This window comes from Poecilia reticulata, chromosome 13 (assembly GCF_904066995.2).
Source record: "Poecilia reticulata chromosome 13, P_reticulata-male-v2, whole genome shotgun sequence".
NCBI lineage: Eukaryota > Metazoa > Chordata > Actinopteri > Cyprinodontiformes > Poeciliidae > Poecilia > Poecilia reticulata.
Window position 1 is genome coordinate 6,486,506 of NC_088842.1, and position 144,179 is coordinate 6,630,684.

At 39.3% G+C, this 144,179-nt stretch overlaps 5 protein-coding genes across 5 annotated transcripts in view; 3 read left to right on the forward strand and 2 right to left on the reverse strand.

Annotated features, from left to right (window-relative positions):
* Nucleotides 1–5,925: 5,925 nt before the first annotated feature.
* On the reverse strand, nucleotides 5,926–20,016 carry slc13a5b (solute carrier family 13 member 5b). The gene is made up of 12 exons (XM_008424940.3): nucleotides 19,764–20,016; nucleotides 16,594–16,722; nucleotides 16,366–16,502; nucleotides 15,808–16,028; nucleotides 13,288–13,468; nucleotides 13,081–13,203; nucleotides 12,772–12,981; nucleotides 12,567–12,673; nucleotides 12,354–12,475; nucleotides 10,187–10,348; nucleotides 8,855–8,992; nucleotides 5,926–7,679 (listed from the first exon to the last, which is right to left on the reverse strand). The coding sequence occupies exons 1-12, from the start codon at nucleotides 19,899–19,901 to the stop codon at nucleotides 7,554–7,556; spliced, it is 1,794 nt and encodes a 597-aa protein (XP_008423162.1). The 5' UTR covers nucleotides 19,902–20,016; the 3' UTR covers nucleotides 5,926–7,553.
* A 7,265-nt stretch (nucleotides 20,017–27,281) lies between these two features.
* On the forward strand, nucleotides 27,282–43,816 carry wdr81 (WD repeat domain 81). The gene is made up of 12 exons (XM_008424941.3): nucleotides 27,282–27,775; nucleotides 30,658–31,136; nucleotides 31,815–35,332; nucleotides 35,419–35,526; nucleotides 35,621–35,820; nucleotides 36,463–36,644; nucleotides 36,886–37,051; nucleotides 37,966–38,131; nucleotides 38,702–39,514; nucleotides 39,640–39,785; nucleotides 39,953–40,135; nucleotides 41,329–43,816. Exons 2-12 carry the CDS (start codon nucleotides 30,775–30,777, stop codon nucleotides 41,653–41,655), a joined length of 6,171 nt encoding a protein of 2,056 aa, XP_008423163.1. The 5' UTR covers nucleotides 27,282–27,775; nucleotides 30,658–30,774; the 3' UTR covers nucleotides 41,656–43,816.
* Nucleotides 43,817–44,430: 614 nt separating this feature from the next.
* Nucleotides 44,431–50,688, forward strand: serpinf2b (serpin peptidase inhibitor, clade F (alpha-2 antiplasmin, pigment epithelium derived factor), member 2b). Its single transcript, XM_008424942.3, has 9 exons — nucleotides 44,431–44,490; nucleotides 44,903–44,971; nucleotides 45,065–45,130; nucleotides 45,716–45,995; nucleotides 46,089–46,232; nucleotides 46,316–46,504; nucleotides 46,866–47,008; nucleotides 49,411–49,615; nucleotides 49,702–50,688. The coding sequence occupies exons 2-9, from the start codon at nucleotides 44,918–44,920 to the stop codon at nucleotides 50,052–50,054; spliced, it is 1,434 nt and encodes a 477-aa protein (XP_008423164.2). The 5' UTR covers nucleotides 44,431–44,490; nucleotides 44,903–44,917; the 3' UTR covers nucleotides 50,055–50,688.
* A 1,204-nt stretch (nucleotides 50,689–51,892) lies between these two features.
* Nucleotides 51,893–81,553, forward strand: rpa1 (replication protein A1). Its single transcript, XM_081614165.1, has 17 exons — nucleotides 51,893–52,159; nucleotides 52,500–52,547; nucleotides 53,167–53,245; nucleotides 53,738–53,846; nucleotides 53,947–54,032; nucleotides 54,364–54,441; nucleotides 55,511–55,628; nucleotides 56,376–56,478; nucleotides 57,092–57,160; nucleotides 57,493–57,685; nucleotides 58,610–58,746; nucleotides 60,012–60,160; nucleotides 71,129–71,258; nucleotides 76,073–76,249; nucleotides 76,987–77,094; nucleotides 77,343–77,429; nucleotides 81,291–81,553. Exons 1-17 carry the CDS (start codon nucleotides 52,130–52,132, stop codon nucleotides 81,393–81,395), a joined length of 1,806 nt encoding a protein of 601 aa, XP_081470291.1. The 5' UTR covers nucleotides 51,893–52,129; the 3' UTR covers nucleotides 81,396–81,553.
* A 45,795-nt stretch (nucleotides 81,554–127,348) lies between these two features.
* Nucleotides 127,349–144,179, reverse strand: part of rtn4rl1b (reticulon 4 receptor-like 1b) — a 220,817-nt gene continuing 203,986 nt past the window's right edge. The window contains exons 2-3 of the mRNA XM_008424944.3: nucleotides 132,167–132,618; nucleotides 127,349–130,049 (exon numbers count right to left, since the gene is read on the reverse strand). Coding sequence (XP_008423166.1) covers nucleotides 129,165–130,049; nucleotides 132,167–132,618 — 1,337 coding nt within the window. The 3' untranslated portion in view covers nucleotides 127,349–129,164. The remainder of the gene's footprint in view (nucleotides 130,050–132,166; nucleotides 132,619–144,179) is intronic.

Here is a 144,179-nt window from a genome sequence, read left to right on the forward strand (position 1 = left end):
CTTCTGTCCCTTTAAGATGCTCCTACTCCTTCCGACGTTCCCGCTTCAGTCATCACAACAGTGCTACTCTTAATATCGTTTAACCTTTATTTGGAGAGCTGGACTGAGATGTATAAGCAGTAGATGCAATATTAGTATTAAGCATTGCTACGCTTACCTGAGTAAAATGTGTGGATACTCAACCCAACTTCAATGAATAAGGAAAAAAACATTTTAACCAAAATGTCCAAGTCACAGAATTTGAATACAGGCTTCATTGTTCTGATTCTGTCTGCTGAGCCTGTTGCCCACATCATTCAGTTTAAAAGACAATTACAGGTATTGCCATATGATTTGGCTGATTTGCTAGGTATACTAACAAACTATTGAACAAATGAAGTGAGTAAACAAAACGTCCTCTGAGCAGCAAGGTATTACAGTGATCATATGAATCCATCCATCCATCTATTTTCTATACACCCTTGTCCCTTAGTGGGGTCGGGAGGGTTGCTGGTGCCTATCTCCAGCTAACGTTCCGGGCGAGAGGCGGGGTCACCCTGGACAGGTCACCAGTCTGTCGCAGGATCCTATGAATCCTGGGGAAGAAATATTTCCTGTAGCAACTGTAAGCGACCACCAGAGGGAGCTAAATGCTAGCTAGCCAACATTACAGTAGGCTACCCGGAGTTACGGTGCGCTTAAATAATGATTTGGTAGTTTTAATTGATTAATTTAGTTAACAATTGTAAAAAATATATTATAATAATAATTAAAACAAAGCCACGAATATAAGCACAATTTTCTGAACTAACTTCCTAGAGAATTTGTTTAATTTCATAGAAACTTATGAGGCTCGTATCAGCCCTAATAAAACATTACCTAATGAAACAAAACCAAACACTTGTGTAAATAGCACCACATTGATCACATCTATGGTTAAAATCAAAATTACTTATATCCTTAACAGATTTTGATTTGAAGTTATTTTCATTCAACAAGAAGTTCATAAAGGCTTTTTAATAATCAGTTGGAAATCATCATTGCAGTAATGAAGCACCCAATAATTGCTGACCAGATTTTCTGCAATGTTTCCAGTTTTTGAGGTTGGAAGACTTTTGTTGTCACTCAAATTTTTAGCTCCCACGCGACTCTCTCAACAGATTCAAGTTGGGACTCCGCTAAAAAACGTCAACAATACTTAGAGTCAGGAACAACTTTTCAACTGAATTAAATGATTGCTTCAATCAGTCAAGATCTGTACGAATAATTTCTCTAAAATTATTTAAACATTTCAATGTAATAAGATGTAAAAAAAACATTTTCATTTCATTTAACTTTCTTTAGTGACCATATTTTATTTCATAATTGCTTAAAAAAAGGTTAAATTTTTTTTTAAATGCTGTTAATTTTCATAATTAAGTAAAGTAGTGACTGTAGAAAAAAAGTATTTTTAGTATATTTTAGTTTTTGGAATGACTGTTGCAACTGGGCGCTACTTTAATATGGTAAAGAGAAGAATCTATGTAATTGAATAAGATGAAATATTGTGTACATGAGAGGCATCTCAAAGTATACTTCTTAATCATTTGAGCGTTTATTAGTTCAAATGACTTCCGTTTTTCAACAAAATGGTAAGCAAAAAATGTATTTTGTTTTGAACAATAATATGCTAGCTTTGTTGCGTTATCAAAATCTGAGAGCATTTGCCAGTTTTCTCTTAGACTAAGGAAACGTAATATGTTAACTTTACATTGCAGGTTAATGCAGGTTTTTAGTGAATTCAAGCCGATATAAAATTCACAAAAAGCAAAACTTATCACAGAGTTGGAGCTTTGCAGCAAACACCAACTTATGCTTTAGTTACATTTACATTTTCTCAAAAGAACAGAGCATAGAAGAAAATAAAAATAAAAACAGAACAGACGCAAAGAAGCTCATCTCGCTTGTTTTATCTGCATCAGTCCTGTAGATACGGATAAATAAATATAGTTTGATGAACTTCGGATAGAGATGACCTAAGCCTGCACTTTTTTTTATGATTAAAGTTAAAAGAAGTAAGACGCTTGCATAAATATAGCTTAACTCTAACTCCTGAGCTGATTGAAGTGCCATTTAAATAAAACAATACTGAGAACCTCGGGGCGAGGAACCTAGTGGAAGGTTTGCGGAGCAGAACATAAATGAACTGTGTTTATACGATCATCTGTTACCCTGTGTTTGAGCAATTTTGTGGTGCAGGCAAAGCACGCCTCCAGAAACGGAACGTTCACTAGCACGGCAGCTCCTGGATGCTTTTTTTTCCTTCTTTTTCCCCCTAAGAAGTCACTCCAATCACATTTGCCCTACATTTTCTCTAACATAGCAGAACAGAATCTGGAACTGAACTTGTATCTCGTACAAGTTCACTTCCGGACTGAACTTGATGACATGTGTTGTTCACTTAGGGGCCTGGAATTGAATTGAGTTCAGTTTAGTTAAGCTCAGTGGGAAATTCATTTTGATTAAATGACGTTTATTTACAGAAATAAACCAAACTACGCTAAATTGATGGAAATTATAAATTGGATTGAAATTCATATTGTGTTCCAGAATTCAACTTAATTTTAGGGAACAGAATTTTGATCCACTTTGAGTAGGCTGTATTAACTTGAATCAGATTAAACTGAGGCGAGTTGAAGTGAACTCAATTTAGTTGAACTGACATGAAGTGACTCGTACTTTTGAACTGAATAGAATTGAGCAGTAGGGGGAAAAACTCTCATTACCTGCAAGTTTGTGTCTGATAGTTCTCTGGTTCTACGCTTAGAATGTAATAGCAAAATTTAACCAGAACAAATAGAACACAGAAATATTATTAAAGCACTAAAACTGCAATAGTGCAGGACATAGCCTCTGGTTTCTGCATTAATATTTCACTAAAACATAAGGATTGTTGAAGTTTGTAAAGATAGAGATCATTTTAGACAGTTTGTATTCCTCATGGTTTTATTGAAAAATCTGCATGTTTTGGTAAACACTATATTAATAAATCTCACTCTGTATTCCCTTGTGGCGATAACACACGCATTAGCCATTATGTTGCACTAAATCTAAACCTGCACTAATCCTAAACCAATGAAATCTAAAGTTTTTGAACACTTTTATTTTTCTTTATTGTATTTCTTTGTGAGTATTTCTGGTTTTTATCTGTTACTTAATTTCTATTAAAGTGTAATAATTTACCTAGAATCCCATCAAGGTAAATGATTATAAAAGGAACATTAGCTGGAAGGATGTTCATGAATGTACTTTGGCCCCCGGCAGACAAAGGAAGAAAGAATCTCTGTCCTGTCCCTTGGGTATTTTAGCCTCTAAATTGGGCTCTCCGATTGCTAAGAGAGGCCCGTGTCTTCACAAACGTCTTTATCCTCAGCGGAGGATTGATTTTTATCAGACAAGCGGCGCATTGTGCCCGGGCGTAACCGATACAGCGGAGACGGGAAGGTGGCTCCAAAGCATCCTCTTTGCAAAGATACTTTTAAAATACAACAGGTGCATGAAACAAAAAAAACGCCTGTTTGCGTGGTGGCCACTTATTAAGCTAGCTCCTTGCTTACTCTGCAACTAAAAAGGAATTCCTCATTAAGTCATTTTGAGTTTACAAAAAGCTGTTGTTTTTCTTCTTCTTTTTTTTGCTTATGTCAGCTGAGCTGCGTGAAATCCAATGAAAGCAAGCAGGAGTTCAAAGCCACCCATGTATATTTAGCCAATAGAGTGGAGTATAATACATAGGGATGTGTTGGAATTGGATAATGAGTGGGTGGCACGGAGGCAGCAAAGAAAGAGAAAGGCACTGTAATTACAAAAGCATTCTTCCCAATTGGGATCTGAGATCATAGAGGTCTGAACGACTCTTTGCACTCGAGCGCCTGTTAGACGACGACCGTCTGATAATTGTCCAACAGCAGAGAGGTCAGGACTTATGTTGTTGTTTTTTGTAACCCCTGCATTCATATTTTCTGCGAGCACATTGCCAGCGGTGAGGTCAAGTGCAGTTTTCTGTCATATGTGAGAATTTCAAGTTTGCTGCAATTTCAGAAAAGTCATGTGGCGTTCATCTTTTGGTCGCATTGATTGCTGCAGCGGTGTCTCAACGGTTCAGCCGGAGAAAATCAGACGGCACAGCTGCTGCAGCTGCTGACGTTCTCACTAAAACCTGGAAGATGGAGCGCGTCACCCCGGTTCTGAAGTCCTTCCACTGGCTCCCTGTAGCTCAGAGAGTAGAGTTTAAAATACTGTTGATCGTTTATAAATCACCGATCGACTTAGCCCGCATTACAGTAATGATCTGCTGTTGTTGTATCAACCTTCCAGCAGATCTCAGGTCTTCTGTTTCTGCTCTGCATCCCCAGAACCAAACATGGAGAAGCAGCATTCAGCTCCTATACACCACAAATCTGGAGCAAACTTCCAGAAAACTCCAAAGATGCTGAAACGTTGATTTTCTTGGTTACTGTGATGTTTTTAAGGTGTAGGGCACTTTGAACTGCCTTGTTGCCGAAATGTGCTAAACAAATAAACCCGACTTCACTTCACTTCACATTGCTAATGTCTCTTCCTACAGCAAGAGACCGCTCTGCTTCACAAGACAGCTCTAAGTGAGACTGGCTACACAGAGTCTGTGTACAGCAATCCTTGCCACAGTTTCTCAGCTCGATTTGGGTCTTGACTTTGACTGGGCCATTCTAACACTTGAATGGCTTGGCGATAACGTTTCCATTGCAGCTCTGGTTGTTTGGTTAGGGTCTTTGTCCAGCTTGACCCAGTCTTAAAACCTTCGGAACCTCTAACAGGTTTTCTTCCACCATTATCCTGCATTTTCTCCATCCATTTTCCCAATACCAACTGGATCAATACCAACTGGATCTATTCTTCTACCATGTTTCAAAGGTCTGATGGCCTGTTTTTTATTATTAATGGGTCTCAGAGATAGGCCTGTCACCATGAATAAAAATTTGCTGCACAATAAATAGTTCGAGCGATCCTTGCAATAAACGATAATATTGTGTTGTTTTGGGATCATTTTTAAGTCATTGACAATGGCATGATAATGCAAGTTCCCCTCTCTCAAAGACCAATCAACTTTATTTTTCTAAAGAACGCTTAACACAGAAACAGGAAGACATTTTAAATATCCTAAATAAAACACAACCAAAAAATAAAACGGAAAAAAACCCACTTAGAACCAAAACCATAAATAAAATGGATCATGAAATCGATGCGAGCAAAATTGCGCTAAAAAAAAATCTTAATCATCACAGTGGAAATTATCGAGCTCATTTTAATTTATGTCTAATTGATTAATTTCTTATTGCAACTACATGCCACACTTTTCAGATTACATGATTAAAAAAAAAAAAAAAAACACTTCTTTGTGTTGCTCTATTATAAAAATCTGAGCAAATTATCTTTAGGTGGAAATTATCAAAGGGTGTAAAATGGGACCGTAAAACCCAAATGAAATGTCATCTTTGAGCCCATAATGTTTATGACGCAAAACAATAGAGCACTATATTGCCGCTTTGACTCTGGGCTTACACAACGTCTCACGGCGGCACAATGACACATGGCCTGCATACATGAGGTGTGGCGCTTTAGTCCAGGATAATTGTGGTTTTCCACACGGTGTTTACAGGATTACGTCTGATTTGTGCTTGAGACAAGAGGTCAGTTAGCAAGACGCAGAGACACGGCTAGGTGCTTTAAGACACGGATAATTGTCGTGTAAGGTTGAGAAACAGCAGAGGATGATAAAAGTGAGATTATTTTTTGTTTGGGGACTATAAGCCGGCGGTGACTCGGCTGAGTTTTGTTTCTCATTATTCCTGCCCAAGTTAAGCCTCGGTGTTGTGAAAAAGTCTCTGGAGGGACAAAAACAGTCAACAACTTACTGTAAAAACAAAAGATTAATTTCGAGCCAATCAAACTGCGCAGATCATGAATTTAAATTAGATTGAAATTGACAAATAAACATAAATTTGCAAACTAAGAAAGACTCAAAAGATTCTTTGTTCATTTTTTGTTTTATTTCCTGTGCAAAATATGTATAAAACCACTATGCACAAATACAATGTGAAAGTGTTTTTTTTTTTTTTAATCAAAATCACAATTACAGTGAGACACATAAGACTTTTAACATGGGCCTTTCAGTGTTAAAAGGCCAAGCAAATGGTGCTTGGGTTCATTTATTTAATAAAGTCTCTTACACGTTTTCCCACATAACAAACACGCCAAGCTCATTGATAACCTTTATAATATTTACCATATTCAGAAAATAGAAGCTTAAAACACTCATGGGTGAAATATGCTTTAATTTAAAGGGAGGTGGCAAAATCAGATGCTAAAAATGTATAACAGTACTGGAGATGCAGCATTTGACATTTTAAAAGTGCTTATAAAGTTGAATTGTTCTTGTCACAGTGTCTTGAATATTATCTGAAATTTATTTACATTTAAAAACGGAATTTTAATATTACATTTGGTCGCACTGGGGGAAAATGTATATACACCAGCAATAAAAACGTATGTAGACTTTTCAGTGTAAATTCCAAGTTAGAAGAGAAAGAAGAATGAGGTTGTCAGACCCTATAAGTAATAAAACAGAAAAATTTGCTTAGTGAATTACATAAAAAAATATTAAGTATACAATGCTTCCTTGAGAATAAATTACAGTGCCTTGTAACAATATTAATATCCCTTTAACAATTTTAGATTTTGTCATATCACAGCCACAAACTTTTTCTTTGATAGATCAACATACAGTAGGAGATAACTGCAGTATGGAGGGAAAATTATACATAGTCATAAAGGTATGGCATATATATTCAGTATATACGTCAATAATGTGATCTTAATATAAGCAGAACTGACTGTTCAGTTGTTTAGAGAACAGAGACACACCACACAGGTCAGAAAACATACACTTTCCAGAATCAGAGCAAAAATTAAGGACCGCGTTGCATTTTCATTTGACTTCAGATATTACGTGATACTTTGTTTCAACCTAAAAGAAAATTCCAACTTTAAAGCATCAATGTCTGTGGTTATGTGACAAAAGCTCAAGCTGCTTTAATAATTTTGCAAGACCATGTATATACAGTATGTTAAAAATAAAGAATTTCTAAAAACATCTGGCTACGTTTGCAAAAAAAAAAAAAAGGAAAAAATTCAATGCCTTCTACAAAATATGAGACTTGTTTTCAATTACACCACCAGAACTAGCTGCTAGGATAATTCATATTTTCTGGTTTTAAGTTAATAGACAGCATTTGGTTTGTGCCGTGTAATTTAAGGCATCAGGGGCTTTCATTCAAGTATCCCTTCGTTGTGATGTATAAATATTGCCATGTGTCTTTTCCAGTCAAATTCCACTCCACTTTCAGTCACAAAACACTCATAAAATCCAGACAGCGGTACAACACATGAAGCTCACTGTTTGGACCCATGCTTTCGCTCTGGTTTCAGGTGTTTGTCACCCAAGGACGGGATCTGGGGGAGGAGGGCATGCATAGACGGTGTGTGGTCGCAGAAGTCGGTCAGACGCCTGTGACGTTGGCCCAGGTGGGGAAAGTGTCCAGGTGAAACATCGCCTTGCCCCAGGTGTTGATGGCCAGTGTAATGCAAATGATGCCGATAATGTTCATAACTATCCCAGTCTTAGCCTGTCAGGGACAAAAATACATACAAATACTTTTTTTTAATGGTGTGCTATATTTACCTTAAGTCAATAGATCTGAAAATATTGTTCTGTTCAATTTATTGAAGGCTTTCAGTTCAGTGACAGTTTGCCAAAACTGTCCTCTGAGTGGGTTAGCTTGATAAAAAGCAAATTTCAAAAAAAAAAATGTATCTCCATCACATAAAAGTTTCTATTGGCTAAAAATGGTCAAACTAAATGATGTCCTCTTTCAGTTTTACTGTGTGTATTGTTCCCCGAAGACAAACGAAAACGCAGAACGAGAACGTAAAAACCAGCCTTGTGTCCTACGCCTCGCTTTGTACAGGGGATCTGGGCTCTTGGCTGTTGAGACATGAGTACCAACCAGGCAAATTAGCAAACAGAAGCAGAAGCTGTGAATGACGTTACTGTCAGTTTTTTTTTTTTTTTTTGCGCGGTTTTTAGAATTGACCCTGTCTACCTGCAGATTCAGCAATGGCAGAGATGGAAGTGAACGAAGTCGTTCTTGTCCGTGTTGGCCACGCCTCCAAATGTTGAATTAACATTAACATTAACATTAACAACTTGTTCGACTTGACATTTCTCTCTTGGCAGAGGAGGATGGTCGTTTAGGGCGCAGGCAGTTTCCGGTAAACTTCTTAAGAGTCGAAATGGAGCATTACATATGTCAAAAGTTAGCAATTGGGTAGAATTTCAAATCTCAACACAGTCCACGCCTCCAGGAAGCGATCATTTCTCAGTAGCCGAGAGCCCAAACTGTACGAAGTGACGCGTAAAACAAGGGGCTGCTTTTTTTATCAGGCTTCCCTGGTATAGGTCCTTCTCATTTGCTGTATTCCACACAGTTTCTCCCACACGCTTGGAAGGAGACACGGACACAAAAGTTAGGGTAATCATTTCCTTTTAAGCTACATTTTAGTTACAAAATGTCACAAAAAATTTTTTTTTATCAGACTTATAATCTTTTATAGGTTTGGAACATTGTGGGAAATATGCTTTTCGCCACGTTTTATAAAACCGCTTGGGTTGCAACTATAGACGACATTAAATACAGGTTATTGTGTCCTAATTGCATAACAGCAGCAGCAAAAGTCATAGCACCATCAGATTCAGCATATCATTTACAAAATAACCCCCACAATCAACCGTCCTACTCACCATGTCAGCAACCTTGAGGTGTCCATAAGAGAAGACTATGGCGTTGGGAGGGGTGGCGACGGGCAGCATGAAGGCGAACGAGGCGCTCAGAGTACAGGGCACCATGACGTACAGCGGATTGATTCCAATAGACTGAGACTGCAGTAATCACAAAGGAGGTTTTTAAGACTCTAAGGCTGGGATGAAAACAGACGTGATCGCATAATCCTCAGCTACTCTATCTGGCTATTTTTCCTTCCAACCACAATCATTGACTCATAACTCTGAATGAAATGTTGCAGTTCTGCCTGGAGTGAAAACTCTCATTAAGTGGGTATAATTAAGATGTAATTCCTGCTGGCCTCGTGCTGAGTCAAGACGTCCAAAATAGAAAGGCGCTACATGTGTTCGCGATAATGGCAGACTGCTGGGAACTAAGGGAACGTTGCTGAGTGGAATTTGCTCCTGAATTACATGTCACGAGGCACAGAGGCTCGGAACAAGTGCACAGTAATTTCTGTTTCTCAAAATAAACAGTGAAAAGAACTAAACTTCACATTTAAACTGTATATCAGGTCACCGCAATGATAGTGTTTTGTCTATGTAAATAGATTTTGTTTTAATCATCTAGATTTCCTTGACATCATGGCACACAATGCAATGAACCGTAAAACCATTATTATTCCAGGTTTTTCCTTTCCAAAGCTTTAGCTTTGCTTATCGGATTGAATTGTTCATTCCCTCTATTTTTACATAAAACTAGTTTTCACATTCGGCGACACAATATACATTGTCCTATAACTGTTTCACAGTTTTTCAGATTGAAGCCACAAACATTTTGGTTTACCACATAAAAACATACTAACCATGACAAAATGTAAAAAGGAAAGAAAAAACTAAAGTATAAATACTTTTACAAGTCACTTTTTTGGTACATATTTTTAGCTTTGCTTTTTATAGATATTAGTTTAATTGTTCCAATTAGAAACTATCTTTTGTGGCGTGATCTTTGTAATTCTGTGAAGTGGTCAGCCAGTAGGCACAGTAATGTCATTCTATAGTTGCTTTGTGACAGCCAGACAGGGCAGTGGGCTGCTCTGGTGTACTTGGCAGATTATTAATGGGAGGAGGGCCCCACTGAGGAGCAGAACATATTCACCCCGAATAACCAACTAGAGAGCTTGCCAAACATGGGAAAGTAGGCCAGTTCTCACTGGGAGCGATGTGAGTGCTGGAACACCAGTTCGGACATTAACTTAATTGAACAACTGTGGTCAGGCATGATTTTGTGTCCAGCCAGGGTTTACCTTGATTTCCAATATCTCATGTAACTGTCTCAGTGATAGCTCTTACCATTGAGGCTAAGACAGGTAGGAACAGCGTCGCAGTCGCCACATTGCTGGTGCACTCTGTGAAAGTAGCAATCAATAGGCATAAAATGATAGCTATTCCCCAGGGAGGGATGTTCTGCAGAGGAGCCATTTGGTCCCCCATCCACTTTGAGAGCCCTGATACCTGAAAGCAGAAAAATCTGACATAAGGCAAGCTAAGGTGCAACACAACATGACACAATACAATGCATTTCAACACAGGGTGACCAAATTAACTGTTTGTGAGATAGGATTGAGTTTCATCTGCATTAAAAAAAAAAAAAAAAGTTGAACGAACCATAAAAACACTATATGTCACATACAAAAAAAATTTTTTTAGACAAAAAAAATACATTTTAGTAATTTGAAGGTTGTGCTGTTTTGGTGTTACTAAACAGAGTGGTTCAAGTTGTTTAGATGCTCACAATATTGTAGACAATGTTCACAGTAAAACGATTCTAATGCCCCTGTCAAGTATACACTACACCAGCCGTCAAACAAGGCTTCTGCATGTTTGTGTGTCCACTAAAGCCTAGTACATGTGGCACAATTTTCTATTTTTTGCCCCGATTTTCCCCTTATGACAATCTTGGAACTTTCCGAGTTCTAAGATAATCGATAATCGTAACCGATCAACCTGCAGTGTGGTGTGTTGTTAGGTAGAATGTCGGACCGCTCCGATCTATAATCAGGCATATTCAACATGTTGGATTGTCTTGGCCCTTTTATCACAGCGTGTGGGGTTTTCCCTGACTGGGACCGAGAATGCAACCTGTTGAATGTTACAGGTAGTCAATCAGAAAGTGCAGTGGCATAATCACGGAGGGGAATCCCAAACAGCTGACATGGCGAAAAAACGAGAGTCCGTGACATCGGAGATGATATGTGAAAACAGCATGAATGTTAATTCAGCATTTCGTACAAGAAATATCAACAGAAACGATAATGAGAGGAACTGGAGCGAAACTGGTACCGTAGTTGATAAACCCGATAACTTTTCATCATTAACGTGACACAAACAGGTTATAAAGATAAGGCTATTTATTCAGTCAGGGCTTGACGCTGACACTAGCTCACTTAAAATCAGTCCACAAACTGTCACTATTGTTTCTACATCGCCATCCGTGTTTGTTTATTCTAAATTCACGTATGGTATGTTGGGGGTTTTTACGGGATTTTATTCTGGAATCGGGATGTTTGTGACTGGAGTCGATTCGTGTGTGGTGTGTTGTTCCTGCCATGTGGCTGGACACAGGAACACACAAGGTTTTTATTGCCTCGTGTGTGTGGTTACAGAGGTTTGGAAAAACGGGCGACAATTCTAAAATCGTGCCGTGTGAACCAGACTTAAGACTCACAAGCTCTACTCCTCTCCTCTTGTCTCTAACGCTCTCTGTATCATAATAAGGGTCAATATTACATCACACTCTTCAGCCCATTCTGCCATGATGGAACCTTTGCGCTTGTTTTTTGTAAAGCTTGTCAAAAAACAGACAGTCGGTGCCTAATATCACTTTTGTTTTGTTTATTTCACAAATGGTCATAAGATGATGCGCCATCAACTGCAAACAAACAGACAAGGACACAAACCAAACTTGTCATTTTTTATCTTATAACTTTAGTTGAAGGAAGAAGATGGCGATGGATAGCAGAATTCAGTTGGAAGGATTGGCAGTCCTGTATTCGTCGATTTGAAGCTAACAATTTTTACAAGATAAAAAGGTTAACGTTCATGTACTTCATAATCAAGTAAGATCGGTAAGATGCAATCAGATACTGTGTTACTGAAAAGGTACGCATCTAATCATCAGTAACCATGGAGAGAATGCTCCCCCATCAAAAAATACTGGTAAGCAACTATATTTCTGTATGCTCATAAGTCTGCCCTGTAAAACCACTGCCTATGAGCCCCAGGTGTGCTAAGTCCACAGATAAATTAGCTCAACTTGAACAAGTAGAAGCCATGGCTATAGTAGCAAAAATAACTTTCGAAAACAATTTTAGTCACTGTTCAATACTCCGGATCTTCACTTCTGATGTCTGTCAAGGGGTTTGATGATGTCGTTGTAAAGGGTCAATACCATAATCTAGCTTTACACAACAGTGGTGTGAAAATATAACATAGAAATGTAACTGTTCTTGCTACTTACTTCACTCCCCTTGGCGAGGGCAAACCCGCCCCCAAGGAGAAGTACAATACCCCATGGCACCTTCTTTTGGGCAACTTTCCAAGTGAGAAGTCGGGGTGTTGAGGTAGAGGACTGTTGCGTAGCTAGAGATTGAATGAAAATACCCACAAGAGACAAAACATTATAGAAATGGCCTCCTTTTAACTAGTTTTTTTTTCTAGAATGATGCCTTACTTGTATCAAAACTTCGGGTCCTGCGTGAACAGAATCGCGGTGGTTCAGAGGGTAGGACAAAGAGCAGGATGGCCACAAAGATCGCTACTGTGGCATCTGTCACATATCTGCGAGGTTAGAAGACCAGAGAGATTCTGCCATCAGCTGCATTCATTTACAAATTTGTGCAAATGTGTAAAATCAAATGAAAATCATAAGTACACACTCTGCTGTGGAGTTTAGCTCTGTAGCCCAGCCATGAACAAAACCGGGATCTCTGGAGAACCAAAGGACTACCAGCAAAACGAAGAGACTCAACACACTTATCTCTCCAAAACTCATAGTTCCCAGCTGACGGTGTTGCTCACGGATCACATTATACGCAGCAATGTCCTTTTCTGTCTTGGTTGCCCCACAGCCCCATGTTTTCCTGAAACTAGAGGAATCGCACTGGAGTTAGAATTTTCACGTCATCTCTACTGTCAAACATGATGCTAACGCAAGAAAGACATTGCATTCTCTGTCAGCGACTCACTTGAACCCCATGAAGACAAACTGCAGCCAGAGCCAGGCTAGTGTCAGCATGAGGATCATGTTTGGGAACGCAAATCCGAACCAGGAGGCAAAGTTAATCACATCTTCATTTTCAGGAAACAACCTTTAAGACACATGGAAATAGAGACAACTGTGCTGTAAAAAAGAAAAAAAAAGTTGAGCTTGTAAATCATAATTACGCACTCACTGGTTCATTTGTCCCTTAAGCACCAGATTGGGACCAGTTCCTGTCAGCGTGGCGGTGCCTCCGATGCTGGCAGCGTAACAAACACACAAGGTCATCCCTTTACCCATTCTTCGCCTCTCCATTGCCTCCTTGTGCCTGGCAACCTCGACTGAGGCATCTAAGAAAGTCACAACCACTGGGCCTTTAAACAAAGAGGAAGGAATGAAAAGAGTTTTCAGTTCTGCCCAACTCTGATTTAAAAAACAAAAAGATGCTAAGCAATGTTAGACTACATTAGATGTAGATGTCTTCATAAGAAACAGTATAGCAAATAAATGAATCAGTAATTATGGAACGCATTTTTTTTCTTGTCTTGAAACATTCAAAGGTGTCATATTATGTACTTTCAGGCCAAATAGTGCTATTTTATAGCACAATTAGTTACAATGCTGCCTTCGGTTGTTTGAAAAATGTTATATATATATATATATATATATATATATATATATATATATATATTTATTTATTTATTTATATACTTCTTTGTAACTTGTCGCCTTTAAATAGGGCTTCTGTCATTAAAAGCTCCTGCTCTTTCTGAAATTCCGCCTTCAGGAAGTCATTACAACATTGTTCCTCTAGTAACCTAAAACAGTAGTCCCCAGCCTTTTTACGGACCGGTCAAGACTTGGCAGTTTTATTGCGGCCTGGGGGGGATGAACCGTCAGACAAGGCTTCTGCATGTTGGTGTGTCCACTAAAGCCTAGTTCACATGGCACAATTAAAAAATTTTTTGCCCCGATTGTCCCCTTACGACAATCTTGGAACTTCCCGAGTTCTAAGATTGTCACTGGCGATAATCGTAACCGATCAACCTGCAGTGTGTGGTGTGTTGTTAGGTAGAATGTCGGACCGCTCCGATCTATAATCCGGCATATTCAACATGTTGGATTGTCTTGGCCCTTTTATCACAGCATGTGGGGTTTTCCCTGACTGGGAGAGAACGCAACCTGTTGAATGTGACAGGTAGCCAATCAGAAAGCGCGGTGACGTAATCACAGAGGGGAATCCCAAACAGCTGACATGGCGCAACTGAGAGTCCGTGACATCGGAGATGATATATGAAAACAGCATGAATGTTTATTCAGCATTTCGTACAAGAAATATCAACAGAAACAATAATGAGAGGAACTGGAGCGAAACTGGTACCGTAGTTGATAACTTTTCATCATTAACGTGACACAAATAGGTTATAAAGATAAGGCTATTCATTCAGTCAGGGCTTGACGCTGACACTAGCTCACTTAAAATCAGTCCACAAACTGTCACTATTGGTTCTACATCGTCATCCGTGTTTGTTTATTCTAAATTCACATATGGTATGTTGGGGATTTTACGGGATTTTCTCCTGGAATCTGGATGTTCGTGACTGGAGTTGGTTCGTGTGTGGAGTGTTGTTCCTGCTGTGTGGCTGGAACAACACACCACACACAAGGCAATAAAAGCCTCGTGGACACATGAACATTAGTTCTTGTGTCAATAGCACGAACATTAGTTCGTGTGTCCACAAGGCTCGTGTGTGGTCACAGAGGTTTGGAAAATCGGCCGACAATTCTAAAATCGTGCCGTGTGAACCAGACTTAAGCCTTAAGACTCACAAGCTCTACTCCACTCCTCTTGTCTCTACCACTGCCCTAACGCTCTCTGACTCTGGTTGCTATGATAACATTTACACCTTCAAAAGAAGATACAGATGTGCAACAAAAAACAACATTTTACTTTCATTAACATTTTAACTCATAATACCGACAAATTAATGGGAGCCCTGAGCTTGTTTCTCTGCAACGAGACGGTCCCATCTGGGAGTGATGGGAAACAATGACACCCAAAGTGTTGCTTAAGCACAAGGTGCTTGGTCTCTATGTGGCGAAGAAGTTTGAAGGCTCCGTTGCCTCATTAGCGAGCCGGTCGCCGCATATCATGCAGTTCGGGCTTGGAATGTGGGAGTCACCTACCGGGATAAATCCATTCTCCTGTCTCTTCTCTGGACCTTTTCCCCTTCGCAAAGAAACTTTCCAAAGACATCTGATCCATTTCTTACTCATTTTGCTGTTTGTGGGCTCAATGTTGGCGCAAAATGTAACCGAGAGAATCTGGTTAAAGAATTTTCAAAATTAAAGATCCTCCAGACTTGGATAATACATAGCAGGAATATTTAATTATTTCTTGTTTGGCCAGTACCAATTGATCCACGGACTGGTACTGATCCATGGCCCGGGGGTTGGGGACGACTGACCTAAAGCAGCTTGTATAATGAGCTCAGCAGATGTGCAGTTCCACCAGGTGTTTGCTAATTGCTGCTGGCTAGTCTGTAGGAGCTGAGTGGGGGGAGTTACAGAACTTTGGAAACTGCAGCTCTGAAGAGGAAGAATCAAGGCAACAGTCCGGGTATGTTTTTGATGAGGGAATAACTTTGTGTGATGATGTAAACTCAAAAAAAGTCAATTTCACATAATGCCACCCTATTTAACAGTCACTCACCGTTTCCCTCAGCCTCTTTTTCTGTCTGCGCAGGTGGCTTGCAGTCAGTGTCTGATGTCTGGACATGCTCGTCTGAACTGAGGATCTGTGGCACTTCTCTGTCACTGTTGTTAAGCTGATCCAGGACCGCTTGGACAATTGGCACCATCATAGCCGTGGTAGCCGTGTTGCTGATCCACATCGACAAGAACGCAGTGACACCCATAAAACCCAGCATCAACCTTGCAGAAACAAGACGAAAAAAACAAAACAAAACCAGTAAATGTGTCCTGTGATGCCCCAGCATCTTGTCTAGCCACTGAGTGGTAAATTTAGCCTCGTCTTCCTACAAAATTGAAAAATAAAAGTTCTTTGGAACTGAAGTCGTAAACTTAGGATGTGTTTTATCACCATACATGACAAAGTGGCACAAACTGTTTTACGATGCAGTAAAAATCTTGAACATAGCGCCCTTATCTTCAGTATATTTGCTCTTCTGATAGCCGATTAGTTAAGCTAAGGACATGTAGGTCTGAAAGATTAAGACGGCGGATGCGAGTCTTTCGGCGAGCTACTCACAGCGCTGGACGCACACCAACGAGAAGCAGCACCCTTAAAGCGATGCGTTTATGCAAATTCCAGTGCTCCACCGCCACGGCGACCAGCAGGCCTCCCACAAACAGCAAGTTGGTGTCCTTCAAGTACTGCATGCCCACCTGGGAACGGCGGATCATATGGGAGTTGATTCAATTTCTGCAAATTAATTCATTTTTTCAAAACCAGATTTCTGCCGGTTGTTTGACTTACGTCTTTAGACTGCATTATGCCAAACAAAGGGAAAAGGACAGCTGGGAGAAGTGATGTCACAGCCAGTGGAAGTACCTCAGTGCACCAGTACACTGCCATCAAGATGATCACATACGCACATTCTGCCTCCTGTATAGAAAACCCCATAAAGACATGTAAAAAAAAAAAACAACCGGTATATTTTTACAATACAATGTCTAATTTGGTTTAAAACTGCTCATACAAAGTCACCAATAAAAAGCTACACACATTTAAACTGGATGTTATGATGGTTCAAAGGGTGAAGATTAGAGTGTTCTATTCTTTCTGGTCACACACAAGTCAAGTTTACTTGTGTAGAACATTTCTGCAACAAGGCAGGTCAAAGTGCTTTACAGGATAGAAAAATATTTATATATGCTGACACTAGATTGTTCTTTAGATTCAAAAGTAATAACTAAAGTAATAACTATATATATAAAGTCGTAACTTTAGTACTAACTAAAGTTACAACATATCCACACATTTATATTACACAAACACTTTCCCACTGCAGACCTCGCAGAAAGTTATGTGGTGCTCAAAGTGCCACAATGTGATAAAAAGATACAAACATTAAATTACGTATATATGCTACACCATATTGAATTTGGTGTAGCATTTATTCTTTTTTTTTCAAAGTTCATGTTCTGCAATGCCAACTAAATGATTTAAACTCTTTGATCATTGCTCCATGCTTGTACTTATAGCTGGTGAGGCACCGACTTAATTATAATCTGATTTACAAATCTAGACCCCTGCATGTTATTGTTTACATAAGGAAATTTCACGCATGCGTACAATGCTGGAGGGCAAAAAGACTATTCTTTAACATGTGATGCTTAGCCGCGCCGCCGCCGCAGAATAATTCCGTGATCTCAATCAAACTTAGACATGTAGATATTATTAATTTCATGCTGTGCTTAACAGCAAAGGGAGAAACCGTTAACGGACAACTCAAAACCACGTCTTTCTTGCTCTCTGTATCAGCGCAGCTACTGTATTGCTAGATCGCTGTTACTGTCTCTTACTCTGCAGTTGTGGAGTCACAATATCTGGGATCATGAGCGCCCCCAGCGATGAGGCAAGAGAACTGCCTGCCTCACCTCGAATCTGTTCTCTGCCGTTTCTGATCGCTCCTCAGCACACGAAACACGTTACACACACAGTTGGTGACGATAAAAACACAGTACATTAAATACATAAGCTAAATTATGGAAAATCAGTTCATACATTAAATGTTTTTTAGCCATTTCATTGGCGACGTGCAGACAGGAGCAGCATGCTCTCATAGAATAGCAGCCGGCGCAGTTAGCGAGAGGTTGCGCAATCCCAGGTGAGGCTCAGCTCGCTGCTGCCTCACTGGCTTCGCTTCTAAGCATTTGAATGGGAAAATGCGAAAATTCAATAGTACAAACCACAGGGTGAAAATATCTTTATAAATGATTTTATTATTATATATTATTTTTCCATGATTATTTTTCCTCCCCTGACTGCATGTCACTGATATATATATATATATATATATATATATATATATATATATATATATATATATATATATATATATATATATATATATATATATATATATGAAGCCACTAATGTGCTGTCCAAACTTTAAGCAGATCATTTAATTTGAATAATATTGATGTTAAACCTAGTTTGTTCTTATGATCATCATGAGTATTTTGATATTACTTGATATTACTTATTTGTTTTGCAAAACTGTTTCCCCTTACATCTGTACAATAAATATCCTTTATTGTCCCATAGGGAAAGTCAGGTGTAACAGCTGCATTGAGGAATGTATGGTCACACAAAAATAAAAAATAATTTAAATTTATAGAAACAAAGTGAAGTATAATGGGCTGTAAAACTGTTCAAATACCAGGAAGGATGTAAGCACATACTGGTTTTGTTGGAAGCTATGATGGCTACAGAGTCTAACAGCTACTGGGAGGAAGGATCTCCTATCATGTTCCTTTGTGCACTTAGGATGCAGCAGACTGTCAGTGAAGGAGCTCTATATAGCTTCAGTGATAACTCGTCAGTGTCAAACTATCTCTTTCTTTAATATCGGATAACTTTTTTAAAATTTAAATTACTACAAAAAATATTTGTGTCATCTGCAAACATTACAAATGTTCATATCATTAAAACCCTAAAAATGTCAAACACCAAACGCATACAGAGGACTAAACGTGTTAAACTAAGCCATTGACTTTTGGGAGAAAGTCCAAAATTCAATGTCCATAAATGGACATTTGCCTTCTCGCAACTTTGCAGTTTTGTTCCCAACTTAAACATACATATTTAAGTGACCCTTTAATAATTTGTGTTTTTTGTTCAAGTGGCACATATGAACCTCTTTAATATTATTTTACGTGTTAATCAGACAATTTTAAACGATTAAAACACTTAAAATGTTCTGCTCTGTTGCTCTCAGAAGCAATAGGCGCGTGTTTGCTGGTCCAAAACTAATTTGTGTTCCTGCCTCCTTGCCAGCATGCCCAGGTGGACCCCATATGGGGAAAAGGAGGGCAGACCAGATGGGTCCCATATGGGTTTGTCCATGTAGGGGCACAGCCCACATGGGCCCCACGTAGGCTGTGGCCCTACATGGGCAAACCCATGTGGGGCCACCGTGGAACCCGCGGACAAACCCATATGGGGCCCACCTAGGCATGCTGGCAGGGTGGCCGCTGCGCATTATTAAAGTCCATCCCTGCTGTCATAACATTTTTGCCGGCCGTATGTGTCCCTGTCACAAGTAGAGGTGGCGATGTGGCAGAACCCCTTTGACTTTGCGTGTTCCCACGGCTGCCCTTGACAGTTGATGCTGACAAAAATACGAAGTTAAAACAACAGGACCGTGGGGTGCACCGCACCGCGGAGCCTCCGGGAGCCTCGTGCACAGCGCTCGTGCGTAGCAACAGGTGCAACCCCTCCGCGCGCCCCCCGAAAAACAAAAAACGAAGAGAGAACTTTTCTATCGCATTTCTGCTGTATTTATTCATTCAATTGCTAAAAAAAAAGAAAAAAAGAAAAAGAAAAGCAAAACAACGTTCTGTCCTGACATTTAATTTTTTTCTTTGAAACAGTTTTATTAGTCAGTGCACCATCTATTGACACATGAAATCAGTACATACCGATGTCCCGATCACCAAAGGCAGAGGAAGGAGAGCGCACGGAGTTAAAAAGAGGATACAGTCGTTCTTAACAGACCTGAGGAACCTGAAGAAACCCATCCTGGAGGAAAACTGAGAAACAGGGAGCCTGAGCACCATGGGTCGAGAATTTGACGCACGGAGGGAGAGAGGGGAAGAATGGGGGAGGAGAGGGGAGGAGAGTCCCTCAGCGAATAAAGGAGAGAAAGAGGGAGCCGAATCACAATGAGGAGTGAGTTTGAGAGTGAGAGAGATTTTTTTTTTTTTTTTAAAAGGCCTTCCCACTCAACAGTAGAGTGAGTTTTCCGCATAATTAGTGCACTCTTTTGCGCACTGTCTAATAAGCCCCTTTCAAAATAGATCACCTGCAGAGAAAGTGCTGATTCGGTCTAATCAGAAGAAGAAGGAGGGGGTGGGGGCTGGGTGGGGGGAATAAGGAAAATGCATTTCGTCACGGTTGTTATCTGAATGTTATCAGTTTATCCATGATGATAAGATTTTACCAACCCTTAAGCCCTTGTGTGCATAAGCACACAGGCAGTGTCAAGAGGTGAGTAAACAATTTTAAGCTAATTGTGGGAGTAGTATTAAAAAAAACACACTCACATCTATGACACATTGGTTAAATAAAAAGGAGGGAAATGGTTGAAATTTTGTAATATAGGTGTTACTTCTTGATAAATTTTGTGGTGTAGATGACCCACAATAAATAAGTGAGTCTACTTTAGCTGCACGTTTTTCCACAGCAAAGATACAGACAAAAAAACAACAAAACAGACGTTTTGAAACATTTCAAGTGTCCTTGAAAGCTGCAAATTTAGCCAGGGTATAATAAAATATGTGCTAAATTCCAAATATACATATAAAACAACATGTAGTGTAGATATCATTGTGTGCACTTTAACGGTCAGCTTGTTACCATGCTGAGAACAACTGCCTTTCTGTGAGATTATGGCGTTCACTTTTGTTTTGAATTTCTGAGCAAATAGAGCAAGAGTGTGGTATTTAACACAAGGTTATCAACCCAAGTGTGCTGGGTTGTCACTGCACATAAAGGTTCTTTTCCTTGTACTTGTCAGTGGGATCCAAATAAAGAAAGCAAGTAAAAAAAAAAGGTACACATTTAGGATTTTGTTATAGTTTTCCTCAAGTAAAAACACCAAAAGGTTTAGAAATGAATACCAAATGCGATTTGTATTCAAACGTATGTCAGCTTTGATCATCATGAATTATCTTTGAGATACACTTTGCATGGTAAGTGAGTACCTTGATCATAAACACTCAAAAAAATACTGAGCTTTTGATCTGCCCAGTATCGGGTCTTCTGATGCCCAACATGTGGCCTTGGCAGATCCAAACTAAAGCATTTACCTTCTTGAGAAATGTGCATACCTTGAACTTAATGACCTCAAAGTTTAGAGTCAAGAAAGAAACACTTTACCTTCCTTTTTCTTTTAAAATAAACTTCCTTTTTTTTTTATTTCAGTCTCTTTTTTTTCAAATAAGTGTTGTAATCTTCAGGTACACAAAAAGGTAGATATTTTATTTTTGCATTAACTGTTCATTATTTAATCTGTGTTTTATTGCTAATCCAATTACCAGTATTTTTATTTTATTTTTATTTTTTTTACAAACTAAGCAATAGTCAAATAAAAAAATAATAAGCAAAGCATTTTGCTAAGCTAAACATCTTTTCTAACTATTAGATAAGTAATCTGGGACTACAATCAACACAATGACACATTATATTGCTGCAGTATCATCTTGTTTCTGGATCGCTGTCAGGAATTTGTAATGTAGTAGATTCAGTGCACTAAAATTAAAAGGTCACTTCATGACTTCACGTGGGTGGTCATCTCTGTCACTTTACAGTATTATGTCATTAATCCATCAATAGCTGTGAACTAATTGTGATCATCGTCATCATTATCACATTAATGGAGAAAATGGGAGGATTCTTAGGAAGAGTCGTCGCCAGTACAATACGAGAGTCACGTGTTATCAGGAAAATTTGTCTTTTTCTGAAAAGATCAATTTACTTTCATTTTGCCCAACTTATTTTGTCATAGATCTTAACTTGTGCGTGAAAACAATAAAAAAAGGCACCACGATAGACGTCATTTTACATTCATCCATCTAAAAACGACTGTCAGCCTGTCGACAAAAACAAGCGAGTGTTCACAGAGCTGCTACGTTTTAAAGCCGTCCTGGAGATTTGAGTCCCGTTGTTGCCTCCACTTCTTTACACGTTTCACCACAATTCTAGTTTTCTAAAATGTGATTTTTTTATTTTTTTTTTAGAAAGCTAGCATGTCAGCTAGCAAGTCATTTTTGCTCAAAATGAAACACTTTAATTATTATGATAGTTAAATATCTTTTTTATCATTTACGCAGCTTTCAAATCCAGTATTCGTGGAAGCCAAAGGAAATCAGTGGAAATTGATTTAAGAGACACATAAGCAGAATTTGACTGGCTCCAGGGAAAAGTGCACGTTTGCATGTGCTTTTAACACCGCTTTTTTTTTTTGTCTTTTACTTTTGTCTTTTACTTCACCCAGCAGCAGAACAAAAAAAAAAAAGAAAAGAAAAGAAAAGTGGAACATGATATACCGAGCCAAAGAATGTCATGTTCTCTGGCTGTATCTTTGCCTGTAAAAGTGCTGACAGTAATTATTTTGCATTGGTGGTATGCTCGGACGAGGGAAGCTTTTAATTTGAGCGCCTGTAATTCAGGGTTTCAAACCCCTTGCGGTTGTGCATAAACGCCACGTCCAGGCCGAATGAAATGCGAAGCAGCAGCCGGCCGTTTCATTTTGGACGGTCTGCTGTCTGAAATTGGGTAGAATTTGCTTTATTTCTACCTTTTGCTTGGATTTTTGGTTTAAAAAAAACAAACACCATTACACACTTAACTTGCCACACGCGCACTTTACATCCAAACACAACTGATATAATTGCACTGAGACACAGTTTCAGGTGAACTTTCCCCTCCCGTCCGTAAGAATAGATTTTCCATGAGTCAGTAGCAACCAGAATATTGAACTGACTTCTGAGCTGCTTTACATCGTTTTTTTGCTTAAAATATTAAAATATGTATTGTCCACCCGTTATATCAGGGGTGTCAAACGCATTTTCATTTTGAGTCGTACCAAAAACCTGAATGTTCTTTAAAGGGGCAGCTGTGCCATAATGTATTGATAAAACCCATTAAATTGCTAAAATATTTAATAAGTGTTATATTGAACATCTTTTCACACTTGTCAGTCCATCAAAGATTTTGCGTTTGTTTTTGTGTTTTTCTTTTTTTGCAGTCAAAATCACAGATTTTGCGGTCCAAATTTAGAATTTTTTTGGAAGGAATTTCTACAATATTTGCGTTAATGCATGATGTTAAATGTGACTTTTTATAAATCGCTCCGTCGGTCACAGACTGTGACTTGTCATCAAGTCATAGTCTATGACTATGAGGTGTGAGTGAGGCTGAGGCAGCAGTCACTTAGACCCAGTGTTGTTGGCCAATTTTGAGAAAAAAATGTCAGCAAAATGAGAAAAAAGTGGGAATCTGTTGATTTTTTGTGTGAATTTTTGCGTGAACTTTGTGGATTTATGAAAAACTGGAGAGAGTTATTGATGTAATTTGGAGTCTAGAAGGCCACATAAAATGCTACGCCGGGCCAAATTTGGCCCCCGGGCCTTGATTTTGACACGTGTGGGTTCTATTCTTTGGAAACATATAGTGTGAGTGTACAAACTACTGTCAAAATGGTTCTGTAGTAGGAAAGAAAACTGAAATAACCTCGTCACAAATTTTAACGCAGTCGAAATTTTACTTTGCTAAAACACATTTTTAATTCTTTTCAGCATTTAGCTGCTATGTTTTAACTGCTGTCATCAATTATAGTGAATCTGATGAATCTGAAGGAAGGTTCTGCTGTCCTGGTTGAGCCACGCTGACAGATGCTCTTTGACGTGCTGTAGCTAAAACCACAGTTTGCAGAGGTTACAAAGGACTGAAATAATAAAGATAATATTTTTTGAAGTCATGCTATTGTGCTCTATTCTTATACATTTCTATTTAGTTTGATTTTATAGTATTTTAAATGTGCGTACTGTTTTAATTATTGTCCTGCATACTGTTCAAAGCTGTGCCTCTTCACTGGATCTCCCTTGAAAAAGAGATTTTATCTCACAGAACTTTCTGATATCAAAGTTGTTAAATTGGGGGGGGGAATCTCACTGTACAAATGTATCAGTCAGGAGATGGACATTAGAAAAACCTCAGTATTTACAGGGAAGATAGTCTTCAGCATTCTGAGAAAATATGGGATGACAGAGTCAAAAACCCTGAGCGGTGTTTGATTCTGTGCAAGGTGCGTGAAATCCTTCTCAAGACGCTGCAGAAGATCCAGCAAGTTTAGGTTGTGTTGTCCAAGAGAGAAAAACCTGATATGTTTTCTGTGTGCCTAAAATAAAGAGGGAGGTTGTAAAAGAGATTTAAAAATATCTTGTTTTGATGAAAATCTTACAAGATCTTGTGTGGGACTGTTCTGTTTTAGATGTAGAGCAAATTTATAATTAAGAGAAATTCTGATTAGTTTAGAGCAACTACTAATGACCTTAGATCAACATTATCTAAGGAATGTTGATCTAAGGTAATAGATCAACAAAGATTACTTGTTCTTAAACATGGGGTTAAAGTTTTTTGTTTTCTTTTTTCTTCCTTTGCTCTTTCCTTTGGTTTGTTGTTTTATTGTATTTCATTCTAGTTCATGTAAAGCACTCTGAATCGCCTTGTTGCTGAAAATGTGCTATATAAATAAAATGGCCTTACTTTACCTTTTATGTTCAAACCCTGCAGGTGTCTGCTGGAAACCTTACTGTGAAGGTGGGATTTTATTTTTTATTTTTCAACATCACATTAATTCCAAATGAGCATGTGGGATGCTGAGAGACTTCTACCAAGTCCATTCATGTTCAGTAGAATTAGCATAAACTCTGCATGATGAAACTTGTCTGTCAAATTTAGTGTATATATTTTTTTTGAAAATAATAGCCTTTAACCCCTTAACTGTCATAAGAACGCTGGTGGCGCCATGGACCCATTGGCTTACATGTAAGTGTTTTGATGGTAAAATACATAATCTTCATTCAGCCCACATTTCTGCTTTAATTTTTTTTTCAATACAGAAATGTGGTCTGCAGAATTGAACTTGGTAAAAAAAAAGATTCTTCAATTTTCCACCTGAAATCATTTGCAGAATGATTTGAAATGATTTTGTATACCTTTGGGAAACTGGACTAAGAGATCCCATCACTTGGCTTCTGTCTGTGCCCTGGTGAGTAATTATGTGATTTCTCTTTGTTGTGTATTTTGTTGTTGATTTGTTGTATGTTTCATGCCACTGTCTTGGCCAGGTCACTCATGGAAAAGAGTTTTTTCATCTCAATGAGTTTTTTTTCTTCCCCTGGTTAAATAAATGATACATATATACATGTGTTGTTCTGATGTAATCTTTTAATCTTAAATATCAAATTTTCATTAGCGGTCATCACGATCAACAAAAATGAAGTTTGAAAACATGAGTCTGGGTAAACTTCAAAAATATTCAAAGACTAAATGACTTTATGGTGATCTATTCAGTGTTTGCACACACACACTGCCCAGGTTGCCAGTCTGTCAACGTGGCTGAAGATCGAAATAATACCCAAAAATGCTTGTTAAAGAAGCGCAGCTAATTTCTATAATTCAATTAGTTTACTTCCATTAAAAAAGTATTTAAGATCTTTAGTACATCTTTACCGGGGTTGGGAGTAAATTTAGAGTAAAACTAAAATGGAAGTACATATGTGAGAGTTATTATTTTGCAGTAAATATGAAAATGATATGAACATTTTGTGAAGACAGGAAGCTTCACTTTGAAACCTGAACTAAAGTTTGTGTGCGAGATTACACTGCCACCTTGTGGACAAAACTCACACAACACTCCAGTCAGGCGCCTCTTACCATGTTTCAGAAAACTTGAAAAACATGTTTAAAATGTAAAGGTTTGTCTGTGCTTTTTTATTATTTAAATCCAGGGCACCATTATTACAAGAAGGTTTTAGATCTTGTTTGGATTTAATTCAGACCAGAGATATTTATCAGAACCAGGACTTCAAAAGATTATTCTACGTAAAAGAAAAGAAATTGAATAGAAATCACAATAATCTTATTTGGGGAAAAAAAGAAGATGAAATTTAAGCACATTTGATTACGTGAAGCCAGTGACTGCTTTAAGAATAAACACAAATAGTAAAGTACACTAATTAAAGTGTATATAAAGTTTTCATTCATTCATTCATTCATTCATTCATTCATTCATTCATTCATTGTTTGTTTGTTTCTTTCTTTCTTTCTTTCTGTTTGTTAATTTTGACACCTTTTTATTTTAAAGAAAGTGCTAAATGGAAGTATAGTCAGAATGACTACAAAACCTTAACTGCACAGAAAAAAAAATTACATCATTACTGGCTTTTAAATAGTTCCAAGTGTCTTGTATATTTTCCTGCTCTGTTCAAGATATTTAAAAAAATCCAATTCAAAATAGACTTTAAAGTGTACACAGGCCTGATGGACACAATGTATGTTATTAATAAAACGTAATGACATATGTTTGTTATCTAATAACTTGTCCCTACATCTTAAGATGTATTAGGAACTTGTTAAATATACAGGCAGGATTTACCTGCAGCGCCCTCCAGTGTTTAACATAAGAACTACAGCCGTTTGGCTGAGCCTCAAATAGTCAAAACCTGGAGAATTTAAATCAGGTGAGTACAAAAGGACCTTTAAGGGTAATAAATTACTGTTAATTTGTTACTCTTTAAATGCAAGTAAAAAAAAAATAAAAGGAAATCCACCGGTGCTATTTTTCAATGCAGCTCATATTTTCAAACGGCTAATAATCACTAATGTATTCGTTTTCTGCACAACTACATAAACACAATAAACAAATTATTTGGACTGGTAGTAACCTAAAATCCACACTTGAGATTTGATAAAATAGCTATTGGTTTAATCAGTTCAGTCATGCTGTGTGAGTGTCGGTTAAATATATATCTTTAAAAAAAAAAAAGAAACAAAGTAAAACAATTTATGTTACGCCTGACTGTATGAAGAGGGCTCCCTTAATAAAGGTTGTTTGAATAATTTACTGTGCATTTACCTCGTGATACAGTTTGTTTTCCTTTTTGTTATGTCAAATTAATTCATATGCAATTGTGTTTCATGACTATTATCTTAATTTATTTATTTGTTTATACATTTGTATATTTATTTATTTGTTTATTACTAACAAAACAGGTTTACTCCATATATATAAGGCTTATGTATTTTGTATATAACATATACAAAATATATTATTTTGATGTCGACGTCGATATCAAAAATCTTCCCAACTTGGAAAAAGTCCCATCACGGACTGCTTCCACATAAGTGAAAGAAACAAACAAACAAACAAACAAACAAAAAAGAATAAGAAGGCGGGGTGTAGAAAAAAAAAGAAAACTAGATTACATACAAAGAAACGAACCAACAACAAAAACATAGTATTAAACTAAATTATATAGGCATGAATAGCTTCTTTTATTTCCCCGGAGACGTCTGAATGGGTGTCATTGAGGAAGCCGTTGTCCTGCCTGCTGAAGGGCAGCAGCTGGAATCACATGAGACGGGGCTGGTGCTGTGTCACGTGAGGCGCCGTTTCTGAAATATGGCTCCGACTAGCTCACAACAAAACACTGTCGGCTGACTGACTCTCGCCCGTCCGTCCGTCCGCCCGTCTATCTGTTTGTCCGTACTCATCTCTGGGAAAAACGCTGGAAAATGAAGCAAGCGCGGCTACCGTCGCAGTATGTCTCGGGTTCATAGAGTGACAGAGAGCCATCATGCGTGAAGCGGGGACACACAGTTAGCTCAACACCAACTAGCTGTCAACTGCTACAAGTGGTGAGAGGTGAGCTAAGCGTTGAGGAGTTATAGCGCACTTGCTGGTGTCTGTAATTACAGTGGGGTTAACATTTAAAGTGCTTCGTCTATATTTTTCGCAACTGACATAATGTTATCTTGTAGCTCATTTTGATGTAACGTTAGCCTCTTTGTTTAGCTACGTGTTAGCTAGCTTCACTTCCCTAAAATTCTTAAGACTCATCAAACCTTTCAGCTCGCTGTAGGTGCTTTATTTTAACGTTTACTCAACAATGATTTAGAAGTATATCAAGTTTTCACTTTTGGTCATTTTTGGTGGGTATTGTCTGGTGGTCAACGCATAAATGTTACTTGAAGTATGCAGAGATGTTCTATAGGTCAGATGCAGTAAGTAGAACTTTCATTGTGTTAAAGTACCTTCAGGTTTTTCCAGACAAATTTGGAGGCAGTTATTTAAACCCATCTAATTTAGTTTAAATAGATGGGTTGCTAATCAGGAGCTACAGCAGTTATGCAAGACAAGACCTTGGACTTTTAATTTTATTCATCTCTTTTATTGGCATCAGATCATGTTTTAAAGTTGCTTTTCTCTAAGAAACGGAAAGTATCTTGCCCCACATTTGCAAAGTTTGACAATTTCTCTATTTCTCTTCACGGCCAAGTGCAAAGATCTTAATGCAAATGCATGTCAATAGGGTAAAATATCACCAGCATCAGCAATTTTATTCTAAAAGTGAAGAAACATTATCTAGATTCATTAAACGGAGTGATTAACTTCAAATTTATTTCAGTTACATTTGATGTGGTGGCTTAAGCTAAACTTAGAATGCTAAGATTAATTAAAAAATAAAAACAGAAATGCTAGCCTGCTCGAAAGTATGTAACGAACTCAATTTTTGGTTGGGGATCCTTTTTTGGATTAATGATTACATCAGTGCATCACGGCATGGAAACCATCAGCCTTTGTTTCTGCTGAGGTGGTAAGGAAAACCCAGGTTGCTTTAACAGAGACCTTTAGGTCATTTATTTTATTGAGTCTGGTGTCTTGTCATCTTCCTCTTGACATTTGATATCACATTGATTCTCAGTAGGTTTACATTAGGAAAGCTTTCTGTTCAGTCAAACACAATGATACAGTTCTCATTCAAAGAAGGCATTGGTTCCTTTGGCAGTCTGGACAGGTGCCAAGTCCTGCAAAAAAAATAAGTCCTGCAATTCTTCTCAGCAGATGGAAGTATTAACTACTCTAAATTATCCTGGTATACATCTGTGTTAACAGTGTATGCAACACCAGTAGGTGGGGGTTGATTTTTAAGTGAAATACAAAAGTTAGCTTAATCTAAAAAGAACCACTGATCAATAGTAGAGATGTGCCGATCAGGTTTTTGCCTGCCGATACCGATTCCGATCACCTATGAGGGCCGATCACCGATACCGATCACATAATTATCTTTTTTTTAAATTAAAAGCACTACCGGTTACATTATGTGGAAAAAGGGACCATGAATTCACCTTAATTTAGACAAAAATAGGTTTTTAATAACTTTTTCCAAGAAAAAAACAGACATTGTGCAAATTGTACTATCGGTAATACTATCTTTAACAGACTGAAAACATATGAAGGCTCTGAAGAGGCTAAATAATGCAAAGAGTCAAAATAAAACCTCTCAACATTGCCAAAAAATTCAAGTATAAAACTTAACATTCAAAGGCAAATACAGGTTCCATTACAATAAACAATCCTGAGTTACTGAATGAAAACTTCCTGATAGCACTGCGGCTAGCTGATTACTGCTAGTTCGGATTGGCTGTTTCTAACTGGGTGGAGTAATTATGCAGAAAAGGGAGGAGGCAGAGGAGATCGATTATTTTTACAGAGATTATCTCTCGTTAGGACAGCGAAAGTTTTAATACGTATGTAAAATGTATTTTTTTAAGTTAGATGCTGCAGCTTTAAGCAGCGGTTCGGTGTGAGAGTCACTACCAGGTGGAGCAGAAGCGGTACTCCGTCTGTGAAATATTACCTGTAGCACGGAGCAGCGGTTCAATAGCGAGAGCAAAACCAGCGTCTTACATCGCAGCTCGAAGACTTAAATAATTTTGCGAGTTATTTGTTTAGCTTTCTGACCGTCATGCTAATCCAGGTGAGTGTTTGTAGCTGTGCGCTGCTTTACCTGCTGTCTGATCCTCCATATGTCTTTTTTACTGCAGTGAGCCTCGATATAGCCAAACTCTGTCAAGTATGGCATTGTTTTTATGCCATATTAGATTCGTCGTGTTGATGCATTTTGACCTGCTTCACCCCACGTGCTTCAATTTTCCGCCGCAACATGCAAACTTCCACAGTTACTCAGTGCGTTATAGTTCCACATCGCTTAGAATTTGTTGCTGTGCGTTTGCGCAGTGTGAAGGAAAGAGGAGACCAGCTACACAGGCAGGCTGCAAAATGAGATGCAGGTGATGGGTTTGTGTGATCGGCAACAAGAGACAGTGATCGGCGATCACCAATCATCGGCCAATTATGATCGGTGGCTGATCGATCGGCACACCTCTAATCAATGGTCTACCAATTTTTCCTTAACCCTGACAAGACTTTCTTTGGAAGTGAGTTAACACAAGGAGTGCAAAAATATGTAGCCTAATCCCCAGATATGTCATATAACTGTATCTTTTTATACAATTTTCGTCCCACACTTTTTTCTTCCTCTCGACTTCCCATTAATATTCTTTCATGCTGCTTGGATGCTGGATACTGCTTTCCCAAGAAAGACCTGATTAAAGAGCTCACATTTTAGAGTATCTGTATGTTGTCAAAGTTAATTCTAAGGTACTTTTACTAATCTTTAAAGTCATCCGTGGTACCTGTTTCACATATTTGTCGTATTTCTCTTTTGTCTGCCATTTCTGCAGGGGTAAAAGGAGACCGGCTCGGCTCTAAAAGCTTTCTCCATGGAGCTCTGAATACTGTAGCTAGTGGGACAAACTGTGGTGAGAGTGCAACTGCTAACCAGCATTTAAAGACTCACCATGGATGGGCTGATGCAGGCAGTGGAGCGAGACTTGGGAGTTGACCGGCGGCAGCAGGGCCAGGGGCCCCGTCCTGGAGAGCTCGTAGCCTTGGTCCCTACGCGCTGGGTGATGGGCCTCAGGGAGAAGAGGGTCTTGCGCTGTGCTCGCTTTGAAAGCAGCAGCGCGGCAGAAATCTCCACACACCTCTGGTCTTCACAGACAAAGCTGCCACCTGGCTGGACACGAGTGTGCATTCAGGGTCTGAGGAAAAGCAAGCTGAGCTACAGATTGGCCAGGGATCCGTGCCATCGTGAAATGGAACTGCTCTCACAGAACTCGTATGTTAAAACCATGCAGAGTGTGTCGCAGCACAATGTCAGGTACAGTAAAATCTCATCTCTGCTTCAGTGTTCGAACTAGGCCAAATTAAAAGGTTTGTGATACAGAGATAATTTTCTAACAAATATATTAGTACTTTTTAAAGTGCCTTTAGTGACCTACTTAATTTAATCAGTAAAGAAGTCATTTTGTATTTCAAATACATTTCTAAATTGTAAATTTAGAAATATTAACGTGATATTTTTATTATCACATTAATAAAAATATCACATGTTGGGTATCTAAATTAGAAATACTTTGCAAATTGGAAGTTTTCATTTATGATTGTGTTGAATTTCATGTTATTGGCCCCTTTCCAAGTTGCAAAGAAACCACACATTTATAGCTATAAATATATAACCATTATTGTTTATACTTTGTATATAAGATACACCACTGATGAAGTTATGATATGGTCGTTAAACATTTGTGTAAGCTTCTGACCTGCAATAATGTACAATTGTCTTTTAGCATACTTGTTGACTCAAAATTTCATATATTTTGTTAATTGTGTTCTTTAAATGTTCTTAAAGACAGTTTTAATGATATATGCAATGATCTTTTTTCTGTGGAAATGTACAAAAGTTGTAAATTAAATATCTTCATGGAGTAATACACATTTACAAGACAGGGTTTTTATTGACTTTCTGGTCTTTTCTCTATTTTTTCTTTTCCCCCAGAAATCTGTGGCGAGAAGCTCATTACAAACTTGTGCAAGCATATACCGGCCCCAGTGAGCAAATGCATATTACTGCTGTAGATGCAGTACGCCACGCACTGGAGAAGCTCTTCAATTTGACGTTTATCTCACCAGACAAAGGTTCACCTTCCCTCTCTCCAGCCAGAGAGAAGGAAAAAGACATATTTTTGCCACCCAGCTCACCCTGCTTTTCAAAGTCCCAGTCAGACAATCTTTGCCCTAACGTCCTGCCTGCAGAATGTCTGCTGGAGACGACAGAAATGATGTATGTGATTCTACCGTACACTCAGTATTCGCTTCACGACATTGTGTCCTTCAGCCCAGCAAAGCTTGCCAACAGTCATGCCAAAGTCTTGTTTATCATCTACCAGGTCCTAGTAGCTATGCGGGCATGCCATACAGTGGGCCTTTCTTGTGGAGAGCTGTCTCTTCAGGACATAGCAGTCGATGAGCAACTCTGCAGCCATCTCAAACTCAACCTTTCTCATTATGAGGACCTGGGATCAGAAGAGGCAGACAGGGATGATCGTGTAAGCCGAGAACCAAAAAATGCCCTGCCAACAGAAATTAAGTGTTTGAGCCAAGAGAACAATAGACTGTGCAAAGACTGCTTTGATGAGCTGAAGACACTGGTTCTGGATTGGGTTCATGGACGAGTCAGTAACTTCCATTACTTGATGGAGTTGAACAGGTTGGCTGGACGGCGGGAAGGGGATCCTAATTATCACCCAGTGCTACCTTGGGTCGTAGATTTTACTGTCCCTTTTGGGAAATTTCGGGACCTCAGGAGGTCAAAGTTCAGGCTCAACAAGGGGGACAAGCAGCTGGACTTCACATATGAGATGACCAAAGAGGCATTGGCAGCTGCAACGGGTAATGGAATTGGGGTAGGTGGAGATCTCATTGTCGGTGTTGGAGGTGCTGCACAGTCCGAGCACCTGCATGTGCCTCATCACATATCTGATGTGCTGTCAGACATTACTTACTATGTCTACAAAGCCAGACAGACTCCCAAGTCAGTACTTTGTAGCCATGTTAGGTCACAGTGGGAGCCCAATGAATACCCAGCGACTATGGAGCGCATGCAGAGCTGGACTCCTGATGAATGCATTCCAGAATTTTACACAGATCCATCCATTTTCAGCTCAATCCACCCAGACATGCCCGATCTGGATGTGCCTTCTTGGTGCAAGTCATGTGAAGAGTTTATTGAGGTCCATCGGGACCTTCTGGAGAGCAGAGATGTCTCCCAGCATTTGCATCACTGGATAGATCTCACGTTTGGTTATAAGCTGTCAGGTAAAGAAGCTATCAAGGCCAAGAATGTATGCCTGCACCTTGTGGACAACCACACAAATCTGACTAGCTATGGTGTAGTTCAGCTATTTGACCAGCCCCACCCACCTCGCTTATCTGCTTCCCAATATGCCCCAGCAGAACCTCCTATTCTTGGCCTTGCTGCTCTTAATGTGCCTTCCTTACACATCCCTTCTGTTGACGCTGTTGTTGACACTGTGGATGGAATGATACCAGAATCGAAAGGGTGCGAGTCCTCTGGTTGGACCATGGCAGATAAGGATGATGATCTTGAACAAGGTACAGAAGCTATAGACTCATTATCTTCCACTGGCTCATCCACATCTTGCCCTGTCAATCTGCCAACTATCAGCCCAGGGGGAGGTAAAATTAGCAGCGAGCGCACAGCACATGCATCTCAGTCTCCAAGTCCACTGACAAATGATTTCTCAAGTGGTATAGCTCCTGCTTTAAGAAGTGCAGTGTTACAAAAAGGTGGCTCAATGAACAAAAAACATGGAGAAAACATTGTTACTACCAACACAGAAGAAGTCAAAATCATTCTACCTGAAGGTTTCAGCCCATTGCAACCATTAGAAGAACTGGAGAAGTTAAATAATTTCTTGGTAAAAAGTCTTCATGCTGAAATTTTGCATCCTTCAACATCTTCTGGCTCAAGAAGAGAGGGTTTGAAAACTGAACCTGGACCTTCTCTCACCAACCTCTTCCAAAGAGATGTGCAGGCACTCGGTGTTTTCACTGCAGAGATATTCTATGCCGCCAAACTTAGAGGCCTGAAAGCAGACACTCCACTCAGACAGCGTTTCCAGGCCGTCATCAACCTGTGCTCTACAAACCTTCGCGATGTGCCTCTGTCATTGCACCATGCTCTTGAGTCCTTGTTGCTCTTAGAAAAACATGCTAAAGTCTCACACAGAGAAGAACCAGTTTGCCCAGAGCCTCTTGTTTTCAATTATGACCCTATCTACGATGGCCTCCCTCCTCCAAGCCCTCACCAATTGTTGAATTCCATCATTAGTCCTTTTCCCTTCCCTTCCTATTTTGCTGCACTTCATGATTTTATCTTCTCCTACCATGGCAAGATGGGTACTATGTGTAGCCTTCAGGGAAGAGACATTGTCTTCCACCTGTGGCAGCAGCTTGAAGCACTGTTGCGGACTAACATCACTGCTGAAGGTCTTGAGATTCTCTTGCCCTTCATTCTAGCCCTCATGCTTGAGGAGTCGACTGCAGTCTATGCTGCTTGGTACCTTTTTGAGCCCATCTCTACAGTCCTAGGTCCCAGAAATGCAAACAAGTACTTACTAAAGCCGCTGATCAACGTTTATGAAAACCCCCACTGTCTCAAAGGACGTTTCTATCTCTACACTGACTGTTTTGTCCTTCAGCTGATTATGAGGCTTGGTCTCCAGGCCTTCCTCTCAAGCCTACTCCCACATGTGCTGCAAGTTCTAACTGGCTTCGAAAGCTCAGGCACTGGTGGAGAAGGTTTTAAAGGCCTGAGAACTGGCATTTGTAACCTCGGAGAGGAGGAGGAAGAGGACTTCCAGGATGGCAAAGTGCGGCCATCATCTGCGTCTGTCGGTGGCAACATGGGCAGTAACAGTGGGGTGAGTGGAGGAGTTGGGCTGGTCGGAGACACCGGACTAGTTGACTATTCCTCTGGCATCAGTCTCAACGATCAAGTGTTTCTTTCAGATGCTGAGGACTTTCAGAATGAATTTTATGTCAACAGTGGAGACGGTGTTGGTGGTGGGAAGCAGCAAAACCAGAACTCTGCAAGTAAGGATCAAGATCATGAATCTTTAAGTGTGGGGAAATTAAGTGATAAAAGCAGCACAAGTGAACTCTCTCTGGGTGATGATTCAATGAGGGACAGAGCGAGTCTGAAATCTGCAGACAGCAGCCAGGATCTGAAACATGCTAGTGAGGGAGAGGAAATCGGCGAGTTAGAGGAAGAAGAGCTAGCCAGCGATGGGAAGGAGGGGACGGGTCACAGAGCGTCCCTCAGTCTTGACCTCACAGATTCAGGTTCCACTCTCACAACTCTTCAAGGAGAGACTGTTAACGGGATGAGACTTGATGAGACTGACAAAGGAATTGTAGATGATCAGGAGGACGAGGAAGACGACAGAGATCAGTCAGAGGAGTCAGAGGAGAAAGAACAAAAGATTCTTTTAGGTGAGCCAGTAATGAACCTGTTCCTAGCTTTTTCTTTTTTTATTGCTATGTAATGTTTAATCCTTTAATTGTGTTGCTATTCACAGATACAGTCTGCAAAACGGTTCGATGGCTATCGGCAAAACTTGGACCAACAGTGACGTCTCGATATGTTGCCAGAAATTTGCTGAGACTGCTCACAAACTGTTACATTGGTGCGTGAATTCATCATATCAAACATGTTTGCTGCCTTATTTCAATATCAACAGAAATGGTCTCCATTTTACATCAACTACTATTTCTTTACAGGATCTGAAAATCACCAGTTTGTTTCCCCTCCATCTGTGGAAAGCCAGCTGGAGAGTGTGGGAATGGGCAGTGTGTATGAGAAAAAACCTGTTGTTGGTGATCAAACAGCAGGCCCTGTTTTAGACTGTCTCATTTACATAGCTCAACTCTATGGAGAACCTGTTCTCACCTACCAGTACTTGCCTTACATAGGATATCTGGTGAGACAAAAAATATATTTATACTGTATTCCAACTTGAAATCTTTGTTTTTAGACTACCCAAATATCACGATATTTTGTTTATTTCATTAGTTTGTTTAACAGGGAATATTTGTCCTATGTATATTATAAAGTAGATGTTATGCCTGATACTGCTAGTTTGCAACCCCTGACCCTGGCTTGGATTTTGAGAAATAAAACAAACACAATAGCAAAAAAACCAAAACAAAACAACAACAAAAACAAGCAGCTAAGAGAAAAATCTGTCTTCTTGATTAATGGCTTTTTCTGTTTATGACGAGTTAATTTTTGGAAAATCTTGATTATTTTTCACCAACCCACTCCTTTGACTTCTATAATTCAGTGATGTTAGCCCACTCAAAGCCTCTCGTTCTCTTGTTTTACAAACAGTTTTTACAATATATTTATTTGGAGTTTGAATTCAGGTCAAATCCTAAATTAAATTGATGATTAAATTAAAACCAGGTTTGTCGTTTATAATTTATTTGTAAGAAAAGAAAACTGGCTTTGGTATGAAAAACAGAAATCTGAGGTTTTATTTTTAGGAAATATTACCCAGGCTTAAGCTAAAGTTATTGTAAAAAGGAGCCAACGAGGCTTATACTTCTCAAATGTTTTCCAGGTGTCTCCACCATCTTCACAGCGTCTCAACACGCGTAAGGAAGCAAGTCTGCTCGGAGCCGTAGCACTTACCCAGAAGATCATTGTCTTTCTCTCGGATACTACGCTAATGGACATGCTTATGAAAATCAATCAGGATGTGCTCCTTCCACTTCTAGATCTGATTACTACACCGCGAATGGGGTAAAGCACAACATGCATACAGTGTGGATCAAGAAGTTTTCAGATTACAGTTACAGATGTTAAACAGCCAAAACATCTCAAATACAGCTTATCTTTGTTATTTGCTCCTAAAAATTGTGAGTCTGTTTAAGATTAATGACTTTTTTTTGTGGTTGAACTGAACAGTATAGAATCAGAAACCATGAGATGTAGATATCAGTCATCCTGTGATCGATTCTTTCACTTCTGTATTGTTGTGTAGGTTCCCCAGCGGGGTACAAACCCGCATTGCTGTCTGCCTGAAGACGCTGAGCCTAATGGCTCTCATCTGTCTGCGCATCGGGAGGGAGATGGTGCAGCAGCACATGGCTGACACTTTGCGTCGCTTCTTTGCTGTTTTTTCTCTACTGCATTCTCTCCAGTCCCAGGTACAGCTGCACTGCAACCTTAATTCATGACAACAGTTTTATGGAAGTTAAATGTCAGACTCCAGTAGCCCTTAAATTAGTCACATTATATCTCAATTCCCATTGTAAATGTATGTTGCAAATGCCAGAAGAACATGGTACATGTTTGTTGGAAAAAAATGTACAATTAGAAATCTGGCCTCCTTTTGTATTCATTGCTCTTCATGCCAATACCCTAAAACGAAATTCTGCAGAACCAATTGCTTCAAATGTTGACTAAAGAAGATAAATGATAAAACTTAATCTGGGCTTAACATTGTGGATAAATTTATGGATTGGTTATAAAATCATATTAAAAGCTTTGAACTTGTCATGAAGGGCTGATCAATCTGTCTAGTTAAATCCCAATCAGAAAACTAGCAAAACATTGGTGTCTATATTTAACTAATTAATCAGACAAAGGCAGTGATAATCAGAGAAGCAGCCAACTATAGTGGCTCTAGAGATATAGGCAGCTCACACTGGAAAAGACTGGTTTTAATTCAGGTAGACTCTGGAAGAAAACTTGTTGAAAGCTGTAGAGGACTAGAAACCAAGATAGAGGCTGACCATAAATACGCCAGACTCTTTTTGTGTGGGAAACTAATTGATAACCGCAAATCATTTTGCTTCTCCACAATCATTTTGTTTTGGTCCACCACATAAAATCGTAGTAAAATAAATGTAATTTTGTGGTTGTAATGAGATAAAATGTGAAAATGGGGCTGAATACTTTTGCAACAACCAACAAATGTCTAGTTTTCAATAAGTATAGACTTAATATAAAAGTTTAACCAGAAAGAAAAAGAGAATTTCAGACATGCTTTTACTCTTTTTGAAAATAAAACAAAATTGACTCCAAGTAAAGTGACACCATTGTCTCTTTACCTCTACAGCTAAATCATGCCCCGCGGAGAGTTGTGGGAGAAGTAACACTTGTGGATGTTTGTACACCCGAGGGGTCAAATGTAACGTATGAGACGGGGGTCTTGGAGGAGCTGCAGACCGTATTTAACCCCGAGATGGCCCATGCCTCCTACATCCCCTTCTACTGTCTCATAGGTAACACTTTCCTCACATTCCTCAGTTGAAAATAGAATAGAAAAAAGGGTATTTGTTAAAGTTGTATGTATAAATATAGAGATGAAAGGCTATTTTACTTTTTGTGGAGGTCTGACTTGCCGATTTTGACATTGAGAAAATTTAATATACAGGAGAAAATATTTGCTGCGAGTTCTTTAGTAGAGGTAGACGTTTTGTCTTTCAACAGGACATTAAGGATTTAAAACATTCTTCCTATTTATGCATAATCAAAAATGTGATTTGAGAATTAGCAAACTCCTGGTGGAACTGTGAGTCTGCTGAGCTCATCATACGAACTACTTCTCAATCCAACACTTATAAGAACGGTTGTAAACTGCATAATGAGAAGCACTGCTGTGATGATGTACTGAAGAGGGAGTGTCGGAAAGAGTAATTGTAGTCAAATTACGAAGTCGTCATGTTTGATATATATACTGCATTTTATAACAACTGGTGGTGAAATGGTGCTATGTGACTGGACAAAGCATAATATTCTTTCTTTAAATGTTCGCTGGTGGTACAGCTCATTGTTCTGTATCTTGCCAACAGGTGACTTTGCCATTCGGAAACTGGTCCCAAATCATGAACTCGTCTGGCAACTGGCCCAGTCCTATATTCAGAGTTTGAGCCAGGGGACCTCAGAGACCAGCCTCAGCTCGTCCTCCCAGCTGGAGCCAGCGTCTTCCTCTGGCCTTGGCAGACAAGTTGGCTGCAACCCATTCCCCGCCCCCGCGCACAGCTCCACCGCGCAGGGAGACTCCCTCCCCGAGTCGGGCACATTTGGAAGCCACCTGGTGGGGAACCGCATCCAAGTGTCCCACGACAACGAATTCGACGGCAACACCAACCACAGTCTGGCCAGCTCTTGGGGACGCACCGGCCACACGACTCCAATCATCACCACCGCCTCCACGTTTTCCGCTCCTTCGACAGGTGCGTCCTCCTCTTCGACCTGGATAACGGGCCCCTCCCAGGAGGACAGCGCCCTAAAGCAAGAGCTCCCCCGTAGCACCCGCTCTCTACAGGGCAACTGGTTGGCCTACTGGCAGTATGAGATCGGTATTAACCAGCAAGATTCCCATTTCCACTTTCACCAAATCAGACTGCAGAGCTTCTTAGGCCATTCGGGCACCGTGAAATGTTTGTCACCGCTGGTGGGAGAGGATTTCTTCCTGTCCGGGAGCAAAGACAAAACCGTGAAGCTTTGGCCCCTTTATAATTATGGCGATGGGACTCAGGAGGTGGATCCCAGGCAGACGTACAGCGAGCATCGGAAGTCTGTGTTCTACGTGGGACAGCTGGAGACTTCGCAGGAAGTCATCAGCTGTGATGGCACTGTCCATGTGTGGGACCAGTATACAGGTGCAGAAACTTTATGCGATTCATTTCGGCTCGTGACTGAATTGTTCTTGGGAGTTTGCACTTTTTTGCTTGCCTGTTTTATTTCAGTGTATCTATTTTTTATTTTTTTGTATTCTCTCCCTTAGGCAAGCCAATCCGTTTGTATGAAGCCGTGGACGGGAAGAATCCAATTACAGCCGTCACCACAATGCCAGCTCCACACTGCAGCGTTGTGTTTGGCAGTGCGGATTCTGTTCTCCGCTTCATTGATCCTCGAAAGCCTGGATTGCAGGTAGCAATTTCACTTGGAGAGCTCGTTCTCTCGAGACTCGAGCCGCTCATCGCCCAGCGGCTATTAATCATCGCCGTGCCTTTCGAAGGAGCGGGCCTTTTTGCGCTTCTTCACGACTGAGTTATTCAAGTGCCGAAAGTGACAAATCTTCTCCTGTGTCTCTGCAGCATGAATTTCGGCTGGCGTACAACAACGTCAGCGCCGGGCTCATCCGCTACCTGGCAGTCAGCCCCTCAGGACGCACGGTAGCGGCGGGATTCTCCTCAGGATTCATTGTTCTGCTCGACGCGCGCACGGGCCTCATACTGAAGGGCTGGCCAGCTCATGAAGGAGATATTCTCCAAATGAAGGTAAACCTTCCTGTGTAGATTTGCATTGCTGACAATATAGTTTCATCTGGATTATTCTTTCTATTGCTAGCCAATGGAGAAGTACAGATTCTGAGGCTATAAAATTATAAAATGATTCTGTGTAAAAAAAAAAAACTTTTAGACTTGGCAGAATGGAAGTTCAAGCAGTAGGGCACCATATGCAGTGTGAGAAGGCTGCATAAAAGCCTGCACCCCAGACATTTCATAATTCTTGCTATGCTTGTTTGTAATTTAGCAGAATCCCTCAATCTTACCCTATGATTAATTTTTATTATCTTACATTTCATTCTAGGTAGCATTAAGAAATCACATCGTCCATATTGTCAGAATTTTAGTGTTGGCCTCTCATACACAGATCACATATTAAACCAAAACAAGTTTTTAAGTCTTATTTAATTATTTTCTTGTAGAAAAGCATAATGCATTTTTGTTCTCCCCTTATTTAATATTTCAATAAATTCACTAAAGACAGTGGTTTTCTGATTTTAGTGTATGAGAAGATAACCGTTATTTATTGTGATTCCACCTGCATTTTGTATGAATTTAGTCATGATAAAAAGAAAGTACACCCTCCATCAATTATTAACGTATTAGCTCATAAAATATTTCTATTCTTTACCAGTTTCCAAAATCATTTCATAATGATTGGCTCTAAAAAAAAAACCTGTAGCCCAAATTGCTCTACAAGACCTGTATAGATTATTTATATACTCCTTATAAGCTCAGCCTAAAAGGTTAGGCTTTTGTGACTAGTATTGGAACATATATTAGACCAAGTTTCTTTTATTTTGATCGTCTTAGTGTAGTGTGTGAAAGATGATGAAAGCTGTGCCCAGCAGATATGCTGTCAACAGACCGCAAACTTTATTTAACCCCAAATTGGGTCAAGGATTGTATTTCTAGTTTTAAAGGTACAAGTTCAGGCAAACATGGACATAGGTTACTCATTAGAAAGAAAACACGGATGGCTCACAAGCACATTGAAATTACTCAGATGTTTGTTTGCCCCAGGGACTTTTTTGATTGACCTAGCTAAATAAAGTCTTTATTTTCAAATTTCTTTCAATGAAACCACTTAATTCAGTGAGTTTTGAGCTGTAAACGTCTGGAGAGCAGCTTTTACTGTTGCGGACCAATTATTTGACTTGCTTTCTCGTTTTTTTATATTTTAGGCAGCAGAGGGCAACCTGGTGATCAGCTCCTCCACCGACTACACCCTGAGCGTGTGGAAGGATCTGGAAAACAAGCCGCTGCGCCAGTACAAGTCGCAGTCCGACCACATCCACGCCTTCGACCTGTACGGCTCGCAGATTGTCACCGGAACGGTGGCCAGCAAGATCGGGGTGTACTCCATGGCCGACATCTCCCTGAGCCCCGTGAGCAGCACAAAGCTGAGCACAGAGAACTTCCGCGGCACCCTGACCAGCCTGGCTGTGCTGCCCACCAAGAGGCTGCTGCTGCTCGGCTCTGACAACGGCGCCATCAGGCTGTTAGCTTAAAACCGTAGCCTGTAGCTGCACTAAACACTCTTACCACTGGTATTTACTGTGTCTTTTTAATAGAGGAGCGGCGGTCTGAGGCTGAGCTCCCCCCCTTTTGAACTCAGAGGGAGATGAAATAGTTGGGTTGGGTTTAAAATGCTTTCTCTAGCATCTGCAGAATCATGCTAATCTGCCTACTAGCACAGAATTTATTGAGCCGACGGTGCGCCACGCTGTCGAGATTCATCATGCACACCGAAATCTATTCACTTTTTCTGTGGATGTATACTATTTAATAGTAAACCCTTGTCTTGACTAGGTCATTTGTTTTTGTTTTTTTTTACCCAGGTCAGCTATTGAAAAAAAAAAAAAAAAGAATAAATAAATTGGAATAGATGCTCAGGAAGGTCTCTCGGAGAGTTTACACTTTTCCGAACAAAACCAAAAATTCATCGACCTCACCTGCCGTTTTCCTCAACGATAATGAGTCAATTCAAATGCACTGATTAAAACTATGCAGTATTTGTAGAGCAAGTGATTTCTGTTATTGCGACTCCCATGTTTTGTTTTGTTTTTTAAAGACCTGTTTTCATAGTTGTTGTGTGTGAGTGTGCGTGTGTGTGTTTGTGTACATCCTGAATAATAAACGTACACCTGCCGCTGTGATGACCGTGTTGGCGTGCCTGATCAGAGGAGGGCGGTGGTGGGGGACAAAATGTTAGATACACAGCCTTGAAATCTATTGCACAATTAAGGCCTGAATTTTAACATTTTTAGAGTCTCACTCTGATTTTTTTTTTCTTGTTTAAGCTGAATGTTTTTATTCCACAAATGGATTACTTGAAATTTCTTCAGGATTATGAAGACCACGTTTTAAGCCCTGTAGCGACATTACGTCGTGTGTGCATGTGTGTGCGTGTGTAGATGCTGCTTTTGCTCGGCATACCAGTCGGTTAAAAACTCACCACTTGTTTTTTTTTCTTCTTAGTTTTCAACTTTCAGAACCTGATATACAGTGCCTTGCAAAAGTATTTGCTCCTCTTGAGCTTTTCAAAATTTGTCACATCCAACCAGATACTTCTATGTGTTTTTTAGGAGTTTAATGTGATGGATCAACCCAAAGTAATTCATAGGTGTTTAATAGTTTTATTTATATACATATATATCAAAAAAACATTGAGTCCGTTTGTATTCAGTGCTCGAAGGTCAGTCATTTGTCATTACTGTAGCAAATTTTATGAATTTTATCTAAAGCCTGATTGTCCTTAAACTTACATTTTTATGATTGACGTTTAAAGACGTCAGCTTTGGGTCATTCTAATACATAAATACGCTCAGATCTAAATTGTAGATCTGTTTGATTTATTTTTATTTTGTTTCCTGACTTTATTGTGTTGGAAGTTGAACCTCAAGCCCGATTTAATGTCTTTTGTTGGATCTAACAGGTTTTTCTCCAGGACTGTATAAATCCAACCATCTTTTCAGCTGCTTTGTCCTTTGTTTCCCGTTCCTACTGAGAGAAAAATTGTAAAGACAACTTTAGAAAATGTGTGTTTGGTGAACGATGTAGCGGTCAGCTCCAGACTTTACGGCCTTTGCTTTACATCTTCCCGTTTCCTGAGAGTTGTTAAAAATTAATTATTTTCTCCCTCCTTCAATTATAAACTGCTTTATGTTGCTCTATCTTATAAAATCCTAAGACGGTACAATACAGTGTCTGGTTGTAACGTCACAAAATGTAAAACTTGAGAGGTTTTAATAGATTTTGTAAGGCACTGTAGGAACAGTCAATGCCAAGAAAAACAACTTTGTTTTTTATCATCACCTTTTTTATATGACATATGACTTTAAAGAAATATTATGGAATAAAGGTGTCTGATCCATATATATATATATATATATATATATATATATATATATATATATATGTTTGTGTCCAAAAAAGTAGTTTAACTCTGCAGTTTTAAAAGCGAAGTAGCATAAATCTATAAAAGCTCTGCACTTTGTATAACTAGAGCTTTTATGTTTGCAACACAGTTTTTTTTTAATTACTTGCCTAAAGATCAAATTGTTCTGATAACGTATGCTATAACTTTTGGAGCAGAATTTAAAGCAAAAATAAGAGTTGGTGACATTAATTTATTAACTTGTTTAATAAAAACTTGCCTCCATCTTTTCAGTGTGTTTCAGATTTTTTTTGTGACTCATCATGATTCCTAGTTATCTCATCTAACCACTTTAGGACATATTGTACAATTGTTCGCAGATTGCAGACATATTTTATCCGCAATAAATTTTGCTTGATGCTACAAATTTTTTTTAATGTAATAATTTCTGTACTGCTCTTTGGATAGTCGTAACCTTAAGAGTTTTTTGGCACAGAAGCGAGATTTTGGTGCCTCTTGTTTAACTGCTATGTCATAATCCGGGCCCTTCTGGGAAATGCGCGAGCGTTGTTCCTCGTCACGAAATAATTCGCCGTTTTTCCGGCACGTTTTGTTTTTCCGCGCGCGCATTGGGATTAGCCACTCTTTTGTAACAGGTTTGTCATGTTTCCTGTCGGAGATGAAGTTTTGTCACATCACCGGCCCACTAACATGCGGAATAACTGCATATTTCAAGCGTGTGGTTATTTAACCCAGGACTAGCCTCGGTGGCTGCATTTACAAACAAATAGTGGCTTGAACAAGCACCGCCACCCCCGCCTCCCCGATCAATGCAAGTTCATATTTAACTGTTTGCTGAGCATCTGCCAATCTTTTACTCTCAGGGAATTCAGCCATTCACCGTACAGTGGGTTCTCCTCTTTGTTTTTGGACAAACCAGGAGGGTTTCTTTGTCGTTTTAAAAAAGGTAAACGTATTTTAAACTTCAATTTAAGATTTTTTTTTCTTTTTTCAGATTGAGATTGTTCGAAACGTGCAATGCTTGCATTGAAATATGCTTCAGATGAATGATTCTGACTTGACATTTAATAACTTCTCTGTGCTGTAGCTAGATTATGTTTGAAGGTTGCAGTTTAAGGTTGATTTGGTACAGGTTTTAACTTCTGCTCTAGTTTATTGATTTGGAGAAATGCTTCGGTTATCTGTGCTCGTAGGAAAAAACTACAACCATGATAAAACTATATAGAAATTAGTAATGTTTTATTAGCTGAAATTAAGAAGAGAGACTAATCTAGTGATAATTTATTGCGTAACACTACTTATATAACGAAGAAATGTAAGCCTCTGAGGAAAAATGACCTTGTATTTTTCTCTTACAGTTACTTTTCTTGGATATGGACCTCTGTCTGACACTCCTGTTAATTTGTCTCTGCAGCCTAGGAACTACTGTAAACAACCCATCTAAAAACGTCTAAAAACATCTGTATTGATTACGGAAAACTTTGAAAGACCATTGTCCTCTGCTATCTTGTTCTTGACAGAATGCTGAAGTGGCAGAAGATCAGTCAATTCCCCTAATTCCTCTAAACCCCAGTCAACCCATAGAAGTAAGAACTGAGTAATTTGTGTTTAACACACTGCAAAAACACACATTTTTGCCAAGTAGTTTTGGTCTACTTTCTAAGTCAAATATTTTAGTGCATTTGAAATAAAGCAAAACTAAATTAAAGGTATTTTTTTTCAGCAAGACCAATAATATTTTAAGTTAATAATTCTTGAAATACAAAAAAAAAAAACAGTTTTAGTTCCACTGGCTGATTTTGTCGCCTAAAACAGGAAAATGTTTTGGTATAAGTGGAAAAAAATTGGCAAACTACTTTGAGTAATTCATTGAGTTTATTGAACTGTTTGAGAACTCGGATCAACTGGATTAACTTTAAATGATTATTTTATTTTATTTTGTAAAGTGCCTTCTGATGAAATTTGTTGTGATTTGGTGCTTTGGCGATGAAGTGAACTGACTGAAAAAACGTGTTTATCTCACTGAAAAGTTACATCCAAGTTAGTTTTAGCTTATTTCAAGTGTACTAAGATATTTGCGTTTGAAACCAGGCCAAAAATGCTTTGTTACATTTTATGTTCTTGTACTGCACGCTGAGTTAGGATCCTGGTTTTGTCATTTTCGCTTATAGGAAGGTGAGAGCCAGGGGACACCGGAGCCAACAACTCTAAACGAAACGACTGTTACTGCGACGTCCGACCTGCCGACGGCAAACAAGACATCGCCAGATGAAGAAAAGGGAGACAGTTGTCAGGCTATCAGCCGAAGCCCCGACACCAAACAAACTATCACTGCTGCAATTCAGAGACTGGGGATGCAGCTCTTACAAAACCTGGAGACGACACCAGAGCAGCCAAATGTCATCATTTCTCCTCTAAGCATATCTCTGGCCCTCTCGCAACTGGCTTTAGGTACGGCAGAAACTGCTTACCACCTCTGTTGAACTAGCCTACTTTGTCGTGGCGTAGTTGAGATTGCAATTTGGAATTGTGTTTTATCTCAAGGTGCAAAAAACGAGACGGAAGAGCTGCTGATGTATCACCTCCATGAGAACAGCTTGCCGTGTTACCACGAGTCTCTACGACACGTCTTAACGCAGCTGAGAAACAGCGACGTGCAAATCGCCACGCGCATGTTTCTGCGCCAAGGTTTGTTCTGATTTCTGTTTTAATATCTGATTTTGAGCCCAAAAAAAAAAAAGAAAAAAGCTGAACATCTTTTTCTTTTTTAGGGTTTAAGGGAAAGCAAGAGTTTGTGAGCGAGTCGCTGCGGTTTTACGACTCGGAACCAGCAATAGTGGAAAGCCTTCAGCAGATAAATGAGTGGGTAGAGAACGCAACAGAGGGGAAAATGATGGACTTCCTGTCTTTTTTGCCACCCAATCTGCTTCTCATGCTCATCAATGCCGTTTACTTCAAAGGTGATTGGCCAGCATGCCGACTTCTAACTAACGGATGTATCGATATGTATGAACATCACTGAAAAGATCATTTACTTAACCGATAAAGTGAAACTCTTACACTTATTAACACAGCGTTCATTTTGGTAAGTCTCATGATTGGGATCAAAATTCAGTTTTTAGAAAACCTAATAATCCATAAAATGAACTTTTTGATTAAACTGATTCTTTTATATGTGTCTGTATGCCTTTAAGAGTGTAATCAAGAACATTTTCCTTCTCTGAGCTACCAAAAATATTATTGTTTCTTCATAAAGTATTTTTGGTTTGAAAGATGCCGCTGACTAAAAATGAAAATCTAATTTCCTCGTGTGTCTGACAGGAGAGTGGAAAGCTCGGTTTGACCCGAACTTCACCTCCAAAGGCGTCTTTTACCTTGATGATTTGCACCTGGTGGATGTTGATATGATGGATGATACCAAACATCAGCTGAGTTTATTAATGGACAGCGAGCTGGAGGCTCAGGTACAGTTCACCTTCTGAAGTTTTATTGTCTCTGTTTCTCTGGGAATTTGTTTTTAAGTTTGATGCAAAAGAATGCTAAAATTCAACATCTGTTTTGCAGTATATTCATATGTTTTTGTATTTAACGTTCATTTAAAAAACAAACAAACAACTATTTCATTATCTGTGCAGTAATAGGTAAGGCATTTGGACCAAAGCATTTTGGGATTCAGAGTTTTAATACCTCTCTGTTTGCTCTATGTCAGTGGTTCTTAACCTTTTTTGAGGTACCGAACCCCCCAGTTGCATATGCCCATTCACTGTCGAGCGGGGGGTGGGGTTGGGCCGCGTTTGTCTTTTGATTTTTACCCAGGAAGCACATCGGCTAAACCGTGAGTGAAACAGCCACTGGGACTGACTAGTATACAGTATATTCCATTGAGGGAAAGTAACTTTAACTTTAAATACACCTTTCTCAACAGGCGAGGGCGCACTTCCTCCGTCTATAATCAGACATTTAGGCGACTTGAAACCATTCCTCCCTCCTTGGCACTTCCAGACCCGGGCCCCCATCCGGCCCAGGCCAGTGGGCAGCCCCTCCCCCCCCATAGCGCCGCGCCTGGTCCGTCGGATAGTCGAACCTCGGATTCAGGAAGAGCAGTGTGGTTTTTGTCCTGGTCATGGAACACTGGACCAGCTCTACACTCTCAGCAGGGTAATGGAGGGTGCATGGGAGTTCGCCCAACCAGTCTACATGTGTTTTGTGGACTTGGAGAAGGCGTTCGACCGTGTCCCTAGGGGGGCGTTGTGGGGGGTTCTCCAGGAGTATGGGGTACCGGACCATTTGATACGGGCTGTCAGGTCCCTGTATGACCGGTGTCGGAGTCTGGTCCGCATTGCCGGCAGTAAGTCGGGCTCGTTTCCGGTGAGAGTTGGACTCCACCAAGGCTGCCCTTTGTCACCGATTCTGTTCATTACTTTCATGGACAGAATTTCTAGGTGCAGCCAAGGTGTTGAGGGGATCCATTTTGGTGGCCTTAGCATCTATGCTTTTTGCGGATGATGTGGTCCTGTTGGCTTCATCAAGTCGTGATCTGCAGCTCTCGCTGGAGCAGTTCGCGGCCGAGTGTGTAGCGGCCGGGATGAGGCTCAGTGCCTCCAAATCCGAGGCCATGGTCTTGAGCCGGAAAAAGGTAGAGTGCCTTCTCCGGGTCAGGGGGGTCGTCCTGCCTCAAGTGGAGGAGTTTAAGTATCTGGGGATCTTGTTCACGAATGAGGGAAGAACGGAACGGGAGATCGACAGGTGGATTGGGGCAGCGTCTGCTGTGAAACGGGCGCTGTACCGGTCCGTTGTGGTGAAGAGAGAGCTGAGTCAAAAAGCGAAGCTCTCGATTTACCGGTCGATCTACGTTCCCACCCTCATCTATGGTCATGACCGAAAGAACGAGATCACGGATACAAGCGGCCGAAGTGGGTTTCCTCCGCAGGATGGCTGGACTCTCCCTTAGAGATAGGGTGAGAAGCTCGGTCTTCCGGGAGGGTGGTGGCTTGGGCATCTGGTCAGGATCCCTCCTGGACGCCTCCCTGGTGAGGTGTTCCGGGCACGTCCCACCGGGAGGAGGCCTCGGGGAAGACCCAGGACACGCTGGAGGGACTATGTCTCTCAGCTGGCCTGGGAATGCGGACGGACGGACGGAAACAAGACTATCCAACTGTGAACAACTGCAAATCTGTTTTACAGTTCTGGATTTACCAAAAACAAAGTTGACGTGAAATGACCCAGGTGTAAAAATATGTCCAACTCACTTTAGACTCAAACTCTTAAAGAGGCAGTGTTTGGTAAAATCAACTTTTTTGAGTTTCATGATATTCCCTCATCAAAAACATACCTGGAATGTTGCTTTGATTCTTTCATGCATGTTTGAAAAATCCTTTAGTCTCCCAAGGCAACCATTCAGCGGTGCAAAACACCAGCTACTCCTCTGGGATGCAGATGACAAGCCTCCAAGCTTCCACCGCACAGAGCAGCCCTCCCGCCGCGACGACTCCTCTCAGCTCCTTCAGACTAGCCAGCAGCAATTAGCAAACACAGGGTGGAACTGCGCATGTGCTCATTATATGAGCTATTTCTCAGCGGTAAAAATGTCGATAAAGGGTTAATTGAGAAATTAAGTTGTGATGACTTCTTGAAGGCAGAGTTTCAGAAAGAGCAGGGGGTTTTAAAGCAACAGAGGCCCAATTTGAAGGCGTTTATTTACAAAGTAAAATTTCTATTAAGTCATATTGGATATATATAGTATTTTTTTTATACAACTGAAGTCAACATAGTTAATTAATTATGTTATAAAATGGCACCAAGTGCCTGGAAAACACATAATTCTGCCCCTTTAAGAAACTACTACATCCTTTTTCTTTGTGTGCAGGTGGCAAGGTTCCCATTCACAAAGGACATGAGTTTGCTGGTTATCATGCCTGAGTCGGGGAGAGTGAACGTGTCTTCGCTTTCCTCTCACCTAAATATCTCCAACTTGTATGAACGTCTACCCAAAGAGAGGGCTGTCCAAGTTAAAGTTCCCAAATTCAAGCTGGAATATTCTCAGGAGTTGCAGGAAGTTCTTACCAAACTAGGTAAGACGTAACCTTCTCACATCTGCAAGCTCTGGTAAGACAAAAGATGCTATAAACCACCTCTCTAATCGCTTTTTTTATCTCAGGTCTTGGGGAGGTGTTCCTGAATCCCAATTTGGGTGGGATCGCAGATGGCCCCCTGCTGGTGTCCAGCGTAATGCACAAGTCTGGCATGGAGATTAACGAGGACGGCGCGAGGGCTGCCGCTGCCACAACGACCATCATCTCGAGGGCATCCAATCCTATTTTTCACCTCAGTCAGCCCTTCTTCTTTGTGCTAATGGATGATGTAACTCACATACCAATCTTCATGGGTGTCATCAATAACCCCAATCCCGGAGCCCCTGTCCTGCAGAGGAGGGATGTTGGAAGTAAAGATAAAGTAGGATTCCCAGCTGACAAGAATCACATGGGCTCAGTTGAATTAAATCCTAAATAGAGACTAAAATCCTCTGCCAATTCTAAGGAATTTGAAAAATGTAAGTAAATACACAATGGAGTGTCATATTAGGTGACGTTGAGGTTTTCCTTTTATACCACTTGGACTTTTTATGATGTCAATATGTCTGCACTGCAAAAAGACAAAATTCTACCAATATCTTACTAATACGTTTAGCCCAAATATTTCAGTACAGTTGAAATAAGATTAAAACTAACTTACAAGTAACTTTTCACCAAGACATAGGGGCTTGCATTGAGTCAGTAATTCCTTAATATTGATGAAAACTTACTTGCTCCAGTGGCAGATTATTTTAGTTTTACCAAGACATTTTCCCTTGTTATAAGTTAAATAATCTGTTGGTGGAACTAGCACCTTTTCATCAATATTAAGGAATTTTTGAGTAAAAAAAAAACCCTCTTATATTTTGCTGAAATGTTACTGATAAGTTATTTTTAATCTTCTTCCATGTGTATTAAAATATTTGCACTAGAAACTAGAATTTTTTTTAAAAGATTTTGTGTTTTTGCAGTGTAGCACTATTTCAACGTTACAGCTTGATTTTGTATGTTCCTGGATTTTTTTTTTTTTAATTTCTGTTGTAGGTAAATAAATGTATCAGTCTGAAACCCTTCATGGCTACGAGTAATGATGTTACATTCAATAAATAAGTCACAATATTATCATATATTTTAGTAATATGGTAAAAAAATGAAAACATACATTTACACAAATCATTGTACACGATCATATATTTCATGGTTATTGTGTACAGTTGCTGAAAAACAATGCAGAAATTATTTATATTTTAAAAGACTGATTAAAAGGTGCTTTAATTCAGTGATGTAGTGAAACGCATGTACTGTAGAGTTTATTCTGTCGATACTTTGGGCCAGTGTGTACTGGAGACGAGTCACGCTGGGAAATTAAATCAGCATTTACATTAAGATTGTCAGCAGGAAGAAACACAGCGGTTCTCTAAAATTTGCTGATAAACAGCTGAGTTGACTTTGGACTTGCTAAAACACACATCAACATTGACAGCATTCCAAATAAAATGTAAAATGTACCTTTATCTGAAAATGGGACTTTGTCCACTGAGCAGCGCCTTGTGAATCTCCCCCAATCTCTTGAGTGGGCTGTGATTGGTAATCATCTCAAGGGTGCTGCTATCCTTGTTTGTTCTACGCCTTTTTTTTTTCTTCCATTTCAATTTTTTCCTTGCAATTAATTTTTCATTATTAACCAATTGTTCGAGCAATTTGCTTCTTCAGCAATGACATTTTGTGTCTTGTCACTGTCGAAGTTGTCAACTGCTGTTTGCTGTCAAACCAGCAACCTTTGTCATGACTGTGTGGGCAATAGGGCCTTATTTCTGTATACAAATATTTTTAATTGGTGTTATTAAATATTATCGTCAGAAAAATATTTTTTTATTTAGCCTCAAAATGAACAGTTAAATATTTAAAACACATAATTAAAAAAAAATTCCACGAATGATGGGATTCGTTTTATTTGATTATATTGAAGTGCGCCGCAAATCTAACACGAAATTAGTAAACTGAACATCGTCAGATGGCGTAGTCTGCAAATTTACCTCTTTTTGTCAAAGAAATTTGTCCTGAAACTACTACAGTGCATTTTGTGAGGTTTGTCACAACTTTAGTGCACGTTATAGTTGAGTAATCTAACAGTGTTTCACCTCCCTTTTTACTTTTTATTTTAAAAAGGCACAAACATTTTTTTCGAATATTTTATAAGTAGCCTGTTTCCGTACCTCCTTGAACGCAACACATTAAAATATTGACGTCACAGTTTGGTTGGCGCGACCGGTCTCAGGTCAGTTTCGCAGCGACTCTTAGCTGTATTTAAACTCTCTGAATGATTCTAAGCTTACCTTAGACCAGTGAGCGGAAACGGAAACTGACAGCACGCTCAACTCTTCGCGCGTCCTTGTCAAAGCTTTTGGCGCCTCAGACGCAGTTTGACTGCATTTGTTAGTGGTTCGTCGACCTGTTTGTCTACTAGTCGTCAACTTAAGTCGCATTTTCTTACTAAACTACCTGATTACAGTCATGGCAAGTCTTTCAACGGGCGCGATAGAGGTAAGACTGATTTATAAAAACGAACTATATTGATAACAAAGTGTTGTAGAGCCTGTATTGGTTCTTCATTATGGCCAAACTGTCTTTGTTGTAGTCAACATCAAGCTGACATTAATTTGTTTGCTAGAATATACTTTTATATGTACGTTTTAAAAAGTCACGTTGGGGTTTGCTAATCTTTTAACAGAACAGAAAATACAACTAACTCAATCCAAATTGCAGTCGAATATAGATGGAAATAAGTTTGTAAGCTAATTTGAATGAAAAAAAACGTGTATTTGTGTGATGAGATATTTGTGAAAATTGATTTTTTTTATTTTTTCCCTTCATGATTTTCCAGGCTTTAGCAAATGGCAGCGGTTGTAACGAAGCAGTGCTTCAGTTGGTGGTGAGTAACAAATAGCCTTTTTTATGCAACAGCCGCGCATGATTAAAGGCATGTAGATGACTTTAATCAAGTTGATTGATTTAACGGAACCATGTTTATCATGCCGTAAACAACACATTTTGAACGGAAAGGCGAGTTGTCAATATTATAAAAAAAAGTTGCACGATAAAAGTAGATCTCTTTGCATGCAAAGAGTATTAAAAATAACTTTCAAACAATGAAAAAGCTTTGAGCGTTAAAAGAAAAAAAAAGTAGACTTGTGTTAAGTTATGTATCTAATTTTGCATTTAGACTGATTAATCTCAGTCTTGGGCCTCAAAGAGTCTTCAATGCATCCAGCTATTTTCATACCAACCCTCTAATTTAGTTAAATGTTAAATTAGTGCTTCCCTCCCCCTATTCATTGTTTCTTGCTGAATTCACCATTTTTGTTGTCTTTTTCCTGCCAAGGTTTATTTTAGTCGGGAATATCTTGTCAGTATCTATTACAAGCCTTACGGTATTGCATCAATATTTTGTAATGCCTTTTTTTTTTATCTTGTTCCATTGAGAAGTATAATTTTGCTTAAGCCATTATTTTCCATCTATATAGTCAACAGTTTTTTACATTAACTTTTAGAACATTCGCAAGATCGATGGCGGGAGTGGGCCCTCTCGCTTCAGGGTGATGATGAGCGATGGACGACACACACTGTCATGTAAGTTACTTTGTCGAATTTATTTTTGCTCAAATGTTTTGAATGCCATTCGTTTCCATTTGTGGGATGAAGGGATATAAGTTATGTAAACTATAAGCTTCTTTAGCTACATTTCCAAACAAAAGTGCATCTGAATGTTTGTGATGGGACATATGGTTTCAAATAATTGATTAGAAATTATGATTTGATCAGGATTTGCCAAAAACATTACACTAAATGACTCTGTTGGTTCCTCATAGTTTTTTCTTTGTAGATATCTTCCTTTGTATCTGGATGTCAAATTGTTGACCCACTAGGAAGTAGGTTGGGGGTATAAGCCCAGCCTTCTTGTTAGTTGATATTGTTTTCTATTTTTTAGTTAAGGTAATGTTTGATTGCCAAAAAACAGATTCACATTTAAATCTCATCTGAAATGTGAAAGTGATTCTTGCATATATTGGTTTTCCTAAACATTTGCAGTAGCATGTCCAGTTCATGCTTTTCTCTCTGCAGCCTTCATGCTCTCCACTCAGCTAAACTACATGGCCGAGGAAAACCTTCTGGTCCCAAACTGCGTGTGCGTCCTGAAGAGGCAGGTCACCAATATGCTCAAAGACGGACGGTATGAAGATTTCGCTATAGATTTTGTTGGAAATATCGCTTTTTTTCTTCTTTCTTTTTTTCCCCCTCCAACTATTCTGATGTATTGTCTGTCTTTACAGACGAGTGGTAATCATTTTAGAAATCGACGTCATCAAACCTGCTGACGCCTCTGGTAAAATAGGAGACCCAATTCCTTACTCTGACGGTGAGCATTTCTCATCATTCAAGCTGAATATGCATGGAAATAATCACAGACATCACTGCTTTCCTATCCCTTTATAAACATGTACACACAAATAATGTTTGAGCTGTATTTTTTTTGTTTGTTTTTGTTTTTTTTTCCTCATTTCCTTTGCTCTTCTGCACTTTAAAAAAGTTTCTGTACATCGTTTACATGTTTAGTACTAAAATATTTAGATTATACCTCCTTTTTGTAACAAAGTGAGAGCTTGAAATCAAATTCAAAATGTTTTTGTGCACATAATTTTGGACAATAAAGTTAACTCTGATGGTTTTAATGTAAATTTCCCCATCAGCCCAGAGCAGAGGCCCACAGCCAGCTCCAGTCCCTGAAAGCAGACCGCCTCTGCAGTCACAAAACAGAAATAATGAAGGTGAGTGAAAGCTTGCATTTAACCTGCTCGACATAAATAAAATTTAGGAAAATGTAATGTTTTAATTCACAACAGAAATGAAATTGCTATCAAAAATGGCCACCAGGTGGCAGCAGCTATCCGTCGCAGAGAGGTGGCCTAAAGATTCCCATGACAGGAATAATTTTGACAGCCCTTGTAGAAATATTAGCATTTTTAATTTGTGGAAATATTTTTGTTTTGCGTTGAAATTCACCACATCCATCTGGTTTCCTGTCTGTGAGCATATCCATCTTCGCCTGTGTGTGCAGTTGTTACGTTTTATACACCTCGGTTTGAGTGGCACTGTTCAAAAGTGTGGATTAGATCAGAACATTTACTTGTCCGTGAAAGACAACAAGGTGGTCATGTCAAGCATGTTTTTCTAGCAATTTTAGCCTGCAGAGATGTGAAATCCAGCCGTTGCCGTGGTTTCTCCGTGTCCCCCCGCGTGTGTCATGGGAGGTATTCATCCCTCAAATCTGCCTTGTGGGGAATTAAGATTGTGGCAGCCGTCCTGGTCATCATCAGCACAGTCATTGTTCATTTCTCAGTGAGCTTGCTTGATCTGGGGAGCAGTGGGGGGCTTAATTACCAGAAGTGCAGTGGTTTGCAAAGTGGGAGGACTTAAGTGGACACTTTGAACTCTAATCCTCCACGTGAGACGCACACAAATCAAATGTGCTGCGCTCGGGAAGAGCTGCTCCGGTTTGTTGCAGTGCTTCACGCTCGGCCCCGATTCTGTGGGAACACGAGTCATGCTTCTCGCCTAAAATGCCGGATCACGTATCTGGGGCCAGCTGGTTTAATAACATTCTCATCTGTTGTTCCAATCGCTGCGCTTGGCGGGAGTCAAGTCGGTAAAATTTTGAAGTCTTTTCGTTGAGATTTTCCCCCCATGAAGTGGGATAATTACGCCGATAAAGCGGTTGCAATCCAAAGAAATTAGATTTTTGGAATTCGTGATGAATAATGCATTTGTCTCTTTCTTTCGACTCCTCCACTTCTCTGCTCGTTATTTATTCCTTTTTTTCCCTCTTTGTTTCTGTAGGTGTGGTCAGAAATTTGAAGAGAGACTTTGCAAAGAAGATAACTTCTGCTTTGCCTGATACTCCAGGAGGAAGCTCCAAAATTGTCCCCATCGCCAGCCTCAACCCCTACCAGTCCAAGTCAGTATGCATGCTTTATTGGTCGTTTGAATTGTAACAGTTTTAATATGCATTCATTGAAAATATAGTAATTTTATGTTGTGATTCTTGCACTCTCTGCTGTCACTGTTACTAAAACCCTATTTAAAATAAACTGTGATTAGCCTGGTTGAGAGGCAAGTTAAGCCTGGAGGCCCGCCAGGCTTATAAATCACTATAGCTGTGGAGAAAGTTGTCACATGGGCAGGCTTGACACTTTTCCTGACAACTTGGGTGGATATATGTATTTCTTTTTTAGCCTTTCTGTCATTAGTGGTTGTGGGGTAGAGTGGTATTTTTAAACAAAAACTAAACTATTTATTTTAAGATTTTTTTTTTTAGCATCTTTCATAGCAGTTTATGCACCTAGCATTGCAAAACCTCAGTCTTGAATACTAAAAAGTATGAAAATAAAAAACGGCCTCTTTGCTGTCTTTTCAGGCTACTTTCCCTTTTTAAAATGTTCTTTTACATCTTTGTACTTTTACTAAGTTTATTTTAAGCACCTCACTGGTGTGGAAATTGGCTACCTAGCTAAGAAATAAACACAACAAGAAAAGCCAAAGATTTTTAAATGGAAACCCTGGAAACTTGTTTTCAAAAGCTGCAAAGAACAGATTGTGAACTAATGACTAAATGCGTTCATTCATACATGTATGTATGCATATCCTCAGAAAAGGGAAACTTTTGCGTTACAAAGCCTTAATGAGCAATAAATTTCTCTTAAAGGTGGACGATCCGGGCTCGTGTGACCAATAAGGGCTCCATTCGTACGTGGAGCAATGCTCGAGGCGAAGGAAAACTCTTCTCTATGGAGATCGTAGATGAAAGTGTAAGTTTTTATCCGTCATTCTTATTAAGGATGCACTGGTCCGATATTGAAAAATATTCTCGCTCCTGTATCCGTGACCATGTGTCCAGTCCATAAGGACAGATCTAGTCAGTCTAATTGTATCCCTTGTGCTCCGAGTGATGTCATGCTTTATTTATTGTACATTAATTGCACTTTCTGAACCATTTGAAAGATTGTTTGTTGCAATTAATTTTTTACGTTTGACCAAAGTAGTAAACGTATCGTTTTGTCAGTTTCTTATTTACTTTACATTGGGTGTCATACTCCTAATATGTTTGATTGATCAAATTAAATATTTGTTGTTTTTGCGTGTATTTAAGTGTGCTGCAGAGTTATCCAATAAATGCTACTCAGTACATTTATGTCTGTTTGTTTACAGAAATAAACTTTAATTCAGCAGTTTTTTTTGTATCGTATCCGTATTGGCTGATGCCAAACCTAAGATATTGTATTGGAAGTAGAAAAACGTGGATCAGTCAATCACTAATTTTTTTATATATATATATATATATATATATACATAAATAAACTCCAATATCTCTGTCCAAAGTTTGTCTATTTTTTAAGAAAGATTTTGTGTTTTTAACTCCAGGGGGAGATCCGTGTGACCGGCTTCAACCAAGAAGTCGACAAGTTCTTCTCTCTCATCGAGGTCGGCAAGGTGAGATTCTTCCTCCAGACCCGGGATTTCCCAAACTACCTGCCGGAAAACTTTTCTTCCTCCTTCGCCGTTAGACAGCTCTGGCAGCGCGGCGCTCTGTCAACAGCTGCCGGTACTCTGCGCGTTAAAACCACAGAGACTATGAATGAGTCATCTGGCAGCGCCGTACCCGTACAATAAGCAGCTTATGATCATCTGCCAGGCTCTGTTGATGCCTCCCCACCTCCCCTGCTGTCTGAAGTCCTATCTCGTTTGCACCATTCAAGTCAGGTGAAAATGCTCCCCCAGATCTCTGATTAACGCGCCGGCTTCATCCCTCCTGCCTCCGCCAGGTCTACTACATCTCCAAGGGCTCTTTGAAGATCGCAAACAAGCAGTACACGTCGGTGAAGAACGACTACGAAATGACTCTCAACGGAGAGTCCACCGTCATTCCCTGTGAGGACAGCTGCGACGTTCCCATGGTGCAGTGCGACTTTGTCTCTATCGGCGACTTGGAGAACAGAGAGAAAGACGCTATCATTGGTAAGGTCGCGCAACTGTGAAAGCTGCATAATCACAAACGGAAACTTTAAGAAAATGTAAAACTTTAATTGGGGTGTCTGCGTGTCCTTAGTCTTAAATTTATCTAAAATTGAGGCTTCAATGTCCTTAATGTTAAGCAATTGAATCTATTAAATTAGTTGGCCTTACATACGTCAATCACAGGTTTTAAATGTTGCATATGTACGGGCAAAAATTTGAGTCTCACACAAACATCTTCAATGCGAAACAACATTGTCACATTTTGTGTAAGATGATCTAAATCAGCCTAAGACTACATTTAAAGAATCTCCAATACTGGAAAAGTTTCTCCAAGTAATCCACTTTTTTTTTTTCTTTTTTTTTGTAATTGTTAATAGCTTTTTCATCGCATATATTTAGTCTTTTTAAGAAATTCATAGTTTCTATTTTTTTTTTCTTTTTGTTTTGTAATATGAATCTGGTTGTAGCTGTGGCTTAAGCATCATGAAGCAAATAGTCCTATATAAAAATAAATTTGTCTTCCAGTTTTTTGGCATTTCCTGCAATAAGAATCTTCCCTTTAAACAGTTCAAATGTCAACGTTGATAATGTGTAATTTTCCAATCCTTTGTCAATCAAAAGTCTATATTTAAATAGATTCCTAAAAACAAAAACATTCCTGCTGTTATGGATATGAAACACTCAAAGTAACAGCTGATTCCTTTTTATTTCACTGCAAAACGAAGAAGCATTACCTCAGGCAGCTTTAGAAATTGGATATACTTTATAATTCCTTTGTGTTTCTCAGAGGATATTCAGCGTATGGAACAGGGCTGCACACGGAGGTTCAGAATGTTGGTGCCGTAAATCTAGCGTGTCTCGCTATGCTTAATGCTTTTTTTTTTTTTTTTTTCCTTTTTTTTTTCTTTCTGTTTTGCATTACAGATGTGATTGGAGTGTGCAAGAGCGTGGATGAGCTGACCCGCCTGACGACCAAGTCCAACCGCGAAGTGTCCAAGAGGACGATGAGTCTGATGGACATGTCCGGGAAGTTGGTGACCGTCACCCTGTGGGGAGAGGAAGTGAGTAAAACCACGCAGAGCCGGAGAGTTTTTGTTTAAGTGTTTCTAAGTGGAAGGGTTTCTTCAAGGAATGCCACGTAATGTCACAAAGTATCAAATTAGGTGAAAAAAATGATTTGGGCTGAAACTATTAATCGGATTAATTGTGATCAAACAATCGTTAACTGGCATAAACAGACTTGATAAAAGAAGGCAGTTTTGCTGAAAGAACAACATTAAGCCAAAACTGTACAAGAAATATGTACATTTTGCATTTAAAATAAATGGAAACCTTTGGAATATCCTACACTAAAGTGGCATGTTTAGCTCCACCTGGTTCAAATTCAGTGTGTGTGTGTATATATATATATATATAAATAAAAATCTGCTAAGCACTGTTTGGTGTCTAATTACTAATTGGTTAATTCAGAAAGTAACAAATCACTACACTGTACTGATGAGTCGAGCAGAACGCGCTGAGCTTTGATAAAGTATTTTTAGCTTCATCTTTTGCTACGAATGTTTGGCTGTTCACTAACAGAATGCTGTGGTGTTAAATTTTAGCCAATAAACTTTTATTTTCTTTTTTTCAATTGCATCTTTTGTGTTTCTAATGTATAAAAAAGACATAAGTGGTAAAATGCAAAATCTGACCAATGTACCAATTTATTTTAATCCGATTAATAGAAACTTTGAATACCTTTAGTTGCATCCTTACATATTAGAAAAGCTGCTCTTTGCTTGAGTTGTGAAACCTGAAAATACTTCTAAGCTCATAGAATAAAGTTACTGACTAAAATGTGTCCTTGTGATAACGTAAGTGAACTCCCAACGTTGATATTTTTTAAAATTTTATTTTCCCTTCTGCTGGCTTCAGTCCAATTTGACTTCCTCCTGCTAAGAGGCAGCGTCTTCCCTTCTAGTTTCCTTTTTAAATGTATTCCACTTCCAAAGGGATTTGATGAAACAAAACGTGCAGCTTAAGAACAGTTCCAGCGTCAGACAACTTTAAAGTTATTTTCCATATGTATGAAGTGTTCAGTCACTCCCTGCTCCGATCTTCCTTTTTTTTTTTTTTTAAAACCCTCCCAGCTTCTGGTTCTTTTAGTCGCTTAAAGTATGAAGGTTATGAAGCAGAAAAACTTGGGGGAATTACTTACATGTTTACTTTGTGTTCCATTCTACTTGTATCTGTGTGACAATGTCTTTTACTGCGGATGATGTGGAGAAACCGAGTTGAGCGACGTTTGAGGCCCATTTTCAGACATTTTCTTTTCGTTTCGCAGGCGGAGAAGTTCGACGGCTCCGGACAGCCGATCGTAGCCATAAAGAGCGCCAAGCTCTCGGACTTCGGAGGCCGCTCGCTTTCCGCGTCCTTCAGCAGCACCATGATGATCAACCCAGACATCCCAGAGGCGTACAAGCTCAGAGGCTGGTAAGTCGAGCCCAGCCTGGACGATAACAGCTGGGGAAATGCATTCCTGCTCTGGCACATGGGATGCCTCGCATACATCCAAAGTTGAATAAAGTAAACATTTTAGCGCCGGCAGCGTCTGTGTTGATTCACATTGTGCTGAAATTAAACGGCAGTTTGCAAGTGGGCATGCTCAGATTCTCGTTATTGAGATTGGCTTTCCCTCCCATCAGCCACATGGCCAGGGCGCTTTAGTGAAGCATTCCATATCAACGGAAATCATACTTAATGCGTGAAAATGTGTTTGTTTTTTCTTTTTTAACCCTTTAATCACTTTAGCAAACTGCGCTGGAACCCAGAATTATCTTTATATGTTTTTGTTCCTCTGTCACTTAAATAATGTAGAAATTATCCAGAAATATTGGCCATTTGGGCTCACATAGTTTATGAATGAAAGATGAAATTCACTCGTAGAACCACCTTTGTTTATGCTGCAGCCAACTTTGCTGAGTTTTCTTTCCACACCACACCTCTCAGTGCTACGGTAGGTAAGCCTGTTGCAGTAAACAGTTGTTTGATTAGTAGCATGATGAATCAAAATGAGCTTGACGACTCCATTCTAGTCAAGTTTGTTTGTATTGCACATTTTAGTGACGAAGCAGTTCAAAGTTTTTTTTACACCATAAAAATATAACAAAGTAATTATGAAATAGTAAACATTACATTATGATAAATGACATTAAATGCTATCTAAGCAGGTGAGTTTTTAGTCTTGATTTTAGTGTTTCAGCCGTTTTTCAGTTTTCTGGAGGTTTCCAGAATAGAGGAGCAGAAAAGCTGAATGCTGCTTTTGATTATCATTATTTTGAAGGGCAATTTTGTTTAGACTCCATCAACCACTTTATTTATGGTTATGGGTGTGTGTGTGTGTGTTTTATTTTATTTTTATTTACTGATTTTGGTTGTTTTATTTTGGATATTTAATATAGGTTCCAGTTTCGAAACGTTCTATTCAAAATTGGAAGTTTATTGGTCTTTTGAGAGAGCAAACTTGCATTATTATGCCATTGTCAATATATTGCTTAAAAATCGTCTCAAAACAACATTATTATTTATTGAGATAATTGCTGTTAACTTGCCAAGATGTAGGATATTAAAACAACTTTTCTTTTCTTGCTTTGGAAGAAAGAAATTTAAGTTTTTTTTACTTTTCAATAATACATTTTCCTCAATTTGGGATTTTTCTAAACCATTCTGGGCAGAATGTGTCAAATATTTCACAATGTGACCTCTAGCTCCCAGACGAGAAAGTCAATTAACAAATGTGACTTTTATTTTAATAAGGAAATATTAGCTGGCGGTTATTTATTATCATTCATCACATTTGTCACTTCAGCCTCAAACTGCGGTTTTCTGTTGTAGGAGGATTTAATTTTGCTCACAAGATTGAAAATATCTAATTAAGATCCCTCTAGGGCGCTATTTTTCCATTTACCTGCACATCATTAACTCCCCATTGCAAAGACTTTTTTTTTATACTGTTTTGTTTCCTCGTGGGTTTAATGACAGACGTTTGTTGTCCACTCCGTCTCTTCTTGGGCGGCCAGAGATAATGATCCTTAAAATCCTGGTGTTGGTTTAATTCCCCGCTGAAGAAACGCCGGTCCGTGGGGGTCTGCTCTGAGCAGCGGGTTCCCACAGGTTTCGAGGCAGTCATTAATGAACAGTTTCAAAGTCACAGATGGAAGGAGGCAAGACCCGATTCATTACTCTCAGTTCAAGTCAATTCTTGTGAGAGCAACAGTCAAGACGACAGCATAATTTAGAATAGCTGAGCGCCGTAACGCAGCTGTGGACAAACTGGTGAATATGTAGTTATTAGGCCTATAGTTGGACTTCAGCATAAAGATTGTTTGAGGTTTTATTTTTCATTATAGGGCTGTTGGTTGCAGAATGCATGCACTGCCTTGCATAAATGTTTATAACCCTTGACCTTTTTTCATATTTTGCCAGAAACGTTAGTCTCTTATTTGCAGATCAACACAAAAGTATCCATAGTTGTATAGAGTAAAGAACATTTTGCATGATTTTCAATTTAATTAAGAAAATGCATATCTGGAAAAAGTATGACAAGCATTTTTATTTGGCACCCTTCCACTTTTTTTTTTGTTTTGTTTTTTTTTTTTTGTTTGGGCTATGACATCTATTTTTTCTTATCAGTTTTTAAAAATGCTAATAATGACATATTCAGGGTGGCTCCACATACCCTTCTAGAGAACTGACTGGCATCCCTGTTGCTTATAAAGTAAAGCATCCTCTCATCATGATGCTGCAATGATGTTTGTCCGTAGGAAGAGAATGTTCAGCAAGACCTGAAGATTTGCTTAAATGCCACGCACAGAGTTTTGCTTTTTGGGACAAAAAAGTACATTCTGGTGTCATGATCTGTCCTGATAAAAACTTCTTCTGGCCTCTCTGACATACAGACCAGATATGAGGTGTGCAGTTGAAGGTGATGTCAGTCTCGGTGCGCAGACCTTCACTGGAAAAATGACGTGCATTTTCAGATTCAAAACCTTCAATGTGAGTTTTTCTTTTGCATATCTGGCTAGAATAAGGCTTAATTTTGAAATTGCAGCAGATTTCTTAAATATTTAGCTAATCAAGGAGGATTGGTGGATGGAAAAACCTATAAAGAATAATAATAAAAAAAAAAACGGGATATGGAATATGTTTACCAGAGTTACCCTAACTGAGACCTGTAAAATACTTGAATCGTATTGAAATCTTTGAAATTCCATTATTTGAAGACCTTTAAGCCTAAATCGGCCATAAATAAATCTTAATAAAATACATTGAAGTTTATTGGGTTTTTTAATTTGACAAAATGGGCTTGTACTCGCACTGTCTATGTTTCTCCCACTGGGTTTTGAAGATGAATGTTATAATGACAGCCCCTCCAGACTAGCAGCAATCGTAGAACTGTCTGCTGAGCTCATCAAACAAACTATTTAGTCCAACGCTCCTAAGAAAAACAGACTTTAAGCAGCATAATGGAAAAGCATTTGATGAGGTGCTGGAGGTGGAGCTTCTTAAAGAGACGGAGTCCCAATTTCAAGGCATCAAATTGCAAAGTCAAGTTATGATTGACATGCACAGTGTTTTTGTTACAACTGAAGGTAAAATAAGGAAGGAACTTGATAGTACAATCTTGTGCCTGGAAAATGCATAATACCGCCACTTTAAGAAACAACGGCTTTCCCTCTTTAACGACAGACCCAAAGCTGCTGAGACATGGCCGTCTTCCTGCTGCAGAGGCATTTTAATTTGACTATTTTGGCGCAGTCCTGTGGGACTTCTTCAAATGAATAGTGTATCCTTGGTGGGCCGTTGTCTCGTACTCTTTGCAGAGTATTAGCTGTTTCAGCTCTGCTCTCGCTCAAGTGCTCATTTGACAAGTTGGGCTGCGGCCCTTTTAATGGCTCCCCGATTCATCCTGCAGGGCATCAAACGGCACTCGTTTCTTTGTCAAACCAATGCCGTTCTGCGCACTAATAATCTTGATCTTTGATTAACGCTGCTGTAATGTGATTATGTCTGCTGCTTCCTGTTTGATGGCTGAACGAAGGCTGCTAGCACCGTGAAATCTACACCCACATCCGCCTGTGCGGATGCTCTTGTCCATTAGGTGGCAACAGCACATTTAGGGAGGGTCACGCTGCCTCTAGTCTTACCGCCAGCCAGGGGAGTCTTTTCTTTATCCAGTCCTTTATCAGGTTTATTCCCAGGCCTTGATGCAGCCACCCTCAGACACTTCCCATTATCTCATTTTAGTCCAGCTGACATTTTCCGTCTTTCTTATCAGGGCTCGAGTATTTCCACTTGCCACAGACGAGTCATAAAGTTGGGGCAGTAATTACAGGAGCCTGGGAGCAAACAAACAAGCTTTGCCAGTAGTCCAGTAAAGATGATGCCTCATTAATGCATCATCTTTGTTGTTGTTGTTTTTGTTTTTTTTCCTGGATTTTACAGTGTTATTACGAAGGTATGGGTCAGCTTTAATTAATACAGAGTGATTTAAACCGTCATTTAGTAGTGCTAATTTATTCTCAAACCAAAGTGCTACATGCAGCTTTTTGCTGGGCAATGAAACGGTTTCACTAATTAAATTACATTTTTGTTCTGACTTTGGAAATGCGCACGTGTTGTTGTGGCCCTACTAACGGCAGGATGTCACTGTTTTGGGCTTAAAGCAGCAGTATGTACATTTTTATATCGGGTCATTATTTTGTGACAGTATAATGTAAGGTAGATTATCTGTGAAAAGACAACACTCTTCCACCTCCTCCCTGTGCTTCTATTGACCTGTCACATGTGACGTCACACTGTTCAGAAGGCCCACTCCGCCATGACAGACGCCAAGAAAACCTATCCGGTTTAACTCGTGTAAAACAGGTTGGTGGCGTAACGTCACTTTTATGTAGCTGATTTCATGTAATAGCCATAAAGTGCTGCACAAACAGATGAGGCTGAAAACTAATGTATCGTATGTGGATTCCCACCAAACGCTTTTTACAAGGTGAGAAGATTAACATTATACTTTAAGTAATTAAAATGAGTAATATGCAATCAAACATTTCATTGTGGAAAAAGAACGTGTCTAATTATTACTAACCCTGGACAGAATGCCAGACCATCATGTAGCCTAGCATGTATGAAAAGAAAAAAAACACAAAAACTGGTTAGCATCTAGGCATTTGTACGCTTTTAAATGTCCGCTCCAGTGTAGGAGGAAACGCTGTTTGACATAGTGGTATAAATCACGTGGCATGAATTTGAGAAAAATTGTTGATTTGATCAAATCAACAAACGCATCAGGAGGGAGAATGTATGGGTTGGTATCTAAACTTGCCATTTCCAACTTTTGTAAATGCTGTCCGAGCCCCAACTAGTTGTGCTACGTCCATAGACAATAAAGCTTGACTTGAACAAGTAGAAGCCACGACTATATAGGCAAAAATTGTGAAAACAGTCACTGTTCAATACTCCTGTCCTTCACTTCCAATGTCCGTCAAGATGCCTTAATGCGATTAAGTGATGTTGGAAATGTTTGTTTGCCATTTGCAGGAATGCAAGCCTTCCAATCGAAGCCAATATACAACCAATCAGAGCCAAGAGGAGGGTCTTGGCACTGTTGATCATGCTTATGGTCATGCTGCTCAATGTGCTAATGGCAGAGAACTCACTGTTCCAGGAAAGCCGTTTAGCCGTCATCAGTGCTAACTAACCTGACACAAGCTTGATTGACAGCAATAAGACCCTCCTCCTGGCTCTGATTGGCTGTTTCAGGCTTTGCGATGTATTTCTGCAGACGAGAATAGAAGCACTAAGAGGAGGCAGAGGATGTTGATCGTTTTATTTTTCATAGATTCTGTCTCATACTGTCATGACAAAGTGACCGCTTTAACACATATAATAAAAAAAAAATATATATATATATATTTATTTATTTACCAAAGTTGCATTCTGCAGCTTTAATATAACCTTTTGTTGTTTTTTTTTATGCCGCCAGCATTTTTCATTGCATTTTTATTTAATCCAAATCTTTGAGAGAGAAAAAAAAACTAATCCAAACTTGTTCTGCACCTTAAATAAATAAATTAATCATTCAGGTTTATCTTGCAAGGGTAACGTTTATTTACAATTCCAAGATATATTGACTTTTAGTGGAGCGGCTGTTAGTGATGAGACATACTTGCTGCAAAATATCTGCCTGACTAATACCTTGAGACATCTTTAGACGTCTGAGCCCATGCTCGGCAATATATTATGACTCACCAGAACACAATGGTCCTTGTTTACATCCCAAAACCTTCATTGTTTACAATGGAAGCAGGTTCTGTGTTTGACAGCATGTCATTTGCTTTAGATGAAGGGACTATCAAAATGTCACAGAAGATGGAGGAATGCTATTTGTTGTCTCTGCCACTCTCAGCTTAGGCATGAGAGTCTTAGCCTGGAGCTGAGAACACTGCTTACTTGGGGTTTCCTCCTCATCCCTTCCTGCTTGTTCCTCAGACACGTCTCTGCTCCCGTACTGTCCGCGAGACACATCAACACGCTGGATTTTGACATGTTTGCAGCATGTATAGCACAGCTTGGTCTTAAACCCTTTAGTGTGCAGGTATCTGTGTGTCTGTAAATGATGCTGCCTATTTGTTTTCAACTAAGCGTTGGCACGGTTAAACTTCGCAATAAATCTATTGCATGATAATGAGCTTAATCATTTCCATTCTGATTATTTTTTTCAATGTCAGTTACATTTATGTAGTCTTTATAGTCTATTTAATCTATTTTTCAGTTGTGTGTGATTTCTATTTTATATTTCAGTTTTTTCTTTGTCGTTCTATTCTTTTGGAATATTTAAAGTGTTCCAGTGTTGAGTGTTCTTCACAAGATTAAAGTTTATTGATCTTTGACATGGCGATCTAGCATCATTATACTAGCATTATTATTACCATTTTCAAAATGATCTCAAAACAACAATATTATTGTTTATCAAAATAATTTCTGGGACCAATTTATTGCCCAGCAAAGTCTATGTCAGGCCTTTGCAATGTCACAAATCTTCCTCATTTCTGCTGAAATGTGTGAAATACTTCTGATCTTAACTAGTTTAAAACATAAATTGCTGTAGATTTAAATCACTGTCAAAGTACCAGGGCTGAAATGATTAATCGTGATTAAATGAGTGATACTCAGAGCAGCAACTTAGTCAATAAATATATACATTTGCATCTAACATAAAAAAAAAAATTCTTTGCCTGTAAATATGTTTCACCCAGAACTAAAGTTCTAGCTTCACCTGGCACAAACTCTGTGTTTAAAAAAAATTTCCTATTAAAAATGTCTTGCTTATTAATCGGTTAATCTAAAAAAAAAGATCAATTAATCTACATATGATCAAACAGTCTATAGAAATGCTATGTTGTATTACTGGCAATAAAATGTTTATTTTGCTTGAAAAAGGAATTGAATCATTTTTGTTTTTGCATTTTTTGTGTTTCTATTAATGTACATAAAAGGCTTACTCGGTTAAATGAAAAATTGCAGAATGTGGCAATTTTTTATCTGATTACTAAATTAGTTAGTAGCAGCCCCACAATATTAACCAATTCTGCTAAATTGCTACATGATTTTTTTTTTCTCCCCTTCAGAGGCATTCCTCTTCTGAGTTGTCCAGAAATTTCTTTTTTTTTTTTCATCGCGTCAAGGCAGCTTAGCGATTGCTAGTGCAATTAAAGCAAATCTTTACAGGTACACAAGCGGGGAAATCAAACGCCACTGGAAAGAATCGTTCACATTCGTCAGAGGTGGCAAGCGGCTTTGTACAGGCTACAGTCTGAATATTTAATTTTGAATATTTTCAATTAGTCACGCCTGCAGGAGAGGAGACGTTCTGGTCGTATTTGCAATCCAACCTCCTTTCTGCATAAGACTCCGCCTCGCGCCAGACTACTAAGCTCTGTTGACTTCTGACCTTTTTAACCTGAATTATCCCTCTGCGTTTTACCTCCATCCATCTCAGTTCTCCTAGTGCCTTTTCTTCTTCTGCCTCCTCTTGTCTTTTCTCCAGTTTCTGAGAAAATTGCATGAAAATGGGTTTCTGATAACAGCACTGACCCTGTCCAACTCATCTGTCTGCGCTGTTGATTCATTTCAAAAGCTTCTGGGCCTTCTCTGCTCTCAGATCAGCCATCTATGCTTTGACAAAGGCAAACAAGATTCCCCGCTTGGAAAAAGGTTTGTTTGTTAAGTGGGCACCCTGCAGTCCTCTGAAGACATGTAAACAACGGTGTATTATTGTGCCTCATTCTTTGGTTCGAACTTTGAATTGAATTCTAATGCCGTTCATAACTGGATCTGTTATGCCATGCATTTTAATTAATTAATGTATTTTTTCCCTCGAATGTTATGCTGAATTGTGCGCACTACTTCTTCTGATTAGTTCCTTGCCTGCTGTTCGCTGCAGTCATCACCTGAAGTTAGGGGGCCGGGTCGAGCCGAAATTATTAGCTTCATGATTGGTGTTTAAACTTGCAGTATAACCAGCAAAGGGTAGATCAAATGTAAATGTAGTCTAAATAGGTGATTAGGTAGTTTATGAGAAAAAATAAGGGACAGACTTTATTGGACTGTTAACAAGCGCAACACAAGCCCCGCCCTGTTCCGCTCCTATCAATCGCGTATGATTTGCACCCGTCTCACCCAAACAAGCAAAATGGAGCTGGAAGATTCAAAGCAAAAGCTACAAAAATGACAGACGTTTACGCTGCTTACTCAAATTATGCTCTGAAAACCAAAGCAGTGAAATCTTGCTTAAAATAATGTCTTTTTTGCTTTGGGCCAATCAGTGGTGGAGAAAGTACTCAAAAAATGTACTTAAGTAAAAGTACAAATACACAGTCAAAAATGTACTTAAGTAAAAGTCAAAGTACCACATTAACATTTTACTTAAGTAAAAGTAAAAAAGTCCTGGCTTTTAAAAATACTTAAGTATTAAAAGTAAAAGTACTCGCTGAATGCATTACCTAATCGCTAATATCATAAAGTGTGCCGATCGCATTTAATTTTAATACATCAGAAATGTGCCATTTTAATTAACACTACCACAGATTAAACATGTTCTTATTGTGTTTATTCTCTGTAACAGTTTAGTCTTAGATATGTGATTCTATGAATCATAATTTCAGGGATGGAAACATTTTGTCTCCTGTCCTGACATAGCATGAACTTCATTAGTCACATTTATTTAGAAAGAAATCTAACTGAAAGGGGATGTAAAGAAGGTGCGGGCGGGGTGGAGGACATGCAACCAAGGAGCCATGTAGCAGAGTTGTAGTCAAGACCACCGAACCCGAGACCAAGACCAGCGCCTCGCGCTAAATGACACAATAACATTAAGTTTACCTATCAAAATTGGTTTTCAGATTGATCTGAAAGATCCACATTCCCATAAAAACACCTAGATATTAAATACTTAGAGCTGAAATATATTTAACCAGTATCAATTAAAACTCACTTCATTCTGTTTTGCTTTCATCGCTGTGCTACAATCCGCAGAGGTCTCCTGCTATTCCTAGAAAAATAACGCCCTGGGCGGTTGCCCATATTGCATATGTCAGAAACCACAACTGAAACATCGCAATTAACGGTAAATAACGTTCAACTATGAACACTGTCCAACGTTCAACTTTTACTTATTCAGCGATTAAATGAATGTCTACCGCACACTGTGTACCGCAGTGTACACAAGAACAAAGAACGGCTCTCAGTGAGGCTTCAGTCCTTAGGACTTAGTAAAGATCCGTCCAGAAGAATCGGATCGTTCCTGAATGTCATATCACTATATTGCAGACTTTGGTCACAGCGTTGTCCCATATATGCGACACCTCAGTCAACACCTCCACACAATAATTCAGCGCATGAGTGACAACTTTTTTTCATCAGATGCAACATGTGTCTCAGTACAGCTAGCTTTGCTAGCACAGATCTTACCTTTCTTTAAGCTTTCCTTCCAAGTGACAAAAGTTGGACGAAGTCCCCACCGTCTGTGAAAGCGAAGCGCTGCTGATTTTACATGTCGCCATATCAATTTATGCAGCGCTATTATATTATAGACAAACATCTCCTCCCGCTCAGAGGAAACCACTGCGCATGTCTGGAGCTCCGCGTGCGAGTAAAGGTGGAGCCGATGGGTGACAACAGACACTAAGTCACGTTATTGCTCGGATTTTACGGCGCCACCTTAAATCCCTGAACTTCACATTTTAACGGAAAAAAAGAGCAACGCGACTTGGATGTAATGAGTAACGCGACAGTTTTGTAGAAATGTAGTGAAGTAGAAAGTACAGATACTTACTGTAAAATGTAGTGGAGTAAAAGTAGAAAGTCCCCATTATTAAATCTACTTAAGTAAAGTACAGATACACGAAAACTGTACTTAAGTACAGTAACGAAGTACTTGTACTTCGTTACTTTCCACCACTGGGGCCAATGGCCTATAATTAAGCTTAACTTGGACTGGATCTGGCTCAGACCCCATGTCTATGGTGTCAGGTTGTTTTGTTTTTTTTGTACAATCTAAACTATAAGGTGGTTTGAACTTTTGGGGTTAAAACAGGAGAGCATTCAATTATTTTCACTTCTGATACAGAAAAACGGTGCCGAATTTCCTTTTCTTTTTGTAACAGACATAAATGTACTGAGTTACAAATTTATTTGATAACTCTGCAGCAGTACAGCACACTTAAATATGCCAATACTTTCACAGTCTTGGTCAAACATGTAAAAACAACAAAACTTTAATTTGTTCAGTCGGTGCAATTAAGAGTAGAACAGCCAATATAAAATAAGCAGTAAAGCATGATGTCACTCATAGTGCAACATATAGAAATATACTGAATAGATCTGCCCTCATGGATCGGGCATGTTGTCACCAATATTGATTTAGAATTTTTTATTATTATTTTTTTTTCAACATTAGTATCGATACAAATATTGTATGGATGCATCTCCAGTTAAAACATCAAAGTCATACATGAAGTTGATCATGGGGTCCAACAGAATCTTGTGGCACAAAATCTCACTGTAATAAAGAACCACGTGTTACTGAAGGTGAAGTGCCTCACAAAACACGAATCGGTTACTTTTCATATGAAGTGTATCGTCCCATCAGGAGTCTGAGGTGTTGATTTGAGTGTTTTAAGTTTAATAAGTTAACTTTATTAGGGTTGGGCTCAAGAACCGAATGGCACCAGTACAGTTTGGATTCTCCCAAAATTGTTCAGATTTTTAATGTCAATTCCTAGCTTGGATTCCTAGTCTGTGAACACCATTCAACAAATATGAATCTTTTTCTTTCTTTTTTTTTTGTCTTTCTTTTTTTCACCGCTGAATCTAACCGAATGCCGACTTTGATTCATGCAGGTTTGACAAGGAAGGACACGCCATGGAAGGACAGTCCCTGACGGAGGTGAGGGGTGCCGGCGGAAGACTCACGGAGAACTGGAAGTCCTTGGCTGACGTGAAGTCGGAGCATCTGGGCCACAGCGACAAGGTACGCACACACACACACGCACACACACAACTTTGTTTTGAGATATATAAATGCAGTAAATCTGAACGGTATTTTTCCCTCTACTTTTTAATACATTTTCCAAAATTTCAAACCACTTTCCCACATTGCCATCCTTGGATGTGTAGGATATTGAGGACAGAGATTAAGTAAATACAATTTGGATTAAGGCTTGAACATTAAAATGTGGGGAAAAATGAAGCGCTCTACTTTCCAAAAACACTGTACATTAACATTGGTGGTGTTCAACAAATATTGTTGTTCTGTGGTAACTTTTGGGATGTTTATGAAAACCCTAATGTATCCTTAATTATTCAGGATTTTAATTTTGTTATAAGCTTAAAGCATCCAATTTTGTAGCTTTTTCTACTATTTACACCTCCGGAAGGATTTTAGCTAACCCTTAGTATAATGATTTGTTTTTAAATCAATAATATTGCTGCACCACCATGTATATATTTCTAATCAAATCCAAATGGCATTTATCTCCGGCTGCTCATTAATCCCTCTGCTCTGTAGAGGTCCACTTACCGCTCTAGTGTATGTACCTGCTGAAAGTCACATTTATCTCTGGCATCGATCGCCAAGATTACATAGGCATCATTCCTTGCACCTGTAATGAAACGACTGCCCCCACAATAGCCAGGCAAATGCATTTTCTTTCATTTCCACCTTCTTATTTGCAGCTGAAGGAAACTGAAGTGGAGAAATATTCTCAAGGAGAAAAGGGTGACGTGCGGGCAACACGTTAACTTGAGTAATTTGGCATAATTTACAATGCACTGCACTATAGTAATTATCGCAATATGAAGAAAAATGTTTTATTAAGACGGGGGCGGGAATGAATAGATTTATCCAATTATGATGACTGTGAAGCTGTGGGACCTTGTTGATTTATGTTTGGGTGTACAATCAAATTGGGGATGAAATGCATTGATTACACAAGGGAAGATGCCTTTAATCTTTGGCTAAGTGAATAATAGTATGATTTGTTAAATTGGTAATGTAAAGTACATTTACCAGACTTCTCTTTATGCTTGAAGCTGTGATGTGATAGCTGTGATCGTAATACTAATGCTAGGGTTCAGTAGCGGAACAAGTCAGCCGGGGGGCGGGGCCAATGACCGGGCCCCACACGTGCATCACCTGCGCTGCTGGAAACAGTCGAGCGGGGGGGTGGGGTGAGGTTAGGTGAGGTGGGTTGGGGCTGCGGTTTGGGCCGCATTTCTCATTTTATTTTTACCCAGGAAGCACATTGACTAAACCGTGAGTCAAACAGTCACTGGGACTGACTACTATATATTCCATTGAGGGACAGTAACTTTAACATTACATACACCTTTCTGAACAGACGAGGGCGCACTTTCTCCGTCTATAATCAGACATTAAAGCAACTTGAAACAATTCCTCCCTCCCTGGCACCTCCAGACCCGGGCCCCCATGGGCACCCATCCGGGCTGGGGAGCAGCCGCCCCCCCAAGCCCCCCCATAGCTCCACGCCTGCTAGGGTTGTTTCCTATCATGCTGTGTTCTGCTTTATTTTTGCATATGTATATTTGAAAGTACCTAAGTTGCTCTGTTCCTTGGAGAGCAACACAGAAATATTAAATCAGAATATAAAAGAAAAGTACATTTACTTCAGGAATTGGTTTCAAAGCGCAAAAACTAATTGATTGATTACATGGACATATTCCAAGCTTTTCTAATTGTTGTGGCATACAGCTAATGAAAACCTAAAATTCAGTCTTTCAATAATAATGATAATAATAAAAGGGGTTTAACAAAGAAGTTTTATGATGTAGTTAATTATTGGAAAGACTGCTGTTCTAATATTTGTTCAATAAACGGATATCGACACAGTCTACAATGAATGTAAATCCCCACATAGAAAAAAGAAAAGTAAAAAAAAAAAAAAAAAGGGGCATCAGTTTTGCTGGCCTTTTTTTCCTCTAATTCAACAGCATTTAATTGCCAAATGATGGATTATTGAGTATTTTACAATTTAAGTGTCAGCCTTGAGTCTCCTAATGTTTAACTCATAATACTAACTACACAAACTGAAGTTATACTGCAATCAAGCTAACAGCCTAATGTTGGCACCCAGGGGCGCCAGAAGTAATGTGGAATTTCATAGATTACAAAATTTGTCACAAGCCAATTGTTGGGTAACGTAAACTTATCAGTAATGGTAACGTTATTTATAAAGGGCTTTCAAACCAAGTGCTGAGCAATTACAAAAACCAAAACCTATACAGTTTAAAAACTGATGAAATGCCAAGAAAAGCAGTAAAAGCAATAAATATAAAATTTCAACGCCTGACAAAGTGAACTTATCAGTGCGGTGAGCCTTCAGGGTAAGATGCCTAATGTTTTGTCTAAGTTCAAATCCACATGTACCGCCATCTCCCTCAGCAGTTCTTCTGTCAAAAGTGTTTTAGCCTACTTGGTATAAGTCCATAGATCCTTCCTGGGTTTGCATCCACCAAGCCTCTTCATCTGACTTGCAGCGTCTGCCACAGTATATTAATGATTTAAAAGCCATTCAGGTGGTGGGTGGGACCAAACATGAACAGAAATTATGCTTTTTAACTTTTGACTGACAGATTACAAACACAAAAGGCAGAAATGTTGTACATTTTCTACGTCTGACCAACCGCCCGCTGTCATTTTGTCTGCTTTCGCCAATGACAAATGACGTTTAGTCCTTAAAAGCCACGTTTTTTTTTTGTTTATTTTTTATCGTCATAGAAAAAGATGGCCGTCAATGAAATAATTATATCGTTAACAAAAACCACTCAGCTGGAGGTGACGCTTAGAGAGCCACTACAAAGATTGCATACAGCTGTTGTATTTCTTGTGTTAGGCCACTCCTAAACCAGAGATGAAACCAGAAAAATCATGCCTTAGAGAAGAGGAGAAGAGAGGTAGGGAGCCCAACCTATGAGGTCCTGTGTGAAGTTTCCCGTTAGATTTCATTTAGGGGAAATCATGCCGTCTGCTGGTGTTGGCCCTGTGAGTTCAGGATATTCTGTTTATTACATAATCACGCTTTTCAGTGTGCTAACTATTCCTTTTCTGTTAATTGGTCTCTTGTAATTTTCGGAACCAGCTCCTAGCGATACTCATCCAAGTTAATAAATTTAAAGGCATAAAATGTTGTAATGTGTAATTAATCTATTTCAGTTCAACTGTTTGAATAGAACTACTGAGACACTTTTAATTTTTGATGATTTCTTATTTAAAATGTAGCAAAATATAAATATTTCACCGTTTTTAATGCTCGCCTATGTCAGGTGAACTCTGAAAGTTCTTCTCCCTCTAAATCTTGAGCTGCTTGTTTCTTGTTGGCGTGTCATGTAGCAGAGTGTGGTTATGACAAAGCACCGCTGACTCTGCCACATCCCATAGGCGATGGCAGGGAGGGTCAGGCTTCTCAAGACCCCGCCGAGCAAATTCCTGTCACTTTTTGTTTTCGTCGCAGTCTTTGTGCCAATACTTGAAGTATGCACGCCGACGCCGTGCCCCTTCTGAGAGCAAGCGGCCACAACTCGCTTGTCTGTTTTGACGCTGCATTTATAACAATATGTTAAAGAGACAAGAAAAACACTTTATTTTCCTTCCTCACAGATCAGTCTCACACTAATTGGAGACGTTTACATTAATAGACTCATTAGAAGAAAAACAAACAGTGGAACGTAACGACTTCTGAAGTTTTTGTTTAGCAAAATGGTCATTAAACATTCAGCCACTGGAGGTTTTTTTTTTTTTTCTTCTTTTGACGTATTGATATCATGTACCCATTTTAGACAACTTCTTTGTTTTGCAAATCGCAGCAGACATTTTTGGTCTAACGGATAGATGGCACGTCCACATCCTGAGCTCCGGCGTGGACCGTTATCCTTTTATCGCGCCCTGCAGTGGCCTAGATCTTCTTCTGCATGGGATGTTCAGCGTGGATTTGGAGGGAATTTGAGCCACTCTTATCAGACAGATGTTAGGGTGCGACAAAGATCTGTTGCGAAGGAAAAGACGGGTGATGCAAACTTATTCGCTCTTATTGAGACAATTTGTCATCCAGCTGGAACACATCCGGGTGTTTTTATGTTCATGAGTTTGTTTTATTGATTTGATCTGCTTTGGTAAGCATGTACAACATCTTACTTTGTGTCTACAAATTCGTCAGTTTGTTGCAGTTTAGCTCATGCAAACTGAACGTTTTTACTGATGCATACACACAATTTGAGTTGATGTGGGATTAATGGGTTAACTTTGTAGTTAAAGACAAAATTTGTCGTTTTTAGAAGAATCCTGAAATGTTCAAGCTAACATCCAGTGGCGTTCATAATTCGCTGCCACTGCCATGGCGACTGTGTATACGGTATTTTCCTGGAGGTGTTCAGAGCTGTTTTTGTCCAAAACAGTTTGAATTATGGCTAAAATGTAGAACACATTCCTACATGCCATCTGGGAGACTTTAATGTTTCTGTTTTTACTGTATTCGGCCTAGTTTGGATGTTTTTCTCCTAAGCGTCCTTCTTGGTCAGATATACTTCATAGCAAAGACATATGAAGAATATCTGAGCTCTTATCTTAATGTCAGTCTTAAATTACACAAACTGGACATTTTAACAGGTGGTCTCATACTTTTGTATCCACGCTACATTATTCCTCAGAATACTTTTGTAAAGCAGTTTAACCAGCAACGTTCTGGTCAGGATTGCAAAACTGCATCTCCTTTTTCTTTTAAGGTATTTGTTCATCTAATAAAGTGGATTTGTTTCCCTCTCCTTGTTTAGGCTGACTACTACTCCTGCATAGCCACCATCGTGTTTCTGCGTAAGGAGAACTGTCTTTATCAGGCCTGCCCAACCCAGGACTGCAACAAAAAGGTGGTGGACCAGCAGAATGGCATGTTCCGCTGCGAGAAGTGCGATAAAGAGTTTCCCAACTTCAAGTACCGCCTCATTCTGTCCGTAAGTGACTTAAAACCTGGCGCCCACTTTGCACCAATATGCTTATTATTTTTTTTTTCTTCTCTATTTCCGTTTTGGCTTCAGCTGAGGTTGTTTTTTTACGCTTTAAATTATTTTGTCTTATTTCTTAATACTTTGTCCTTCTACATCCTTAAACCGGTGCTTCTCTCCCTTTAGCCCCTCTCTCCGTCTCACAACGTTGCCTCTAACTGCTCTCCGCAATTAAAGTTAGAAATGTTGAAGCTACATCTGTGAAACACTGTAATGAGGACCAGATTTAATTTGACTTGAGGCTTTTTACAACTTTATGTTTGACCACTGCAGGCTTTTGTATACTCCATTATCCTATTGCATTTTCACTGATGAACACAAATATAATTTTTTCCAGCTCGGTTAGAAAATAACCTTTTTTTTTTTTATGTGAAGATGACTACAAAAGCTTGGTCAGCAGCAGGATTACAAAAGGCAGACTTCTTAAATGGATTTTATTATTATTTTTTATTTCGTAGCTCTCACCACTTAACATATTGTTCTTCACAAGCAGTCGGAGAAGCTGTGAATTTGCTTCCACGCTGATTCTGTGTGTGTTTTTTGCCAGGATAACCAGCAGGATATACACACTGTCTTCTAGCTGCAATATCGGGCAAAACATCACACTTTAAACACTTCACCGTTTTAGTTTTTTTACTTTTTTTTATTCACTGTTGGATTTTTCTTTCTGCCATGTCATTTGTCAGGCCAACATTGCGGACTACGCCGACAACCAGTGGGTGACTTGCTTCCAGGACGGCGCTGAGGCCATCCTGGGCCAGAACGCCGCGTACTTGGGCCAGCTCAAGGACTCGGTGAGTCTCTTCTCTCCAAAAATTCATTTGGTTCTTTCAGAGAAGTGAAACTGTCAGTTGAAAAAGTAAACCTCAAGTTTTGCTGTTTCCAAACATGCCTGGACTTACTTTTAAAGATGCTGTGTCTCTGCTCTTCCATGCATGCTTTATAAGAAATCCCAGCAATTATTTCTAAGTATTGATTGTTTTTCTTTGCGTTGGTTCGTCGAAAACGAGAATTAAAAAGAATACATTTGCTCGTATTTCAGAATGAATCGGCATTCGACGAGATCTTCCAGCAAGCGAACTTCAACACTTTTATCTTTCGCAACAGAGTGAAGCTGGAGACGTACAATGTAAGTAAAACAGTTCCAACCAGATGCACATTAAAACTAATTCCAGTGTATTTCATGTAATAAAACACAAAATATGCCTGATGATGAATGGATTTTTAAAATATGTTCTTTGAAGAATGTAATAAGTATATTACGGTATTTAGCCCCGCAGGTCAATACTTTGTTTGTAGAACCAACTTTGAATGCCTTTACAGCATCAAGTCTTTTGTTTTGTGCTCCTAATAGTTTTGCAGATCTAAAGAGTTTGTGTCAATTTTTTTCATTGCGAAAAGTCTCGAGCTCAGATTAGATAAAAACCCATCCATCCATCCATCCATTTTCTTTACACCCTTATCCCTTAGTGGGGTCGGGAGGGCTTAGATAAAAACCATCTGTGAAAATTAATTTTAGCGGGATTTAGGTCTTTACTTTGACTAGGCCATGTTTACACATGATTATACCGTGATGGTAAATCTCCAATTCAGTCTTGAGTCTCTTTCAACCTCCAATAGCACGGTTCCCAATTATGTTAGTCTAAAATAAAAAAATATATATACAAATTTAAGGCCTTCAAAAGTCTTAAAAAGAGCCTAATATTCATCTAAGGTCTTAAATTTAATTTAGCCTTAAACTAACTCTTCTATCATTTTAAATCATCTAGTCAGAAAAGATTGACTTCCATTGAGGGTTTTAGTTTTTTTTGTGGTGCAATATGAGAAAGTTGAAAAAGTTTTAAGTCTATAAATACAAAGCTAATGAATGACATGTAAAGCATAAATAAATAATGATGCCTCAAATTCTTTGAACATTTCTTTCTAAGCTTTAAAAAAAAAAAAAAAGACTGCAGCCCATTCATTGTAACAGTTTCCCTAATCATTAACAAATCTGCCTGGCTTTGTTGGTTGTTGCTGTCATTACCAATAAAATAAAAAAGCAGGTTTTTCTGTAGCTTTGAGGGATTCCTGCACAGCTTAGCAGTGGCCGCTGTTTCCTTTGGGCAACACAGACAGACGCTTGTGGATCTTTTTTTTCTTCTTCTTTTTGGGGAGGAAAACGTATAAAAGAATTGATTGGGCTGGGACTCTGAGCAGGAAGTCTGGAGGCAAGCCAGAGACGGCATCCGCCTTTAACACACAGAAGAGACCACTGTGTGTCCGTCACGGTCAGCGTGGCGTCCAAACTGCCAATGGCACAGCTTACAAGCATGTATTGGCCCATGTAGCCACAGCCTGGGTTACTTCACCAGAGACACCTGCAGCCTCACTGTTCACGTTTTTAACTGGACAGTCATGGAAGCGTATGCTTACATTGCTTTATGCAGACATTATGACACAAAATGGCAAATATTTAAATGAAAAGGCTTATATATCATCAACTAATTGCCTATATTTTTTTGACAAGTGATCCTTTTTTGCCTAAATTATCCTTTGCCAACAAAAGCGAAAAGTCAACTGACATGATATGCAAAGCGTTTTTTTGTGATGATAATGACTTACTGTTTCAATAAAATCTAAAAATTAACCTTCTAAGAGAATTTTTTTAGAACCAAAAAAGTTGTTGGTACTAAAATGTCATCTATCAGGGGAAAATTGCTAAAATCAAAGTCACTCAAAACTTAGTGGAAGGAAAAATAGCCTTGACAGGACGGTGACACTATCCTGTTATATTCTTTTGTTTAAGCCAGAAGTGTTTGTGTGAGTTAAGGAGCAAAAAGGCTGGACTGTTACTTTATGGTACGGTCGTCTTTTTAAACGATGAAAAAATATGCATTTACAGTACTTCCTGGACCAAAAATAAAGTAATCCTTTTTATTATTATTATTTTTCCCCTTTACAGCCCTCATGTAGAGCCACCACCAGATCGTCAAAATCCCTTTTTATAGCAACATTCTGCTGTTGCATTCGGCTCTTAACTTGAATCACCAATTAAAGGGTTTTATGACACAACAGTGTAAATGTGCACATTGTTGTTGTGGCTTTTTGTGGTCTTGATACTTATCATTGTTGTTACTCAAACTTTGGGACCGTTAATGATGTCTTGTACCTAAAGGCCACGTCTAGACGGATTGAATTGTTTCCTGGACTTTGTTTCAGTTTTATGTATATGTTTAAAAAAAGAAGTGATGTTGGAACAGTTTGTTATACTGATGTGCAAACATAATGCAGTATTGTCCTTTCAAACATTCTCCACAAGTCATGTTGACAACATGAATATGTTATCTAAACCCACCCACTCAGGCCGTTGTGCTGCCGGCACACGCAGCAGCTGTACGGAGTAAAACAATGATCACAATTTAGCCAATTTAGAGCACAGATGATTAGTTTTACTTGACCTACATTTGATGGATTTATGAATTGTACCAGATTGGATACAGAAATCATAATGATTAAGATCTTCTGTGGATGCAAAGATAATTGTGATGGATGAGCTATTTGTTATTGATCTCGTAAAGCTGTGGATTTTCTTTTTTTTGTTGTTTGTTTATGGTGAGTGGAGATGTGGACAACGTATGTTCTGGTTGAATATCTCACATTTGCTTTGGGCTTATTACATAAAATATTTTTACTTAAACATCGGTTTACCTTTTGGGACTTTAAGGGAAGTAGTTGCCACATCCCCCCGTTTTGGATAAGATCGGGAAATGGTTGAGTTTATCTTTACCTTCAGGTTTTTTTTGAAAGCGAGAATAAAAAGTTCTCCATTTTGTTGAACACATACATCCGCATATCTCTTTTGAAACGGAACGCACAAAGGTATATGACGGCTCTTTAAAGAGAGAGAACTGAAGTCCAAAGGGAGATGAGTTCGTTGTATTTTATCCCCTTCAGCGGCCGAGGATTAATGGAGAAAAAATTGAGAGTAACCTCAGTTTAAATGCAGGGATGAATGGCCCCGAGAGAAATGACCTCTCCATGTCTAGACAGCTGTGAAAGCTAAATACCATCGCAGTTCACACGGCTTCTCCAAATGTCTTGTTGGGGATGAAGGATGTTTGCATCCGTTTTTTTCTTTTTGTGATAAATACCATTTTACATGTTGGGTTTTTTCCCCTCAGTTAAGCAGTCTGGTGCTTAGTTTGTATCGTATACAGCAGAAATACACTTACATGGTTAACACCACAGTTTAAAAGATGCATGCTTTTTATTGGATTTACAGCTGCATGAAGGGGAAAACTCGCCTTTCGTTGTTGCCTTAAACATCTCTTGCATATGCTAAAGCTAATTGTTGTAGCTCATCGCCTGAGTTGTCACTGCAAATTCAGTTGGACTTTTACCAACTGGAGGTCAGATGCTGAAAAGTTTCAGGGACATCAGTAGCTGTGTTTCCATTATAAATGTGTGCAAAACTTTGTCTATTGAGCTAACGTGTAAAAAAAAATACAACTTCACAATTGTGTTGCTTCTGCTAAACAAGAAATGCAAGTAAAAAAATCACACCAGAATAAGTTTGTTCACACGGCAAGTCACAAAAAAACACCCAGTGCAATCATCCTCTTTAACACTTCCTGTTGACTCGTTTGTCGTTTCCACCAGTAGTAAAAACCGGTTGTTGATCACATGACTGGTGTGATGCAAAAAAAAAAATTGTTGCTGTTGCAGTTTAGTGAAATACTTATTTTAATACAACCAAAAAACCTACCTCATTCTAGTGCAAAAACTTTCTATCAAAAAATTTGAGATTTTTCGAAATTGCCATGTTTAAGCAAACGTGATTAAGCAAATTCAATTTTGAACCACCAATTTGCGCAATTTCACTATCAATGAAAACACACTTTGAGATATCTTTTTTTAAAGGGGCAATTTTTACTTGAGTTTTTTTATTTATTTTATTTTTATTTTTTTTACCCCAAACGGACGTTGATCAAATGTTCTTGTTTGACAGGACGAGTCGAGGATTAAAGCGACGGTGATGGACGTGAAGCCTGTCGACCACAGAGAGTACAGCAAGAGGCTGATCATGAACATACGGAGTATGGAAGCCAAGTAGAAACGGCACCAATGCAGATTATCAGATATGCTTTGTTTTTGTTTTTTTTGTGCAGGTTCCAAATCTGTTTCACTTTAGAATGTTAAATCCTATGTATTTTTGTTTATTATGCTTTTCATTAAATAAAAAGGTAAAGTAACTATTATGGGGTACTCTAAGCTCTGATGGACTGTTTTTCTTTTAACATAAAATCTTTATCCAATTTTTCCTTTTTTTTTAAATTTTTTTATTTTTTTTTACAGAGGTCAGTAAGCCACAAGTGAGAAAAGTGTGCTTCAAGTCAGCCAGCTGTTTGTGCATAAATTGTGGGGGAAGTGTGTGTCTGTGTTTAAGCGTAGACCAGCACAGTCACCAGCACTCTTTCACCCTCTGACGCACTTGCAGAAATGCCTGGGCTGGACCTGCACACCCCTGATAACATTTATGCTCACACATTTCTTTTTTTTTTTCCTTTTGTTGGCACCATTTCTCACATTCTTGCAGTCCACAAGCACACCGATGGTGCCGACTCAAACATGTTGGGTTTAAGTCATGGAAATTTCTTTTTGTCTTGTAGTTTCTTTTTTGTGACAAGTGTAAAAAATAAAGATATTTGTAATCAAGCTGCCTCATGGGGGGACAATTTGGTTATCAAATTGTTAAATGTGGGGAAAGTTGGTTTGCTTATAAAGGCAAAAAACGGACGAGTTAAAGAAAAAGAAAAGGGTTCAGCTTGTGGAGATTTATTCAACGGCAGGCGCATAATACCTTCTATAGCTTTCATGTTGTATTAAAGCAGAACATCAGTAATGCTGCACCTTCCCATTTTTCTTGCGATGGCATCGTTTCTGCTGCGCGCTGTATCTGCTGCCTGCAGTGTTCGGGGATAGATTGAGCCTGTCTCACAATGGAAAGAAATGGCAAGTTTTAACTTTAACAAAAGTATATTTGGATTTATTTTTTGCTAGCGATCACCTCACTATCCAGTTTTTTTTTTTTTGTGTTTTTTTTTTTTTGCCTACTTTGGTTTTCCAAGCCGGTTAATTTGGCCCTAAATGTAGGACCTGGTTTTAGAACAGTTCAGATGTGGCCATGGTTCTGTTGGGGCCCGCAATTGCAACATTTGAATCATTTTCAGCTGGTTTGATTCACTTTCACACCAGCAAACAATCTAAACCCTATGAAAAATCTGCTCTCCTCGCCTGCGGGGACGCTGCACCAAGAACCACTGAAGAAGACACTAAGCGTAACTTAATGTTAACGGTGACGTTAGATTTTAGCGGTTATCATACAATATTGAATTTTAATGCTGTAGACACAAAATTGAAATGTATAATTGATGACCTTCTCATGACCCCTAAAGAGAGATCATGTTTCTTCAACTCTCAAAATGATTGAGACAAAGAATGCTGCTCTCCTCTATAATAGGATGTCATATCTGATTTTTGACATGTATTAAAATGATAATTATGAACCCTTGCAATATTACCAGCTGTTTAGTTTAACATGCTTTATGCATATTTTCTATCCCATTATACACCTATTGTGTATATGGAGTCGTTCTGTACTCCATTTTACTTTTTCAGTATAATTTTCTCAAAATACAGTTGTAGGATTGATACAAAGAATAATAGAATTGGTCTTCAGTATTTCAATTTCCTGACCCCAGCACGTCTTCCTTGTCCTCGTTCAATCTTGTCCTGTCTTTTCTTACCTGTGCTTTTGCTACTTTCTCATCGCTGCCGTCTTTCGGTTTTGGTTGAAATGATTTACTGAAATGTAGATATTATTTCAACATTTCAGTAAATTATTTCAACCCAATTTACTGAAATTAGGTTTCAGCAAGGCTCATCTTTCTGATTGGCTGCCAGTGAAATCCAGGAGCTGCTTTGCTCCTAAAGTTGACATGAAAGAGCAAAATGGAAACAATTCTGACAAGAAAACAACAGAAGCAACCGTCCAGCAATCCTGCTGTGGGGAAAACGTGCTGCAAACCACCCCCCCTGAGAACTGAAATCAAAAGGTATGAAGCAGCATTATGCAAAACTAATGTAAAAATGATTAAATAGTGAATAAAGTGATAAAAAAAAGACACTAAGTTGTTTACATATTTTGTAGCATCGTCTGTGTGTTTCAAAAGGTCCAGAACCTAATGCTGTTTGGGGCACACTCTGTTTCTGGTTCTGAAGGTCCAGAAACTAAATGAGGTTCTACAGCAGAAACATCAGAAAGTTAATGGTTTGCATTGAAATTAAATCTAAACCGAGCATTTGAGATCTGTTGACTTACCTTAGCATAAATTAATAAAAAATAAAAACGTATTTGACAAAACTTTATTGATAATTTTTTAATAAGCAATTTATGGATAAACTATTATTTAAAGATGGATCCAAAGACCCAGTATCTTTGCAGAGTGAAGAGTTTTAATAAGCTGACACATTAAAAAAACTAAAAACTTCAAGTTATTTATTGTAATTTGGCACTTTTCACTCTCCATAAGAGTCAGGACATACTGGAGCAGCAGATCATATATATATATATATATATATATATATATATATATATATATATATATTTTTTTTTTTTTTAAAGTTGGGCAGGTTTTACATTGTTTCGACGGAAAACAGACCTGGCAACCAATGCCAAAGTGCCATGTCTGTTTATGAGCTTCAATATTAAATATTAGTGAGAAACACAGAAGGGTATAAGTAATGCTGATATTAAGGGTTGGTAATACCTATTTAAATTACATCTTATGTTAAATTGGGAGAGGGAAATAATGATAAATGCGAAGGATGTGGAGGAAAAGAAACGTATTGATGAATTGTGAAATATGAGTCTGAAAGGGAGGAAAATAGACTGACAAGACAGGAATGGAGCCTTAAATTAATATTGCGAACTGAAGGAAGTATAGAGAATATTAAAACATTTATTTATCTTCATGAACCAAATTTAAAAAAAAAGAATTTAATGGATGTGAGGTCGTGTTGCCACATACAGTAGGTGGCCTTGAAGTTGTTTGCCAGCGGCCGTAATAGAAAAGAAGAAGCAACCAGTGGAGTTTGGATGTCTGTTTGCACGCCTGGCCACATGGAGCTGTGCGGCTGACGCTGCGTACCTTGAGATTTTCCTTTGATAAAAAAAAAAGAAAGTTATTAGATTTTTTTTAAATCTTCTTCTTTACTATTAAAATTGTGGAGGGAAAAATGTATTTAGTTAAAAAAAAAAAAAAATCCTGTAGCCCACGTCGGTGTGCTCTGTGAGGATGGACACACATTGACGTTCTGAAAGCTAAATGTAGCCGTGAAGCTAGGTAAAAACGAATAAGCCGACTTTTAACCCTGCCGCAGTCCTAAGAGGTATCGAGAGGACGCCGCGTGAGCTTTTACAAGGTTTTAAATTCATAATGTTTTTATATCGTGGTTTCTGGAACTGAAGAACGCGGGACATCCATCCCCATCGCTTCTTCACCGTGGACCGACTGTGACAGCTGCCAGACAACACCTGAACCTGGGAATCCTACTCCTCCTGTGGATCACGTGGTTAGAGCTTATTACTTTCCTGTCTTTATTATTTAGTGTAATTTTTTTTTAAAAAGTAGGCATATAAGTGTGTGAGTGTTTTGCATTGCATGAGTTGGGCCTTGTGTGGACCAGATCCACTGTTTATGTGGACGTAGCTTTCTTGTGGCGTATTTGTGTGGGTTAGGTTTGCGCTGGTTTATGTCACACGGTGGGTGTTGAGGATGTGGCTGTGCTGGTATGTGTCAGGTACAGTGATCATTTTGTTTCAATTGTTGATTTTTATGATGTAGATGACTTCGAACTGCCTTGTTGCTGAAACGTGTTATAGAAATAAAATTCAATCTGATTTTGTGCGTACCCTCTGATAATATTCTACAGGCGCCCTCTCAATAAGCTCTGTGCTGGTTTGGTTTGAGTCTCTGCTGAGAGTCAATGAGCTGAGAAGGATTCTGTTTGTGTTGAAAATCCTTCTGTCCTGAAGTTTCTTTTGTGCTGTTTGTGTGTCATTTAAGCGTTATATATTGGATTGTGTGTAGCTGAAAAAAATGGAGCACACACCTAAAGTTGACATTTTTTGACACAGTGATTGTACATTTACCCTGCATGAGAGCATTAGAATATTCAGATGTTTAGATCTATTTTAATTTTTTTGCTGTCCCTTTTACCTCTTGCAATAACAATACTTTAGTAGGTTGCAGAAACTAAATATCACAGGCCTATGCTTTGCCAGAACATCCACAGGACTTCCACACTGCCACTGTGAAGCTGTGTGGCTGTGCTTTATGGAGAGAACACGCTTGTTCCCCTCAAATCTACCAGGCAGAGCAAATGTTGGTAAACTACATGCATCGATCGTTTGTGTACTCATTTGTTTTATCGAGGTGTTTATTGGTTTGACATTTTATGCCTCCGCGCCGGAAAATATCATATGTTTTTCATGTCTGCCATTAAGATGCATATAAATGAAGCTCTAGGTACACTTGCCAATAAGATGGAGCACCTGAGGCAAGTAACATTTAGCTGTTGGCTGGATAACTCCCTGCAGATTTGCTGATCTCCATGTTTAGCAGCAGTTCCTCGCTTTGCATCATCAGACGCTGCATATTATGCAGTTTGGAATAGATGTTTATCTGGAGAAAGCATGAATATCGTGCTATTTGTTGCCCTTTAAAAAATAAATAAATTAAGACATGATGCTCAGCATTTTGAAAATGATAGACTGGATTTTAATGCGCTTAAGGATGTAAATGTCTGACAATAACTATGTGGATATAGGGAAAATGTTAATGAGGTCAAAACTCTGAATAAAGTAGTGTTGCTGGGAGTAATTCCTTTGAACTTTTTGGACATAATGTATGACACAGTGAAATTTGTTGAACACTTTTTTTTGTCTTTGTGTACAACATAGCAAGTTTACCAGAAAAGCAATGGTGTACAAGCAACAAACCATCATTGAAACTCAGTTGTATGTATTATTATTTTTTTACGTACTTGTTGAAAATATCACCATGTCGTGACAATACGATATGAGACAGTCTGCGAAAAGAATCCACCTCCTCTGCTTTCTTGCAGTGCTATCTAGTAATGACCAATCAGAGGCAGGAGGCGGGTCTTAGCACTGTCAATCAGCTTCTCCCCATTAGCACATCCTGTCATAAATGCCAAGGCTAGTTACCATGGCCACCAGTAAAGGTGGATAAACGTTGTCTGTCCGGCGTTGGCACATTTAGCAGCTTGTTCATGAGATTGACTGACAGATCTTTTCACAGATTATATGTCTCATGTCATGATGTCATGACATGGTGACAGTTTTAACAAATATTTACCATAGAAGTTACATACCATGGCTTGAAATTGAGAGATTGTGTTTATTGGCTTAGTTATTGTTCGTCTTTCAGTCTTACCAGCTCTTCATGTGTTCTTGGTCGACAAATTTTGTGTCTTTTTAACTTCCCTTTGTTGAAGCAGTGGAGTTTAGTGCCACACGTCCTAGTTAAATATTAATTGTTGGTGTGTTGTTTTTTTATTGTGACTTACGGTAAAAATTAATTGCCCATTTAGTTGGGACATGATTTGCTATTTAACTTGCCCAAGAAATGGTAATGGCGACCTGAAAAACTAATGAAGCAGTTTGATACTGGCTTGTTGTTTTTTTTATTTTATTTTATTTTTAACAGTTACGTCTGCAAATCGTTAGGGAAAGTTGTTGTCAGCAACATGTTGGCCGTGACCTCGCCTTGCTTGTTTTTTTGTTTTTTTTTTTTGACCTGAGGTTGTGCTGAGCGTGGGGAAGCCTGTGGCCCTGACACCAAGGAGATAAACGGGTTGGAGGAAGACCCCTGGGGTACCGCTGCTATGAATGTGAATAAGGAGCGTGTGCTTTCTCAACATCCAGGGGTCTTGTTTCTTCTCTGTTCCACCGGGCATTTGCTTTTCCACTCACGAGAGAGGGCAGGCAGCTGGACTATTCTCAAACCCCATCTTCTTGCTCGGCCGTATTTTAGTCGTACTGCTGACGTTGACGCTTGGGAATAAAGCGTCCAGGCCTGAGGTTGGAAATTTATACCTGTAAGGACAGCTGGTTCCCCTTGGGGAGGCATTTTAAGAGGAGATTACCAATTTTCTTGGAAGACAAAAAAAAGAAAGAATGTGGTGTACGCGACAGAATTGAAGCCCTGGGGTCGAGTCATAGAAACGGGAATATTGGGGATGTGGCCTCTATGTGTATAAAAACCCACAGGTGCCATCTAATCCCCGCTGGATCCCATCCATCCGGTTTACAGCAGGCCTCGGTTTTGAGTGGTTTCTCGATGTGCTTTCCAACAGGTACACTGGTGCGAGGGAGAACGGTCTTTAAAACGAGAGCAGAAAATTGGTGCTGGCGGGCCAAAACGTCTGGCAGGTGCAAAGCCGACGGTCACCATAATTGTGGCAATTGGCCGACACAGCAACCCGTTGTCAATTGAGCCCCAGCAACGGAAACCGTGAAGGTGCACATACAAGTGCGACTCTGCCTGCTTTTCCCGCTTTTATTGAATTTGCTCAAAAGGCTGTGCGCGTCTTCTCAAGCACGCCGCCCTGCGCGCAAGGTCGCCGCTCTGTTTTGTCATTTTCTCGACTCTGCTCGTCCGTTCGAGAAGTCCTTGAAACCAAAACTCGCAATTCGATTGGCAAAACCTTACACTGAGGTTGCTATGGTGTATCTGGGGTGATCTGATAAAAAGGCAAGATGGCTCTGTGAATGTGTGTCCCCACCTGAAACCTGCACACATTTTTTTCCTTTCTTTCTTTCTTTTTTGTCTTTTAGGGGGAAAAGATCCAGCACTTTGAGGGCTTTCTGAATGGTCTTGCAAGAATAATTTTCACATCCTCATTACATTTAAAGAGCAAAGAAATATAAAAAAGGGGAGGGAGTGGAGAAAAAAAACATCAAAGCTTCGCTGAAATTACTATTCCTCCATGGTTTCCAATATCAAAATAACTTTGAAGTTTCATGTTGCTCTTTTGTAAACCTCACAAAGGAACTGACAAGCCTGCGCTTTAAGATCTCCTGGTCTTCATTGGATATGTACAGGTGTGGGTGACCTTGTCTGGGTTCTCTATAATTGAATGACCCGTAGCTTGGAATAAAGGCAGCTCATCAGCGAGCGCCGAGAGGTGGTGTAATCTCCGGGTTCATTGAGGTGTCAGGATAATAAATGATTAGACGGTCCAAAGAGAGGCTTTAGCGATCTGGATGTTGGAGAACATGCGGCGACAGAACTGGAAATATCAACTTTGTCAGTCAGCAAACTGTAATTTGTTGTTGCGTCTACAAAAATACATGACTCCTTCAATGTTTTCTGTTTGGTTGTTTTTTTTTTGACCCCCTTCCTTACTTGTACACCACTTTTCTGTTCTCCACACAGAGACGTGTTTAATATTCCCCTTGGAGAAGGATTTGGACAGGTTTATTAGTTATGTAACTGGGCACTTCTTCTGTTACTGCTACTTTTGCAACTCTCTGCCCTTTTTCCTCCCTTTCTCGCGTCTTCCTTTTTTCATGCTTTAGCTGTTAGGAGAAGTTGGTTGAGCTCCCTGCAGGTTCGAGTTTGTGACTCCCGATACGAACGGTTGTGCTGCCGCACACCGGCTGTAGACAGACCGCACGAGTCTCTCCTTTGCTTTGTAGCTGTCTATCGCTCTCTCCTCATTTTCCTCTAGGTTTTATATGTTTTATTCCTCAGAGTAGAGAGATGAATGCTTTGCATTTCCATGTGTTTTTAAAATTATTTGTATTTCTTATGTTTTGCATTATTATTCTCAGTTTCCTAAAAGTGTTTATTCTGCTGGCGCTGAACAAAACAACCTCATGTCCAGTGAAACCGACTGGATTCAAAACTTGTTTATTTGAATTTGCAGCTGGAAAATAAGAATGGTGGCACTGTTGCCTTGCAGCGAGAAGGTCCTGGGTCCGATTCCCAGACCGGGGTCTTTCTGCACGGAGTTTGCATGAATACATTTTAGTAAGTATATCAGTACTATTTCTATGTAATGCTAGGCCTGTCACAGTGACAAATTTTGCTGGAGCATAAACTGTCCCTGTAATTATTGCAATAAACAATAACATTGTTGTTTTTTAAGACCGTTTTCAAGTAAGATACTGATAATGCCATAATAATGCAACAACAATATGCTTCACTTTTATAAAGACCGCTTTTCTCTCTAAATATCCAAAATAAAACACACCCAAGAACAAAAAATAAAAACGGAAATAAAAACCACACAAAACCATAATTAAAATGGAGTATGAAGTCTTGAATAAAAAAAAAATTAAAATGAACAATCTAAATTTAATTTCAAGCTCATTTTAATTTATCATTCGATTAATATGCAATAGATTAAAAATGTATCGTTCCACGTTTTTATACTTGATATACGGTCTAATTAGCAATGATTTATTCTGTGTTATTACCGCTACAATCATATCCGCTACAAATTTCACACCAATGGCAGCATCAAGAAATACTTTCACTGAATAAAAGGTAAACAGTCAGTTCTTTTTTTTAATCCTAGGCTACGCCAAAGTCGGTTTTGGGAAAATATGACAACGAGAGACAAATTGCTCACTCCCATGCTTATGGATCTGCAGATTATATCTCCAGGTCAAGCAGACCCCTGGAGGCCAGGCCGTCGCCTCGGGCTGCGGTACAGTACGTCTCTGTGCTCCAGCCTCCTCCATCCTCAGGGTAAACGCAAAGCGCTAGCAGAGTCATTTCTTTCTTGTATAAACACAAGGCTCCATTTACCCAAACCTTGTTCGAGCTACGGCTCACCCACTAAATGTAGGGGGGGGGAATCAACAACAACAAAAAAAATATCCGGCTGCCTTATTTACTTACTTAAATGTCAGCTCAGCCGTCTCTGGTTTCTGGAATGAGATGAAGAAAAGGGGGGGAGGTGTCAGGGAGAGACACTAGGCTGTCTCAGGAACTGACAGAGTGCTGCACAGGCAGCTTTACAACTCTTCCTGCTGGAGATGATATTTTGACATTTCCCTTACAGACTCCTTGAAGACGCGACTCAAAAAAATCGGGAGAAGCCATTCAGGCAGTCGTGCAAGTGCAAAAACAAAGCCGCCAAAGAGCGACAATTGATATGTAACACAAAAAAAAATAAATAAATAAAAAAGCAGCAGCTCCTTTGAAATTACAGTCTGGGCTTTATTTAATCTAAAGGATTCCCACTTAAATATTATGTGCTCAGCTTATTTCTAAAGGGAATGTATGCGTTTGCAGCTAATCAAGTGAAATTCTAGTGTACACCGCTTATTATGTTGAGTCACAGCTGTAAACTTTTTTTTGTGGGATTATATGTTACAACCTGTTACAAGACTGTTTAGAATTAAAAGTTTAGATTACATCATTGTGCGTTTGTACTTAAAGGAGTAGCATCATGTGTTTTCCAGCCACATTCTGCATTAATCAAGTTAATGTTACCTTCAGTTGTACCTTCCTGAAGGCGGGGTTTCAGAAAGAGCAGGAGTGTTTAAAGAGACAGAGGCCCAATTTCCATGCGTTAAATTACAAAGTTAAATTTCATTTAAGTCATATTTGATGCATGCAAATATGACTTATTTTTATCAATCAATCAATCAAATTTTATTTGTATAGCACATTTCAGCAGCAAGGCATTTATTTCAAAGTGCTTTACATCATTAAACACAAAAACAGAGTCATGCAACATTGAATATATAATCCAAAACATTAAATTTCCTGCTGAGTCAAAGTTCTGTCTTTCAAATCGGCAAAAAAAAAAAAAAAACTAAACAAAAAACAGCGGAGGAGGGGGGGAAACTCCCGCTGTTACACGTCATACACAAATAATATATATTTTTTTGGTATTTATACAAAGGTAACAGAAGGTAGTATAGTTACTTCATGTGCTATGAAATGCTTGTTACTGCCCCTTTAAGGAATTTTGACTTAAAACAAGCTTCAGGTTCTTGTAGCAAAGTCACTTAACTTTCTCTTATTTCAACTGTACTAAAATATTTGCAGTAAAAACTAGATAAAAAAAATACTTTAACGATTTTGTTTTTCCAGTGTTTTAAATTTGCTAGAAGCCTCAAAACAGATGCAAAAAAAAAAAAAAAAATCAAAGGGTCTCTGTTTTAAGATACGAAAATGCTATGCATGAAAACTAATAACTATCTAAGCTGCAGATGCTCAACAATCAGAGCTCTTCACTGAGATGAATAAGATGGACGGACTTTGTTTTTGCCTTTCCCATCACTGATGCATCCAGGTTGAAGGACAAAACAAAAACAGCCCTCTGTCACCTACCTTGCTCTGAGCCTAGGCGTGTCAGTTTCAGAGCTCAGGACTGGCTTCACACAAACTCTTCAAGCAAAGCTGGACGTGAAGAAGTCAGCTCAGTGTCTCCTGGTTGTTTCTCTTCTCTTCTCCCTCCAACCGACTCTCACATCATCATCCAGGAGAAGGAGGGAGGCGCTGTGCCGCTGACACACTTCCCAGCTGTCAAGGTGCTTTGGCTACGCCGCCGTGCCAGCTCCGCGGCTTTATTTCAGCTGATGCCCCTCGGAGCTTCGTCGCAACATCGTTATTTACCCCGCGCCTTGCCCCGCGTTTAGCTAATAAAGTCAACAAACTGAAAATAGAGCAGCGGGGGGAGCTGAGGGGACGTTTCATCACAATCGTTAATGAGGGGCGGGGGGTAGAAAGGAACTAAAGGTAGAGTGCAGCATCAGTCTGAAGAACTATAATTAACAAGAATCTCTGTTGCCAAGTGTGTGTTTTCTGTGACGCTGCAGGCGATGCATGCATGTCTGCAGCAGAGGAGATAACGCGACTGCGGTGGGGGATAGCTCCTGAAGCCAGCAGTAGCCTCAACTTACAGTCAATCTTTTTTACTGGGAGAAAAAGAAGTCAGGATTCAGCTGAGGAGGGACCTCTGTGCTCTTTTGGAGGTTGTAGAATTCGGTTGCTGTTGATAAGAATGTAAAATTCTGCATGTTTGAAGAATTTAGTGACTGTAATCTATTAGCAGCTGTACCAAGAATCAAAGCAATGGCATTTGATTTTGGTGAATCACAGATTGCTTAAGCATAGACTGGTCTGTTTTCACACCTGATAGTCCGGTAGAATGGGTTCTATTGGGGACCAAAATGACATCATTTGCTACAATTTCAGCTGCTGCGGTTCGCTTTCACACTGCATTCTCAAATGAACCAAACCTTTTAAAAAAAAACCTTTTCCTTCTCTCCTGTGGTGGCTCTGCACCAAGAATCACAGAAGAAAACGACTCAAAAATGTCCGAAGACGACAGGAATGCAACTTCCTTCTTCACAAAATGTAAACCAAAATTGAGAGCCGTCAGATTTTAGCAGTCTTTTGTCTTTGGCAAAAGTTCATGAACTATTTCTTCCACTAGCACAAGACTTGTGCATTTGTTTGGTTTCATTTACCCAGAATGCCCTGCTCTATAGTCCACTTCCTGCTTCCGGAGCGGTCTCCGGTGCGCTATGCATTTGAACGGCGCCAGAGTTCACTTTAATGGACCAGAGTTCGCTTCTTTGGTCGACTGTGAATTCACACCTCCCCAAACGAACCAGGTTTCCTGGATAGATGAGCAAGAGTTTGATAACAGTGGACCAAATAGGGCTGGTGATCTAAGGGTTTGCACCCTTAGATCATACTGTTGGATGGTTGGAGAACTAACTTTTTGTCAAGTTCATGAGATGATTGGTGTGAGTGTTAGTTCCACAAAAAGTACATTCGGAAAATGGCAGCTCTCGGTTTCTGCAGCGAGTGAAAGTATGCAACCAATTTATTCCACAGGCCATTATGTTTCAAGACCTACATTTATCAATGAAGTACAATCTCCAGTCCCAGGATGTCATTTAAATTCAGTGCCTCTCTCTTAAGGAACTGTTTGCAGAAATACCTGAAGATTAGGAATATGTCACATTGAACATTTTCAATGCATTTCTCAAGGCACAGCTCTAATTTCAGCATATTTTAGTTTTATAAATACATGATATAGTTCCAGTTTTCCCCTTTAATTACCATTGTCACTTATTTTAGTTAACAAAAATATTTTTGCAATTTCAGTTTTCGTCATTTCGTCACTTTTAACTATAACATCCTCAGTGTGTAGTACATGAATTGGTGTCGATTATTTTGTCAATGACATTCTCAGAAAATACATTTTGAGATCCGTGAAGTTTATTTTCCTGGTTAAGAAAGTGATGCTGAATGCCATGTTTGAATCTCCAGGCATGTCCAGCGAAAGCTTTCCTAAAGGAAGACAAGCGGAGGGACGGTGTGATACCACCAGGCCTGACATCCAGGCTTCAAAACCGGTGAGGAAAGGTGTTTTGGTCAGCATCTAAATCTCCTCCTTTCATGCCTGTCGGTTCTTAAATCAACAACAAACTCTTAAGGCTCGGGTTTGTGCCGCCTTTAGCAGACGGAGGCCACGCTGGCGTCTCACCCTGTGCTGTGTGCCCTGAGTTATCCTGATAAAGCACAAAGCCCCGGATCTGGTGCCACCAAGCTGCACTGCTACAATCCCTGAGGTTTCGCAGAGACTTTTTTTTTTCTTTTTATGAACTACAAATGTTGAACAACAATTAAAGAAAAATCACAAAGCCGACCAAAAAGCATTTTGCGAGGCATTACATGTAAAAACAGAACTTAAAAGCGGTGTACTATTTACTAAAAAGCCATCAAATTTGTTAGAAGTACTAATAGTCAGGAAGCCCTTTTGGTAAATTTCTGCCCAGGATCTAAGATACTGAATTATTTTAAGTTAAGAAAGTTAATGTTTCTTGATGTTGACTAGTGCATCTATGTATTAACTGATAAATGACATTTAAGAATGTCATTTATCTATAGAAGTACAACGTATTGTAATATAAAAAAAATAAACATGTCTAAATCATCAGCGCGAAAAATCTCAGCGAATGTTAATACTTTTTTAAATAACATTTGGATATGCTGATTGTAATACCAACAGGAGCGCAGTCATGTAGGAAACAAGTTTTTCAACTTATCTTAAGAAAACACTGAAGAACGAAAAGTAAAACTGCACATAAAATAAATGAACTTTACCATCTTATATTCCCATTTTATACCCGCAGGCTGATATTTCCATTCAACCATTGCTATTTTCCACTCATAATCAAACTGCATTTTACAGTAACCACCACAAATGTTTGTATTTGTTTATTTATCTATTAATTTATTTATTTGACTAGTTTTTTCAGTAAAGTTTCTTAGATATTTGAAATTATTTTAAGAATATTTCAATATAGATCTTAATTCAACTGAAGTTTTAAAGGGGCTGTATTATAGTGCCAGTTTGACACACAATCAAGTAACCCTGTTAACTTCAGTCGTTATCAAATATCACTTAAGAGAAATTTGACTTTGTAATTTTAAGCCTTGAAATTGGGCCTCTGTCTCTTTAAAACATCCTCTTTCTGAAACAGGAAGTCATCAGTCATCACTCCTCTATTAATTCTTTAGCAACATTTTTACCAGCATTTCACTGAGAAATGGGAGATTAAAGTGCTGGTGTTGTCTTATTCATAGGATATTTCTTGGTTCTCAAGGACAAATAGAGTAAGAAGTTGTGTCTGGACAGAGGTAAATTACTTACAACTTTAGTAGTATTTCCGATTGTGCATTTCATTGTTACATTGTTGGTTCTTAAGATTAAGATTAATTTTAAGATTCTTAAGATTAAGATTTTGCATAAGTGTTCGACTTCATACAGTACCAGCAACTATTTATATTATTTGTAAAAAGTTGAGACTTTAGTATTGTATCAACTATTTATATTATTTATATTTTTTCATAGCCAAACCAGGCCTATAGTTGTGCAGTTTATGAGTGACCACCCATTGGTTGATATTATTTATTGGAGTCACATAACTACATTTCTTTCCAGCAGAATATGAGTAGATCTTAGAGGATTGATTTAATTCATTGGTTGTCAAATGCATGGTCAGCAGGTAACTTCCTGTGGCAGACAACTCTGTTTTCCAAAAATAATAAAACATCACATAGTGAAGCAGCTCAAACAAAAAGAAAACCCAAATGAATAATAGTAATAATCTAACTGTATTGTAAACATTTCTAATACCAGCTAAATGGAAAAAATAGGCAAAGATTTTGGAGGTGAAAAAGCTCAATAACTTCATAAAAATAAGTAAGACGAGACTTTGAATTTTTTTTGTGATGTAATTTTTTTGTGAATATTGTTCCAGCAAAGTTATGAAGTAGGTGTTTTTCATAATCATCACACAAAAGACCATTACAGTCATTGAATCAGCGGGTAGTAAGAGTTGGTTGGCTTGAAAGATAAACTGTCTTTACCTGAAAACATTTTTCAAGAGATAAAATCCATCGGTAGCTACAAATTTAATGTGCGTCTCAAAACAGAGGTCTGAATTTGTAATGACTCCTAGCTTCTTCGCTTGGATTCCTTCTCAGAGCTGTCTTCTGACTTATCATGCTTTGTAAGTAGTTTCAGAACAGCGGTTAGCTCCAGATCTTCTGCCAAGCTTCTTCCTGGATGCCCTTCTGAGGGAAAATATTTCACTCAGACATGGAGACTACAGCATGGAGGAGAGGGAGAAAAAAACCTGTTCTGGGTGATTAAATTAAAAAAAATCCTTTCCAGGCTTGTAACATTGGTCCTTCATCTAATTGAATGTAAGGGCGACTCGGAACGAGACAAGATAATTTCAGATTTTTTTAATGATCATTTAGTCGAAAAGCACACCTGCTGTGTAATACTTAAGATTTTCCTAATGAATCGGACTTCTGCTTCTTCAGTGACCCTCATCTGCTTTCCAACTCTAATTGCACTTCTTTCTTCCCTGATATCAAACAGAACCATCAACTGTCCCCATGTCTTGCTTCCAGCTGCACCTCAGTGAGTGGATTCAAAGCTTTGGACTCAGTCAAAAATATATATTTTTTAATTATGCCACTTTAATGAGCAACTAAAGCCTTTTGGTCAACAGAACAGAAACTACAACATACAATTGTCCCAATCAGAAATATTCCTTCTTGACTAAATGTAGAGGACATGTTTATTTCAGTACTCAGACTCATAAATGTGTATTTGTTTTGAAGCAATGCCTCACCTTTTCACTTAAGTGAAACAATAATGAATAATAAGAAAAATAGAACAGGCCGTGTGCGCTTGATAATAGGTTTCTGGCATTATGCCCAAGTTTTATATCTTTCAGTGTTGAAAATATAGTGCTGACTTTTGGCACTTCAGGAAAGAAATGTTTGGCTGTTTTAGAAGTGGAAAAAAGAAGCTGTCCAGGGTTTACCCCAGAAAACTTGCTAAGCTCGGTGCCAGCGGCGCTAGGGCAGTCATCCAGCTGGCCGCCATGTTTTTGAGGTAAAAAATGTTTACAGTTGACAGGAAATTTGAAAATATTACTTGATAGCAGTGGTGGAAAGTAACGAAGTACGAGTACAAGTACTTTGTTACTGTACTTAAGTACAATTTTCGTGTATCTGTACTTTACATAAGTAGATTTAACGATGGATACTTTCTACTTTTACTCCACTACATTTTACAGTAAGTATCTGCACTTTCTACTTCACTACATTTCTACAAAACTGTCGCGTTACTCGTTACATCCAAGTTGCATTGTGCTTTTTTCCGTTAAAATGTGAAGTTCATGGACTTAAGGTCGCGCCATAAAATCCAAGTAATAACGTGACTTACGTGTCTGTTGTCACCTGTCGCCTCCCCCTTTACTCGCACGCGGAGCTCCAAGAAATGTGCAGTGGTTTTCTCTGAAGATGTCTGTCTAATCGTCAGTAATAACGCTGCATAAATCATAAGATATGGCGACATGTAAAATCAGCAGCACTTCGCTTTCACAGACGGTGGGGACTTAGTCCAACTTTTAGCGTCACTTGGAAGGAAGCTTAAAAAGGTAAGCTCTGTGGACGTGATGCTAGCAAAGCTATCTGTACTGATTGAGACATATGTTGCATCTGTGATGAAATGTTTTCCTTTTGAACAGAGGAAGCAATTAAGGCAAGACATGATATGTTTAAGGGTATCCTCCGTGCTCACAGTTCAAATAGATCAAGCAGATGGCTTAGAGCCAGTTTCTAAATGTGACTGATGTGTGTCTAACTTCTGGAAAAATACTTACTCTATAAAACATTTGTATTAATTTGTTTGTGTATGGGTATTGTCATAGGTAAAATCTTTGATTTTTACACGTATGTATGAGTTGAATAACAGGACAAATACAAAACTTACATTTATGCACATTTATTGACTTGCATTTATGAATTTAGATGTCTACGCATGCATTTTTAATTGACAGTAGTAGTTACTTAAACATAACTCCTTGTGTTTCCATAGCAACTAAAACAAACAAGACACAGGTTGTTTGACATCATCATGTCATCAATGTTCTCATCGATGATGTCATAAAGGTTCAAAAGATTATTATTGTCATTTGGAATACAAGAATTCTCAGTTTGCTTTTCAACTTCGTTGGAGGTACAACACTTTGAAAGAGAGATCATTTCGAATGGTGATTTTAGAAACTATTCCAGTTTTAGTGAAAATGATTCTTACTGTTGGTTGGGGCTTGGGTATCTGCTCACAAAGGGAGTTGAAAAATTACTGGGATAAAATATTGAAGAAGAAGACACGACAACATAGAGCTCATCTGACGAGAGATTTAAAAATGATTTTGACATTGTCGAAGAATCTGAAGAGGATAAGAGGTGGAGGTATTTTTGTCTCGAGGAACTTATTCCTGAGATCAAAGTGACATGGATGCTTCCTCCAAAGTTGTCAGTACCACTTCAGGTGTCTTGACAAATTTGACAGTCAAGACTCCTGAAGACATTGTGGCTTTGGAAAGCATCTGTGTTCCTGATATGGAGCTGCACTTGGAAACTTGCTCTGGGGACACAGACACTGACGATTGTGAAAGTGTTGATGCTCCCCTTGAACAAATGGACCTGGCTGTTGAAGAGAGCTGTGATAGCAAGGAAGATGTGAGGAATTTTGAACAAGTCTATGAGGATTCATCAGTAGAAGAAACCTCTTCTGTTGATGGAAACTGAAAAGATACAATTCAAAATTACGCAGACCATTTTGATGGCACGGACGCTAAAGATATGGACGTTTCCTCTAAGGAAATCCATTCTGTAAACACAATTGCTGAGAATGTTGTGGCATATTTTGAATATGTTTCTGAGCATTCTTTAGAAAAACAATGTTCTTCAGAAGAACTATACTCAGAAGAAGATATTCAATTCTCAGAAAATTTTGACAGGATGGATTTTTCCTCTATCCCAGGATGGATTCATCCATCCTGGGATATATGAATCCTGGGAAATATGTGTCACATTTTGACAAAATTTTTGAGTGTTCAACAGAAAAATTGTTTCAGAAGAAGAAAACTCAGAACATGACGTTCAAATTGAGCCACAGCATTCTGACAGCATGGATGTGTTCATTCCGAAAGCAGAAATGCCAGGAATGTTATGTCACAAGTTTCTAAGTGGATTCACCAGCTAGGGAATAGGTTGGCAAATCTCAGACCAAAGAGAAATAGCTAACTATTTTCTTTCTTGGGGAAGAAAAGTTTGAGGAAACTCATTAATGACCTGATTTCACCTCTGGAAGAACTCCAAACACATTTCGGAGGAAATGGATGGAACATGACCCGCACAGAGTTGTTCCCCAACTCCATTGTCAATGTAGCTTATTGGAGTTGTGGCCACAAGGTTTCCAGTTCGTGTTTTGGGGACAACCCTAGAATCAGCTTGTGGGCACCAGAAGGAGGGATGCTGTCAAGCCAAAGATAGAGACCTATCAGTTCTTTTTGGACTATGACACCCTGGAAGCAGCTGATGAGTACTGGCAGTCCAAGTGGCATGCAGCTCGGGTGGTTGCTAAGGCAAAATCTAGGGTGTGGGAGAAATTCACAGAGGCCATGGAGAACCTTGGATCGGGCAGAGCAGTTTGAAGACCTCCTGAATCCCACCATCACATCTTCCACTGAGGAAGCAAAACCTGGGGACTTTGGATCAGGCTCTGCTGAGTTGACCATGGTGAGAGGTGCAGAGAAGGAGTGAGCACACTTTTTGCCTCCCATCTTGGTGCCTGTATGTTGAGATTCACTCCAGTGAAGAGGTTAGCTTCCTTCCACCTACTTGTAGGGGGACGGGTTCTGACTGTTGTCTGTACTTATGTGACAAGCAGCAGTTCAGATTGGCCACCTTTTTTAAAGTTGTTGGAGGGGTGCTGGAGTGTCCCTCCTAGAGACTTCCTTGTTCTGCTGGGGGATTTCAACACTCATATGGGCAATTACAGTGAGACCTGGAGGCTTGTGGTTGAGAGGATCGGCCACCCTGATTAGATCAGGGTGGCCGATTAGATCACCCTGATCTAATCAGGGTGATCTGATCACCCTGATTAGATCAGAAGTGCTCATCATGGATTGATCCATGATGAGCACAGAAGTTATTGGACTTCTGTGCTCATCATGGATTGTCCATAATGTACACCTTGTTCAAGCGTAAGGGTGTCCATATGTGCTCGTAGCACCAGGACACCCTGGCCACATTTCTATGGTAGACTTTGTTGTTTTCCCATCTAATCTGTGGCTGCATGTCTTGGACTCTTGGGTGAAGATGGGCATAGCTGTCCACTGACCACTCCCTCGTTGTAAGTTGACTTTGATGATGGGGGAGGATGCCAGTCAGACCAGACAGGCCCAAAAGTGTTGTGAGGATCCTGGCGGAGTCACCTGTGAAACAGCGCTTCAAATTTCACTTCTGGAAGAACTTCAAACTCATTTCGGAGAAAGCGGATGGAACATGACCCGCACAGAGTTGTTCCTCAACTCCATTGTCAATGTAGCTTATTGGAGTTGTGGCCACAAGGTTTCCAGTTCGTGTTTTGGGGACAACCCTAGACTCAGCTTGTGGGCACTAGAAGGGAGGGATGCTGTTAAGCCAAAGATAGAGAACTGTCAGGTCTTTTTGGACTGTGAAACCCTGGAAGCAGCTGATGGATACTGGCAGTCCAAGTGGCATGCAGCTCGGGTGGTCGCTAAGGCAAAAACTCGAGTGTAGGAGAAGTTCACAGAGCACATAGAGAATGACTTGGACAGATTGTCATAAATTGTGGTTGTAGGTGGTGAGGTTGACATAGTGGACCCAGGTTGAAGTGAGAGAATGATAGTTTAATGCTGACAAAAACACAAAATCCAGGTAGCACAGGTGAACAGAGGCAAGGAGCTCAGACGCTGGTAGCAACTGGTTATCAGGATAAAGACAATGACGTGACACAAAATGATGACGGTATTGACAAGGACCCGACGGAAACGCAGGCAATCGAACGTCTTCTCCAAGTCCACAAAACACATGTGGACCGGTTGGGCGAACTCCCACGCACCATCCAGGACCCAGCTGAGGGTGTAGAGCTGGTCCAGCATTCCATGACCAGGACGAAAACCACACTGCTCTTCCTGAATCTGAGGTTCGACTATTCGACGGACCCTCCTCTCCAGGACCCCTGAATAGACCTTGCCAGGGAGGCTTAAGAGTGTTACCCCTCTGTAATTGGAGCACATCCTCCGGTTCCCCTTTTTGAACAGGGGGACCACCACCCCACTCTGCCAATCCAGTAGAACTGCCCCCAATGTCCATGCAATATTGCAGAGTCACATCAGCCAACACAACCCTACAACATCCAGAGCCTTAAGGAACTCCGGCCGAATCTCATCCACCTCCAGGACCCTGCCACCGAGGAGCTTTTTAACCACCTTGGCGACCTCGTCGCAAGAGATTGGAGAGCCCGACCCAGAGTCCCCAGGCTCAGCTTCCTCAATGAAAGGCATGTTGGTGTGATTGAGGAGGTCTTCGAATTATTCTGCCCACCGGCCCACAATGTCCCGAGTCGAGGTCAGCAGCACACCATCCCCACTATAAACAGTATTGGTGCTGCACTGCTCCCCTCCTGAGACGCCAGATGGTGGACCAGAATTGCCTCAAAGCCGTACAGAAGTCTTTCTCCATGGCCTCTCCAAACTCCTCCCATGCTCAAGTTTTTGCCCAAAAAACTTGGGAGAGGCCATGCAGACCACAAAACACATGTCTGAGTTTTTGGAAAAAACTCAGGCATGGGAGGAGTTTGGAGAGGCCATGGAGAAAGACTTCAGTACGGCTTCGAGGCAATTCTGGTCCACCTTAAGCTTTAGGATCGCATCTCTGCTTTTTGCGGATGATGTGGTCCTGTTGGCTTCATCAGGCCATGATCTGCAGCTCTCGCTGGAGCGGTTGACTGCCTAGTGTGGAGCGGCCTGGATGAGGATCAATGCCTCAAAACCCGAGGCCATGGTCTTGAGCTGGAAAAGGGTAGAGTACCTTCTCTGGGTCGGGAGGGGTCCTACCCCAAGTGGAGGAGTTTAACCCTTGTGTTTGTGAGGACTGAGGCAAACGTATAGGACTATGGAAAATGATACAAGTTTTACGTGTGTGGGGTCGGTTGGACCCCATTTCTAGACACAAGAGTTATGTATCTGGGGATCTTGTTCACAAAAAAACAAGATCAGAAGGGAGCGGGAGATCGACAGACGGATTGGCGCAGCGTCTGCAGTGAAGCGGGTGCTGTACCAGTCCGTTGTGGTGAAGAGAGAGCTGAGTCAAAAAGCGAAGCTGTTGATTTACCGGTCGATCTATGTTATTACACTCATCTATGGTTATGAGCTTTGGGTCATGACCAAAAGAACGAGGTCCCGTATACAAGTGGCCAAAATGAGTTTTTTTCCATAGGGTGTCTGGGCTCTCCCTTAGAGATAGGGTGAGAAGCTCGGTCATCTGGGAGGGACTCAGTGTAGAGCCGCTGCTCCTTCACGTCGAGAGGAGCCAGTTGAGGTGGCTCGGGCATCTGATCAAGATGCCTTCTGGACGCCTCCCTGGTGAGGTGTCCCACAGGGAGGAGGCCCTGAGGAAGACCCAGGACACTCTGGAGGGACTATGTTTCTCTGCTGGCCTGGGAACACCTTTGGATTCCCCCAGAGGAGCTGGAAGTCTGGGCCTCCCTTCTTAAGCTGCTATCCGTGCGACCTGATCCCGGATAAGCAAAAATAAATTGGATAGATGGATGGGTTGGCGGAGGGGAACTGGCTTATCTTCTATTTGCAAAAGAAGATGAGTGAGAGTCCAAAGAAAAACACAAGGAAAACAAAAATCAACTCTGTCCAAAAGAAAACAAATCAACACGGTCAGGGTGAGGCCTGCCGTGCACTGTTCGGTGGCTCACGCAGGAGGCGGATCCATGGTGGCGAGTCAGAAGGCCAACAATGGCACAGGCTGGACCCCTGAAGAGCCGGAGGCTAGTGGCCGGGTGGCTGCACAGACCCACGAAGAGGCGGAGACGGAGGCTGGGCGCTCTGGCAGGAGTACCTGGAGCGATTGGCAGATGGATCATGAGCACCGGCAGACTGCACAGGTACGTGCACAGGCAGCTTGGAGTCTGCCTGACTCCGTGCAGACTCCTGGGCTTGAAGGGAGCACTGGGAGCGCTGATAGGACGAGGAATCACTGGGACGAGACGAGGAATCACTGGGAGGATATATATATATATTTATGTTTTGTTTTTGTTGGGTAGAAATTATTCTGATAATTTTTATATTGACATTGATGAACAGACACACCTTTAGTGTTTTATTAATGAACATATTTACATAATTTCATAATTTAATGTCCATTTAACGTTTCAAGACTAACAATTTTCTTGTATTTATTTTTTTATACTTTATTGACAAATGACTTAAAAGAGTAAATTATTTTTATTTCATTACATAAGCTGTATTAATACACTAATACTTCAGATTGAGATATTTAAAAATACACAAAAAGTGAAAGAATTAAACATTTATTTATTATACTGGGAACACTGGTCAAAGGCAGGGCTTCAGTCTGCTGGTCACACTGGGAGAACTCCAATGACTTCTGAGATGTCCTGGTTTACAGGCTAAATAAAGCCAAGGATAAAAGAGAAATTACCCAAAAGTGTAATAGAAAATACATATGTTTCCTTCACATTCAGAAAAAATACATATTCAGCATTTTGGGGCTCTGACTCGTAGCATCTTTATAGCTAAATACTGACATGGTGAAGCTGAGCTGAGAAAGAGAGACTGAAGAACAGCAGCTCCAGCTCTGATCCTGACTGATCCCCTGGTCTTTAATGAACTTCCCCTCTAACAGTGGTTTTTCATCAGCGCTCTCTCTCATTATAAAACACAGTATGAAAACATTAGCTGCTACGCTAACAATCAGCGGTTACTTCGGGCCAATTTAGCTACATTGGAAATATTTCTTGGTTGTTTAGAAGCGAATTTCTGGCTGCAAAGTCAAGTGATTCTGATCTTTCATCCTTACCCGTGAAAGGTAGAGCCAATGAATCCAGTTTGTTTCGTAAAATGGTTGAAACAAGTCCACAGCACAGGATTTAAGGAGCTCCGATCGCCCTGCTGCCACATAGAAGATGGCGGAGACGTAACGTACGACTCAGCGCTCCACGAGGCGTCTAAGTATTCATGTCTATGGTGTAAACAGTGCCAAAGGTGGCGCCGAGTGACTGCGCGAGACGTAAACGTAACACGCAGTGACGTAGGTTCCAAAGCTATATGGCAGCGCTGCTAACTAACAGTCATTCTGTTACAAAACTTAACAATGGTGTTCTTGTTGCTCCCTGTGATTAAACTCACAATTACGATAATCTGAACTGAGCAGCTCTCTGATAGCAGACGATGTGTCCGTAAATAAATTTTACTAAATATTTTATAAAAATTGTAATATAGATTAGCAAAAAATCCTACAAATTACAATAAAAGATCCATAATCATTTCCCCAGAATGCATTTATAGTACTCAAAAATTATAAAGTGAAAAATATTTTCACTTGTATTAAAACAATCTCAGTAGGGCAAAGCCTACACTGACAATTGCTGCTCCCACCAGTGCCAAGGTCAGCTTAGTGTTCCCCTCTTGAATGTGGTCTAAATGTTCTACGATATTTTCTAAAAGCACTTTCTCTTCATTTATTTGTCTCTGTAATTCTTCCAATTAGACATTTATATAATCAATTTCAAATTGTATGTCTGTATCTCTCTCGCCAGCAACATCTCCTCTCGGATTTGCCATTCTCAGATGAGAGAAAGATGGTGTGCGCTGAGCTCTAAACTTTTTCTGAAAAGTATGAAAATTAGTTCACCCTGTCACATGATTTCGCTCTGAAGCACCTTGACAGAAAACCGTCAGTCCTAGAGAAATTTTAAAAACATTTTACGGGAGCAGGCATTCCGTGCGATGTCATGACCGACTTTCATACCAATAGAGCGATTTTTGTTGGCATGATGGTGATTTCAAAATTATTTTGGGGGTCAAAAATCCACTCATTTTCTCACTCCAATGGAGTGGCAGTTGGTGTCAGTTACACTCTGCATTTCGGCAGTTGGAAATTTCGCTTGTTGCTTTCTTTTTACGTCGCCATTTACATATACAAACACTTTCTGTAACAATACTGCATCTGACTCATTTATAACTGGAACAATTTACTCCCCGCTGATATCATCACAGGCCCTGTGATGCAATAAATAGGCAAAAATAAATACATTTCTCCCATCACTACCTGCATTCTGTTACCTTTTCTCTGAAGAAGCCGACATGTTGTTAGGCGAAAGAAAAATCTTGTCCCTACAGGCTCAGAAAGCCATCTTTATGGATTAGAAAGGCTGACAGGTATGTCAATATTTGTAAGGCCAATTTCAGCAGCATACAGGGGGCCCCATTTATCCTGTCAGGAGCGAAATCCGCCCCAAAAGGCTGCTCAGTTTTGTGACAACACTTCCCCCCCACACACACACACCTCAAAGATGCAATTGCTGATTTGTAATCTAAAATTCAAAGCGTTTCCCTTAGTTTGGATGTCTTTTATTTTGAACGGCATGATGCAATTTCACCTTGAAATCCGACATAGTGTGGAGCCTTTTTTTTTTACTTCGCTTTTAAGCAGGTAAGGTGGAAAAGCATCCAGATTTTCTTTGAATCACAAAAAAAATCTAAATTTGGTGCAAACTAAACAATTTTCTTTGAGAATAAAAAGCCAGACGGGCAGCCATTTTGTGATGGAAGACAGGCGATTGGTCTGACAAAACAGGAAAAGACGCGTAATCTGGAGGGGAAATAAGCTTTAGATTTATTCTATTCAAAAGTCCCCTGTTTCTCCTCGATGTGAAAGTCAAAGAAACGGCTTCATTTTAAGGGATGATGTCAGTATTGAACAGATTAAATACATATGGGACTTGATTCTGCCACCTTAAACCAAAAAACAATATTCATACTGGCTGTTAGTTTCACCTTTTGAAAGGGTTTCTGATTATTTTATCATTATCTCTATACGCAGTGTTGTAAGACAGGGGTGGGGGGAAAGAAATAGAATGTTTTACTAATTATTTCTCAAGGTGCCCAGCCATGCAGACAGTATTAATTTTATCTCCTAGGTAATAAAACATTCACTCCCTCACATACTCATGTCTCACCCCGGAATAACGGGACTGAAAGAAAATCTGTTTGTGAAGGTGATAATGACATCCGAGCTCAGCAGCGAGCGGGCCCAACCAACGCTGTGGTTCGACTAACCTGTAGGTTTTGTAATATATGCTTTTAAGAATAGTTGGGTTATTTGTGTTTTTTATTTTGTTGTTCTCTGAAAACAGCCGTGGTTTAAGTACACACAGCAGCTCTATTGATTATATGTCTTTTTGTTTTGCCGATTGTTCAAACACCATGAAAAATGTGCTGTGTGCTTGCCAAACGTCCACACAGCGCAGCATTAATGATTTCAGCAAACGACATTATTGCATTAAATTCCCACGTCGCATTTAATAATTGCAGCTGCGGCGCATTGACGTCCTGTTCGCGCAGCTGTCAGGATTCACTGGCTCAAGCCATTAAAAGACGTGGCTTAATGGTTTCCAGTGCAAACCTCCTTTCAGGCAATCTGAGTTATGACTTTCAGCTCCACTCTTTTCTTTTTCTTTTTTAAGAAATGATTATTTTCAGATAAATTATTTAATTATGTTTTAAATCAACTGATTCAATTAATTTGAGCTCGCTGTTGTGAAACAGATATTTAACTTGTTCTGTTGCTTTTACACAAAGAAAGAAGCAAGCCTGTCTCCCACTCCTTTACTTTCATACAACACACAGCATTTCTTTAACAGTGATCTTTTATGGCTCACACTTTCCTGTCACGGTGTTTTTCCAACTCTGGTCCTCAAGACACAAGCGTTTTTTTCTGCTTATTGGAACTGATGGCTGATTAACAGGTTTTTGCTCAGCTGTAATTATCTCAATCAGATGTTTTAACATCGAAAACATGCAGGGCAGTGTGCCTTGAGGACCAAGGTTAGAAAACAAATCTCAAACTGAGACCAGTTAGAACACAGGTATCGAACCCCAGTGCATTCATAACTAGAACATACTGAAACTACAGATGTCATCCCCTTTGGTTTTGTGTTCATGAATCTATTTATTAGTCTTTTAATGAGATGTGAAGTAAATTTTTCTTTTTTTTTTTCCCAAGAAGTTTACGTCAGCTGTCGGCAAATTACCACACTCCGTATTCTTCCTGGTGGCACTTGTGAGAAAACACCAGAGTCAGCTGGTTGTTAAATAATAACTGAATTTTGAAAAATGGTATCTTTTGTAAAGTATTCATTACCCGATGTCTATATAGTCGCAACACAACACTTTGACCTTTTTTGGTCTTTTTTTGGGCCTAAAAAGTTATCTAGAGTATCAAAAAACTGAAGCTACTGCTATAACTAATAAAAGCTAAACTGAAAATAAAGAATATTTAACTAATAATAACTAGAAAACCTACTTATCTGAACAAAAAAAGAATCACAACGAAATAAAATTAAACTATAGTGAAAAATTCAAAACTATTTTAACCCTGACCAGTTGAATTACACTCTGAAAGTGTAATTCTTTAGGTTGTTGCAAAGCAGATACAGCAGTTTTTATTTTTTACATGAATGTTATGGCTCTCTGCCCAGGGTGTTTATCCAACCAGAGTGGTTCGAGGAAATAAGTTATCCACTCAATAAGATCATCTTTAACTCAAAACTATGAAGTTCTTGATTTCCAAACTGAACCGAGATGTAGTTTTGCTTTAGACAAACACAAATATTTATAGATGATGACTAGATATCTCATAATAATTTGATATTTCTTTATTACTGTATGCATAGATTACCTGTTGCACGTTCCCAGTAATTGTCAAGAAACTTTCCTGATGTTTGTCGTGGTCCAACAGGCAGTAAGCCGATAACGTCAGGGAGCGTTCTCAGCGAGATGCATCATAACAAATCATTTATTGTTCATATTTTCCTTCTTAATAAGCTTTACTCAATACAAGAGGAGCGCATGCATACAGTAAATATTCATATACCTAGTGAGCTAAACTCATAAAGTCAGGTGTCTATGTACATTTTATGAAATGATCAATAACGTACAACACGATTAATGTAAAATATAACGTGGCATGTCACACATTACATTAGTTTTTCCCTGAATGTGCATTTTAGAAACCAGAAATCAGTTTCACTGCCATTAAACTCGGCATGTTTTTGCCACGAAAGGTGAAAATTACAGATTGCTTTGCTGCGATGCCCGTCCCCCCTGCTTGGCAGACATTGATTATGACATGAAAAGGTTTTACAGTGGACTGTCGGACGAGCTGAAATGGAGTCACAGCTGTTAACGTTTGAACAGGATGTACACAGAAACTGGTCCTATAAGAACTGAACAAGAAAAGCCTGACCAAGCAGAAGTGAAGTACCTTTCTAACAACTGAAGGGACGCCTGTGGAGCACTGAGCATTACTCACGGTGCAAATGTACTGATTGGTGGATTGCAAATTGATTCTCAGTCATCATTGCAGTTTCAGTCTTTTCTTCTGTTTCAAATGTTCAAATCAGCAGTCACCTCTGCTCATTAGGGGCCGCTCACACGACCCTCCAGAACACCAGACAATTATTGACAGCAGCCATGGTGTGTTTAAATTGGATTTCTATCATTTCAAGAAATGGAGCCTAACATGCAAGACGTGTTTAATTACTGAATTAAGCCAAAGATTGAATTTTTATTATTGCGACTATTATTTATATTGTGTTCTTAGTGGAACAAAACTGCAGGTTTGTGAACATTTTCCATCCATCCAGGGCCGGATTTAGAAGGATGGGGGCCCCTGGGTTGGTGCCCTCTGCTAGACCAATACATTGGCGGGTATGAATTAACGCATGATCTGTTTACTACTGGTGGTGTTCCTTAATAAAAACAAACAAACAAACATATTAAAAGTACGATAACTTCATATTTTTCTACCTATTCTTGAGCATTGTTTTTATTAATAAAAATCCTTAAATATTAAAGTAACAGTATTATGTGAAATAATATTTACATCATGTTCTAATGTTATTCCCTCATCAAAAACATGCCTGATGTTTCCCGTAGCAACCAATAAGCTGTGCAAAAACTTTTCCCTTCTCCGGTCGGGGGCCGGAGTTAGTTTGTAACAGAAAAACTGTGACGATTGCAGGAGTGCCTAAATGTAAAAATATATTGTTTTCCAGAAAGCACAATCAAATAACCCCCTCTGGGTTCTTCACAGAAAAAAATCCAGGAAGGATTATTGTATGTATTTTCTCAACTATGAGTTGCACCGGACTATAAGCCACAACCCCAAAGTTTTTTTTGTTTTTTTTTAAAACAGTGAACATGCACATATAAGCCATAGATATCTCTGCCGCTCCAGGTTTTCCACAACGATGCAGCAGCAGCAGAGGGAGGCGGACACCCAAAATTTGAGTAATAACAGGTCAATTGAATATCCCATTTATTACGGTTGAAAAAGAAAAAGTTGCTAAGTTTAGATTTAACTGAACTGATTACGGTAGTTTCCGAATGATAACTGTAACAGTAAAAGTGCTGATTCTTTTGTCCTAGCATGTGCTAAATGAAAATGGGCACTTCCTTCTTCTTCTTCTTCTTCTTCTTTAGATTTCAACGACAGCTTGTGTCCATTATTGTTGCTCTACTGCCATCTACTGGATCCTAATATCTATTCCTCAAATTAAAATAATTCATCCATCCATCCATTTTCTTGCACCCTTGTCCCTCAGTGGGGTCGGGAGGGTTGCTGGTGCCCATCTCCAGCTAACGTTTTGGGCGAGAGGCGGGGTCACCCTGGACAGGTCACCAGTCTGTCGTAGGGCAACACAGAGACACACAGGACACACAACCATGCACACACACACACTCACACCTAGGGGCAATTTGGAGAGGCCAATTAACCTGACAGTCATGTTTTTGGACTGTGGGAGGAAACCGGAGTACCTGGAGAAAACCCACGCATGCACAGGGAGAACATACATGGAGACTCCATGCAGAAAGACCGGGGCCGGGAATCGAACCCAGAACCTTCTTGCTACAAGGCAACAGCTCTACCAACTGCGCCACTGTGCAGCCCCAAATTCTCATAATGATCCCAGTATTATTTTAAAAAATCTTCTTTTTCTCCTCAGTGCTATTTAACTGATCAACAACATTCTCAAATTTCAATTCCCTATTAAAACCCAATTCCGCTTTAGTGGGCGCTTTCTTCTTTTATCTCCAATTTTGACTTCCAATGATTCACTTCCTGCTAAAGAGCCACCTGGTGGTTGAAGAAAAATCCACATATAAGCGGCTTATAGTCCGGAAAATACTGTATATGAAAATAAATCTGAATGCTCTCTGGTATTGTTCAGGGGGCCGGACCAAATGTGGAGGCGGGCCGGATCCAGCCTGCGGGCCGTAGTTTGGGGACCACTGTGTTAAAGGGTTTACAGAGGAGAGAGATGTTGTGATGACTTCCTGTAGGCGGAGTTTCAGAGAAAGCAGGAGCTTCTTAAAGAGACAGAGGCCCAATTTCAAGGTGTTAAATTACACAGTCAATTTTATTTGAAGTCATATTTGATATAGAGCATTTTAACACAAAATAACTGAAGGTTACTTGATTGAGCTATAAAATGGTAATATATGCCTGAAAAACACATAATACTGCCCCTTTACTCCAACTCATCTAATATGGGTCTATGAGTTCTCTATAAACGTTTGAGAAACACGAATTCTTAAAAATAAATAAATAAATCTTTTGGCCACCCTCCAAAAGAATTGCAGCCCTGGGCTACTACCCGTTTTAGCCCAACATCCATCCGTCCATCTGAACACCAAACGGTATTCCATTTCATTAATCTAACAGAAATTTTCATCCTTACATGAAAGAAAGAAATTACCATAGACTTAAAAAAAAAACATCGACTTGGTAGAGAAATGTTCGACCATGAAAGAAGAAGCAGCTTCAAAACCTCTAAGCTAAAAAAAAAAAAAAAAAATCAAAATCAAAGTTAATGACATTCAAGGCCACTATATGTTTAGGTTTAGGGGAATTTTTTCCATCTGCTCTCTTGCAGCTTCATGCCTTCACATTTTTTCTGTGAAAAAAATAAATAAATAAATTTGCAAGACCTCAAGAAATAAAGTGCTGATTTTGTATTCACACAACTCTGATGTACCTGCTGCACCACTCTACCTGCACAGCGTCAGCTTTTTGTGCTGAATTCACACTGCTGGGAAGAAGAAGAAGAAGAAGAAGAAGAAAATACACAATTCTTCTCCTTTAGATGTATGTGGATGCAAACCACACGTTTTAACTCTAGTTCTAAAGTGGGACTTGTTGGCTATGAATTTTTGGGCAAAGTCAGATATTTTTTTTTGTGAACAGTAACCCGACAACCGCATCAAACCGCTCTACTCCCCTGACTCTGCCGTCGAGTCTTTGGAGGGAGATGAGACAGAAAAGTACGAGCTGATGTCGGTGGGTTTATGCACTGACTGCAAAGGATTTTTCACAAAACTTGTTGATTTTGTTTGACTTTGAATGGGCGCGCTTAAAGTAATGCTAAAATGCTGCAGATTAGCGAGCCATACGTGATTTTACATTTCGACTGAATGTGCCAAAAACACAAAACACACGGAAACTAGTAAAATTCTTGTTACTTTTTTATTTCTAAGTTGTTTCCTTTCAGGTTTTCCCTCTGTAACGTCGCTTCAGTGGCCAAGAAAGAAATCATACAACCATATTTAAGCCTTAAATCCATGGTTTTCAACCAATGGGATTACACAAGAACTACAAACCTGTACCAGTGGCCTTAAAATGGCATTCCTCATCACATTAAAAACACAAATACTAATCCATGTTCAGCATTGCGGCAAATAAATGAGCCGAGCTGGTGAGGCTTAAAGGAACGTCCCATTGAAAATGTGCAACACTTAGTTTTCTGTCGCAGAAAACTGAACGGGGAGGCAGTGTTTTTGTTTACTTTTCATTTCAGTTCCACATTGTCAAGGGAGACTATGTTAATCCTCACATTTCTGTTGTCAAGAGTCCATGAAATAGGAAATAGGGGCGGGGGGGGGGAGTTGCTCTGAAATCTGCTGCAAAGGGTCATCACACGAGAGGTAATCAAGACTTACTTTTGCCCTTCGGGAATTGAGGAAACTCTTCACTCGCTGTTTACACATTGTTACCCTTCGGTGTGAGGAATAATAATAAATAAGACGGCGTATTTACAGAAGGCAGATACGGACGAACCCGTGGGGGATTCGGACTCATTGTGTTTGCTTTCCGTCCTGTCGTACATTTCAAGTGGCAAACATCTAATTAAATTTACAATTGCGGTTGGCGCGCGCACGGTTGCCCTCTTGACCCGGTGCGTCACGGAGAGCGAGCGTCTGGGGAGGCTGAGTGGCGGAGAGAGAACCTCTCACCTCCAGGTCTGAGGCCTCTGTCATGTTGAATCCATGTATTTGTGACACATGCTGACAAAATGCTTAGTGCACTTTCAGTATCAGGAAAGACATCTGACCTCCTCTGTGTCAGAAATGGATTTGGCCAATGCAAAAAAAAAAAAAAAAGTCTTTAAAAATACAAGCTTTAATTTTATTTTTAAACTATTTGATTTGGTCAACTGGTTCTATTTTGGTTTTGCTTTATGTTGGATCATTATCCTGATTAACTGTTTAAGTTTTTCCAGCAAAGGACGGCCTATTTTTCAATAAAACATTTTGAGATTTGAAAAGTTTGTAACATGTTGAGCCAAAACAGGATTCTGCAACTCACGAGTTGCTCTTTGAACTTTCCACAAGGACTCTGAATAACTTTGGCAAAAAAAAAAGAAAGAAGAAAAAATAGAAAAGAATCAGCTAGTATTTTTAATACTCATATACTAGTAGGACAATTTCACAGTGATTTTGGCTCAATAGGTCACATGACCTAGAAGCTACTGAAGAGAAATACTAAATTTAAACTAAAATAGCTAACAAAATAAAAAAATAGTTAAAATGGAATAAAAATGCATGTGCCTCATATATACAGTTTAGTGCAACAGTTACACACTGATTTCTAGTCAATGTGGCACACGATATGGAAGCTATTGAAGAAAACATATTATTTAATATTAAATTCATTTAAAATATTGAATATGACTTGACATTTTAATAGAGGGTAGTGTGTGTCATGTAAAAGTATGAATTACCACTTTTTGGTATCATTTGGTCGCAAGGCAAGGCATTTATTAACATTTGTTTGACAGGAGTGTTTGGTTCGGAGATTTGTTGACGGGCCCTAAATGAACCTCCGAGCGCTGAGGAGGGAGCTGGAGAACGGCTGGCAGAAATTAGTGTTCATAAATTGGATCAACCTTGAGCTAAACGTCGCTTGCTCAGCGGATATTTTAATATCCATTATCTGACTCGAAACTAACTTCACTGCGGTCGGTCACACAAATAAAAACACCGGGATAAAGTTTGTTTTGGTCTGTGGCCTGTAAAGACTGCACAAGACGTAAACGCCCCACAACGTCTGACGCATGTGACGCTGGTTCCAAAGCTCTATTGACCAACAGTAGAGGAGCTGGACATAGAAGGCAGCTCTCCTCATTAACATAACGACGCAGCAGGTAAAGGGAAAGCAGAAAAAGGCAATGACAAAAGAAGGAGGGCTTGTATAAGGAAAAGACAAAACAAAATATCTACTTTTCTTCACAAAAACGCATGTTTAGGGGAAATGAAAAAGAAAATATATACATTTCTTGACGGAAACTCATGAGTAAGGACAAGGAAAAAGTAAATATATTTGCTTTTATTTCTTATTATGTTAGTTTCAGTCCTCCATTAAAAGAGTGGTGTTATTGTGCCCTCTGATAATATCCTTGCAGGCGTCCCTGACCTCACACACACACACGCACACCCCCGCACACGCACACACACATGCGCGCACCCGCACACACACACACACACACACACTTCCTCAGTCTTTTTCTCTGTCGCTCTTAATGTTACTTTGATCTCGCTCTTGAGCTTGTGCCGTCCTCTTCATCACACAGTTATCCAGCCTTTCGAAACCCATTGGTAAGAAGAATATTAGCCGCACTGCAGTATTTGAAGTATATGAAAAAGTAGCAGCTTATGGTCCGCAAATTACAGCAAGCAGCTAATGACCTATTTAATTCTCCAAATTCTTGAGAAAATTATTTAGCAACACCTCATATATGCTAACCCCCCCCCACCACCCCCAACCCCCAAAAAACAAACAAACTCACACATAGCTACATAAGCATCCCTCTTCTACAAACTGACAGTTTTATGAGGTTCCCTTGAATGCTTTGGTCAGCTTGTCTGCAGTGAAGAAAAATAGCAGTAAATTTGAGGTTCAACACTTCCAATATGTCCTCATGTTTGTAGCACAGGCATGTGCGTGACAAAAACTGTGTGGCTGCTCCATGATAAACGCTGAGTCATGTCCAGGGAGCATTAAAGTGGATCAAAGACTCTCTGGGAGGATGCTGTTAAAGTCTGCATGTGCGTCGCAGCACGTTAGCACCGAACAGACGCTCCTCTCCAAATATAGGCCTTTTTTTTCCTCCATAGTGCGAATTGAGGCATCGTTTCTTCTCATGATGTGAAAACTCAGACGCGGGTGCGAAACAAACGTTTCGAGCTAAATTACTTCAATGACAAACCGAGGACTCCCCCAGAAGAAGGTTGGACATTGAGAGAGTGTTTTTTATTTATTAAATTATAAGGTTTTTTTTGACATCTTTCAGTTTGCAGAGTTTGGAATTGCAATTTGGAGACTCATTATTAATTAACCTTAAAGTACATTTTAAAAAAATAAGCAACCAGAATTCCCCTGATTGGTTTACACGCTGCTTACCCATGAGAGAAAACAGACCTCGTGTTTTGAAGGAATGTCTGCAATTTTTCAGTTTTTTTTTTTCCTTTTGGTTTATAAATTCATGACTTTGCAGCCACTCCAAATGATTTCAAGCTCTTTGATCTCAAACTCCCTGTAAGGAGAAAAATCTTGAAAGGCTGCATCTCCTGCACATGCCGAATGACGGAGGTAATATTTCTGCATGCAACAACTTTTATTTCAGGTTCCAGTCGTCGCCTCCCCGGGGGCTTAAAGCGACGGAGAAGAGTTGCAGGAAAGTTGATGAGGAGATGTGGAAACTCTTTAAGTCTTTGTGCTGGAACAACTTTGCCAACTAAGAAAGTTGAGAGGCATTTTTAAACCACATTCCCCCCCCTCCACCCCTCCCCTCCGTTAACATCTTATTTTTAGCTGTGAGGAGAGATTGGCATGCTGACACGAGGAGCGTTACACCACCAGTCCCCTGTGATGGAGTGGCACTCAGAGAGCTGCCTCGCCGTTCCTGTCAGAGCTACGGGGATGTGATTTGGAGGCTTGATTTTCTAACTCACACTTTGGGAAAAACGATAAAGGACTCTGCTGGGTAATTTTTTTTCTTTTTTTACATTTATAGTACATCCTGCAGACTATTGCACAGGATAGGATAGCAAGCATTTTTTTTCTCCCTTTACAGTTGAGCTAAAGCAAAATTAAATCCTCAGCGCAACTCATTTTCTTTGTAGCCTTTTTTAAAAAATGAATATTGTAACTAATATTTCCTACATGAGTCTCCCTGGTAAAGTCTAATTCGGCCTCACACAGATACACTGTTATAGAAAAAGTTTTTATTGAAAATAGTAAAATAATAAATAGAGAAGTTCTTAAAGAGATTGAAAAAGCAATTGATGGCACATCAATTTTGGGACATTTAAAATAGGATTAAATTGAACACAACATAAATCTTTTTATAAATTAATTTTTCATTATTTTCATCATGGTACAAAAATACATCCACATAAACAAAAGAACAAACATCAGAAGAAATTATATACGCAGCTGTACCAAACTAAACAATCAAGTTCAGTAAAAAAAATTAGTATAATTTAAACCTATTTTAAATGTCCCAAAATAACTCATTAAAAGTTATTTTATTATGTTTCCAACATAATAAAATCAATCTTCGTCCCAATAAAGTCATAAAACAGACCCTTCTCTCCTGTGTGTCCAATCATTTCAACACCAAAAGTGGGTCAAGCTTCATCTGTTTCTTCAAAACGTCGGCTGGGGTTTGAAAAATAGCATCCAATATGTCATAATGTACAGATGAAACAAAGACATAATGTGTTGGTTGGGCTGATCCCAGTGTGCATCTGTCACTCAGAGTATCAACTTCTTCAGCTATTTCAGTTTAGATAATATTTAAGTCTTTGTGCTTTTTCTTTTTCTGCATTTTTGTGATTGCTGAAATGTGGGGGGAAAAACATTTTCAATATATATATATATATATATATATATATATATATATATATATATATATATATATATATATATAGGCCTGATGTCACCATATGAATCTTAACAAAATTAACTGTGAGTTATTTAAGTGGCTTCCTTGTAAAAACTGCCCTTTTCAAGTCCTTTCACAGCTTACCGATGAGATCTGGGCTTCGACTTGGACCAGGAATCACCATTTAATAGTTGTCAGTCTTTGGTGGATGCACTGGAATGTTTCGGGTCATTAATGTTGCAGGAGTTAGGTCTGCTTCTTCAGTTTTGCTTATTTTTTCCAGATGGTTTCAAGTTTTCCTCAAGAAACCCTCTGAACCATGGTAGACTCTGCGATGGCGAACTGACCGGGTTCTGCTGCAGCAAAACATCCACAATACAAACCGTAATTTGATTTCAGACTCATCAGTCCAAAGAGAACTATGCAGGAAATCCATAGACTTTGTCCAAGAACCATCTGTGGGTCTGTTAAGAGAGAGAACCAAATTTGGACATTCAGATACGAGGATGCTCAATTCAGTTCAGTTGAATTTAATTAAGCTAAATCAATTATCCACTTCTACGATGGCAATGTACAGCAAATAGATCTTAAGAAACAGTAAAAAAAACAAAAAAAAACAATCCCTCCCCTACAGTTCAGTCCAATCATGCAGGCAATATCAAAGTCAATACATTTCAATTTGATGATCGTTATCAAATGGTGCACTTCAGTCTAGTTTATCATTCAAATTGGGGGTGGGGTGAAACCACGCCAACTTCATGGAGTCACTAATCTGCAGCAATGTTTCTACTTTGTGGCAAATAATGGGGCTGTCAATATTTTGTCGGGTGGTTTTAAAGTCAAGATGACAATAGCTTTCATTTCAACATTTTTAGGCAAAACATTTCAAAAGGCTTTACATTATTAGAAGGAAAATAGAGCAAAAATCGGAAACTTTTCTGGCACAATTTCACCAGCTCCCAAACCGCATAGAAAGGATTAAAAACCTGCTGAGGTGAAGAATCCAGCAGCACCTGGAGTGCAGACAAACGACTTTATTTTTCGACCAATGCGCTTTGGCTTGTGACCTGACCCTGACAAAGATCACAGGCCGGAACACGTTGGTCTTCGATAAAGTTGTTTCTTAGCCCTGCAAGTGTTGTTGGTTTCTTCACCTCAAGGAAAATGCAGCCGCAAACAAGCAAAAGCTTTACTTTGCAGTGGAAAAGAAAGGAAAACCACACTGCGCCTCATGATGTTATAGTTATTTATCGAAAACAACTCTAAGCAGATGAGTTTTAACCTTGATTTAAAAGAACTGAGTGCTTGAGCATTTTTGTAGTTCTCTGGAAGTTTGTTCCAGATTAGAGGAGCTTAGACCCATCGCTGCTTCTCCTGGTTTGGTTCTGGTTCTGGGGATGCAGAGTCGACTAGAACCAAAAAAAACCTCTGTGGTCTGGAAGGTTGATACAGCTGAATTGATCAGTTTAACAAAAGATAAACACACAGAGGAAACTTTAAAATTCATTTTATATAAAAACAAAACATTATTTGTGGAGGAAGGGCAAGAAGATAAATGTCAAGAAGAAATTCACATTCATTAAGAAACAAAAAAACTAAAAAATAAACTTGTTTCACCTCGATGAAAGACTTTCTGTGAGCCTAAAAATGGAGCAAAGAACAGTAGAAATGGAACATTACACACAGAGGTTCAAATCAACATCTGCATCTTTATGCAGAAAAATACCGAAATGCGTCCTTTAACTTAACAGAGCAGGTTAATGTCTCTGTTCCCGTCCTCAGCTGACTCAAATCCTTTTTTACGTTGTTATTTGTGGCTCCACATGTATAGAATAGGATGTGCGGCACTCATCTCTGAACAGCCTTTGGGAGCCTGGAGGTTGAAAGTCCTCCGCCGATGGGGGCTGTCAGACATGCCACCTTCCTATTAAGGTAAAAAAAAAAAAAAGTTATTGAATGGATAGGCACAACTTTGCTTTATGGGAATGTCAGTATTGGCATAAGATTAACCCTCGTCTTGTTAGCCTTCCAACCGACGCCTGCGGCAGTCAAGTTAACAAAGGGAGTGTTTTATGTGATCTGAGGCGTTGATCAAAACGCCTTCTTCCCCGTCGGATATCGGTGTTAGAAATTTATGTCACACGTGTGATCTTGTACCACCGACGTACAGCGATAGATGGTAACCGTGAAACCGAGGTGAAATTAACATGCGTCTCGTCGGTTCAATCCCTGCTGCAAGCCACTCTTTTGAGCAATTAACTCGGATGACTTGGAATGCACACAACCAAATAAAACCAGACACTGATTTTCTTGCCACAAAATCAATATGGATCTGAAAGGAGGTGGCGAGCGCCGAGATAGAGCTAACAAAGTTATGTCTTTCTTACTTTTCGCCATTATCTTGCTTCCCTCTGCAAACGGAAAGTGGTACAAGCAGGCTAATAGTATTGAAGTACTGTCTGGCGGATGTTAATTATCTGTTGTAGCAATTAGAATCACAGGCAAGTATTTTGTGCAGCTCCCTTCTTGTTGATTTTGTTACACATCGAAGCATTGAAGAAAAAGCACATCAATTTGTTTGTAGGTGCAACATTTGATCAGTGTCTAGAAATGTTAATTCATGGTGACACAGTTGCTAGCAATAGCGCCTTGCAGCAAGAAGATAACACTGCAACACCACATCCTTATGAAACATGGCGGTGGTGTTATGATGCTTGGAGATGATTCACATGAAACAAAGCAAAAACATCTGAAGGGTAAAACCCTGTAGCATTGTTTTTCTGTCCAGGCATCTTTTGAATTTGTCCAAGCTTAGCTTAGCCATAGTGTTACTGAATCTGTTCATCAACATGGAGGCCAGCTACATCTTAACTTTTATAAGGTTTCATTTAAAAAAAAAAAAAAATCCAGATGGAAGGAATTTTAGAAGTGTGCCATGATGTGGTTCTCCTTCGGGGTAGGGCAAGAAATGGCAAGGCATCGAAATTCAATTAGGTGAGGCTACGTTTAGTTGCTAGTTATTAGAGTACTTTGTTGTATTTGTTTAAGCGATTTTTATTGGTACAAATGTATGCAGTTAAGCCTGATTGCCAAGTTACAATACAAAGAAATACAGAGTTAATGTTGAAAACATAATGCAAAGCTGCTTCTACACATAGATCTTGACATTATCAATACTACTGTGAATAAACATAAGGCTTACCTGTTTTAGATTATTTCTGATTGCTGTGATGAAAATTTAATCTATCACACGGTGGAATTATTTTCCTATGCAGATCAAGTGAGTAAGTAGCGGTCTGTACTTTTGATAACTTTAATCTGCCTGCCGTTTTAAGAGGAAGAATTTGCTGCCTACTAGAACTCTGTGAAAGATAAACAGTTTTGTTATGTTTTGGGTAAGTTATTGAAGTAGTCACAGCTTGATACATGTAGAAAAAAATTTGTCAATGTTGTGATGCTGACTGTCCACTATTGACTGCTAAAATAATAGTAAAAAAAATGTACAGGTTCCTCTGTTTCCAGTCACCCTGAGCTGAGGCTATTTTGCAAAAAAGACTATAGCGTTAAGATGGAAGCTGGAGGACGCATTTCTCCGAAAGGCTTGTTGTAAATGCAGTGAAGGGAGGCTCCACAAGGGGTCGGCGGAGGGGGACGAAGTACAAATTCTCACCACATTTTCTCATATTTTTGAGTCCCTGTTTCTGGGGTTTCCGTACACTTTTCACTGCGCTTCAGCCCCATTGAAATGAATGGAACAGCTCCCTCCTGTGGCAGAATTGAGAATTAAAATATGAACTGTCATCTGTGTTTTACAGTTTACGGTCCAGTTCCTGCGTAATTAATTATAATGAGTCATCCAGTTTCAGAGCTGTCAGGGAGGAAACAAGACAGTGGCCATTTTGCGATTGTTAGTGTTTTAGTTAGTTTTAGCTTATTGACTTATTTTATCTTATAAACTGTTGTGACCTTTGAATTTAGCTTTGTAAGCACAGTTCTGCACCGCTTTCTAATACTGGTTGGGTGGGATTTTTGGATTTTCACCAAAAGTATTCAGTATACAGCATTCACACTGCATTTTCACAGGAAATGCCAATGTTCTAGTTTTATTTGTATTACTCACTACTTCCTGTCGTCAGTGTGCCCCTTAATATCCCAATAAAACTAATTTCATTGACACTTCTGATTGTAACATGACAAAATGTGACAAAGTTTGAGCTTTGTGAGAAATATCACCTGAAACATAAAAACCTTGACAACTACAATGGATCCCACAAACATTTAATGCTCATTTTAATACTTGTTCCTGCTTACATGGCATTGTTTCCAGAAAAAAATGATTGCACTTCACATATACACAAGTTAATCCTGCCTGTTGTATCTTGATATGACCACAGATGGTTGCCTTGCAACTTTGCTGACAGCGCTCTCGCTGGTGTCTTTCATCTTCTTGTCTGAAACCCGACTACCGAGTTTCCCAAACAGAGCTGAAAGGTGAAGTTGAACAGATGTCGAATGTCTGGCCTGTCCATCTGAGAGCGAGTGAAAACATTCAAGTTTATTTCTGAATGGGACGAAGGACTGAGCGTCAAGATTTTTCCCTGACGTCCCCAAGCCTGTGTGGCCCTAGCGATCGTGATGCGCCGAAGGTCAGGAGCAGAAGGTCAAGAGTGGTTCCTCATCTTGGCTTTTCACACTGGGATTAACCAACTCCCCGAATCTCTCACAATATGCTCTTTGGATGTTGGAAAAAGGGCATTTTCAATTTTTAATTCAAAACATTCCCTCACCCCAAAAAAATAAAAAATTTTTCCCCTAACAGCTTGGTAATCCTCTTTCTTATATAGACTAAAGTCCAGCATTACACGGAAAGACCAAAGTCCTGGTTGAAATGTCTGCAGGCTTTTATTAAAAATCTGATGGCTGTTTTTGAGTTGAATCACATTTATACTTTGCTAGAAGCTCAGGGAAGCTTGGAAGAGTGTGGAGGTTTAAATTACCAGCTGAAATGTGATTTTTGAACATTAATAATTAAACGTTTAATTATTCTTGACCTGTCCACAACACTTGTGTGCTCAGAATAATAATAATAATAATAATAATAATAAAAAAACGCCGGCAAGCTCCAAAGTAGAACAAACTGTTAGAAGTTGCTGAAGATTGGCACTTGGCTGCGGTTTTCGAGTTCATCGGCAGGGTTTTTTTTTTTTTGTAAACACAGCTGGCTCCTGGTACACGCGTGGGCGGCACAAACCTACTTAAAAGCCATACAAACGCACAAATACCCCCGCGATGCTGGGGGATGTATGTATGTGTGTGTGCATCCCGCAGAAATGTAACAACACTTTCGGGGATATATTTATGCTACTAATGTCGTGTTCCGGCTGATCTGTGTTTATTTGTGCGAGACTAGCTTGAACTTAGCTTCCTGATGAGAGACGCAGAGTTAAACGAGGGGTACGTGGCATGCGTACGGAGTCTTTCATAGACGTGTGATGTGGGAAAAGCAGCAGAAAAGCCTCTTCTCTGCATGACTCCTGCATGTCTTGCGCGGTAATGATGCTCAGCTGATGGACAGGAGGCCGTTTGATGTTTTTATCTCTGGAATGTGTCCGTATTCAGCTGCTACGGATAAAACATTCCATGCTCCGCTTCTGTTTTTTTATTTTTTATCTCTCTTTTTGGTTGTTTTTCTTAGAATCAATCTTTCTCTGATTTCATCCCTGTGTATGATTAATACACACTTCAAAGACTTTGATTCGGGAGAGTTGACAGAAGGTGTGCAAAACAGTACATTATTGGGTTCATTAAAAAAAAAGAAAAAACAGAGCCTTGATGCAGAATAGAAGAGCGCCCAAACCATTCTCTTGCTTTTTACTCCCTACTTTTTTTCCCTTTTTTTTTTGCACTTAAACAGATTGGGCGATATCAAGGGAACTCGGGCAGCTCTGTAACCGGCTCGCCTCAAGGTGAGTGACAAAATCACTACGGCATCAGCATATTTCATTCTTTTTGTACCCAGAGCTAAGAGAGCCAGAGAGCCACTTTGTCAGTAGATCAGAAGAGAGTTTTATTCAAATTAAAAGAAAAAAAAAAAGGAAAGAAAAAAAACTGGATATTTCTGGGCACTGGCACTTAACAGAGGGGATGGCAGGGGAAAGGGAAAGAACAGAACTTCCCTTCTTTTGCTCCCGGCTCACGGGAAGCGGCAGAGTGTCGTTGCAGTGGACGGAACCAGAAGATTGGGAGCTGAATGTAATTGATGACATCAACATTTGTATTTTTATTCTAGAATTAGCACCAGAGTATCAACCTTTTTAAGCCGGAGGTATTTCAGTGTAGGTTTGAGGGCGTCGGGTCATGATAATCCCAGGTGGGTGAGTAGAACAGAACTGGTTGGTACTTATTTTACCATAAAACGTCTCGTTTTAAGGCCTGGAAAGATATTTTTATATAAAAGATTAAAATTTCTTCTCAAACCACGAATGTACTCCCGATTGGCACCTGGGAGAAGATGGGCTAGAAGCCTTTTAAATGATTTCATTAATTGTTGAAATAGCATCATCTTTCTCTGCACCAAAGGCTGCAGTCGATCCTTATGTTATTTTTTACCTTCCTAACTACTGTTCACAGTGAGAAGAGAATTGATTCATCATAATATTCTGTTTATTAGTTGTTTTTCTTGGCTGTATTAACTTTTTTTTATTTACCATATTTATTGCATGTTATTGATTTTGCATAAAAAGTTAAATCAACTTATCTGAGCTTTATGTCATGTTATAATGTTATTCCCTGATCTAAAACACACCTAGAGTGTCGCCTTGATTCTTTTATGCATGTTTGAGGAATGCTTAAATCACCCGTGGCAACCATTCGGGTGTGCCTAAACGCTTGCTCTCACAAAGCTCCGCCTATTTCGACGAAGCTCCGCCTTGGAGCTGGAGTCCGCAGTAGAGCTCCCGCCTCACAGGTCACTCCTCTCCCGCGCTTCCAGCACTCCTCTAGACTAGTGTCAGCCGCAATTAGCAAACACCTGGAGTAACTAATATAAATACCAAACCAGAACACATTTTACAAAATTATGTAGTTTTGTTTATCTTTTTGTATGTGTTAGAGTAGCCCAAATCGCTGGTGATTTTAACATGTCAAAAATAATTTCATAGTACGGAATGTTTGTTCTTTGGTTTGCTCAAATGACGAGGGGAGGTTTTGCAAAATATTTCAGTGTTTGATTGTTACTGCAAGAAAAAAACTAATACACCACACTACACTTTTTTTTTATTATGTGGGGTAATGTGGAAAGTGATATTTTTAAAAAGTATATGAACTGTTTAAGATTCAAGTTGGATGTATTTTCAAATAATTTTAATTGTTTTATTTAGTTCTGCTGTTAATTCATATGGATGACTTAATTAGGACTGACATGATTAAAAATAAAAGCAGAAATATATGAATGGCCCAAATAATAAATAAATCAATACACTTTAAAATGCACTAATTAATTTAATAAAAAGAGAAACTTTTCTTCATGTTTTAGAATTGAGTTGCTATTCAGCTTATTTCCAACATATATTTTTAAAGCACAACATAATTTTTACAGTTTTTTTAAAATAATTTGAATTTTTCCTTGTTTTCCTAAATTATTATATAATTTTCCCCACAACTCCTTTTATCTCTATGTGCTGTTTTAACATTTTTCTGTATAGTACGACGCTAACCAACCAGTAGGCAGAAGGTTAAGCCTTACAGAAGCAGCATGATGTGTTTTTCAGCCACATAGTGTCATTTTATAGCACAATCAAGCAGCTGCTTTACCTTCAGTTGTTATAAAAATGCTGTCTAAATCAAACCAAAACCGTGATGTAAAGCTGAAAAAAGTAGATTTTACATAATATGGCTCCTTTAAGACACCGACCCTCCTCATTTGCATAATAAGGCAGAAATGCATAATGTAAACTAAAAATCTAAATGTATTTCTACTTTTGATTTTAAATGTGTCAGCTTCGGTCCTCCAAATGTTTACAGACAGATGACGAACCCTTCCTTCATAAACCAGCCTAAACGTTGCAGCTGCGTCGCATCGAGGAACACTCCACTCTGACTTTCAGTCGTTCTCCCTCATATTTCATTTGACTAGAGGTCAAGAAGCAGAGGATTAGTGAGCCTGTAATCCACGCAGGTGCTGGCGTGGCCTCGAGCCGCTCAAGCCCGTCACTTCAACAAGCGGGCTGGCTGCTGTTGAAGAACTGGAGCACAAAACTGCTCCGGGGGGGGATTTTTCAGCCAAACAAATAGACAAAATAAAAGAGCTGCCATAAGAAAAGCAATTTTTATTATGATTTTTTTTTTTTTTTTGGTGAAAGAGGTGCTTTAAGCTTTGCGAAGGAGCGTGGAGAGAGGGACTCAGTGGGAACGAAGAAAAGTCACGCTAGGTGCAAGTGTTGTGGCGTTCTGTGGCGCTCCGGCTCTTAATTATCGTGTCCCTCGGCGTGCCGTCTCTCTTCCTGGCTCACTCCCACTTTCTTCATCTCTTTTTCAATTTTCTAATTGCATGGTTTTAATTAAAGCCACACAGTGATGGCGGCGAGTCTATTAAAAGGCAAAGAAACGGGCAGAGATAGTCAAAGGTTGCATTACGAGGGGGTGGGTACTTGCAGCCCAGCATTTTCGGTCGGGGATTTTGGTCCCACAAAACTAAAAAAATAAAAATAAAAAAACCCCAGCATTTTTCCTGTATAAATAAGTGATATGAATTTTTTCACGTTGAGACGGGCTTCATATGACAATGAGGGATCTATGTTCATATGTTTGTGTAGGAGTCTGAGAAAAGTTTGCTAGAGTGCTGTATTGTGTTTACTTATAATGTGTTCGTTCTTTATCGGTTTGTTTCCTCTCCGTTTCATTGCAGAGAGACAGCATTTGATTATGTTTTATTTGTGTTTAATTTCTTTCCACATGAATTCAGATTTTTTTTTTCTCTATCCAACTGCTCTGCTACAGACAGGCTGTAGTCTCTCTCTCCCTCTGCAAATGTTTCTACTCAGCTTTTTTTTTATTGTACCAGTTTCACTTCATTGAGCCTTTTAATTAAAGTACATCAGCATTTTCATTATTTTATACAATTTCTCTCACCAGCTGTTATACAGAAAACCTTTCAGCTGATTTAGGCCTGACAAAATGTGAACAACAAAAACTGCTTGTTAGATTTTCTTTGGACTGGAAAGATTAGAAGTACATCTATTTCTCTGGATTGCCTTTTGCAATAAGTCTGGTAACTGAGATCGAGAGAGTGACTGTGGGAGTACTTTCTCCCTGACTTTAGGTTCTTTCTACAAGCTTTAAATTCAATCTATTTTTCACAAATTTGTGGGTGATTAGCAACATGAAAGGCAACATGCCCCTTGCAGCTTATTATGGGTTGCCAGTTTGTCACAGAGCTAACATACAAAGCCACGTAATCATTTTCACACAATTAAATGAAGTTACTGTAGACATGTTGCGGTGTGACATCACATGTACAAGATCCTGTCCCGCTAGCTCCTTCCTGGAGGACAAAAAGCTGCTCACCGAAGATGACTAGCATTGGTTTTAGATGTCTAGTTGTCAACATAATGTGCAAAATATTACATTTATGCATGATACTTAAAAGAAAAAGGGATGCAGTCGCTAATTGTCAACACTACAACTACTAGATTACAACGTCAGGAAAATGATTTAGCTAAAAAAAATAGCAAGGAAGAGGGAAGTAGGTCAGTTATGCTAGCTTGACTTTGACAAACGAACATGTAGATGTGCTGTGGAATTTGGTGGGTTTTGGTTCAGTTAAGAACAACAAAAAGGCGACCCACACACCAACTCTGACAGATCAGTTGAGAAGGGGTTTAAAACTAGCTAATCTACCACAGTGATCAATTATTAATAATTGCAAAATAAGCATCAATCCTGATGCTAACAGACTGAATGTGCTGTATTACTAAAACTTAAACTTAAAGTTAAAGTGCTGTAAGACAAAAATGTCTTAAGGCATTTTTGTCTTGCTGTAAGACAAAAATACAAAACAATGGCAGGACCAAAATCTCCATAAATTTTCAAGTCCAGGGTTTCCAAGATGAACATTAATACTGAAGTACTGAAATTACGTCCCTGTAGAAGCCTATAAACTTTAAAACACAAAAGCTGAAGCTGAGCAAAAGTGAATTTATTCATGAACTGGGCTTTGGTGGTGTGCTTTTATAAAGAAATAATTAGAATTTGAAGAAGACATTCACTCAACTTTCTTGTTCACAAAATGTAAACAAAAATGGAGTTGCTTCAGATTTCAGCGACTTTGGTAAACTATCACAAGCCATTTCTTCCTCTAGTATTAGACTTGCATATTTATTTTGGTTGTATTTACTTAGAATGCCCTCCGCTGTAGTCCACTTCTTGTTTTTGGGTCGGTCTCCAGTCCGCTTGCATCCACATACGCATTTGAACCACACCAAAGATCTAGATTTTTAGGCGGACTAGAGTTTGCTTTTTTGGTTTAGCTAGCTTGCGCAGTCATACTTCCCCAAATGAACCAAACTTTCGAGGCAAATGAACTAGAGTTTGATTTAAATGGACTAAGCCGGGCTGGTGAGAATGCACCATAATATTCAAGACAATAGTCCAGAAAATCTGCATATTCTATGTGATGTTCTTAATTGTTATAACTTAAAAACCACTTTGACCACTTTAGTGTCCTGTTGGTCTGGATTTTAGTTTGTTTTTTCCCCAGTGGTTGCTGAAAAATGTTAACATTTACTCTTTGTATTGTTGGACAGTCTTTTAGATGTGTCGGAATAGGAGGTCTAGTTAATGAAGGCAGGAATAGTTCAGCTGGTAGCATCTAATCAGAGACACGTGACAAAGTATTGCACAAATGGAGAACTGAGTCAGTGCAAACCCTAAAATATGCTGACAGAATATATCTTTCCTTAAAATAGATTCAAGGGAACATTGTTTTTTTCTGTTTTCCTCCCCCCACTAACCTGGTACCAAATGCAGCAAGAATAAACAGACATACATACTGCAACGGTAGACATAAGAAGATATAGATTTTAATATCTTTATAAACATTTTTGTGCTGTTTTCAATGATAACTTACTGAACAGTTTATCCATGGTAAAGGAAAAAAAAGATGAATAGCCATACAGCAAGAACGGGAAAGAAAGGGATGAGGAACAATTCAAAACGACGGCTCTAAAAATAGAAACATGAAAAATAAAGAAGTCAACAGAACAACTCAAACGCTCCCCTTGCCGGGAGGAGCCAGAAAACCCTGTTATCATCGTCGATGTCGCTGATACTGTTTTTGTCGTAGTAATACAGTAAAATGATTATTATCAGCACTGTGAGATGTCCTCTCGTCTCCATCGTTACTGATACAGTTCACGCCGTCGATACAAACACTTTTATTTAAACTTGTGACATATTTCGAGGGAGGCACAAAAGCTCCAGAGGTACAGTGAGTCGTCCCATAACAGTTTTCCCTCTTCAAAGACGAACCGTCGCGTTCTGAAATCCTCGTCTCCACGGAGAACAGCAACGGTACATGAAGAGGCACAACTCTGCTTGAGCCGAGTTGCAAAGTTGCTCCTTTTAAATTGCTCCCTTCAACTGTTCATTGAGTTATTTAAGGTATGCCCATGTTTTTTTGTTGTTTTTTTTTGAAGGAGTCCTGTTTTGTGTGTGCCTTTTGAGGTTGAGCGATCAAGGGGAAAAAAAAGCAAAATGGCTCCTCGCATTCTTTACGAAGAAACCCAGAAACTTCACCTCTGACCTCTAAGGCTCCTCTTGGCCCTGCAACAGGGGACATATCTATAGGTCCGTTTTGTGTCGTAAGAAAAAAAAACAATCAAATGAACAACATCTTACACAAGATATAGACAGACTCCTCAATATTCACAGCTTGATCCCCCCAAGAGACGCACATTTCCAAGCAGATGAAAATAGCAAATGGCAATCCGTGTCATCATGAAGCAATTAGCAGCTTAATCTTCAGTTGCACAGAACAGAAGAAATGTTAATGAAGATGGAAGAGAGAATAGTGTTTAGAAATACTGTGCAGGCAGAAGGTAGATTAGCCTAAAAAAGTAACACAATGTTTAAGAAATATATTTCTATCATCTGCTACAGCTTAGTAACTCCGTGTGAGTTTAATGGCTGTTCTCTTTATGGCCAATACAATCTAAAGGCAATGGGGTTTTTATTCAAAACCTTTCAATTTGATATTCATTGAGAAACTGCTGGCATCCCAACGCTTTAAAACAAGGAGTTGCACTTTACAAAATTTAGAACAGAAAGACATAAAAAGCAAAAGAGTCTCAAACTGAATTATTTGTCGATTCCTTGCTGTCAACGTTACCATCTTCGACACGACTAAGCTAAAACCTAAATCTAAGTGGATTATTTGAAGACATTCAGAGCCACTTAGCTAGCAAGTGTTAACTTGAGTTATCTTATGTCTCTTTACTCATACTTTCTTTTTATTGAATTTTGGTTATCCAAGCTCTGGTTGACTAAAAAAAGTAAAAAAAATAAATTAAATAAAAGGCCAAGATGTATGGTGAAGAAATCATACTGGCATTGGCAGTGCAAGCTTAGTTTGCATTGACTTCCGATCATTTTCAGTCAGACTTTTTGTGCTCTGAATCTTTCCCTCACAGATGATTGATGCTTTTTGATATCGTCTTTAGTTTGAACAATAAACCTCCCTACAACATTTACACATATAATCACATTCACACACATACATAAGAGACACAGGCCTTGTAGTGCAGGAGCAAGAGAGAGGTCTTGAGGGCTGTGCTTTGCCTTTTTTTTTGTCTGTTAGATTTGTTAAACCCTCTGAAGGTCAGCGGAGAATGTGGTCGATATTTGTCACTATCAAGGCCACAAAGAGTGCTTGGATATGTAGTGAAGCCTTGGATGGGAGGGCCTTATTGTTGGCTTGTTGAACCCCACTGGGGGGGCGAACAGTGGTCCGAGGACACTTGTGCTTTCTCTGTGTGACTGTGCCATCCGGGGATGTGTGGTCATGTTTTCGTCCCTCTGTGAAATCATGGGAGGAATCCTCCTTGTCTGACATGACCTCCTTTGAGTGGTGAACCTCGTTGTCACCCTTCTTCTTGCTCCCTCTGTTGCGAGGCTTTGAACAGTTTTTAGGCGGCCCGGGTCTCGAGGGATCCACGATGTGGGTCTGATCTCCGGAGCCCACTGCGACTCCACGGTTCATGGATGGATTGACCGTCCCAGATAGATTGTTAGTCTGTGATCTGGACTCAGAAACCGTCGAAGAACAGCTGGAGAAGTCCTCCTTGCGCAGCTCTTTGAGGTCTTTCCCAACTATGTTGACCGGGGCCTGGCAGCCGACCGAAGAAGTCGAACCTCTAAACCTTTTCAACCATTCCCAGAGCGAAAGTGCTTTGCAGTCACATGACCAGGGGTTGTCGTTGAGGCGCAAGTATTCCAAGGCAGGAAGCATGTCCAGGCACTGTCCGGACAACTCCACGAGGGTGTTGTTAAACAAGTAGAGGGTGGTGAGGCGTTTCAGGTCGTGAAAGGCCAAACGGTCAACCCACTCGATCTGATTTTGGTGCAGAAGCAAACGGTCCAAGGCTCGAAGTCCTCTGAAGGTGTTCTGGTTGAGGCTCCACAGACGGTTTCCGTGGAGGAACAGGTGGCTGAGGTTGTGGAGATCCATAAATGTGTCATCCTGCAGATACTTCAGGTGATTATCCTAAGAAGACACATAGTGGATGGATTGTCATTGCAATGTCTTACTTTGCTGTTGATATTAAAATTTAAACTTATGTCCACATAGCACAAGGTTGCAACAAGTACTCAGTATAATTAATTGTTGACATTTTATTGTCCATTGGATAGAACCATGTAAATAGACTATAGAAAACTGTAATGAGACCAACATGGCCACTGTCTGTTGACCCCAATCCATAATGCCTGTAGATTGGATGTTGCAAGTAAATGACTCGATGCAGTGTGCTGGGTTTCCTTAGGAACAATTTGATCAACTTTGAATAATTAATTGAGCATAACTGTATTTCCTGATAACTAGAATCAATTATGTCTGTGTCTGTACTGAAATCTTTTTTTGTAAAGTGACTTGAGATGACATTTGTTGTGAATTGGCGCTATATAAATAAACTGAACTGAAACGTTCTTCAAAAGTTTGCACACAGAAAAATGTTGACCCAAGTCCTACATTTTAAGACAATAATCCCTGATGCTGATCAAAATATAAGTAAACTTTTGAATTTGGGGAAAGTGACAAAAAATATATCATATTCCAAAAAAAGATTTTGCCAGGTTTTCTGGTATTTAACAAATAGAACTAATTTTGGTAATTTTACTAAGCTAAAACAAGAAAGTTTGATCTGATTTAACTTCAATCAATGAACTACATTTTTTTTTATTCGGATGTAAATATCTGGTTTCAATGATATTTGAAACCAGATATTTACATCCGAAATACATGAATGTTACATGTTACGTGAATGTTCATGTAACATTCATGTAACTGAATGTTACATGTAATTACAGTTATCATTAACTGATAACTGTAATTATCAGTTACACTCATGTAACTGATAATTACATGAATGGCCACTATTAACACAGAATCATAGTTAATACAAAATTGGCATAGTTTGTAATCGCTTAGTATCTTAAGTCTGTGATGTATGGTTTCTTACATTTGGAGTTGGATTTAGATCACTTCAGAATCTAGAATAGGCATGACTTGATAGGTGTGCTTTCGCTTTTACCACGACGTATGAACAAGTCTTAAATTACTACTTAAACAGGGTAATCATTTTCCATGTGCTCAGTGCTCTTCTGTCAGAGTCTCGTGGTGACATTAATAAGTAGACACAAAGCTCAACTTGATTTTATATATTAGCTGTTCCAGACTTTCACAGAAACAGCATTTGGACAACTGGAGTCAATGACTATGTTGGGTAGTTTAGCTCTTGTTCTCTGATCTTTGGCTCTTTACTTCTCATTTATCTTTAAAGAGAAAACAGTCGGAGTCTTCTGTCAACAGTTTCATGGCCTCACCCCACTGCCAGTGACGGATCATTTATAAAACATTTATAGAAACATTGCAACCCCACTTGGCAATATGTCTCAAAACTACAGAATATCCTTGAAATCTGATTGGCTCCCTACACCAGAGCTTGTTCATATCATATCTTATATAGATCAGTGTTCTGTCATCTACTTCATGTCAGTTGATGTATATGATTTTTATTAATAACAAAAAGCAACCTCTGACTACTGCACAAAAAACTCTTCATAAAGGTGAAAAGAGGGTAATTGAGCAGTTGTTTGCAATTTGTAGTCTAACCATTTGATAATTTTGACTTTAAATTGATAAATAAGTTGAACAGAGTTAGCACAACGGTGATAAATATAGTTGTTTAAGCAATGCTAGGCTAATCGTGTGACTAGAAAAATTTAAGCCACTCTCCCAAACAGCTACTGGTGTTTCGACTTTGAGTAAGTTGAATAGCGTTAGCATGACAATGCTAAAAATTGTTGTTTAAGCTATGCTAAGCGTTAGCATGACAATGCTAAAAATTGTTGTTTAAGCTATGCTAAGCTTATGGTTTACGGTACAGGTTACTAGAAAATGTAGCCTGTACCGTAAACCACTGTAACCAACATTCTAAACAGATTCATGTGTTTAGTTTGTTTAGATATTTAGATGAAATTGCAATTTCAGTGTGCCAAACTTCTTCTACACGCCCCTGACTCTGAATTCTTCTATGGCACATCAACAAAAACAAAAGTTAAGGTTAGAATTCAAAGTTTTAACAATGTGGGTTTGAAATGTACCTGCAAATAAAGGTACTGCAGATTCCGAAGGCCTTTGAAGATGTTGTTCGGAAGTGAACTGAGACCACAGCGGTACAGGTGAAGCGCATTGAGCCGATTCAGGCCGTGGAAGGTGTCTTCGGCCAAAGAGCGTAGGTGGCGGTTGTCTCCGAGGTCCAGCTCCTCCAGCAACGTGAAGCCATGGAAGGTGGACGGCTCTATGTATGTGATGTTGTTAGAGTAGATCCACAGAGTGACCGTGTTTGGGTTGAAGTGCCCTCGTAGCAGGCGGTGGATTTTGTTGTTTTGCAAGAAAATGCGCTCGCTGTCTGGAGGGATGCCGTCAGGGATCGACAGGAAGTTGTGTGCCTGGCAGGAGACGGTACTGGGCGCAGTGTAGCATATGCAGTGATGGGGGCAGGACCAGGAAAACTTGAGGCCACAGAGAACCAGCAAGAACTCCAGCCCACAGCCTGTAGAGAACAAAGACAGAGACTGAGATTAAAGGTATTGTCACACAAAACAAAAATATGAGTGAATAAGAGCAAACCAAACCCGAACATATTGAACTTTTTGATGAATTTAGCAAAGTATCAAGAATTTTTGTTGTTGCTCTTCTGTCACTATTATGTTTAGCAAAACTAAAAAAAGAGGAAAGAGGACTTTGCTTTTATTCATGAAGTAAAATTAGCTCAACTCTGTATTGTTCCCCAAACCCAATCAGTTTTTATCCCATTATCTGTTTGAAAGCATGGACACCAGGTCAGTTTGGTCACGGCTTCTATGTTCAGTTTAACAGGATAGTTCAAGTTTTGTATGTTTTTTAGAGTTTGCTTTATTTTGTTGTGTCAGTTGGAATAAAATCCATTGTAATGCATCCGAAATACACTTTCTGTAAAACAAGATATGAGCCACAAAGGCTTTTCCACACAGTACTTCACACGCTAAATCTGTTTGGCCATCTCAGTATGAGTGAATAAAATATATTTTTAATAAAACCAGTGGAATAACTACTCACGTAATGTCAAATCATATTCTGAAGCCAAATATGTCTATTATACTGTACTGTGGTAAATATGGGCTTTATAAACATCAAAGCTGACACAAAAAGTTAAAATGAAATTGAATAACATTGGTGAATTTTGATATGACATTGCTAAACTGCAGCTTTGAAATAAGTTTAACTTGTTTGCACTCTAAAAAAAAAGTAAAACCGTTGAATAAAAGTGTGATGAAAAGGATAAAAATGGCTGGCAAACAGCAAAAATTCACTGCAACTTCAAGACCTTGTAGTTAATTACATTAACAAAGGAAATGTTCCGTTTCCTTTCATTGACAAACCAGACTTTTAACCCTGAACCAGAAATCTCAATCTTCGCTGTTTCACTGACAAAATGGCTACAATGACGGACGAAAAAGCTCAAGTTTAAAAAAAAAAAAGTGACAAACGTGTTCTCCATTTGATTCCCCCCAAATATATTTCACACATTAGTATAAGTATTTTGTTTGTTACCCAACATAAATCAACATTTGAAACAGGCATTTCACATATTATGATCCCTCCACATTTGTTTCACATATGAGCATCGTGTATAATTGTTCACAAGACGCACATTTACAAATTACTACACAATATGAAAATATGGAAAATAATCCAGTTTTCCATATGTACATGTATGGAAACCCTTTACATGTATTTTGTTTTTCACATGAACATTACGCATTTCTACTGCATTAGAAGCAAAATAAATGCCACATTGAGGTAAGCGTCCACAAGCTACTGCACAATGATTTCAAATGTGTTCATATATATATTACTACATAATACAATTAGAGACTTTCAACATGTCAAAGACATGCCTTACATGTTATTACATTCAGTTTCAAGACCTGTTTTTTTCCCCCGTTGCAACACAATATAAAATAAAAATAAAAATGATCTTGTCTCATTTACAGTTTTATCAAAGTTCACTGAAGAAGAATGGTCTGTCCTGGACATAGAAACTTCATTGTACATTGAGGATTGCCTCAATTTATAATTTTCCTAGAGTTATCATTTGGGATGAGGGGGGTTTAGCTGAAAGAGAAGTTACTATGTTCTATAAATGCCAAACTAGTGGTGCACTGATCCACATTTTTCATTTCAGATACCAAGACCTAAGGTTTACATCTTTTTTTTTTTTTTTTTTGTAAACAAAAATTACTGAATTCTAAACTTATTTGATATCTCAGCTCCCATACAACACATTTAAATACACCAGTAGCTTCACAAGCTTGGTCTAACACAGTGGTTCTTAACCTTTTTTGAGGTACCAAACCCCCCAGTTGCATACGCGCATTCACCAAACCCTTCTTATTCCAACCCCCACCCCATTCCAACATTGGGGTGTTAGACCAATGTTAGACTATTGGTCTAACATGTTTAAACAACTTTAATTTGTTCAGTCAGTGCAATTAGTAGTAGACTATTCAATGTGAAAATATGAAACTGACAAAAACAACAGGATGACTAACTTGGCAAAACATAAAAATTAAACTGCAACACTCTTTCAAATTATTCAGAAAGTGCAATTTTGAATCCTAAAAATAAATAAAGCATGATGTTGAGCAAAGCACGAGGTATAGAGTTAGACTGAATAAATCTGCCCTTACGGATCTGGCACATTGTCACCGACACTCAATTTAGATTTTTTTTTTTTCCAGTCTGAGGACTAATACAGATATTAATATCACATTGGTCCATCTCTACTAAATTCTACATCAGAGCACAATATAGTATATAGAGTGAAACACAAGACTTTATTGGCAAAAAAGTCAAAAGACTTATGAATTCTCTCTTGATTTCACGAAGCAGTAAAATTGTCTCTAATATTTTTAGCTCATGTCACAGAGCGTGGTACGCATATGGACCCTCTTGCTCACACATTACCTCATTAATCCCACAAATGCGCTGCTGCCAACAGAAAGAAACGTACTTAAAAGACAACAAACAATAACACCTGCTCCTCTGAGTCACGAGACGCCTCGCTGATTCCGATTGGTCTCATCCGACACATGATTTGGCCCTTCCAGAAATCGCCCCTTCCAGTTTTCTGTCGGGAGACTCTTGATTCCTTGCTTCTGCGTCTGCTGGCACTACTTTCCCCACAAGAGAGGGCTTGTGATCAGTCAGTTTGTGTTGCTAAATGGGCTGTGGAATGCTTGTCTTTACTCGCAGTCAGCTGCTCTGGAGGCACTTTCCGACCAATGACACGAGTCCCTCAGATGCACCAGATAGGAGATGGGACTTTTTGCACAGTCTCATCCCAAGATGAGCCCAATTCACAGTCCATTACCAAGGTTCCATCTGAAACCCCCTCCCCCTGACTTGCCTCCTACTTAATTTATTATTCAAAGCAACGTGGAGCCTGGATACGCTGTCTTCCAATCGATATCCCTCTGTTGCCTTTTATCCCACCCTGTAATCCCAGGTCTTTTATGCTGGAAATTCGGTCGCAGGCATTTTCCCGGGAGACAAGCCTATTTATCTGAATGTATTTTCTTGCCAAACTGTGGCTAAGCTGTGACATTCAGCGTCTGACTCCGCTGACCTTTAGCGGTAATTCTCCCGTTTTCTAGTCGCGCTCTCCGGCGCGCACATCAAGCTCGTGTGTCACCTGAACGGGAGCGTGCTCTCACGGGCAACAAATCTAATCCTATTTGTTAAGCTCTGCCACTGGGCGACAATGGAAAACGCATGCAACCCTCACTAAACCAAAAAAGAAAAAGAAAAAAGTGCTCAATAAATGAGGTGATTTTTCATGGCTCAACACTATCAAAAGGGGGGGAAAGTTAGTGCCAAAGGGGGGAAAGCGTTGCACCAGTAACCTTGTCCTACCCTGAGAGTACCTCCACCCCCCCAACGCTCTGATTTTTGCTATCATCAGGACCTGGATGGCTCTGTCTGTTATGAGCCGTATTCAGATTCTTCACACCTTCAAGCCTTAACGAGAGCGCCGTTTCGCTACTTTATAACTCTGCGGGTGTTTTCCTCTTTACTTGCCATTTTCATGAAGACGTATCAAGCACGGCACCTGCTGACTTGAGAAAATTGGTTGAAAATGTTTTTCTTTTTTTTCCTCCCCCCCTTTCTGTTTCTTCTGGGAAATAAGAGTTTGCTTTATTTATCAGACAAATAAGACACGACACAGTAAATTTTCCAGCCTCACCGTGAGGAGAAATTTGCATTAAGCGGCGCACACCTGGTATTTGAGATGTGGCTTCTTAATTGTTAATTTTGGGTCTCGGTGGTTCACAATTTCTTGGGCAACTGGCCCTCGTGTGAGGAGGATTTTTAGCAAGAATGTTGGAAAAAAAAAAAAAAAAAAGAGGCACCAATCAAACCTAAGCTGCCTTTTGCTTTTATATTTGTTGTGAGATTAGATGGCTTATTTTAATCACCTGTCATGGCAAGGAGTTTATCCAAGAAAAAAAAATTATCTCCTCACCCCAGTAATTATTTTTTGAGGCCCTAAACTTTTTCCATTAAACCCTTCCCTCATGCATGTCTTCAATAAGAATTAGGTAGCAGATCTCTAACAGAAGAATGATCTGAACAGGCGAGACAGAAAGTGATAAGCCTGATACACTGGGAGAGCGTGGGGGATTGAGAATGTAGATGTTGCAGAGATAGGGAGACAATTTAAATCAGTGATCTGCTAATCATGTTAGCACCATAAGGATGCACCTCCTCTCTGCTTGCTCGCCTCAGCCTGTGAAAAATAAAAAACCGTCGCAACTAATTCCTTTTTTCTCTAAAACTGTAGCTGCGTTTCTATTATAAATGTGCGCAAATCTTTGTCGATATTCTGCTAACGTTGGAAAACACAATTTTGCAACTTCTGTGTTTCCACTAAATCTGAAATGAAATTAAAATTATACATAAATAAACTTGTTCACGTGATAAGTCAGTAAAAATAAAGGTCACATGAGATATATTCACAACTCAGCCACAGCGCTCATCATCTTTCAACTATCAGAGGAGATGTTAGTGTCTTATTCAGGTGTTGGAGTGACGAGAACCTTGCGAGAGGCTACGTATAAGAGCTAAGTATTCAATACGTTGGAATGACATAACTTTTTATGAACTGTACGATTCTGTGAGAGCTCTGATGGAGCTGTTGCTCATCGTTAGAAACAAAAACAAACCATCATCCTACTACTACTTCCTGTTGTCTTCTTCATGGTTTTCTCCAGTAGTAACATCCGGCTGTTGATCACGTGACTTGTGTGATGTGGAAAAAAAGTGCATCCTTTACAGTTCTTTCAATACGACTGAAAAACCACCTCATCCTAGCGCAAAAAACTTTATATCAAATAACATATTTTTTCAAAATTGGCGTGTTTCCATTAAGTAAATTAATTTTCTTACTTTCAATTTGCGCAATTTAAGATTTGATGGAAATGTGGGCAGTGTTTTACAGGAAGCATGTACATTTGTTTTGTGTCCCGTTGAACCTGAAGCCACTAAATAAAATCCAGTGCAAGAAGTTGACTTTGGAGGCCAAAACGTCCCTCTGAACGTAACATCCACACCACGAAAACAAGCTGTGGTAGATATGGCGAAGATACAACCTACTGTTGCAGGGAAACTATTCTATTTTGAAAAGAACGGGCAAAAACAAATTCAGTCTCCAAGCGTACAAATCTGGTGGAATCATACACTAAAACCGCCAAAGCGTTGACAGTATATCCCATTAAAACAAATTCAACTTTTTAATTGTAACGTCACTGAATGTTAAAACACCAAAAGTAGCGAGAATAGCTATTAAGAGCACCGCAACTCGCCTTCCTCAACTCCCTTTCTCTCTGTGGAGGAAAGCTTTTTATTTATATTTTATTTTTTTTACCTTCATCCCAGGTGAGGCTTTAGACAACATGAATATATAATGTGGAAGCTCTTTCTACACACTGGCTGAGAGGCAGGGGAGGAGTAAACACCCATTTCCTTGTTTACAGCAACACTCAGAGCTCGCGTGAGCCCTCCGTTTGCAGCTGGCATCGCGTTCCCTTCCTCTCTGACTTCAGTACCTGACAGCTCGCCCTGTGTAATTGCACCACTAAACGCAGATGTAAACACAAACGCAATTGCGCAACAAGACACCTCGTACATTACCACCACTCGGGTTTTAGTCTGGATGGGGGCTTGACGGGGGGGACGCACCGTGATGCTTCGGGCTGAGATGTAAATGACGCAGCTCACGACGGCATGACGGCATAAAAGTCTAATTGATGTTTGCTTACACGGCTTTCAACAGCATGACTGGTTTTCCGTAAAAGGAAAATGAAAAGACGAATCGTGTGGAAAGGCTGTTCTTCAAAATGGATGACAATGACAAAAAAAAAAAATAATCAATGTCTGTCATAGCAGCATTGTAAGCTCACACAAAAAGAAAGCCATTCAGCTTCAGATTGTATTATATAAATAGCTTTGGACGCACCAAAGCATGTATATGCCAATTGCGCCTATTTGGAACTTGGCAGAATAAAGACGCAAGCTCAGATACACAGAGAGGGAGAGAGATAATGTGTTGTTGGAAATAAAATTTAAAAAAAGACCGTGCAGCTATTTGTGCTCTGGCCCCGTGTGCTAACACCCTCGTCGCAAGTCGTTGAGCTCCGAGTCGTTCCGTGAAGTTTTGACTTCACCTCCGTTTACCTCTCCAACTGTTCTTGCGGTTACCAAGTTCCCGTGTTTTTCAGAAAGTAGACGAATAAGTGAATAAAACAGAATGCCTTGGGTCCCCTCATCACCCCTCCACTCCCACCCGGACAGACAATGACAGACAATGGGACGCAAATGTGTAGAATGTCAATGACGGATAGTTCATACTGGATTTGCCCTCATGAATAACACATCTTCGCTAATAGAGGAGAAATGGTACGCCTGTACAGCTGCGTGACTCTGCCCATCATTAGACTGGACAAACTCAATTTCCTGTGTCTCTCCAAAGACCCCGATAAACACTCTTGTTGTTTCGCTGCTGCCACCAGTAGACTCTAAATTGTGTCCTCACTCCGTACCGCTTGCAATAATACCCACGGATGCACTGGCTGATAACAGCAGTAAAGCATGCGGGGATGTGTTGCTTTGTCGCAGAGGCTTTATATATCTCTTTAATTAACGGGTCTGAATTGATGTAAAGTATGTATATTTCCATTTGGTTTCCTTCAGAAACAAATGGGGGTGTAGTGTCAGACAGGCAACCTTTGATGGATCAGAAATAAATATCTTGACTCACTTTTTGAGCGTCCCGACAGCCACTAAATTATTCTCGTCTTTCAGCCAATTTGAAGCGCTCTACTTTTCTTCTAACTTTCCCATATGAGCAAATGTGACTTCTAATTAAAACTGGCCTTTCAGTTTTGTCTTTGACTGTTTCCCCACATTTAATGTTTTTTCTTGGGACATCATAAAGTTGTTGCCTGCAAGCTGTTATGACGACAGCAGCTGGTAGCTTTAATTTGCAAGTCTTAAGGGATATACGTTGTACGGTACCTACTAGATTGTTAAAAAGAAATAGCCTGAAAACATAAAGTAAAGGATCCAACTGGAAATATCTTTTCTTCAGCAACAGCGATTGGTGTAAAAGTATCAATTTCAATCCATTTCTGCAAAGGGAAGCCACTATTTGATAATGCAGAACATTATTTTGACGGGAAGAAATTTGATTTGGATGTAAGCGCAACTTCCTCCTCGGAGTGGCGACAGATTTTAGCGGTGGCAAGGTTTCTCTTTTGTCTCTGGTAAAAGACCATGAGCCATTTCTCCATCTAGTGTTCGACACCAGTGCTTGTTTTGGTTTTATTTTCCCAGAATGCCCTGCGCTATAGTCCATTTCCTGTTTTTGTAGCGGTCTCTGGTTTCACTTGCCGTTCACATATGCATTCACTTGAACCGAACCGAGACCGAGGTTTTTGGTGGACCAGGGTTTGCTTCTTTTGGTCCACTGGAAATGCAAAATGGAAATGGGTGTAGGTCAGTTACAGATATCGACGTATAGTTACGGTTTCAAAACAACAACAAAAATTCCTACCATTTCTCTGGTTAAAAGTCATTTTATTAAGATGCTCCAAAGTGAAATTAGGGATATTATACTTTATGGCAGTGGTTCCCAAACTTTTTCTCCTGGGCCCCCGTCACTGGTTTCCAAACATTTTCTGGGCCCCCCCTATGGATTACAAATAGCTGTCTAGCGGGGGCGTGGGGTTGGGAGGAATCGACTTTTTTGGGGAATGTACCTAGCTGAACATAGACAACAACACCAGTAGCCTACAAGCTACTTGTTAAGGAGCTTAAGGTGTTGTATTGATATTAGCTAGCTAGTCATCTTTTAGCTAACTTTACCTGCATCAAAAAGCTTTACTCAACTCAGTCAGTTAGTTTGGGAAAAAAGCTGTGAAAAGTTTTTTGCCTTTTGCTGGTTTGCTGCCATGATTCAAGCACACACCTGCGTAGCCCCGCGTAGCAGCAGCAGGTCTCCTTCACTACCGCACAGGTGTAAATCCAGTGTGAGGGTCGTAGCGCTCATGTTGCGTTTAAAGGCGGCTTGGAAAAACAGGTTACCACATATTAAAAACGGATTAAACAGTTTTAACTGCTGATAAAAATGACATAGGGCACAGATATGGGAAGTGTGGGAGCCCCTACTGTATCAAATTGACAGAGGAATAATAGAGAGTTGGCCATTCTAAGGTAAAAACCCAGCGCATACAGCGTTCATGTTTTTTTTTGTTTGTTTTTTTTTCATTCAGACGGCTTCCCGCGCCCCCCCTGCAATGGCACGGCGAAACCGGCGAAACCGTGCCATTGCAGGTTTCGCACCAAACTGTGGGCGCCCCACAGTTTGGGAACCTCTGCTTTATTGGAAGTAGAAATGCAGCTGTTTGGAAAAAGAACAGAGACATTTATGATGTGGAAGCTAAATGAGTAGCAATCTTCATTCTTATTAAGATGATTGCATTTTAAAACTACCAGATGCATCTGTCAGCAGGAAAGAAATACTCACTTTTTAAATCTGCAACATTTCTGATCCATCTACTTATGTTTTCAACTTCGTGATTCCAGAATAAACACAAGGACTTTTGTTTAAATTATTAAATACTTGACACATTTCTAAAGTAAATGCCTGACAGCCTTATCTTTAACGATTCTAAATGACTAATAACATAAAAATAGCTTAATGTTTGCAGGATGAATAGTGAGGTTTACATGAAATCTTTTTTTTCTTTTTTTATGTATGTTTATTTATGTAAGCCCCGATTTCACAAGAAGCTGAACAATGCCAGCGAATAGAACATCAGCTTCTGACAATTGTAAGTACGGGTCAGTGATTGCACATTTATTTTAATTTGAAAGGGCGGAATGAAAAGGGAAAAAAAATCCAAGCACTTATTCTTTGAGGATAAAGAAACAGAAATCACGGCCACACATAAAACCAAAATAATAATAATATCTTCTCTCAGGCTGATTCTCATTAGCATTTTTAAAGAATTTCTCCGTTGGCTCGTTTAACAGCTCAGATTCGGCCCGTTACTTTCCGTCGGAGCAGAGAACTCGCAGATGAACGCTGCTGCCAGCAGCTGCGACCAACAGCATTTAGCTGGGAATATTTGTTCCAAATTAGTATTATTATTATTATTTTTCCCTCTTTTGTTTTCACAGTTGCCAGAAGAATGTTATAGATATTGTCTCATTTGGCATTCCTCGGTATGACTGCCGGCGATATTGCCTCTGAATATTCTTGCAGTCAATGAAAGGGAAATGGGTGAAATAATGGAGTTTGTGCAGAAATGCAGCAGAATAGAAATATTTGCGGCATAAAGGCATTCATTATGTCACTGTGATACACTTCTGGTGTAAAAAAAAAAAAATAGTGACTGCTTTGGCTGTTTGTGCCTTATCAAAAAGCACCTGAACTAGTTTCTCCCTTTTTATATATACTTGGTTGAATGTAATGAAAAAATTGGTGTTTCATAGAACGTATATAAGGAAAATCAATGGAGATGGGACAAAATTGTGTATAATAAATTCAAAAATCAAGGGAATATTTTAGAAAATGATGCTATAAATGGTAAAAATATAATTTAAATGATAGGGTCAACATCTACCTTTCTGTTTAAGACTGTAGTTTAAGTTCCAAGTGAGTTTCAGGCCATGTATGGTTCTGCTATTGATTTACATGGGCTTGTTGTATCCCCTGCTTTGTTTCTGTGATTTGTTCCCTCTGCATCAGCACAGCATGTCCTGTGAAACTGTAAGGCATCAACACTCTGGCAGTGTCACCACTTTCAGGACATTAATTTGAATACGATCACTCTGTCGCAGTAAATAGTCAAGGCCAAATCAGCGGAAGTTCCGACCGGAACGCCAACTAAACTTTATTATCAATGACAAAACCTAAGAAGTGAAATTTTGACAGATTTCAGAAACTGAGACCTGGTGGAAAGACCTCCTTTACACTGGGCTTGTGCATAAATGTACAGTGCAGAGAGAAATAATCTTTACCTGGGGTCCTTCGAAGGATGCAGACCCTGAATTTGTACACGGCTCAGGTATTTTGAACCCCTCAGGTATTTTGCCTCTAAGCTTATTCTTAGAGGCAATTGATGGCTGCCTGGAAACCACCGAGATGACTTCAGATGACTGTAAAACATGCAACTGCTTCTTTAGATTTGAATCTCCCATGGAGATTCAAGGATTCCTCAAACTCGCATGAAAGAATCAAAGTTACCCTCCATGTATGCTTTTAATGAGGAAATATGATATAAAACTACAAAAAAGGCATTTTACACAATTCTTCCCCTTTAAATTAAAATTATAAAAAACTTATTTTATTATTCTATGCATATCCCATTTAAAATAATACTCCCCCGCCTCCCCTTCTTCATAACTTTTAAATACAATGTGAGGGCATCTCTTTGCTAGCTTCCCAAACATATTGTAAACTCTGAAGTCTGAAAATGTCCCAGCATCCAGCTTATATGCACAATTTGGAGGTATGCACGCTTTCCCATGAACCTGGGAACCGGACCACTGCGAGTATAGCGCAAACAGATGTCTGCGTGCATTTTCTCTCCCCCTTCTGTTTGGCATGGCATGTTTCAGTTGCTTGGTGAGATTTGTTTTGCTACAGCCTGTAGCCTGAGACGCTGTGCACATGCTGAAGAGCCGAAAGCATTTCAAATAAATGACCTGGAGTGCTGCCAGCCTGGTATGGGCGTGTTTGGGTTGCAGTGGAAATAGAACGGCCATTACTGTTTCAGATTGATTCGATTATTAAACCATGCAGGTGTGTGGGAGCCACACAAGAGCAAGCAACCGCTGATGCCACCAGGCTCCCGCATGCGGCATCTAGAGCCCAGATATGCTACAGCAACAAACAACAAGCTACCATACACCACAGAGGATTTGTGCTCTCACACTAGATACCGTTCATGTTTTGGTTGAATTTCTAAAAATGTCTTTGGCAGTTTAAGTCCAGTTTGAAGGAGGTCTGAATGAAGAATTAAATGAAGAAATGTCTGCAATATGAAGGGTTTTAACTAAAGTGGCCGGAAGTCAATGACATACATGTCACATTATGAAATGCTTGTTTGAAACAAAATGAAGGAGGCTGATGAAAACATGGAGACATAGCAGACAAAAGAAAATCCAAATTTTGAAACAGATGGACTTTGTTCACACAGTAGGTCTTAATGCTCGATTCCATTTTTTTTCCTGTTGAAATCCAAATTATTTATTTTTTGTATAGTTCTTCATATCACTAATCAAATACGAGACTTCTGTACGAACGGTTGACGACTCCAAAGTGACCCACTTGTACAGAGGAAGAGTGTAGGCATCATGTCAGCAGCGCACCACTAGTGGACGCCACTGTCTATGGTTCAATTTTAAAGTTCTAAAATAAAATAAAGATCATGCTTTATTTTTTTTATTAGCTTCCCTTTGGTTATGAATTTGTAATGACCTTCTGTAGAGAGGTGTGGGTGGATA

What these genes read in the sequence shown, in the direction of transcription:
- wdr81 (XM_008424941.3), top strand. Translation starts at nt 30,775, where the DNA reads ATGGATGGGCTGATGCAGGCAGTGGAGCGAGACTTGGGAGTTGACCGG. An exon ending in GCTCACAAACTGTTACATTG is followed by an intron (nt 35,527 to 35,620) that starts GTGCGTGAATTC and finishes ATTTCTTTACAG; the next exon opens with GATCTGAAAATCACCAGTTT. An exon ending in CCCCTTCTACTGTCTCATAG is followed by an intron (nt 38,132 to 38,701) that starts GTAACACTTTCC and finishes TCTTGCCAACAG; the next exon opens with GTGACTTTGCCATTCGGAAA.
- rpa1 (XM_081614165.1), top strand. Translation starts at nt 52,130, where the DNA reads ATGGCAAGTCTTTCAACGGGCGCGATAGAG. An exon ending in TGGACGACACACACTGTCAT is followed by an intron (nt 53,246 to 53,737) that starts GTAAGTTACTTT and finishes TTCTCTCTGCAG; the next exon opens with CCTTCATGCTCTCCACTCAG. An exon ending in CTCAACCCCTACCAGTCCAA is followed by an intron (nt 55,629 to 56,375) that starts GTCAGTATGCAT and finishes TTTCTCTTAAAG; the next exon opens with GTGGACGATCCGGGCTCGTG.
- serpinf2b (XM_008424942.3), top strand. Translation starts at nt 44,918, where the DNA reads ATGGACCTCTGTCTGACACTCCTGTTAATTTGTCTCTGCAGCCTAGGA. An exon ending in TCTGCAGCCTAGGAACTACT is followed by an intron (nt 44,972 to 45,064) that starts GTAAACAACCCA and finishes TGTTCTTGACAG; the next exon opens with AATGCTGAAGTGGCAGAAGA. An exon ending in GCGCATGTTTCTGCGCCAAG is followed by an intron (nt 46,233 to 46,315) that starts GTTTGTTCTGAT and finishes TTTCTTTTTTAG; the next exon opens with GGTTTAAGGGAAAGCAAGAG.
- slc13a5b (XM_008424940.3), bottom strand. Translation starts at nt 19,901, where the DNA reads ATGGTGCTCAGGCTCCCTGTTTCTCAGTTTTCCTCCAGGATGGGTTTC. An exon ending in GTTGGTGTGCGTCCAGCGCT is followed by an intron (nt 16,029 to 16,365) that starts GTGAGTAGCTCG and finishes TGTTTCTGCAAG; the next exon opens with GTTGATGCTGGGTTTTATGG. An exon ending in CTTAAGGGACAAATGAACCA is followed by an intron (nt 13,204 to 13,287) that starts GTGAGTGCGTAA and finishes TGTGTCTTAAAG; the next exon opens with GTTGTTTCCTGAAAATGAAG.